Source organism: Temnothorax americanus, unplaced genomic scaffold (assembly GCF_048541705.1).
Source record: "Temnothorax americanus isolate GAGA-0224 unplaced genomic scaffold, ASM4854170v1 Scaffold63, whole genome shotgun sequence".
In the NCBI taxonomy this organism is placed as follows: domain Eukaryota; kingdom Metazoa; phylum Arthropoda; class Insecta; order Hymenoptera; family Formicidae; genus Temnothorax; species Temnothorax americanus.
The window spans coordinates 218,365-353,247 of NW_027509778.1; the positions used below are offsets into that span (position 1 = coordinate 218,365).

General features: G+C 37.0%; 8 protein-coding genes and 1 long non-coding RNA gene across 14 annotated transcripts; 4 read left to right on the forward strand and 5 right to left on the reverse strand.

Moving 5' to 3' along the window:
- Positions 1 to 1,022: 1,022 nt before the first annotated feature.
- LOC143905517 (uncharacterized) lies at positions 1,023 to 3,234 on the reverse strand. Of its 2 annotated transcripts, none has more exons than XM_077420976.1 (4): positions 2,990 to 3,234; positions 1,689 to 1,772; positions 1,440 to 1,598; positions 1,023 to 1,348 (listed from the first exon to the last, which is right to left on the reverse strand). In XM_077420976.1, exons 1-4 carry the CDS (start codon positions 2,999 to 3,001, stop codon positions 1,187 to 1,189), a joined length of 417 nt encoding a protein of 138 aa, XP_077277102.1. In that variant the 5' UTR covers positions 3,002 to 3,234; the 3' UTR covers positions 1,023 to 1,186. The 2 variants fall into 2 exon arrangements, with proteins under 2 accessions (XP_077277102.1, XP_077277103.1); XM_077420977.1 differs by lacking the exon at positions 2,990 to 3,234 and adding an exon at positions 1,856 to 2,092.
- Positions 3,235 to 3,241: 7 nt separating this feature from the next.
- Positions 3,242 to 5,505, forward strand: Taf9 (TBP-associated factor 9). The gene is made up of 3 exons (XM_077420973.1): positions 3,242 to 3,510; positions 3,611 to 4,060; positions 5,171 to 5,505. The coding sequence occupies exons 1-3, from the start codon at positions 3,372 to 3,374 to the stop codon at positions 5,314 to 5,316; spliced, it is 735 nt and encodes a 244-aa protein (XP_077277099.1). The 5' UTR covers positions 3,242 to 3,371; the 3' UTR covers positions 5,317 to 5,505.
- Positions 5,493 to 7,482, reverse strand: LOC143905514 (cilia- and flagella-associated protein 20). 2 transcript variants are annotated; one of them, XM_077420970.1, is made up of 4 exons: positions 7,217 to 7,482; positions 6,804 to 6,995; positions 6,236 to 6,468; positions 5,493 to 5,955 (listed from the first exon to the last, which is right to left on the reverse strand). In XM_077420970.1, the coding sequence occupies exons 1-4, from the start codon at positions 7,298 to 7,300 to the stop codon at positions 5,493 to 5,495; spliced, it is 972 nt and encodes a 323-aa protein (XP_077277096.1). In that variant the 5' UTR covers positions 7,301 to 7,482. The 2 variants fall into 2 exon arrangements, with proteins under 2 accessions (XP_077277096.1, XP_077277098.1); XM_077420972.1 differs by having other exon boundaries at positions 6,879 to 6,995; positions 7,217 to 7,478.
- A 148-nt stretch (positions 7,483 to 7,630) lies between these two features.
- On the reverse strand, positions 7,631 to 10,612 carry LOC143905516 (uncharacterized). 2 transcript variants are annotated; one of them, XM_077420975.1, is made up of 3 exons: positions 10,496 to 10,612; positions 8,295 to 9,109; positions 7,631 to 8,035 (listed from the first exon to the last, which is right to left on the reverse strand). In XM_077420975.1, exons 2-3 carry the CDS (start codon positions 8,642 to 8,644, stop codon positions 7,813 to 7,815), a joined length of 573 nt encoding a protein of 190 aa, XP_077277101.1. In that variant the 5' UTR covers positions 8,645 to 9,109; positions 10,496 to 10,612; the 3' UTR covers positions 7,631 to 7,812. The 2 variants fall into 2 exon arrangements, with proteins under 2 accessions (XP_077277101.1, XP_077277100.1); XM_077420974.1 differs by lacking the exon at positions 10,496 to 10,612 and having other exon boundaries at positions 8,295 to 10,197.
- Positions 10,613 to 10,645: 33 nt separating this feature from the next.
- Positions 10,646 to 16,753, forward strand: LOC143905513 (oxysterol-binding protein-related protein 2). 2 transcript variants are annotated; one of them, XM_077420969.1, is made up of 9 exons: positions 10,646 to 11,535; positions 11,733 to 11,963; positions 12,062 to 12,171; positions 12,313 to 12,471; positions 12,747 to 12,947; positions 13,080 to 13,269; positions 13,390 to 13,506; positions 13,797 to 14,014; positions 14,292 to 16,753. In XM_077420969.1, the coding sequence occupies exons 2-9, from the start codon at positions 11,808 to 11,810 to the stop codon at positions 14,392 to 14,394; spliced, it is 1,254 nt and encodes a 417-aa protein (XP_077277095.1). In that variant the 5' UTR covers positions 10,646 to 11,535; positions 11,733 to 11,807; the 3' UTR covers positions 14,395 to 16,753. The 2 variants fall into 2 exon arrangements, with proteins under 2 accessions (XP_077277095.1, XP_077277094.1); XM_077420968.1 differs by having other exon boundaries at positions 11,762 to 11,963.
- Positions 16,754 to 21,824: 5,071 nt separating this feature from the next.
- LOC143905511 (uncharacterized) lies at positions 21,825 to 32,700 on the forward strand. The gene is made up of 6 exons (XM_077420967.1): positions 21,825 to 22,427; positions 24,796 to 24,926; positions 24,986 to 25,134; positions 25,576 to 25,635; positions 31,692 to 31,854; positions 32,134 to 32,700. Exons 1-6 carry the CDS (start codon positions 21,986 to 21,988, stop codon positions 32,269 to 32,271), a joined length of 1,083 nt encoding a protein of 360 aa, XP_077277093.1. The 5' UTR covers positions 21,825 to 21,985; the 3' UTR covers positions 32,272 to 32,700.
- Positions 32,701 to 40,022: 7,322 nt separating this feature from the next.
- Positions 40,023 to 43,724, forward strand: LOC143905510 (uncharacterized). The gene is made up of 2 exons (XR_013259218.1): positions 40,023 to 42,205; positions 42,977 to 43,724. It is a non-coding gene; the product is annotated as an uncharacterized LOC143905510 (long non-coding RNA).
- Positions 43,725 to 44,595: 871 nt separating this feature from the next.
- Positions 44,596 to 103,696, reverse strand: LOC143905509 (uncharacterized). Of its 2 annotated transcripts, none has more exons than XM_077420966.1 (2): positions 101,052 to 103,696; positions 44,596 to 48,332 (listed from the first exon to the last, which is right to left on the reverse strand). In XM_077420966.1, the coding sequence occupies exon 2, from the start codon at positions 48,269 to 48,271 to the stop codon at positions 46,100 to 46,102; it is 2,172 nt and encodes a 723-aa protein (XP_077277092.1). In that variant the 5' UTR covers positions 48,272 to 48,332; positions 101,052 to 103,696; the 3' UTR covers positions 44,596 to 46,099. The 2 variants fall into 2 exon arrangements, with proteins under 2 accessions (XP_077277092.1, XP_077277091.1); XM_077420965.1 differs by lacking the exon at positions 44,596 to 48,332 and adding an exon at positions 92,517 to 96,984.
- A 17,826-nt stretch (positions 103,697 to 121,522) lies between these two features.
- On the reverse strand, positions 121,523 to 123,897 carry LOC143905540 (uncharacterized). Its single transcript, XM_077421001.1, has 4 exons — positions 123,548 to 123,897; positions 122,872 to 123,023; positions 122,152 to 122,226; positions 121,523 to 122,073 (listed from the first exon to the last, which is right to left on the reverse strand). The coding sequence occupies exons 1-4, from the start codon at positions 123,639 to 123,641 to the stop codon at positions 121,840 to 121,842; spliced, it is 555 nt and encodes a 184-aa protein (XP_077277127.1). The 5' UTR covers positions 123,642 to 123,897; the 3' UTR covers positions 121,523 to 121,839.
- Between the last annotated feature and the right edge of the window lie 10,986 nt (positions 123,898 to 134,883).

Consider the following 134,883-nt stretch of genomic DNA (forward strand, 5'->3'; position numbering starts at 1 on the left):
CATTCCACTTTAACGGACACGACATTTACGCAACGCCTGAACGTTTGTCATGTTTTGAAGAATTTAAAATCTGCACTCTTAAGGCAGGAGGTGTTTTTACCAGAGGCATATGTAGAGCAATAAAAGCTTCCATCAAATGTTGTAAGGGGATCGTATGTCAAAATGTTGTGGGAAAAAGAGATTCGCGAGGGGAGAGAAGTTCGGCGCTTGTATCATTTGCACAAAGAAGATGTCCATCCGTCCACATTCGACAAAATGAATGTAGGAGCGGCAGTTCGTTTTTTCTCTTTACATTTACAGAAAAAGAACTTTCGGAAGAGGCCTTAACAACATTGCGGCTGAAAGTGTCGATTCGACAAAAAATCATGTCGAGCTTGATGTGCACACTATATTACGTTTAGTTTTTTTGCGATATTGTCAGCGAATACGATGAATGCATTCTATTTGGCTGGAAGTACGACGAATGCAGTTGTAAAGCATATTTGCGAAGAATGTGTTGCATTTTCGTTGAGAAAAAATTTACCACAGAATGATTTTATAAAAAAGGCGAAACTATACACGACAGCATTGAATTTGGATGGCTTGAAAGAGCCTTGTTTTGAAACGTTTAACTTAGTTTTACATTCAGACCATTACTATAAAATCTACAAGGATTTCATTTTGAGAAATGGAAAATCCAGGCTCATCGAATGCATTCATAAAAATGTAGAAATAATTTTTTCCACGTGCTGTGATTTAAAGAAAAAAATTATTAAGCATTTTTTCACTGTTTGTTCGTTTTGTACCAAAAATTTTTCTGAGAACAGCAAACAACGGAAGAACGTTTTTGGGTCTGCAAGCTTGAAAAAAGCTTAACCAAAAAGTGCTTAAACATATAAGTAAACCCTTTGAAACTGCTTATTACCTTGTAATAAATATTATATATGGTCTATAAATATGTATTTTATGAAATAAAGTATCGTTTTTAAAAATTAATTCCTCTGGAGTTATTGTGAGCATGAGTTTTTATTAGTCAATGTACATTATTATTATTATTATTATTATTATTATTATTATTATTATTTTTATTTTTATTATGCAATTACAATGTTATTTATGGAGTAACAATCTTTTGGAAAATAAAATTTATTTCATACAATTCAAAATCATTTTATTTGATACAAAGTAATCAAAAAAAGCGAATAAATTATTTGACATTGTGCTGTTGTAAATATTCAGCAACTTTCGGATTATGAGAGAACATTTTCAAAATAAGATGTAACCGTTTCAGCTTACTCTTCAGGTAGAGATTTTCGACCAACAAGCCTTCAGTTTCTTCATCTGCGTAATACTCTTGAAGCTTAGGGTCCTGAAAAATGAGTGGAAATATATTAAATAAGATAAATGGAGCATTACATTAGTAAACGAAAGAAAAAATTAGAAATTTATGCGGCAATTACCTCAACATTTGGTCCAGAATGCGACGTACTTGGATTTTTTTGATTGTCGTCAGTTGACATTTTAGGATGTAACCGTTTCAGCTGACTCTTCAGGTAGAGATTTTCGATCAACAAACTTTCAATTTCTTCATCTGTGTAATACTCTTGAAGCTTAGGGTCCTGAAAAAAATGATGGAAGTATGTTAAATATGATAAATGGAGCATTAAATTAGTAAACGAAAGAAAAAAAGAAATTTAGGCGGCAATTACCTCAACATTTGGCCCAGGATGCGACGTACTTGGATTTTTTTCATTGTCCTCAGTTGACATTTTACAAACAGCCAAATACTTAATCTAAAAACACAAATATGTCAAAATGTGACAAAACTGCAACATGAAAACAATTTTTCGCAATGAGTATTATTTAAATAATATACCTTCTGCCCTTGAAATTACTGCTCTAAATACGTACAATGAAAAGTCACGATGTGTCGATTTACGATGAATACGACACTTATTATGGTAATTATTCAGTTTACACCCCTCACCTCCGATTTTGATGAACTTAGGCTCAATCAACGCGTTTTTGCACGAAACGAAAGAATCTGGCAGAAAAAAGTGTCGCTCTGCCCCGCGACGCGAGATATTAATCGTTAAAGTTGACAGGAATCAGGTTATGAACGTGCCATGCGGCCACATGCGCATGCTCAGTGGTCGCACGCGCATGTAAAACTGCGCCAATTTTAAATTTTAAATGAATCAATCGTGCAGAATAACTAAGCATCTCGATTCAAGCAGTTAAGGCTCACGCTGGGAGTTTTTTTAGTTTAATTATGCATGAAAAGCATACACACACACACACATGGGGGAGTGCGAGGGGGGCCTTCAGCCCCTCCTCCCCCGCACCCACCCCGCCGAAGGCCCCTTCTCGCACCCCCCGTGTGTGTGTGTGTGTGTGTGTGTGTGTGTGTGGGAGGGGGGTGTACATGCATAACACCTACAATTTAAGACCTAACTGCTTCAATCGAGATGCTTGGTTATTCTGCACGATTGATTCATTTAAAATTGGCGCAGTTTTACATGCGCGTGCGACCACTGAGCATGCGCATGTGGCCGCAGGGCACGTTCAGAGTTGCGTTCCAAAATTCACTCTGGGTAACTAAAATCTATAGTTCACGTCTACACTGTAGCATTTTAGTTAACTAGAGTGAATTTTGGAACGCATCCCAGTGCAGTTCAGTGTTCAGTGTTGCTACATGTTGTCGGTATGACAGGAATTATAACTTGATTCCTGTCAACTTTAACGATTAATATCTCGCGTCGCGGGGCAGAGCGACACTTTTTTCTGCCAGATTCGTTCGTTTCGTGCAAAAACGCGTCGAATAAGCTTAAGTTCATCAAAATCGGAGGTGAGAGGTGTAAACTGAATAATTACCATTTCAATTTTACAGAATCGATATTTTAGCTAAATTTTTACATTAATCGCGAGACCGAAAAGCGAATTGACGTTTACGAAAAGGTTATGTTTTCACATATGATTGGAAGAAAAATTGCGGAACGAGAATACTCACATTTATAGACATTTATAGAGCCTTTACTTTTAACCAATCAACTTGCAATGTTTTTGTAACAACAGAATTTGCGCATATGTGTGTACGCTTCTCTTTACAAATAAATTCAAGAATCGAGCAGAGGTGTTTGTCGACAGTTGTCGATGACCAATCTAATTCGCTATAATCTGTTAGGGGGATATTTAGGGGATTTGTTTCTGTCAGTTAGAGATTTATAGGGGATTGTGTACGAAATGCACTAGGAAATCTTTGGATCGTCCTGGCCAGTGGCCACCATGCATAAATATAACCTAAAAGATTTATTTTGGCTACAGCGTCACGCGCAACGATTGTGTGCATAGTTCACGGTGTTTTACAGTAACGGTTATTTTAATTTCACGAAATGTCGGAAAAAACGAAAAGTATGAGCTACGTAAAACATATTCCCAAAGATGCTCAAGTCATCATGTCAATCATGAAGGATATGGGGATAACAGATTACGAACCTAAGGTGATCAATCAGTTGTTGGAATTCACATATCGTAAGTTTCTTCTTTTATTTTAATAACTTTATTTCTCAATGACTATTTAACTGTGTTTAACTCCTGAAACTTTATTTAATATAAAGGAATTTTCTCACAGGATATGTCACATGCATATTGGACGACAGCAAAGTATATGCCAACCACGCTAAAAAGAAGTTCATTGACCTGGATGATGTCAGACTGGCAGTAAAGATGCAGCTGGAGCGTTCGTTCACGAATCCACCACCCAGAGACGTTCTATTAGATGTGGCACGAACCAAAAACAACATTCCGCTACCTTTTGTTAAGCCAAGCAATGGTCTCAGACTACCACCGGATCGATATTGCTTAAACGCAACAAATTACAAACTTAGAAATGCGACGAAGAAAGTTGTACAAAAACCCGCGCATTCTTTGGTAGGCAATAATCAATCTGGTGGACAGCTGAGACCGAAAGTAGAAGGAAATAAGACTGGTGTGTCGATCGTTAAAAGGCCTGGCACACTTGCCACTGTGGCAAGAACACAAACCATTTCTATACCAAAACCTGTTTTAAAGTTCTCTACAGGTAATACATCGTTTATATTTGCCTAATTGATATTTATTACATTTATTATAGGCGTTTACAGGGAGGAGGCGAAAGATAAGAAAAGGCATTTGTCTCCCCCTGGAATCAGAAAAAATTAAGCATTTGCTTTTCTTTTTAATAAATAATTTTTTGTGCTAACTTTGCCGATCTCTGCCTTAATCCATAGAAAAATACATTTTTTTCTGATAGATTTTTAGTTTTTTAATGCCTGCTTTACTTGAACTGAATTCATTTTGTTTGCTTTTTGAAAATTAAATAAAATCTCAGTTTTATTTATTATTTAATCAATGCCTGCTTTTGCTTTCTACAAATGAGATTGAAATAAATTAAGCAAATGAAAGAAGGGTGTCCCAGGAAAGTTGCTGAAACTGAATGCGTTCTTTCTCCCTCCAGGACTTAGGTAGATGTTCTATTGTCTGTAGTCTTGTACCTGGGACTTTATATATATATATATATATATATATATATATATATATATATATATATATATATTAGTATGTGCAACATAAATTTCAAATTATAAGTATTTTACAAGAAAAACTTTTTTTTTAATCGACAACATTTGGCAATGTCGTGACAATTCGCCCATTGGTTTTGGTCGGATTAATCGTCACGTTTCAACCATGGGTTTTGGTCTTTTCTAAATTAAGTATTTTAATTCTAGAAATAACATTTTGAATTCTGCCCCTCCCTGGGAAAAATTTTGTGGACGCCCTTGATATTTATGTTAATTTCTTGCTAATGTATCACTTTATTCTATTGCTAATTTATCTACTCAACATAAAAAGTAACGTGTTCGTTTTCCTATTTCCAACCTCAGCTCCATTCCGCCTATTCCAGTCCCATTTCTCCATACCCCCCACATTCCGTATTTCCTTTAGAACTCCAACAAGAGTAAGATTCTAATATAAAATAAACACTGAAGTATATGCATAGTTACAGCTAGTATTATCAGAATATTTTCTTTACTTAACATTAAGTTAAAAAATATTAAACTTAGTTATATTTAAAATTAGGTGTGATATTAAAAATTTTTTAATTATTTAAATTTCAAAATATGTAATCTATGTAATGTAAATATTTTTGCAGCAACAACAAGCACTACAGCTGTAAAGACGCAAGTAACGAAGCCAAAAATACAGATCACTTCCAATCAGACATTACCGACCGTAAAGATGGAGACCGACGAGTCATTGAAGAGAAAGCGAGAGGATGACGACTATGATGTGTCATAATCTTGCTTCTGAAGACTTTTCCGTTTAATTATTCATATTCTTGAATTTTCTGTAATAATGATAATCTGTTCTTTGTTAAAATAATATGAAGAGAATATACAAAGCCTAAATAATAAAATACAAGATTGTATAAAACACAAAAACACACATATTTCTTGTTTGAAATTATATTTTATTTAATCAGCTTTATTTTCCGTGTAATTTTCTTCAAATTTCAATATATCTATAGCTTCTTCTTCGTTCTCATCTTCGTGAATAATGTCCGTAGGCTCGACTTCTTTGTCTTCGTCAAAAACCACAGTCTCTTCAACTTCAGCTTCCTCCTCCTCCTTCTTTTCTTCTTCTTCTTTTTCTCTTTCATGTTCTTCATCTTTCTTCACGATTATCTTTTCCGCTTCTTCCAGACGCATCTCTGGTATTGTTTCCTCGATTAAATCTAGTTCTTCCGTAATTGTTGGCGGCTCAATTGTCTCTTTTATTAACACTTCCGGTTCGATAATCGGTTCTTTCACGATGGACGGTACTTTTTCAAGTACCAGGCTGGGTTTCTTTGGCACATCTTCCTCTCTAACACACTTCTTCCGATGTACCGGGAAAAAGAGTTTAAAATCTTCCGGCATCTCGTCTTCTGAATAAAGTCTAAAAGAAACGTTTGCTTAACATTTAATTTAACTTCTCTTAAAAAAAAATGAGCATATCATTGTTATAATTGTAGATTATTTAATATACTTAATACATTTTTTCACATTTTTTGATCCATTATACCAGAAATTTAATAAAATTTATGGCATCTACTAAGAAAATTAAGTAAAATGAATTAAATAAATAACCTATTTTATGATTCACCGATAATCATTAAATTGATATGACAAAATATAATTGTTAATTAATTAGAGAACTCCATATATCAGATTCTTGCCTATTGGCGAAGTAAATTCGTCTGATTCTACAGTTGGCATGTATCTGCATTCTAGTGGTTTCGATATAATTTGTGCCATACGCTCGTCGCGTAAAATCACACAGGTTGAATTGAATCTGATTCCATCCACCTGAAAGCCCGATGGGCATGGACGTGCAAAAGGGACGAACACGCGTCGTGCTCTGAAAATTGCTTACACGGAATCTCCTATGCATATTCTTATCGTCCAGTATCTATTTGACAGATCATAATATGTATTACAATATGTAAATTTAGGAAAAAATAAGATTTATTAAAAAAAAAACTTAAAATAAGAGAAAAAGAAATAAGATGTTTTACTTAATTGAGAAGAAAAATTGAAGGTCTTATTTAAATAACAAAAATTAGAAATCTTATTTAAAGCACAAAATCTCTTATTTAGAAAAAAAGAAAGGGATTCAATCTTATTTATTACGATAAACGAGTATCTGCGTACTTGCACATTTACACTAAAATAGGACGGAAAACCTCGTTTAAGAAAAAAAATTGAAAGCCTTATTTATTAAGTACGTATTTGCATGGGCTTTACTGTTATCTCGAACGTGAAATACTTCTTCATATTCTTGATAATGATGATAAGGAAGGGCAGCTTAATACCCAGTACCTTCTTCGGATCTGCCGGACAATAAATATAAGTTGTAGCCACATTAGTCCCGGCTATTTCCAATGCCAACGATTTTATCTCTTCATCTGTGATTCTTCGTATATATCCATTTTTCACCTAAATAAATATGTGTGTGGTGCAATACAATAAATTTCGACACTTTCAACTATTATGTTATTATTATATTATAATATTAACATAATTAATAAAATAGAAATATTATAACATTAATTTTTAAAATTAACCCTTATAATTTGTGTTATTTTAGAAGGCTAGAAAACTATAAATAGCTGTACATCTTTTCATAATACTCTGTATTAAATGTGATAAAAACTAACATGCATGTCCCACAATTCCAAAGGAGCCGACCCGCAACTATACAAAATGGACAGAAATCCGCCCTGGTAAGTATTTCGAAACATTGCATATATTTATTTATAAAAATAATTTTCCTCGCTCAGTATCTTTACAGCTTGACAAATATCAATCTAGATTCTTTCCTTTGTTTTTCGAGTTTCCTCATTAATTGACAACGTCCCGCATCTTTGGGACAAAAATTGTCATTAAAAAACATATTTAATAAATAAATATTAATGCCTTTCTTCAAACTTTTTAAAAAGCGAGTATCTAATCTTCAACTATTAAAATTATTTAATATTTTTATAACACCGATCTAAGATTTTTATAAAACAAAAACAATCTTATAGATTTTCTTAAATAATAGATTGTAAAATTTCTTCAAATGCAAAAGAATTTTAATTATTTAACAGGTAATAATTAGGAGTAGGTAATTAGAAATTTATCGACATAATTACAAGAGATAATTACAGTCAGATATTAAATACAAAATCAGAAAAAGGGATAATTTAAAAATTATTAAGTAAGATGTATGAAAAAAATCTATTTCCATCAAAATTACACGCGAAGGATTTTCTTAAGGATCTCGAATGAGCTCGTTCAGTCGGCGTCTTTCTTTCTCCGTCAACGGATCCAGCACAATCAGCATCTTCGGCGACATACCGACGCTGAAGACGCGATCGATCCTTACACCATCGAGAGCAAACATCTGGCTCATGGCGAAATGCGCGATCTCGCGATTTAGCTGCCGAAATGACTGTTGCTTAATCCTTTGCACGCGATGCCTGCAGACCACATGGCTTAAAAAATAAAACAATTATTCTGCAATTAATTGTAAACTATACTCGATATGCAATTAAACAAAGTTTATGAAAAGCTAATGATTTCTTTAAGGCTCTCGGTGAATTTTTCCAGAACATCTGATTTAATAAAATTAACGCTTTATTATAATAAATGTTATTATATTTATTTTGATATTAAAAAATATATTTTTTAATATATTTTTATCTAATAAATTTGCGTAATTTGCATAATTTAATTAATCTATTGAATTCTTACTACGGCAAGATTTTCAAACCGGTGTAGCTGGGATGAATCGAGACGTCACTTCGATATAATTCCGGAAATAGCTTCATATGCTTTGTGCGGTACTTGCGAAACACTGGTTTTCCTTCCACCTCCTTTGACAAATCCTTCGGCTCTTGAGGGTCTTCGGAAATCTCCAAGTTCTCATCTTTTAACGACGGATTATTATGTTTCTTAATCATTCTTGAAATCCAATATGTTATCTTCCTGCCACTTTTTAGAACAATTTGAAATATTGATCTTAATTCTATTACACGGATAAAAAATATTTTCATGCACTTTTTCCTGGTTACAAAATTTCTCCAAATTAATCTGCATTGCATTAGATTAATCCATTGTTAAACTATAAGTTTTATTTAACGTAATGTTTAACGTTTAATGTAATGTTCCATAATGCCATATTTTTTCTTGCACTTTCCTCGCACACATAGAAGACTTTTGGAAGATCACAGTATCTTTCGTAAAACCGTAATCTTTTCGCAACAAAAATTATTCTCGAGGCCACAGAATTTTACAGATTTGTCAAATGGGCGACGAACTCAACGGACGATTCGAGGAAAGTTGGCCGATCCGTAACGAAGTGAGCGCCTGTGCCTCGTACGGATATCGATTTGGTTTCCAGGTGAATCAATAGAGAGATTCGACTTATTCTTATTCCGAGTCGTCGACGATGCGCCCACAGAGCACTGAACTCTTTATGCCAGACAATAAAGACGAGAGCGGCTCGTAAAATATTACAATGCCGGTTGAAATAGAAAGTATAATCCGCCGCCGGTCGATCGCCAGATCTGATAATCGAGAATCCATAACTCCATATGATTAAAGTTAAAAAAGAATTCACGAATTTAAAGAACTATAATTGAGAAAGAGATTATCATAAGGAATTAAAAATTATAGCATTTTTTAAGAAGCTCTGTATGGATCGGATTCATCACTTCTTCGAACTTTGAGATAAAGAATTCTGAAAAATTCAAAGTATAATTTAAAAAGTTAAAAGATTTAAAAATTTAAGGTACCCTACGGTCCAAGCAATTTAAGAATTGTTGAGGATTCGAGAATTCTGGAATTAAAAAATCGAGGATTAACTCTCGAGGTTATTCGAGACTCAATAATAAAAATTAATTGCGCGTTTTATATGTAAAAGCAATGTACTATATAGCAATTGTTTTCTCGCATTTATTCCATGCTTTTTTTAACGGGTCAGCATTTGACCCGGGTTCGCCGTACTTATTAGCGTTACCGAAGCATCCGCTCTCTCTCTCTCTCTCTCTCTCTCTCTCTCTCTCTGTCCAAAGATTTATTTAATAATAAGCTACCACAATTCAAGCAAGAAAAATTAAAAAACGTGAAGGTGCAGTTTTAAACTTCAGAATACAGTTTGATGTGGAAATTAAGCTCTTATTTAAGATATCTTTTATCAGTTAAGATCTCTGCAATCTCAATGGTTCTTTAGTGAATGCTCTTTGTGTCTTGCGCAAATTTTATCGGGAGGATCGCACGCGATGAAGGCAGCATTGTGCGGTCTCGACACTGCATACGCGCGCGCGCGCGCGCGTATGGAGTATGCGTTAATTAAATTCATCCCGTATTTTCTACGCAGACCACTCGATTGCATGATTCAACCTCTTTTTCAATCGTGGGTGTTTCATATGTGTTTGTTCACGTTGTTGAAACTTTACCCTTCCGCCTTCGCATTTATTGATTTTTATGTATATACTGTATATATGTATATAACTACGTACGTTAAATCGCAGTCCTTGACATTATGTATATTAATTGAATTTTTTTAAATTGAATAAACTGCTAGAATAAAATCGAAAAAATTTTTCGCATTTTATCCAAAGCATCTTTTTATCTGTTTTAAAATAGAACACTTAAACAAAATTTATTAATAACCAATTTCCAAATTAGATTCCTCAAATTAAATCTTGAAAAATTAAAAGCAATTCTTATTTATTTTTTATATAATTTATATTTTATGTTATTTTTTTAAAATAGCAAAATGTCCAAAAAGAATTAATTTATTAATTCGTCATGCATTTTATTTGAAAAAAAGAAAATTACAAGATTGTATTTAAAAAATTGAAAGCCAATTACATTTCAACTTATTATTGACATTTGAGACATTAAATATTTTTAAAAAGTTGAAAGCCTTTTGAATTTGCAAACTTTACCCTGGTTGTCGTTTCTCACGAACGAATCGGTCGGTCGTTCCAACGGAAATCCACGGGAGCTCAACGGTCATGCTCGGATTTATTGATATTCGCTCCAAAAGCAAAGGGGAAGCTTGCCGTCACGCCCGCAAGCTCAACAGTCTTCAAGTGTACATACAGCTGATCGTGAGACGAGGCTGAAACAATCGCGCCGTGATTTCCGGTCCCGACGATCTCGTTCTTCCAAAATCCCCGACCGCCATGAGCGAGTGACAGCGAGTACCGGACGATCCTCCGAGAGTGACATTATCTGCGCTTCAGACTTAATCGAAATAATTGCCGGGATGTCGCCGAGATAGCGAGACAAAGCTCTTTCTCTCTGGAGAACCGGACGGTCCATTTAGATACCGCGCCTCCCTTACCCCCCCCGGCCCTCCTTCTTGTTTCACTTGCGCCACGGAAGATCGAAAGGCACGAGCTTACGAACATCTAAAGGTCCATCACTGTCCATCAGCACGATTCGACGATTCAAGACTCCAAAGATCGAACTATTTAAAAATCCTCTTTGGCTAATAGAAATAGATCCTTCAAAGAATTTTGCTAAATATTTGAAATTATACGTTTTCAAAGGAAACTGCTCTCTGAAAATCCGAGAATCGGCTGGCTCTAATTTCTAAGTAATTCGACTGTCAGAATTCCGAATTAGAGTTTAGAATTGATATCTTTGAATACTTAACAGAAAAATTTTATGTAAAGCTTCCGATTGAAACTATAAATATCTGAAAATCTAAAAATGTGTACCCCTAATCCATCAAGTTTCCAATTATTTGCTTAAGAATTTTAGAGGATTTGCGAACTCTCTGAAACAATGTGATCAAATAATTCGAATTCTCACGTACTTTGTAATAAATCATAGCTTCATAATTATTGGTCAATGTTAGTGAAGATCGAAGTATCGACTCACAAGAGCGACCGATTGGAAGCTCCTACCGTCGTCGGGACGCTCGATAACCACAAGAGACTCTTACAATGGCCAACGAAAGGATATCAGGACGTTACAGGTAGGCAATAAATTTCGACAAATCTTCAAATTTATTAGTCTGTAAATATTGTTCGACTCTTCGAATTTTCAGTCACGTTAAAAACTGCAAATATATTCGAAGATTTAGAGATCTGAGAATTCTTCGTTTTTTTTCTACCAAATTTGTGTAAACTAAAAGTACGCCATTTTTTAAAAAATCTTTTTCTTTTACTCAAGTTTTATCAAAGCGCGTTTTGCTTTCCAAGAACATCATTACCAGTTCCGGGTCACTCCGAAGTAAATCTCTGCTCAATGACGCTCCAGCTGGGTAAGGACATCAGCAAGACCAGTATGCCGGTCATCTTTAACGAGCCCCTCTCTTTCTTGCAACGCGTCGCGGAATACATGGAATATGCCATATTGCTCAAGCAGGCAGCTCAACAGGAATCGCCGATCTCGAGGCTTCAGGTGCGCGAGAAATTGCCTTTGTAAATTTAATCAACGGGACGATAAATCAATAATCCAGCGCTATTAATAAATAAAATTTCGAATTAATGATTATGCAGTACGTCGCGGCTTTCGCTGTGAGTGCCCTCGCTTCGAACTGGGAGCGCTTTGGAAAACCTTTCAATCCAATTTTGGGCGAAACGTATGAATTACAGCGCGAGGATTTCCGGTAATGAACTGGTTTACAAATCGTATTTATTAATTCATTAGTTTAATTTCTAGTGAATTAATTAATAATTGATATTTTCTTGCTAATTTATTATTTCTTCTTTTACACTTGGAAGTTATTTTTTATTCGAATCTTCTTCAGGATAATATGCGAACAAGTCTCGCATCATCCACCAGTATCCGCGTTTTACGCTGACAGCGAGGACTTCATCTTTCACGGCAGCATCCATCCCAAATTGAAATTTTGGGGAAAATCACTGGAGGTGCACCCGAAAGGGGTTGTCACAGTCGAATTACCCAAGTCAGTTCATAATTACAATCATAGCTAATTTATATATCATATAGTTATTTACTTTATTTAATGTTAATTATTTTTGTGTCATTATCTCTTATATTTCCTTAATATTCATCTAATTTAATTATTACTAAAAATTGAAAAGCTAGAAGATATTTTATAGAGAGTTTAAATTGATTATTATATATATACTAAAGAAGAAAGAGAAATATATTTTGAGAACTTTAAAGCTCGAGTCTTTCTAAAAAATGCTCGATGTGTTAATGTTTACATTTGAACAGATGGAAGGAGTCTTACACTTGGCAAAATGTCAATTGCATCCTTCACAATGTCTTGGTAGGCCAACTGTGGATGGAGCAATCAGGCCCTCTAGAGATCAGACAACACGGAGGAGATAATTTAAAGGCAAAGTTATGCTTTATTAAAAGCACTCTGAACGGCAAGGACGTCCATCGCGTCGAGGGGTTCATAACGAATCAAGAGTAAGTTTTAATTAAAGTTAATTAGGTCAGAATACAAAAGAAAAAATTTTATTGGTACAATAAATTTATTTAACTTTAAATTAAAATAAAATAAAATATTTTGTTATTGTTATTTTACGTTTTTTTTTTTAGAAAAAGGAAGTTACTTTTTCTTTATGGCCAATGGACTGAGGTTTTACGATCCTGCGAGCCCTTGTTGTACGAGGAAACGCTGGAGAAGATCAAATTGGAGGCCAAAAGTCCGCAGGGCAGTCCAGGACACAAAAAGGTCCTGGCGAAACTTCACAGTCTCAAAGTCGGAGCTTTCAAGCCCCTACATCAGGTATAAAAAAATCTTCACTGAACACAAATCGATACATTTTTTAAAAATAACTTCTTTAATATATTCATATTACTATATATATATATATATATGTATGATAAATATTATTTTTATTTACAGGATGCGATAGAGGAGCCCTTTGGCAGTACGTTTGTTGACGACATTCCGATCGTGGACGAGATTCCAGGATCTGTCACACTTTGGCAGGCCACGCCGAGACCCAGCAACAGTTCGGATGTTAGTTAAATCAAGTTGACACTTCAAACATTTCGATTATTTTTTTGCAAAATTCTATTCAAGTTCTAAAAATATAGATATAATTTAAGAATTTTAGTAATAAATTAATCTGTTATAATAATATAATGAATATATATATATGTGTATATGTATATATAAATTCGATAAAAATAATTTAACCAAATCTGAAACTTTGCTTCACTAGTAAATATAATTAATTAGTTTTAGCAATAAGAATTTCTAATCGACTTAACTGGCCAAGTTGGCGAGTAAAAATCTTTAATTTGCAGTATTATCAGTTCACGACGTTTGCAATGTCACTGAACGAGCTGGAGCCCGATATGGGAGAAACCCTATGCCCGACCGATTCCAGATTGAGACCGGATATCCGCAAGCTGGAGAACGGTGATCAGGATGGGTCTGCATCCGATAAAGCTAGGCTTGAGGAAAAACAGAGAAATTCCCGCAAAGCGCGCAAGCAGAAAAAAGGAAACGAATATGTTCCCAGGTATTATTACTTGATTTATCTTGAAACAGCATATTTGAAAGATATTGCAATTCAAATGACTTACAATTGAAGTGTTAATAATAAATAATCTTCCTTTTCAGTATTAAGTATCTCAAAGATTAAATTATTAATTATTTCTAGTATTAATCTGAAGTATTTAAAAAGTACAGCTAATTTAAATTAAATTCTACATTATGGTATTTAATGGGTTATTATTTAGAGATTGGTAATCTCTGATTTCTTAATGCGATTGGTAATTTAGAAAATATATGTGCAGATGGTTCCAATCCGGTACGAATCCTTACACGGGTCAGGAGGATTGGATATACTTGGGCGGATATTGGGACCGTAATTACACCGATGTTGAGGACATCTTTTAATGAAGACGCAGCTCATTAGCCTCCATTAACCCAACCGACACCCACGAGGATCGGCAATTAGGCGTCGTTAGTGCAAAATTACAAATAAATTGCCTAAGAGGACAGGTGCGTAGATCGGTAATAGACGCCATTATAGAGATCGATGTTTTTGTGTAAAGTAATTAAGCAGATATTGCGCGCACGAGATTCTTCAAGCGCCAAAATTGGAACTCGACGAGTTGCTGGGAACTTATTTCCCATACTCTTCGACGTAGAAAGGAAGCGAATCGAAGATACAAACGAATATTATATTCAAAGATCAATCTCTAAAAATCAGGATTTGTATAGCTTTCGAACGTTTGATTGTATCATTGGTTCGCGCTTCCTGTCTCTGATACTATTTTTATAAAAGGCCAAGTTGGACGATCGGAAAGGCGATTCTCTCATAGTATGCCTGCTTGAAGATGCCATAGTAAGAGAACGGCAAGAACTGATTTGAAGTTTACATAGAATGTCCTTAAAATTAAGGTGACTTATTTCAGGGACAGTCTATGTCATTTCATCGCAGACTATCGTTTTAATCCAGATTTCTCATCAATTAAACCATCACAAATAGTTATCTATGTATTAAACGCTTTTCTATCAATCTGTCAATTCAATCAAATTACTTTTCCGACGTTAATATGAGAATCGGACTTAATTCTATCCAAGAATATTCTTGTATATTTATATCAAAACTGTATACGTAATGGAAATGTAGAGAAAATCTTGTATCTTATCGATTGAGAATGCAATCTGGAATTTAAATCGGAAGAATGTATCACATTTTTTAACAGTGAAAACAAGATAGTGGAAGGTAGAAGACTTATCTAAAGGTATATATATCAGACAGAAGAATCTGACATTGCAAAAATACGATCGATTTCCTTTCGTATGGTTCTGTCGGACTCTTTGAGCAGGAATGTTGTAGATTTTCATGTAAATATACAGCGATTGTATAATACACCTGTACCAAAGTCAGACGGGCCGAGAATGATTTTTCGCAATAGCTTCGATACCAATTAATCCAGCAATAATTATTTACCGCAAACTTTGTGTGTGTGTGTGTGTGTGTGTGTGTGTGTGTGTGTGTGTGTGTGTGTGTGTGTGTGTGTGTGTGTGTGTGTGTGTGTGTGTGTGTGTGTGTGTGTGTGTGCGCGCGCGCGCGTTTGAGTTTACTTTCAATTTCCAATTTGGGAAAAAAATCGCCGAACTTTAACCACTGCGAGACGCTGCGTTGGGAAGAAATGAAATTTCAGGATCCGCAAATTAATTTGGTGCCAAGGATCCCTAAGGTTCACAGATTTAAAGAAACTAGAGCTGAGGAGAACCTGATGGAAATATGACTCACGCAGAGATTTGAGAAACGAAATTTCAGGGAAAGGCTGAAAACTTCGCGAGTCAGAGGCGTAAAGGGGATTCAGTAATATATATTTGTTGAATAAACTACGTTACTGCTTCCAGGTAGAATGTATATCTTTTGCGCGAATAGACGCTTCCTAGGGCAAATCTTGAGACAAATATGTTGCGTATCGCGTGTGCGTTGACAAGCTTAATTTAAGAAGGACGACAATAATTTGAGGTTTTCGAAGAGCCAAATGTGTTTTAAATCGTGAAAGAACCATCTGAATTCTAAAAGATTCTAAACCATGCTACAGAACAAGCCGGAAACGATCTTTCTTGTAATCAATCGCAACCTCTTTCCTCTAAAAAAAAGAAAAAAAAAAGAACATGGCAATCGAGAGACGTATTTTGCGAGAGATCGGATACGAAAGATGCAAGATAAATTGGGAAGAAAAAGGACACAGTTTCTTTTCGCGATGGTTTATAATTTTGGAGTTGGGATGTTCGTTGGATGGTATTTTTGGGATTCGGTATGATTTGGCATTCGGATCCTCGAATTATAATCCCACCGGTCCGTCGAGTTGATCGTAGCGCGCGCTTCTCCAGCCCAAGTTCGCCGTCTGCAGACGATAACTCTCGGCTGATAAGCGGAATCGCGCAGCCTTTAGAGTTTAGAGTAGGTATACGTCATCAGAGCTCCAGAGCGCGTCAATCGCGAACGAGTTTACGTTATAAATATACGAGTATACACATATCTGACACCCAATAGAATTTCTATGCTTCCACGAGCAAATGGCGACGCGAATCATTTATACGACGACGATCGTACCTTACGGGTGATAATCACCCGCATCACCTCTGAGGACCTTATTATTGTTAAAAATCGCGCACGTAGCTTGTAGGAATAACTCGTTGTGTTTGCGTTGCATAGATCACGCCGATGTGTAACTGTACATAGACAATAGGCATACTAGAAATAAATGTTGTTAAAAAAGAATTCTTATTGTGCCCCCATATCTATTTCGCAGCTCTAATAAAAGCCCACAGCAACTTAACTTTCTCATATATAAAGTATAATTTGCTAATTAAAAACAATAAAAAAAAGTAAAAAATCTTAAAATCGTTTGCTAATCTACAATACCTATAATTGTAAATCGAAAATTTTGTAGAGAATAATTATGAAATTAGTATCATGAAATTAGTATCTTATTTACATTCTTTAGTTATTTTAAAATACTATGTAATAAAATAATCATTAATTTTAATATTGCGTGTATTATAGAGATGTCGAATCAAATCAAATTAAATTTTATTTCCTCTTTTGAATTCGAATCAAATCGTTGAAATATAACTTATTTTAATTAATAATTATTATTAAGTTGAATTTTAACACATAGATAATAAGAGAATATTTTAATATATATATATGTAGAAAAATAATATTAATTATATAAAATAATATAATATTAATTATATAATATAATATAATATAATATAATATAATATAATATATAATATAATATAATTATGTAATATATAATATAATATAATATAAATTCTTTTAAAATTAAAAAACATATTTAAATATTTAATATAAAACTAATCAAGAGACACGATAGTGTCTCGCGCTAGTAAAATATACTTTATTTAATGTCGCAGTAACTGAAACAATTAGGAGAAAAATCATATAAATAAACTATTAAAATATTCTTATGTAATATCCAATAAACATTATCCAGTTATACATACATATGGAAATTAAAATTAAAAAATATAGTTTATTTTATTATCCATATAGCTTACTATTTTTTTATGCATATCCAAATTTATATAATACTTACAATTTGCCCTGTGACTATACTGAGCATGTCAAAAATTAGAAATAAACTTTTTGATTGCTAATTTAGCCGTTTAATGAGCGGCGCGGTTGTTATAATAGGTATTGAATGCACCTAATATTAACATGATCATACTTTGCTTATTAACGGGAAATATGATTTTATAAAATTGACAATGTATATGATTCGTATTCAATCCATCCAGATTCAAAATTTTCGAATAGTTCAGATTCGAATTATAGAAATTCGAATCGAGTCAAATCTCACTCGATTTTATTCGCATTTGAATAGTTCGCACATCTGTAGCGTATATATAAATAAAATCTTTAATTCATATAAATTTTATATTTTTATATTCCTATCTATATCAAAATAAGATATGTACTACTACGTTTACGCGAGCGTTACTTCTATATAGTAACTTACGATAATTCACTTGTTTCATAATAAATTATCGTAAATTACTACAAAATCCCGTTTACGCGAAGGAATTATCGTAAGTTACTATAGAAATAACGCTCGCGTAAACGTGGTAACACAGTGTCATTTATAGCAATTAATATATATATATATATATATATATATATTAGAATTAGGCTATATATCATCAAATTTCTCCGCCGAATCGCCTAACGTTTTGCCGAACACTCGCTACACAGCGCCACTGCGCCACTGGCAGCCGCGTTTTCAATATGGCCGCCGGCGCTCAGCTAGTTCACCGTCGTGACGGAACTGATCGATCTCTCTACGGTATCGGAGAACGTATGTTACTTTTCGCGTCCTGGTGAATTGATCTGTGACGCTGGGACACGCCGATCTTTTCCGCACGGTCAACGAAAGTCGTTATTTTTCTCCAAACTTCGCGCCGCGAGATCATCGAGATGAGCAACATACCAACAGGTGAGATCATCGACTTCGTCATCCTCTCCGACTCGATCGAGAAATTATTCCGCTTACGATTAAGTAAGCGCGACCCGTTAATTTTCGCACGAAAACTAGCCGAGAAAAGCCGGTTTAAGGATGCGGCGATGAACGCGAAATTCGATCGAATTCTAACCTGCGGTTATGCGCCACCCGCTATCTTGACGTTTCCAGCAACGACCTTGTGAACTCGCTCCTGCCTCTGTGTGTGTGTGTGTGTGTGTGTGTGTGTGTGTGTGTGTGTGTGTGTGTGTGTTTACGCGCACATATGTATGTGTTTTACCGGCGACTCGCCGCAAATTCCTGTCAAGTCGATATTTGTCGCACTTTTTGTGTTGCATTTGTTAACGTCCTATTCTTGGAATAAAGATAATCATGAAGTAATTTCGGAAATAAACTTTCGTCGATAAGTAAACTTTTATCGAACTCGGCGGTTTCCAAACATTGAAAACGTATTATTTATTGTTAGATAAAACTGATACCTTTAAAATAAAATAAACGCTAGTCGTGATATTGTGATAGTAGAAATTCTGCATGATGATTTTTGTGAGATTTTTGTAGGAATAGAAGAGAGAAGAAGCAATGCCTGAGGCAATTGACACGAATAGATTGTAATGCGGGTGCAGTTGCACCGACGAAGGTCAATTTTCTACACTTTGTTTTTAATTTATTTATCTGAGAGAATCAAACTTATGTTAACTCAACTCATGTCCTTTGACAATATTCTTAATAAGATTCGTACGAAATCTTATATTCTAAAAAAATGCTTTTTGTACGAATCTTATATCCTGAAAAAACACTTTTTTCTAAACTTTAGATGCATGAGAAATATGTATTGCTCATAATTTTTTAGAGTCGGTAATTTACAGGGTTTCCTTTTTTTTGTCAAAAGGGTCATATTAAAATTTTTGTAATGATCGGGGGGCCGGATAAGTTTTATTTTTGAAAATTATATAAAAATAAAATATTTTTATTTTAAAAAATTTTTTATATTATAACGTCGAAATATCTTGGCGAGTCGTAGGGTGGAGTATTTATAGTCTACAGGGAAAGATATGAAATTAAACTATTAAAGATGAAGACGGTAAGCGACTGAAAATAAGCACCTTACTTAAAGTTTTTCTAGTTTAAAATAATAAAAAATAAAGATAAATACATAAATAGGAAGAGTTTAACTGAAGGTGTTAAAAAGAAGAACATTTTAAATTAAACGTTTGATAAATCGGTGTTAAAGTTACAAATTAATTTCTCAAAACTCTTATATTTCCTATTTTAATCTGATGTCTGAGTTAAATCCAATTCAGACCGCCGTTTTTAACGATAAACACATATCGCTAAATATGGACAAGAATCCGCCGTTGGATCGATAAACCAGTTTGCCGAAGGTTTCCGTAAAGTTCCAGGAACTTTTATTATACATCTTCGCCACGCTTCCGCGCTTTCATCATCGATCGCAAAAACAAGCGGAGCACTCCGCCGAGGAGGTCGATGAACCAATCAGAGCGCCGAATCGGGCATAGTTTTTTCTCTTTTTCTATTTCTCTTTACGACTATCTTTAGCCTACTTTTTCTGTTTTATGCCTGCCGCTATAACTTAAATAGAACGAACGGAAACGCGCACAGCCAGAGGATTAAATCGCAAATGCCATATGTATCGAGGTAATTTCAAGACACCCCGTAGAGAGCAAGATTGGGCGTAAGACATTAGCAAGAATTAGCGAGAGTCTCTTAATTAGCGTGCTAAGTTTCAAACAAATCTCGCTGAGTACAGCCGCACGTGAATACATACTTACCGTAGAGAAAGTACGGTAACTAAACTGCAACTAAAGGAGGACGTAACTAAAATCAAGCGACAATGATTGATATTGCCATTTCTCTAAATAAATAAATAAATAATTATAATATAATAATATATATTTCTTCTTTTGCACAGTTTATATATATGATAGATCCGTTTAAAAGCTGTCATTCGAATTTCGCTATTTCTTCTTCTTCTTTTACTTAATCGTAGATTTCCAAACCATAGAATTACAATATTAAGTTCCATTTCTCGATGGAGAATCAAGGCCACCTGTCCATTCCCTCCTTTCCTTTCTTCTGCTTCTCCCTCTTCTCTCTTGTCCCTTCCTCTTGCCCTCTCACTCTTTGTTTTCTGCTAAAGTAGAGCGAGAACAGCGTCTCGATTTCTCAGAAACATGGTAGTGTCCTCACGATCGGCAACGTCGGCATCGTTCTCAAGGCATACAGTTGTTAGTCGTGTCTGCACGCGTCGGTGCACGTGGTCGCGTTTTGCCGAACCATTACGAGTGCATGGATTGCATAATCGTTAAGTAAATCATGCATCGCGATGTAGATCTGGTAATCGATTCTATTGGAAGAAAAGTTGATCGCACAAACTCTTAAGTTATTGCTCTTGAATTCTGAGTAATTTGCTCGTTCTTATTGTTAGTGAGATGTGAGCGATTAAATGTGATAAATTGATTGTGATAAACGTTAATCTTTCAGTTTCCGCTGAGATTGAGAAAAGACATGTTTCTGTAATTTTTAATCGTTACTTCTTTATCTTCAATCTTGGTTGTGTTTAAATTGTGGTCAGTACAATATTGAGATCTCAAAATCTCGCAACTCGTGCGTTCCTATGTACAAAATATATTTCTAAAGCAATTATTGGATAATAGTGGAGCAAGATTTGGAAAAATGACTTTGCAGTGACAATTTTGAAGCAAGATTTTGAAGAGGAAGCAAGATCTCTCGAACTGGCTTGCTGACATGCATTATTAAAAAGAAGAATTATATATTATAAAGAGATAGGGGCGCAGTGTGGTCTAGTGGAAAAGCGCCAGACTCATAACCCCGAGGTACCGGGTTCGAGTCCACCTGAACACGGGAATTTTTTCCACCAGTATATTTTAGACTGCGCCCCGCCGCACGAGTGGGGTTCGTGCGCAGAAACGGTGCCATCATAAGCAATTAATTAAGACCCCCAAAAGCTTAGGACTAAAGTACCTAAAGACACTAGGATTTTGGAAAAGTGCTAGGGTGACAGACCTGATAAACCTGGTACTAGGCTAAGGGCTGGCCCCAAAACACCTAGCAAAGAAAGAGCGGGAGGTACAAAGGATCTTAGGATCTAGGTGTCATTGGGGGCTCAAGTAGAACCCCCCGCTTACTACTACGACTACTACGACGACGACGACTTATAAAGAGATCTTTAATCTATTAATTATTATTTCTATTTTGAAGCTTTTTCAACAAATTTTCTGATATTTTTTTTGAATTAATAAATTTTTTGAATTTTGGAAAATTTGGAGAAGTTTCTTTTGAAGAAGATCATGAAGATCAATACTGAAGTACTCTGAAGCTTATCTTCTTCAACACTTGTTCAAACTTTGTGACACGTATTCTTCTTGGACCAAGATTTTGGAGTCGAATTTTGGAGCAAGCTTTCATATGTCTCCTGAGGAAAGACCATGAAAAACAATATGGCGAATCCTAAACAATCTGTAGATCCAAGAACCAACCAATCGCGCAGGAAAGTCTGCCAGGAACATAGCGAAGAGAATTGCCCAAGCGAGAATGAACGCGAGTTCGAGTCGTTGGAGTACGAGGAGGATGCATATTACTTGAAGCTGACAACTACGCCGAGTTTTGACGATATCGACGAACTGGGCGACGAAGAGGTAGACGAATTGGTAGTTCATTGCTGGCGCGACTCGAACGGAGAGATCGACGAGATCGTCGTGGACGACGGCAACCTGTCCGTCGAGACGGAGTTGCTTCAGGGAGAGTCACGTGACAGCTGCAAGATGAAAAAGCGATCGATCCGCGTGATCTTCCAGGACTTCTCCAAACCTTACTTTGCTAAGATCAGCAACAGTCAGAATTATAAGAAGTTTTTCGAGCTGATAAAAGGTGCTGAGAGAAGAGAAGAGAAATCGCTTCACCGCTTTTACACTATTAATTTACAGTAAAGAAATTGTTACGGATTTCGCTAAATTTATGAATCAGGGCAACTATCAAATTATCCATTCGGGAGTAATTCGATGAAATGTCTTGAAAGTATCAATGACATAAACTTAATGTTTGAAAAGTTACAACAATTAAAAGTGAAAGAATTTTGAATTGAGTGGTAAGATGAAAATAAACGAAAAAATGCTATTTTATAATTAATTAGAAAGGTTATCAGGTTTAAATCATTTGACAACGATGTTTAGAGTTCTCAAAAATATCGATATTAAAGCGTTAAATATTGAAAAACTGTGAATCATTAAATATGCTGAAATCTAATTTTGGCAAATTAGAGTACAAGAATTATAATAATTGACTGAATATTGTACATTGTTACTTTATATTTGATTGAATTTACATGAACTTAAACTTTTCAAAATTGTTGAATATTACAAAAATATTTTAATCACAAAAGCACGATCTTAAAGTTTTGAATTCTTTATTCGGTTTTTGACTTCTAACTTTTTGAATTTAGGAGTCTATACATTTTCGTAGATTTGCAAATGCTTAAATTCTTGTTACACGCAATACTGTTCATTTTGTCAACCTGCATGTGCTTTTGCATCAATAAAGCTGCGTTAGTAAAAATCTTTTTTTCTAGGCTTTGTGTGAATCTTAGTTCTATTTCGAGTTCTATTTACACGAAATTGTTTCTAAATGTTGTCTCTACTTCCCTTGTGTATTATTTTGTACATATAAACTGCAGTATTTTTGTTTAAGCAAATATTGTCGTTAGGTGACAGCTGTATGTGCCCAAATTTTTAATTTTTTTTTGTTTCTGATATAAAATCGTGTATCGGGAAATAGATTTTTGTGCGTACTTTAATTCTAGACAAAAATTTTGCAATTCTGTAAAGCCAATTCAAAGATTTCTTCTAATTAAGAAATGTCGGTAACTACTGTCACTATAGGATCCCTCGATGTCAATAATATCAACACTTTTAATTCCGTTCTAATTTGTTTTCTATATTACCGGCCTATATCTGCCCTTGTCTAACGAAATGCATCTATCCTTGTCCGATTGCTGCGCCATCTCTCGCTACACGCAATGGTCGCGTTCAGCAGACCGAGCCGCTCAGTAGCAGTCGAACGTGATTGGCTCTTACTTTTAGAATCAACCAATCAATGCAGAGTGTTGATAAGACGAACTCAACAGTTGTGTCTGCTGAACGCGCCCAATATTGCTGGTCCGATGTCATCAAATTCACATAATCGTACTTTCCAAATAACTTTTTTGTTTGGAGTCTCAGCCTAATTCTACAAACGCGGTATGATATTCCTTGATGTCTACTGAATGGCCCTGCAGCCTCATTTTGTAACATCAAGTTGTAGAATTTTTGTACGAAGCAAATATTGTTAAAAGTGGATTTTTTTACTGCTTTATTTACTTATTTTTTTACAAAATCGGTAGTTGTTCACAGAGTAGAGCACATACTTTAATTCTGTGCAAGATTTTTTCAAATCCATAAAGCCAATAAAAAGTTAGGAGGAAAGTACAATTGGCGGTATTACAGACGGCTTTATGATCTCCTTAAATATTTAATTTCTAGCATAATAATTGTGTACTTTCACGTGAGAAATTATGCGGTTACGTCTAGCAACTTCTTGATGCCGATTTATTTCTTTTCGACACGTGAAAGTACATGAAAAAGGATCGTGGAATCACTATCGAGCGACGTGTGGAAACACATTTTTAATTTTTCTAGGACGATGTTTCGCTCTGTTGAAACTGCAGAACTCGGCGCATTTCCTTCGCAATCTGACGAAATCAGCGGAACAATCGAAATTGCTTGTTAGAAATTTTAAGCAATTGCTTCCTGAGAATTAATTGATAAATCACAGTTGATCACATTTCTATTTTCGTGTTTGCATTGTGTGCAAGCGAAGACACATGTAATAAATTTTATTTGCTCTGTATCAAATCAGAGTTAGATAAGATATCTTTCTGATGTCATGTCTGTATTCGACCTTAATTTTTAATGTTAATTTCTAGTCTTGGGATCTAACTTTTATTTTTAATTTTAATTTTTAATTCAGATGGTATAATAATTTTTTTATTTTATCTACTTGTTTTACAGAGAATTATTATAATTTTGGTAGAATTATGTATCCTCGTGTATCTTGTTAATGTTACCTTTCCATATGTAACATAATAATCCTATAATGTATTAAATCGCAACTTGCTAACGAGAAAACTGATCCTCCCGAGCAGTCAGCGTGACCGTCATGGTATCGTATACCTTAAGACTAATTTTCTTCTTTTTTGTTTCAGGAGAAGATGCCTCGCTTCACTCGGCCGCCTCTTTGTCGCCATCGTCGGATAACATGGCGAACGAACTTCAAGGACTCTCCTTGGAGGAGCAAGAACAACAAAGGGCCGAATGGAGCGCCCAATTAGCAAAGGTAAATTTTGGAGACTCAGGAAAATTCCGAGGAAGGAAAATAATTTAAATCGATTTTAGGTTGAAGAAGAGATACAGACTCTGAGACACGTTCTCGCTAACAAGATCAAGGTTTCCCAGGATCTGAAAAGGAAGCTTGGCATTAGCGTTTGGAAGGAGCTTACCGACGATGTCAATCAGGGGCTCAAGAACGTTAAAGAGAGTAATGTGTATGTATCCTGCTATTTGTTTGATTTCTTCGCATGCTCTTTTGTCTGTGCATATACTCTGTACATATATACACATACACATGCTATACATGCTCTATGCACTCTACTATATTTCATATATAAAAAAGAAGTGTGGATGAGTAAACCATAACAGCACCACTGCGCCACAAAATACTTCAAACAAAATATCTTTAAACTCGCGAAATATTGTATGGCAGAAAGTTACGAAAATATTTAACGGTCTTTAAGAAATGAACCGCGTTTTTCAAATCTTATTTCTTTACTAATTTTTATTTTCATTTTTTTCATATTTTTTGTCTGTTCGTGTTTATTTCCACGAAGCAACGACGGTGATCATTCTTTTTATGTTGATACTCCACTACTCTTTAGATACACGTAGAAGCAATGATTTTTTTCACTTTTGGTTGGGTTGTCATTCAGTTATCAGAACGTTGGCGAGACATTTGGTCGTTTAACCAGGACTATCTCCGCGAACAGTTTGTAAGTACGCACAGTGTCTTATTTTTCCCTCGCCGCGATTCATTTCGTAACGGTATTCTGCATCGTATTAACGATAAATATTTATGATGAGTGTGTAAATTAATTCGATGCCTTTTTTCACAAAAGTGAAAAGTTATTGAAAAAATATCAAATATAAGTTTAATGTTTGAAATAATTTCTGTTATTTTTTATAATTTTGCTCCATTTGTCGGGCAGCTGACAAATAGAAATCCTCGCAGAAGAAACTTGGCGGTTTTGAATCGATAAAGTCTTCAAGATTTTTTCGGACCTCTTCCACTGTCTTGAAATGTGTATCAACCAGGTTATGTTGAAGCGACCACAACAGATGATAATCCGACGGAGCTAAGTTTGTTAAATAATCCGAGATGAGGGAGAATTTCCTAGTCCGAAGCATAGATGACATCTTTCGTCCCCTTTGCGGCATGACCGAGCATTATCATGTTGCAAAATGACTCGTTAGTGATTTTGAAAATTCTGAAATCACTTTTTGCACATTTTATAGGTCATATGACCTTTATCCAGAACAGACTAAATCATTTTCGCGACTTCAACGGCATTCTTTTTAATTAAAATGCGAAAAATATGCAGTGCTTTAAATGCTGCTTTTCGAACACCATCGTATTTGTTAATGTTTGGGTTTTGTCGTTTAAGTTCTCTAAGTTATTTGGTGTTCTGAAAACGTAGAAGTTCACATTTGCAAATTGCAAAAGAATGCGAAAATATTTCATCTTAAAACGGAATTATAAGGCACCAAATGTAAAGGCATTGAATTAATTTATACAGCTAATATATCTATATAGAGTGCTTCTGAAATAGGTCTTCAAACTTTGGCAGTATATTCATTCTCGAGCGAATACAAAATTTGGCAAATGCTTTGGCGACAATTTGTATTAGTTGGTATATTAATTTTCATAATTTTAACTATCAACACTATCCGAATATCGCTATTATACTAACAGAATATTATTATATTTGCTTGAAACCAAAACAAAGTTTAACACAACAAACACTTACTTTATCTTAAAACAACCTAGCTTCCGAAGCGCGGATTTAGCTCGCGGCTGGTCAGGGTTCGGAGTAGGCGCGGAGGAAGACACAAGACTCGGTTAAAAAAAATTGTTAAAAAAAAAACTCCCGACTGCTGCCTAACTAGGTTAAATTAAATGCAGAAAATAAAAATTAAAAAAATTTAATAACTGCAATTTAAAAAAGGTAAAAACAAAATTTAAAATTGTTAAAAACGAACTTATATAAAAAAATTTAAAAACAATAACATATACAAAAATTTAACCAAAAACAGGTTTAATTATTTGGTAATAAAAATGTATATATATATATATATATATATATATATATATATATATATAATACACATATAATAATAAGTATAAAATACAAAATTAACTTCTCAAAATTTAAAATAATATTAATTATAAAATATTTATATATTATATATTTATATATTATATATTATATATATTTATATAATAATTACTATATTATTAATACAATTGACACACTATTAGAAAATATTATCTAATAACAAATATGATTGAAAATATATACAAATACTTGATTACTTACTACAATTCATTCTTCTTATTATTATATTAGGCATTACAGATATAATTATTAATTGCATATTTTAAAAGAGCAGTCGGAAGACGCCACGCCAAATTTTATACTTAATATTTCAACATATATTTTTGCTTCTCTTTTTTTGTACGCAGTTAAACAACTTAAATACAGAATTTTCTTTGACATCTAAAACGTGATTGAGAAACACTTGGCGTGGCGTCTCCTGACTGCTCTTTTAAATATGCAATTAATAATTATATCTGTAATGCCTAATATAATAATAAGAAGAATATATTGTAGTAAGTAATCAAGTATTTGTATATATTTTCAATCATATTTGTTATTAGATAATATTTTCTAATAGTGTGTCAATTGTATTAATAAAATATGGTAATTATTATATAAATATATAATATATAATATATAAATATATAATATATAAATATTTTATAATTAATATTATTTTAAATTTTTTTAGAAGTTAATTTTGTATTTTATACTTATTATTATATGTGTATTATATATATATATATACATTTTTATTACCAAATAATTAAACCTGTTTTTGGTTAAATTTTTGTATAAGTTATTGTTCTTAAATTTTTGTATATAAGTTCTTGTTTTTAACAATTTTAAATTTTGTTTTTACCTTTTTTAAATTGCAGTTATTAAATTTTTTTAATTTTTATTTTCTGCATTTAATTTAACCTAGTTAGGCAGCAGTCGGGAGATTTTTTTTTTTAACAATTTTTTTATTGTTTAATTTTTTGTTTCTAATTTTTATTTAAATTGTTTTTTTTTTAATTTTTTTTAATTAAATTTATTTATTACAAGTTTTTGTTTTTAAATTTTTTTATAAGTTTTTAATTTTTTTTTATTTTTTGTTTTTGTTTTTGGTTAAATTTGTTTTTGTATAATTTTTTGTTTTTAATTTTGTTTTTAAATTTTATTTTAAATTTTAGTTATTAAATTTAATTTTTTTATAAGTTTGTTTTTATTTATTAATTTTTATTTTCTGCATTTAATTTAACCTGGTTAGGCAGCAGTCGAGTTTTTTTTTAAAACAATTTTTGTTAATTTGTTTTCTGCCTTTTTATTAAATTTTTTAAGTTTTTAATTTTTAGTTTTTTAAATCTGTTTTTTACTAATTAATTTTGGCGGCGGTGTGGTCTAGTGGTAGAGCGCCAGACTCGTAATCTGAGGAACCAGGTTCGAGTCCACTAGAGCCATGTAACATGGAAAAGTTTTTTTCCGAAAAACCGCGCCCCTCCGTGCAAGATGCGGAAAAAACTGGGCTCCGTCTTTCGGAAGAGACGTTAAACCCATGGTCCAAAGGAGGAAACAGTAAGGTAGTGGATGAATTGGAGGTTAGGGTTGGGTACGTCCCATCAAAACGCCCTTTAAGGCCCCTTGGGGTATATAAAGTAAAATTCTTTATCCTTTTACTAATTAATTTTTAGGTTTTTATTTATTTTATATTATTATAATTTTTGTTTATTTATCTTTTTGCTGCTGTTGCGAGATTTTAATTATTTATTTATTTTATACTTTTAAAAGTAATACATATATTTTTATGCTATGCAGAAACATTTTATAATATACATATAAATAGTTGAAAATATAGGTACTAGGCATAATCTAAATCTTATACACAATAGTATGAGATTAATTATGACTTAAGTAATTTTCTCTATTTTTTAACATTTTTAATGATTTTTATTTATATATATAATAAATTTACAATTATATATAACTATGTATATATAGGGTATTAGGTAATAAAAAGCGGACCACTTCTCGTGGACAGGAAGAGCGATTTAAACTGAATCAAATTAAACGTCTTTTGTCGTACTGTAAGTTTCTTAATAATTAATGAGAAATTAATTAATAAAGATGAGAGAATTAATCAGTGTGCATCCACACGATTTGCCGAGAAGGAGCAGCCCGACGTTTACGTTACTATGTGCATAGCGAAATATTATGAAAGAGGAGTGCTTTATAAACAATAATGACAATGAGTGTCACTTATGTATAGTTAATAATTTTTGTTATAAACATTAGCGTTCCTCCCAATGTCTCGTCGCGGCCTAATAGCAACGTAAACATTCGACTGCTCCTCGTCGAATCGCACAAACGCATCTTGATTCGCGTATCTTTATTAATTATTTTATTATTAATTATTGAAATACTTACAAAACAGTAAGACTTTTTGATTCAGTTTTACCCGCTCTAACTGCCCATCACGAGCAGTGATCCGCTTAATTATTACTTGACACCCTGTATGTATACACACATATAAGATACCTGATACCACATGGTATTTCCGAGGAAATGATTCAATAAACAAACTTGTATTAGGCAGTGTATTACTGTTTATCACACTTTTTATTATATTTTTATTTAATTTTGTAAAGATTAAACTTGTATAAACAAACTTAACCTCTAACTACCGGCCAAATATGACATGTGAGCAATAGAGCAGCCAACGCGCGCGATAACATCGTGCACGCCGCGCGATATCCAATGAGCGTGCTGCGATGAATAGAAAAGCTATACGTTCTGCCGAAGCCCATAGAGGCAACTAAAATCTCACTAAAATTCCCCATGTGGATGCATGTCATTGATTAATCAATTTTCTCTGTAACTCAGTTGATAGCCAATAAGAGAACATATAAATGTAATATATCGTTTTTTTGCTTTTTTATTAACACAACGATTAATGATAATTATACGCTTTAAACCCTGCTTGATCAATAAGAAACTTATATACGGAAGCACATATCAAAGTATGTTGTAGTTATCGAGAACTAAGGTAACAAAGATTCGGCCTCCGTGAAACGCATACTCCCTTGTCTCTGCCAACCGAAAGTTGGCAGCAGTCGGGAAAAAAATATAACAAAACAAAATAAGGTTTATTCAATTAAGGTGCCTTTTCATGCTGACGCTCGACGCTCATTTTCAGCGGCAAGAAGGTCGCATGACCACACGTGACGCCGGCGTCAATTGAAATTCATGAAAAGGAAAACAGCGTCAAAATTTCGGCGTCTTCGTGCTGCTTTGGCTTTGACGCTTAAAGTTGAGAAAATCCAGCTTTCTTTGCTTGACGCTAGCGTCAGATCGAAATCACGTGATCTCGCGATACGCTGAAACGAGCGTCCCATGAATTCGCACCCTTATGCGTGAATACATAGAGATGCTCGCGGGAGCGGTGGATCCCGTGGATCTGTACACAAGATCGCGGTCGCTGCTACGATAGCGGCGGCATACAGTGATCGCGGAGTCGATGGATATGTGGGGAAGATTGCGGATGCGGTTTTTAACGGCGGTGATATATAGATATCGGAGTCGCTGGGTACGTACAATAGATCGCGGACGCGGTTACAAGGGCGGTGACGTAAAGATATCGCGGAGTTTACGGACGTCGGTAAAGTGATGATATACGGAGATCGCGGAGTTTCGCGGATCGGCGGGCGCGCGGACTCGCTGAAGTGCGGTGTATGTACGATTTCGGCGCGGGTGACGCGGGGTCGCGGCTTGGATAGCGACGGCAGTGAGCGCGTAAAGGTGCGAATTCATGGGACGCTCGTTTCAGCGTATCGCGAAATTACGTGATTCCGCGTTGACGCTAGCGTCAAGCAAAGAAAGCTGGATTTTCTCAGCTTTAGCGTCAAAGCCAAAGCAGCGCGAAGACGCCGAAATTTTGACGCTGTTTTCCTTTTCATGAATTTCAATTGACGCCGACGTCACGTGTGGTCATGCGACCTTCTTGCCGCTGAAAATGAGCGTCGAGCGTCAGCATGAAAAGGCACCTTAAGGCGTTTGGATCGCGATGGAACGCGATATCGAGCGGCTAAGACCCTCAGCGGAGATAGAGAAGTACTCTCTATCTTCTGGCGCACCGATTTGTGTAGGCGGGAGGCGGCACCGGGTGGCCAAGACCCTTGGCAAGTAAGAGAAGAACTCTCTTATCCTGGTTCACTCTGGTGTCACAGGTGTTCGTATGGAAGTTCGAGTCAACCGTCTAGATGCTTCACTCGGCAGAGGCAGAGAACACTCTACCTCCTGGTTGTTCGACTGTGGGATTTCGGGATCCGTGAGTAGCGGAGAATCGGTCGGATCGGTTTGCTAGCTCACGGTGGAATCTAAAACTGAGCAACATTGCTCGGTTTATATACGCCCGCGACGGCGTGTTGGCGTGGCGGGGGTATACGCGACGGCAATCGCGCGCGCCGGGATGGAGCGGTGGAGCGTTCGGGAAGTATGGCGTCCCGACGCCGCGATTGCGTTCATTTGCCGGGAATGATGCGTTTCGGGGCGCATCGTTACAATCTCATGTCTAAAAGCTTTGTGCCGATTAAAAATTAATTAACGCAGTTATTGTTAGAAGATAATCTATATAAAGATAAGAAATTTTTGCTGTTTTAATAATAAATATTTGTTTTTTTTTGTCATATCAGATACCAAAAGACAGAATCTGTACTCAAATCCACGGCTGAAAAGACGACTAGTATTTTGGGTGGCTTTGGTAGTGGCATTACCATGAAACTGGGCCAGATGCGTAATTCCGATAGCTTCCGGTCGTTGGAGGAAAGAGTTGGATCCGCCTGCGAGAACATTAAGGTAACTAAAATTAAATCGGATTTTTTTTTAATTTTATCAAATATTTATATTAAATTAATCTTTCCCCAATTAACTATTTTATAATTTGTTAGATGTTAAACGCGTGCGCTTTAAAATTTTCCATTTCCAATATGTCACTAAATGTACATAATTTAAACTAAATAAATTAACAAAATAACTTAAATTTTATTGCATGTTGAAGTTGTTCTTTTATTACTAATTTATGAAATTTTTTTTATCTTTTATTCAAAGATTTGAATCTTTTTCTTTTTTTCGCAGACAAAAGTCGTGCCTTCAAGGTCCGGCTCGACGCAGAGCTTCGACGAGGCTCTTCGAGAGTCCGAGGCAATGAGGCGCTCATCCGCAGCTCCATCGGTCACCAGCCCGACCATTCCCGAGGACAAGATGCTCTCTTAGAGCCCGAAATCGCGGAATACAAAGTGTTGATACCGCGTTATATTATTACTGCGTTCGTCTATTGCAATCGCTTTAGCGGGCCAAATGCCGTATTCGTATCAGTGCCCGTCGGAAGAATCATTCGATACTTCGCTCAATCGAGACTTCGATCGCGAGCACGATCGTCCAAGTACTATTCTATTTTCTATCATATAAAAAATATATATATTTTTCTTGCACGCCGTTCCCACGCTTTCCTTCTCGCAGGATCGCCTTTCTCCGGGCCACTCTCGAGACATACTTGACGCGAAGTGTCTCATGCGATTTTTATATTCGATACTAAAGAATGGGTACTCAAGACGATCTGTTTCCCAAACAATGAAATGCCTTTTGGAATTTTTTTATAATTAATTGTGATTTGTAAATACAATAAAATATATTTGGAGCTCACATCGGAGCTGATTATTTATATGTGCCGCGAGAGAAACTTAATTTTGGATAATAAAGTTACGAAAAAGAGATTTGCGACACGGTTCCCCTATAATTTTCACTGTTGCACGATGTACAGTCGTGAATTGTTCTTTTTTATTTTGATATTTGAGCGATTTAATTCAAATGATTTAAATTTATACCGATAAACACTTGCACTTATCTCTGCAAATATTCATAACTTTTGACACTCGGAATTTAATTGCATATTACCGGTGTCCTGAATCGATAGAGCTGCCAAAAGCAAATATCTTCAACGATTTATGACGAATGACCCGTCCACTGACAATATTTTACACTGTATATTAAACGGAACTTTTCACTTACTATTATATGCAAATCTAGTTAATGCGAGTCATTCGGAATATTCAGTCCGCCAAAATCTAATCAGAATCTCGAGAAACGCATCGTAAACCTTTATTTTTTTATATTTGTTTAATTAAAGAAAATTATAGCAAAATGATAGAAAGATTATTATAAAAATCATACAAATAATTAAACAAAGTTTGTTACAAATAATTAAGTTGTGATAATGTAAATGAGAAATGGTTTTCCACACATCATGAATGATTTTATCGGAAATTATGCAGAATGCAGAATGAGTCACTGGAAGCAAAACAAACGTCGAAAGAACAGTTTTTTTTATCTTCGATGGAGGTGTTTAATAGTTTTGCTTTCTATTGACTTGATCTGTATATTGGACTGACAATGAGAGAAAGTTCCTCGCGATTCTCGATTTCACGAATGGATACTTTTTAAGTGCGCGGATAATTTAGTGATTCGCGCGAAATTCGAGAAATATTTTTTATTCTAGTTTTACGGATGGATTATCGATGACGCATAGTGCACGTATGTTCTTGTAACATTAATACGCAATAATTCACACGCGAATCTGCGAAAGTAAGCTCGTATGTGCACGTGCGTTGCAACAAAAGTGATTGATCGATATTAACAACAATTAACCGTGGTTCGTCGATAATGTCAACTGCAAAATACCTTTTTGTTCATATTGATAAATAAATTATTTTAAATGCTAAAAGTTAAAATATCTCACTTTCTGCAAACAAAAAACTTTCTTAATCATCGAATTTAAATATTACCTTATGGTCTTGAATGTTTCGAATGTATTACGCAGTTTTTATTAACACTTGAAATAAATGCGGGAAAATATTTTTTATACATATGTACTTACAAATAAAATGTCTATAAACATCTTCTTTCTCTTGTATAATTGCTGTTCGTACACAAGAAAAATAATAAGAAAAAGAATCAAAAGGATAATTTTCGCATTGTTTTTTCCTTTTTACAAAAATGTGAAGTTTGAAGGAAAAAAAATTTCCACATATAATTATATATAAATGTAATAATTATATGTAAATACGATGATATATAGAATAGTGTACAATTTAATCACAATTTCATATTTTGTAAAACAATGCAAACAATTTTTTTAATTTTTCAATTATGCTTATTTTTTTTTTTTAAATACGAACAGAGATTGTACAAGATAAAGGAAACATATAAGTATATTTTATATATAATTACGTACGAAACATTTTTTCCGGAAAATGACGATTAAGTTTTGAATTTCAGTTTTATTGCACAATTGTATACTTCGATTTGCAAGTAATTATGATTAATTGATTATTTCGATCATATTTCTGGCACTGTTTGAACATTTTGATATGTATATGATATATATGTATATATGTATATGTACAATATATGTATTATGTCCAGGCATTCCTGCCGGTAGAGTGTACATACATAATTTCAAACTTTATTTCTAGATAAAATAATCGCGCTGCGATTGGTTGGCTGTTTCGATATTTCGCGCGCGAAAAACGTGCCTCTCGTAAAGCGTCAAATTTTGTGATTGGTCAAATATTACCGTAGCGGTGCGCCGATGTCGTGAATTTTGGCGTCGAGTTCTCTTTTCTCTGATTCGAGGTCGATCAAAATCTCCGCGCGTTTCGAGCTCATCTTCCTGGTAAAGTGCAACGAAAGTGCGACCAAATGGCGTACCAGGTATATATATGCACATGCAGGTTAAAATTGTTCCATAATTAGCTGCGCAGGGTGCGTATTTTATGACAATTTATTATTTCGATTATCTCTGATTATCTTATTAAGATATTGGATTTTTACATTAAAGTCATTCGAATATCGTTGATCGCGTTTGAATCTCCCGCCGTCAAGTGGCGCCACTGGTCGGCCATCCCAGACAGCACCCAATAATATGTCCAGAATGCCTATGGACGTTATATGAATATTTATAGGATATTGGTGCTATCGGGGATTACGCGCGACCATCGTGCTTCGTGTTTCCTCTATTTCACGGATGATGAAGAAGACTCAAATAAGAGCGAGTAAAAATCGTGAGTAAAAAATCGTTATTTTATCAATTAGCATGCACGAGTATGTATATCCGTTTCTCCAAGCTGTTACCAGTTTCGAGGAGATCTTCGGAGAGGAAATGGACAATGCCAGGGAGAGTATACGAACTACGAACCGATCCAGAAAATCTTGATGGTGTTGATGCAGCTCGGTGAGTGAACTTGATTGCTATTATGCTAATTACTGATGATATAACCGTTTATTGCTCGAGGAGCATTACGGTGAAATTGCACTCCCAATTTATAGTAACCAATTTCGTTCATTATCTATTGACTATATATTATCAGTGATAATATATATAGTAAAAATGTAAAGATTGTGTAAAGTATTCCAAAAATATCCAGTCTGACATTCGAAAATATTTGATGGAATTTCTTTGAATTGGAAATTCTTTGAATAAAAATTAATGTATCATATATTTAGCAATCGTTTGTTCAATTCATTTAATTAATCCAGTCGTTTCTTCCCAAAAATTTATATTCGACATAAAACTATAAGGATTCTGTAATAAAAAAATGTTCCAAATTGCTTCAAAAATTTAATTAAATATTTATGGACGAAAATTCAAATAAAGCACAAAGTGCTCGAAAAAGTATTGATATTTTTAATTGTCTTGATTATTCAGTATAATAGTCAAAGGTATTTCGAATACAATCGATTAAATATCAGGCGTCTCATGTGTATCTTTTCCTTTTTTTTTTATAAAAAAGCATATAAACCTTTATTAAAACTAAGTACAAAAATAATAGGTACATTTTTTCGTCTTCGCGTCTAAATCTCTAAATTGCTATGCCGGCTGGTCCGCCATTCAAAACTTTTCAATCATTGTACACTCGTGAGCAATAGCGAAGAGTATATTCTGCCGAAGGATGATATAGGGTGTTTTTTCTCCTTTTATAGGGTGCTTCAGAATTTTCTCGCCATTTCTCTAAGATGTTAAAAGATAAACTAACAAGAATAGAGAGCGATTACATACCAAAGTCGAGTCCATATTAATCAATTTATAATTAATCCATAAGTTAGACAAACGAACAATCCTTGCTTCTCGAATCGCCTGCAATTCCACGCGATTATACATAGTGTCCCGTAATTATCGACGCCACTTTTTATTCGTTCGACGGGAGTTTTATTAAATGTCATTCTCTCTAATATCTATATTAATTAAATATTCTCGTCGAGTCTATAGACGAAAATTTCGTTCACTATACACATATTGCACTCAGCAATTTACTATTGATATAAAAATCGTAGATCGTCTCGTAGATCACTCAACGATCGCTGAAATTAGGAGAGAAACTTGAACAATCGTGTTATTACTAAATTATAAAACACAACGGGTCTTATATAAAGTTTGAAAACGAGCCTTCATGTATGTGTCGGTGTATCTCGAGGACGAGAGCGTGGCCTAATAGACAGCGCACTGGTCTATTGAGCTAAAGGTCCCGGGTTCGATTCCCGGTAGAGCTAGAAAAATACGTTCTCCTCTCGGAAGGCAATGGCAAATCACCGAGATTATTGTCTTGCCAAGAGAACTTCTCTAAATAAAAATATAGCCGTTCGGAATCGGCGTTAAACTGTAGGTCCCATATACAATGTGTATAATCCACGTGCGCAACACATGTATATGAAGAGAAGTCACCACGCTTGGGTACGAGTAATATAGGACTGAGGATTTGTGTATCTTTACATATGGAGAGAGAAAAATGTATATTTATACATATATTACGACTTCGTTAACAACATAAAATGTAATTATTCACATAACACAATAATCCGTGGTATAATAAAATATCATAACGATCTGTTTTTGTACTGGGTAGGCCGACGCGCATACAGGGTGTCTCCGCATTACCGAAAACTATCTTAATGACAGATTTTCCGAATTTAAAACAGATTTCTTCAGCATCACCTGCGACTTTAACGAATTAAAGTTTAAGATTAATGGAGCATCTTATTTATTAATATTTTTTACCAAAATTTTTAGAATTATTTAAATTCAAAATATTTTAATTGAAATTAGAGATTAAATTGTTGCAGGAAAGAAATAGATTTTAATTAAAAAAAAAATTGCCAATAAAATATTTTTCGTTAGTATATGTGTGGTCACCCTATATATAATATATATAATATATCATTATATCTCATTAACTTCTTCGGGTAAAGGTTTGCATTTTCGCGCGCATTTAGAGCTAAATGGAACTCTTCGGCTCTAATTTTGATTCGATGATCGAGACGAAGATCAAAACAGCCACATTTTAGCTAAATGCACGCGTTGACCTCTCTTCATCGAAAATTAATCTACGTATTTTTTCGTCGCGCGGCCCTCGACCGCTTTGAGTATTATTGTATCGCATTATAAAAAAATGGGAAAGAATTAAGGCTCCTGGGTAGTCACCGCGGCCATATTGGATTCTTACTATCGAGGCGAGGAAAACACCTAATTTTAAGTTGCGGTATTTTCCGAAATAAAAAGACATTTCAATAAAAAATCACGACAGATCGTTTCAGCACACTTCAAAAATTGACCGGATACTATCCTTTTCCCTCGACAATAAACAAACAGCCATAAAACGAAGCCTAAACATACGGAAAACAAGCCGTTTTCCGACTATCGAAAGGAGTGGTGAATGTTCCTTCCACATATACATTTCTTGCAAATCTTACCATCCGGTCAATTTCACGAGTTTCACGAATACGTTAAACGTTAGAGCACAAGTACAGAGCGAATAATAAAAAAATATACCGCAACTTAAAATGAGGTTGTCAACATGTCACAAGACAGAATTCTCCATTGGAGAGAGTGAGAGGAGAAAGTTCTTATTTCTGCCGCGACGGTACGGCGCCACCGTCAACGCAGAGTTCTCGGCTCAGGGACCAGGAGCCTTAAAGGAAGCCTTCATTTACATTCTCGTTACTATGGTAACCTCGGGAATCGGAATCATATCCTTAACGTGCTGTGCAGCCGCCACGTTATTCTTAGAATTATAGCTTTTCGTACGTACATGCTAGGCAAAGTATATAGGCTGAGAAGAAAGTAACGTTAAATTTAAGAACGTTTCTCGAACATAGGGAAAGATCTCGACGATCTCGTGGATTCTCAAGTACTGAGGAACCGAGAATCCATAGACTTCGATGAGTATTCTCTTACGTCTTACGTGATGCGAACGACGAAGCGGCTATTTCGAGACATTGTCAGGAAATAAATAATATTGCGCTTAAAATAAACAGGCTATATAAAATAAACATTTTTTTTATGAAATAGATCTTTCGTCTTTAAATAATTTCAAATTATTGTCAATTTCATGGTAAAATTCTTTAACGATTTTTAAAAATCGTTTATGTAAGAGAGGAAAAACATATATTAGTGATAAAAGAAAAAATGATTTGGAATAATTTTAGATCATCGTTTACTTTTCTGGAAATAAATTTCTTTTCGCGGAATAGAAAAGCTAAATTTTTTGTCGCATTTAGATATAATTTTGAATTATTGTAATCTTTGTAAAATTCTCTAACAAATTTAAAAAGTGGTAAAATTACCACCTATGATTATTCGTGATTTTTTTCTAACGATAACTTGTTTCTTCTGCATTTCGCGATTCGTTCATATCGACCTTTGCGTTGCTCTTTTCGCGCAATCTTCCATCTATAATGGAGATCATTGTTGTAAGACGGGGTGTGCCACACCTCCGTCTTACCTTCAGAAGGTTAACAGGCTTGTGTGCACAACTCTTAAACAGTCGCCTAGACTAATTGTAAGTAAAACTTATTATGTCATCAAATTTCAACAATGAAAAAATTATTAAATAATGATAAGAGCGTAAAAATGATAAAAATAAAAAAGATGGAAGAAATAGGTAAAAATTATTTCATATTTATATCGGTCTGTAAAGTAGCAATTTCACAGATTCACGAATATAAAATTCTTGAGACCCGAAGAAGGATCTCATTTTGAGGTCCTTCAGGCTCATTAACCCTCAAAGACGTCGCGCTTGTAAGTCATCGCAACGATGCCGCTTTCCTTTCGCGATTGAGGGATCGATCATGCGGTCAATTCGCCACGCGCGGTTGATTAGAAGCGGGATTAGGGCGGGTCGCAATCTAATTCGACGAGATTGGTGAAAGCCGCAGCGGTGATGCTGCGACGGCCGCGGCGGTGACTTTAAACATCCCTTATAAGGTCATTCTCATCATCGCGATCTTTAAGTACTCTAGATGTAATGAGGCGCTGCCGTAATAACGCCCTTATATCGAGGTGCCCTACAAACCGAGCGAGCCAGGCCCCCTTTTCTATACACTTCCAGTGTGCGACCTAGTTTACTTGGTTCTTTAATTATGTTATTTACTTCGAAGTCCAGCAAGTTTACTTTGTCCAGCAATTAAAAATAATATAAACGAATTCTAGAGTGTCCGTCATTGGTTCCGAAGGAAACAATATATAGCTTCCAAATTTTGTAATTTTAAATATCATGTAGTATATAGAGATGAAGAAACTTTTACTTCTAGCTTTTAAATATATTTTATATAAACAGCAGTTAAAAATAATATAGAATGGAATCGCAGAGTTTTTGACTTCAAAGATAAAATTTTACAATTTATAATTTATTTATTAATTTCCGGAAAAAAATCTTTACAAGTCTTTATCTTCTCCTTTCGAAATCTTTCCTGCTTTCAATTAGAATAGTAAAACACACATGAGGGCAAGATACGATCTCTCTCGACGCGGTAAAATAATCGAAATCAGATGTCTAGTTGTAATTACGTTGGTCTGTTGATTGTCTGATTTAATTAGAGTGATAAGCGTCTGTTAATCCTTCAGAGGTTTTCCTCCCTTCTCTTTTTGATATGAATCGACTCTAATTGTATAATATAATATCATTTTTGCCTATTTTACTGCATATCGTCGTATAATGTGATCCATGTCTAAAAAAATTGCAATATTGGTAGCACTATTTGTTAACAAATGATATTAATCGATCACAATACCTGACGATGTGCTTTCTAATATGCCGCTTGCGTCGTCGATTGAGTATCAGTGTCAATAAAGCGAAAGAATAGTCTCGATATGTTGCGCATACGTGACTAATTACGCAAATTGGACGAATTGGCGGTGATCGGCGAGGGAGGCGACCGTGACTGCGAAGTCACGCGAGACTTTTCAATTCTTTTGAGCGAATACCATATGGATTTTTCCCTCGATATTCTTCAATATGCTTCCAATTTTTACTCAAGTTTCACAACACATAAACTTGAATAAATCGCTCACGAAATTCCGCGATATTTTTAATTGCACGAAAACGGGCATGCATTATTTTTATATAACGTGACTCTCTCCAGAGAAAGATAATTTTAGAAAATCTGAAATTGAAATCAGGTCGTTTATAAGACTCGAATGCATCGCGTCTTTTAATCCGCCTCTCGTGAACCGCCTCACTTTTACGCTGTGGCCGTGTAATTAATTATGATAATGAATCGTCGACAGAGTGGCGAATAAAAATTATCGCCATATTATAAGTGAGGTGAATTTATCGCCACTTGCCGATACGATGTGACCACGGCCACGACGAGAAGTCGCGTGCATGCGCATACGCGATGAGCACGCACGTAATGCAATATCGACGCAACGTGTAATTATCCAGGCGAACCTCTCGCGATATGGCCTCGCGCCCGAGGCGATCCTTCGGAAACTCTAATTGACTTCCATGACGTTGCTACGGGGTCGCGGGCCCCCGGAAAATGTAGCACACGTCTACAGGGTGCTCGCAAGGATTCGCACGTCTCTCGGGCGTCGCACTCGCCGAAATGAGTATATTGTATTGTGATTAATACGCTATCGTAGTTTTTACGATCGTAGCCGAAAGAATCGCGTCAATTGCGTTATTATTAGGGTCGTTATATTAGGGTCAGTGGCCCTTAGTTAATTAACCTTAATTACTTCACTGATTATTTATTTCTTTTTTATCGAAGACCCAAGTTTAACGCTGATGACGACAGCAGTGAATATCGTGATGTGTATTGGCTATCATTAAAGAGCAGTTTTAGCATTTACGGACATAACTCTTCACGGACAATTTTTTTTTTAAAACTTTCGATGATTCAGACTATTATAATTTTTTCGGATCACATAAATTGCTTTGTTAATGATTGAATATGATAATCATCTTTGTTTTGTTAATATTTAATATTTAATTATACTAAACTAATTTAATCGTCAGTTTCATTGATGTGAATCAACAGTAATTTTTACTCTAAATCTTCATATTTAATAATTTTATTAGTAAGTATATATAATCGTTATTCAGAAGTTTTATAATTGTATTGTATTTTATAATTGAAGTTGTATTGTACGACATATTTTTCCACAAAAAAGTTTGACTTTGAAGAGTTAGTGAACACTCTATTGAAACTCTGGAAAAACTATTTGTATTCATCTTGACAATCTCAACTAAGGAAATAAAAAGACGGAATAAAATTGATGTCTGGTAAAAAGACTTACTCAATAAAACGATGAATTCTAGCGTTAATATTCAGACTTATGGTAAGTAGGGCACCCGCCTGAACAACAAAGTATTCGTATAATATTAATATTACAATATCAATAAAATAGTGTATATATAATTGTAATATATATATACATCAACAATATTATAATATCATATTGTTACGCCCGTGCTGGACACTGAGTAGAGAAGTCGCGGAAAGCTGTGAAGCGCGCTCTTTGACAACGGGAGTTTGTTGATGGATTTATTGATTTTCGGTCTGGTGGATTTTTGGAATCCGTACACGTTCTGTTTTACGAGCTTGGAATAAACGCATTTCTTAAGTTCTTTTGAGTTCTCTTTCCTTTTGCGAGTTCCGCGAAATACGTGCGCGATAGTGTTACGGCGGCGAGCTTACTCGACGAGCGTAACATTTTGGGAGCTCGTCCGGAATACGAGGCGACGAACGCAGTATCCCGAACAGGATGACGACCACGCACACCCCGCCGAGGACCCGTTCGCAGGCCGTGGCGTCGGCAACAACGGAGGCGGGCGCGACCCATCCGCAGGATGCGGGGGCGACGGAGGCAGAGGTGGGTGCTTTTGAAGCTGTCTACTTGGAGCTTCAAAAGCTGCGCCAGGAGCGGCGGCTGGGAATTAAAAAAACAATAACTACTCTATTTCACCCTCAATCCAATGGTCAGGTGGAACGTCAACATCAGACGTTGTTAAATTATCTGGCAAAGTTTGTTGCTGAAAATCAACGAGATTGGGATCGTTGGATTCCATTAGGGTTGTTGGCGTATAGGTCTTCTAAACATGAAACTACTGGTTTCACTCCTTCTGAATTGCATTTAGGTCGGGAGTTAAGATTACCCTTGGATCTACTTCGCGGACATCCTCCTGGTTCTGAGACTATTCCTTCGGAAAGAGAATATTTCCGTCACTTGAAAGGAAAAATGGATTTTATTCATAACATTGTATGTCAACGTATGGAAATTAAGTCTCAAAAAGCCAAAGCGCTTTATGATCGGAAGGATAGACAATTATGCTATAAGCCTGGGCAAAAAGTCTGGTTATTTAATCCTCGAAGAAAAATAGGAAAAACTCCTAAGTTACAAAGTAATTGGGAAGGTCCCTTGGAAGTCGTTAACAAAATAAATTATGTAGTTTATTGCATTCGTAGGTCTAAACGGCATAAGAACAAAGTCGTTCATTTAGATAGATTAGCTATTTTTTATGAGAGGTAATTTCTTTCGAATCACGATTTTTATTCGGAGCGCGGAGCCCGAAAAATTTCAATTCATTTAATTAGTTTTTAGGTTTTTAAGAAAAAGATATTTTTCTTTTGTTGTTACTTTCAGCTACTTCTCCGGGAAGATGATGCCAAACAACATCAGGCGAAGATATTAGCTGAAAGAAGACCGCCTTTTGGGACTTAGGGCAAATGCCAAGGCGGGGACTGGGGAGTCTTGCGAGACGCAGGGTCCACGAAAGCTTCCCCCTCCAGTCCAAAGACTCTCAAGAGGACAGCGCTGGTAGCAGAAGGAAAGCCGACGTTGAAGAGGTTCACACGTGGAAAGAAGCGTTTTTGGATTGAGGGAGGAAACGAAGCTCGTTAACTCGCAGCGTAGCTCGAGGTAGAGCAGGAAGCGTTTCAAGTTCCCGGAAATCTAAGAGAAAGAAACTGCTTGCAACTTTCCTCTAGTTGTCGGGACGACAACTTAAGAAGAGGGGGACAATGTTACGCCCGTGCTGGACACTGAGTAGAGAAGTCGCGGAAAGCTGTGAAGCGCGCTCCTTGACAACGGGAGTTTGTTGATGGATTTATTGATTTTTGGTCTGGCGGATTTTTGGAATCCGCACGCGTTCTGTTTTACGAGCTTGGAATAAACGCATTTCTTAAGGTAGTTGTGTCACAAAACCCATTTTCATAGGAATTTTTTAAAATTTGAACAGCATATTAATGTAAACACGCTCTACACACACGTGCAAGTAGAAAAAGCTTGACTATACCAAAGTTGAAATAATGGAAATCAAACTTAGCACTTTTTACATGTATCGTAGGACGAAAACGGCTTCCTATATCACGTTTGTAATTGTAGCGATCAAACTACTCATAGGATTTTAATGAAAAACAAAGAGATGATAAAAGAGACTTGTAAAAATATTCTTACAAAAGTACAAGACCCTTATCTATTTAGTTTTGAAGCAATTGTTACACAAAGTACACAATTTCTCATAGCGGTGGACGCATACGACAGCTAACCTGTAAAAATCTTGCAACACTGCGCATATGAAGATTAGATATATATATATATATAGTTCAGACATTGCCGCTAAAGCTTTATGTCTTTTCTTTAATACTTTTTTTTTCATTAATCTTCCTTTGTAATGTTCAACAGATATTTTCGCTTCTATTTCTTCTATTTATTCAAAATAACCTCGATAGCATACTAACGCGAGTGTCGCGAGTTAATCTCGATGGTATATACTGACATTACTGACGCGAGTGAAAACAGTAAAAACAGTACAAGCTCAGTCAAAAGTTTTACTCAGATAAGTAGAGTTTTCCGTACATTATCGTATTGCAGTGTGACCATTATTTTTGACTAATACTGTCGCGATACAACTACCTTAAGTTCTTTTGAGTTCTCTTTCCTTTTGCGAGTTCCGCGAAATACGTGCGCGAGTGTGGAGTGCGCGATAGTGTTACGGCGGCGAGCTTACTCGACGAGCGTAACAATATTATCACACACGTAATATTATTATAACATTAAGTTTAAGATAAAAATGCTTTTGTGGAGGATTTTACTTATTTTGCGAATAAATTAGGCAAGAAAGGACTAAAAGAGCAAACGCGATTCTTACGGCAAACGATTACGGCGCTACTGCGGCATTCGTAGCAAATAATTCGATAAGAAAACGTTCAAAATGACCGAAAATAATCGTTGTCTCACGGTTGGTCTCTTTTTTAGCTGCGCTTTCGCGAAAGAAGAAAGTTAAAAAAAGGAGTACCAATGAGAAAACAGCACTTACGCATCTTGTTAAGTTCGCTTTGCTCTAAACCGTTCGTTGAGTATGTACCTAAATCACAGCTCATGCTACTATTTACTTATTAAAAGGTCTTCCTTTCGATACTCTGCACTTATCATTCTAAGTTACTGCCTAAATCTACTCTCTGTGTACACGCGGGCGTTTCAAAACTACGAGATGTTTTTTTCGTTAATCCTTCGGCCGATTTTTTGAAATTGATCTTTCTTTAACAAAAATGTTGAAGCATCTGCAATTTTTTAATCTTGTTGGTTAATTTTAAGTGAACTTTTTTACTATAACATTTTAATTTGCAGGTAAATTATAAAAGCATGCAATATTAAAAATTAGTATGATAAATAATGATTTTTTTTCTAACATTTTTATTAAAGAAAAGTTGTTCTTTTGTTGTCGAAAAAGTTTTAAGAAGATCCGGTAGTTTTGGAACATCATGTACATAATTATACATATATAAAAAATTTATTTTAACATTTTCAACGTTAATATCTCGTGGCTATTAAATATAATAAATCGTCAATTAGCCTATAAACATTAGTCGTTCTGTCCTCATCGTTGTCGTTGCTGTTGTCATTGTATCTGTCATTATTGTCATTAATGGTAATTGAATGATCGTAGGAACAACAATTTCACGGATGTCATGTTAGTATAAGGGGAGTGATTAGCTCCTCTTGGCCGTCCATAATTAATTAATAATTAATACAAAAACCCGGCGACAGAATTGCCACCGTTAGGATAGATAATCTCGCAAAGTTCGACGTTCTTAATTAACTTTTTAATTAACAACTCTTCGGTTGCGTAGATTTGCCATGTAAAATTCAATCGGCGCGTTTCTCGTTAACATACAGGATGTCACAGAATATTTCCACTTTTGTATAAATTACAAATTATTTTTTGCAACGTAACAATTCAAATTCAACCTGATTTAGGGATCAATTAAGTTAATTTTAAAACTAATTTAAGTAACTGTTTGAAATTTAATTAAAACTACTCGAAAAATTCGGTAAATTAGCTTGTAATAATTAAATACACTCAATTACGTCAATCTAAACACCAATTTAAGCAAATAAATAATTTAATCTGGTTATTACTAATTAAATATAATTGAAGTCCGACTTGAGTGACTTAAGTTAGATGTATTTCAAACTGTATCAAATAATTTCTCAAGAAATTAACTTTGTAAGAGTATATGAGTTTGTTCCTAGACACCCTGTACACGATACGGCTATCTAATGCGTTCGTCATGGTTCGCTCTTTCTCGCAAGCTCGCTCGTCTTTCCATCATGGAAAGAAAATCATATTTATATAAAAAAATGGAAAACAAGAAGAAAGCGGAGACCAGGTTCGGCCGCCATCTTTTCCCAGAAGAATAAAAAAGAAATCGTGGACGACGTGTGTCTGCGCCTGACGTTGTGGCCGCGTCTGTGTTCTGCGAACTAACTGGGGGGACTGCAGGCAGTTCCCGTCGGGTCTACAGCGACCTGGGACCTGCTGGCGATGACGGGGGACGCGGAGGTCGCGTTAGCCTCCGCCGTCGGACTGGTGTTTCCGTTGTTTCCGCCGCTCCCGGAAGCGGTCTGCTGGATACTGGCAGGCTTCTGAGTCACGTGGGTCTGATAGTGCTTGGCTAGATGGGCCTTCTGCCGGAAGCTCTTGCCGCAGAGCGAGCAGGCAAACGGTTTTTCGCCAGTGTGCGTCCGGATGTGCACGTTCACGCTGTACTTGTCTTTGAAGCCCTTGCTGCAGATACTGCAGTAATGCAGAGAGCGTTCCTTGCGTTGAACGCTACCGGGCGAGCCACCGGAACCGCTGGTTTGTTGCTGACTCGCGTTGCTAGCCTCCGTACCGGCGCTGCCGTTACTGGCACCGTTGGCATTGTTGCTGTTGCGATTGGCGCGTCTGACGTACTTTTTCGGCGGCTTAGAAGTGACGCCTACTCGGCCGGAAGTCAGTTGCAGCTGACCCGACTGTTGTTGCTGTTGTTGCTGATCCACGTCGGTTCGTTGAGTTGATTGTTGTTGTAGAACATCCTGCTGAGCAGCCGTAACTACTGTCACAGTGCTCACCTGGCCCAGATCGGCCGGTAACGTGATAGTACCTAGACTCCCACTTGCTGGATCTAATGTATACATCACCGTAGTGGTCGCCGACACGTTACAAACGGGCTCGAGGCTGCAGTACGATTCCACCACTTCATTCGCGATGCTTTTAAGTTTCTCGTAATCGCCCGGTCGATAGGTCGTCTGGTCCAACTGCGAGAGCAGCAAATCCTCATCGGTACAAGCCTGCATGGAGTCCTCCTGTTGCTGCTGCTGTTGCTGCTGCTGCTGTTGTTGTTGATCGGACACCAATAGACCCGCAGTTCCCGAAACCGGCATCGGGATGGTGGACGTCTGTGAGGACGGCGAAGACGAGGAAACCGACTGGGCTGGTCCGGTGTATAGTTTGCCCTGAAGAGCACTTCTCAGAAGACTTTCGGCGGAATCTCCGGCACCAACCGCGACCGCAGCCGCTGCTGCGGCTGCTACCTCTTGCAAATTCTGATCCGACAGTTTCCAGTCGTTATTGTTGTCGCCGGAACAGTTGGCCGAGGACACTCGCGCGCACAACTCTTTGCTTTCAACGAATCCACTATCGTCGGTAGCGTATTGCGACGAGGGCACAGTAAAACCACGGCCATCCGATCCATGAAACCTTTCGTTGACACTCCTAGGCACCTCGCCGCTGGCTTGTTCGTTATCTTGTTCACCGGAGGACGGCTCCATGCTCAGAATGGCGTCTAGGTCGAGATTGGGTCGCAGAGACCAAGAGTCGCCGGACGCAGGCGCTGGACTTTTGCAACAATCCAACGCGTCCATCGAGTTTGCCTCGTTGTTCAACACCGTCAGAGTATAGATGGCACCATCAGTGTTCTGTCGGTCGTTGGCAGTGCAACCCGCGCGGCCTGAACCAACGGCCTGATGATGATCGTTGGGACCGCCGGTTGGGTGAATGACGCTATCGTTGGTGTGCGCGTTTGAGGACCAACAGTATTTATTGAGATCCTCCAAAAGAATATTGCATGTGTGTTCCTTACTCTCGTCCTCCTGGCCCCAATAGTCGCACTCGGATTGGTCCATAGCAGTGTTCTCGCCGGTTTGAACGTTTCCATGTTGCGAACGCACCTGATGATGCACGTGATGATGTTGATGGTGATGGCCCAATGAACCGGTAATGGTTGAGACGGGCGGTAGTGCCGTCAGCGTATTATTGTTAGTTTCTTTGATAAAGGGCGAACTGCCGTGCGAGCCCTCGTGGTCATCGTGGCTCTGAAGATAACCGCCCATAGTGCGACAGCCACTGGCACCGCGATGCAGGAAACTCTCCTCATCGGAGACGACGCCATCGGCCGATGCGCAATGGGGCGGCGGCGACACTACGAAATCGAAGAAGTCTGTCTTCGGCAGATCTTCGCCGCCACTTGCTGGCGCGAAAGCCTCCGTCAGGTCCATGGAAATGATGTAGCGGCACTCGCTGTCCTCGTTGTCGTCGGTACTCGTTCTAGTTGATTTCGATAATTCGTTGAAATTTGCTGGACGATGCCGTCGACTTAAAATCGGTATCCTCATCAAACGCAGCGCCCTCTATTCCGTCCCATTCGCCACCGCATCCTCGAGTTCCACAGACTACCTAAAAGAAAGAAACGATTTTAACCATATAAGTAATAATAAGTATATGTAAAAACTGTGTATGTAATACTCCTATATTGCTAGCCTAGGGCGAAAACTGGCGAAAACATTACAGTACAGACGATAGCTCTTTCGATCTCACAAATATCGGACGAGATGCATTGCATCGGCAATTTCTATCAACTCAGAGATCACTTGTAGGTTATGTTGTAATTGTGTCGCGCTTGCGCAAACAATCAAAATCCGATATGCTATCTCTCTCCCTCTCTTGGTACCCGGTCCACATATAAGCAAGATACGAAGCAAGCAATATAAAAGCAATGTATTACATACATTTTGAACACGGTTCTAATATGTGATTTGAACTACTTTGCTAGTTCCCTCCATTGCTCTCGTATGAGGCAAACGTTTATATCAGAGTAAAGTTCATGAAATTTGAGATTTGTTTTTTATATTATAATTGATTAAATTTCAATTCAATCTCAATCCCAATCCGTAGTATGATTTGCTTGTTGATGTAAAAAAACAACACCGCACTAATACAGTGATACACGTATGTACATACAAACGAGAGCATTTAACATTTGTTTGCTGAACGAGGGCAATAAAAGGTTAATGTAAAGAGATAGGCGTGGCTTTTAATATAAATATTAATTTTATGCTAAAAAAATTAGTTACACACCATCGTCATAAATTCACGCACACAAACAATCAAAATTAGAGAAGAGATTAAGAGAAAATTTAATTTAGTATTCGTTTTTATAGGAGAATCTCACAAAGAACATAATAATGTTGTGCGATATCAGTGATATCATAATGCAACATTATCCAATGTTTTTCGATTAAAAATCCACTTTTTAAATAACTTTTTAAAACAATAACTTTAAATGATAATTTAAATAATATCAGTTTTCAATTTAAAATTTTTGTATGGTTAGTAGTATTGATGATATCAATCATAATGTTCTCCAATTTGCAATTTTAATCAAATGTTATTACAATTCTATCGTTCTTCTTGAAACTTCAGCTTTTCAAACGATGATATTGTGTTCTCCAATCTAACAATAGAACCTCAGCTATTTAGATTCCGTATAGATTATAGAATTTAGTATCAATGAAATCGTAATGTTCCCAATGCTCTGCTTAAAATCTCAGCTTTTTGAACGGTGCGAATGGTGGCTAACAATGACTGTATTCAGCAGAAAAAGCAGCTCAATAAGCGCTCAGTGATTCTTTTTAATATGATTGGTTCTTTGCTGGATCTAACAATAAGTGTAAAAACAAATCGTAATGAATCATTGAGCTCTCAATGAGCTACTTTTTCCACTGAACATAGCCAATGCACAATGGTACGAATTGCCAAATTCTATGTTCCTCGATTATATAGAAGCGAGGAGTCTGAGCCTTTTTTTTGTACGACGGCGATTAACGATTGATGGCGCAGTCCCGACTCCCGACGTTCCGCAACCGGTTGGCGAAATGACAGCCGGGCGCTCGGACATCCGGGAGCGCAGAGCGGCCGCGCGGCGCGGCGCGGCGTGGCGGCTGCGATCAGTGCGATCAATTGTTGCACGCGGCTCGCGTTGTTGGCATTTAGCTGAGCGCGGCTCGCTGCCACACTGTATTAATTTGGTACAGTGCGTTGTGCCGCGCCGTTGCAGGATAAGCGAGCGCGGAAAAGAAGTTGCGCAAGCAAGCGAGCAAGCGTTGCTCATACCACTCGGCGTCGTACACGCGCGCTGTCCTCTCCTCGCTCTCTCTTTCCCTCTTTCTCTCTGTCTCTTTCAATCTCTCCTCCCGTTCCGATCTCGCGAGCTGTGCTAGAGCGAATTTATACACGGCCACGGTGCGTTCCCACGCCATAGAGCATGCGAGAGAGTCCTGCTCTTCGAGCTGTGCGCCAAACCTTGCGCCAAACGATCCCGCATTACCGATGTACCGAGGTAAACGATCGTGCGAGAAAACTCTGAAAAATCTAGGTCATCCCCTGGCGACGCCGTTGTGTTCGTTTATCGGTTAATGGGCAAACCGCGCAACGAAAGCAACGCGTATTGCTGACAAACGACGACGATAGTGAGAACAGAGAATACTGCACTCGAAAATATCCCGAAGAGTAGTTGATGCCGCGGTTAATTAAATCTGCAAACATTGCGTTTAATGAATCAAGAATAATTTTGAGCTCAATAATAAAAATTACCGATAAGAATTTTTTACTCGATCTAACTGGCCAACTGGCTATCTTTATTAATAATAATTGTCACGACGTTTCGACCATTAGTTTTGGGCCCTTTTCAACCGATGCCGCGATGTAACTTTGATGCTAATATATGTATATAAGCCTCCTCTTTAAAATCACTGTAAAGATTTTTTGTGAAAAATATCACCTCAGTCAGGTTCCAGGATTCGAACTTGGACTTCCCTACATTCCGCGAGGGCGTCTAAACTAATTCGACCGCTGAGGCATGTGATGATATTTACAATAACCAGTATTAATTAAGACGAATAAACAATAATAAGATCTTCACCTTTTAGGTCAAAGATATATATAATAAACGAAATCGGAAACCTTAACTTTGTTAAATGATTAAATGATGAGAAAAGTTTGAAGGTTCTGATTTAAAAATGACAACTATATTCTTACTTAATCTAAAAAGATTCTACTCACATTGTCCAAATCTTCTCAATGATTCAATGATTGTTTAAATTATAACCCACAGAAACCTTCAAGACAATTTAAGAACATTGTCGATGACTGAGAAATCCGGAGTCCGGGAAATGTAGGTTCTAAGAGCGACGAGAGGCTACAATGCAATTGTTCCCCGCAGCGATCTTTTTTCCCCTCCCGATTGCGCGCGTCTTGTGCAATGCGATATAGTTTCGATCTCTCGCGCGAGATCGGCATACAGTAGGAAACCGGGAACGATCAACGGGACACTCGTCGCCCGAAGAAAATCGGATCGTGAAGTTCGATGATCTCGCAACTGTTCCAAAGAAAAAGGCGGAAAGGGTGGACTGAGGGGTGTGGGGTCAGATACACCCGATCGGGCCCTCGCGATCCACGCGCGAAAGATCGATCGAGCGGGCTAATGAGGCCCGGCCGATCACGACGATTTCGCCGATTCTGCGAATTCTCGATTGCCGACAACGCCCGGCAACGGCCGCTTTCCTTCCTGGATCTCCAACCAATTGTTCGTTCCTAATTTTTTAATTTACTTTCCTTTATCAGACAATCGAACGATTCTTCATGGTTTCACGCTGACATCACACCACGCAAAATAACTTTCATCTTACTCGAGAGTTTCAGAACCATTCAAATACAAATTGGAACAACGAAAATAGTATCATATGAAATTATATAAAGATACAATAATCGTTTAAGAGTAATAAAGAAAACAGTGTAAAACATTGTATTGTACCTATGGAAGTCTATCCAAAACCGTAAGGATCAAATAAATACATGCAGGATGTCCCATTTTAATCTTTCACGCAATTATCTCCCAAACTATTTGTTTTTCGAGAAAATATTTCAAAATAAAACTTACTCTGTTTCGAGAGAGACATAGTGTCTGAAAATAGAATATTATTGTATAGAGATTATGTAACAACATACATAAGTTACATACTTAAGTGTTTACAAAAATTGGAGCACTATTGCATCAGCATATTCTTGAGACCAAATCAAGTCAAAAAGTACTACTTTTTCTCCGATAAGCAATTATCGAGATATCGTAAGTTAAATATTAAAAAACTTAATGATTTTTTCTCAAAAATATCTCGAAAAATATTAGGCAAATAAAAAAAATGTTTCAAACAAAAGTTGTTCAAAGTTCAAATTAATTAGTACAATAAAAATAGGGATTTTTATTTAAAAAAAAAAACAAAAATCACCTTGAAATCTTAAGGGCATCTCCACTTATAATCAAACAAGACTTGTGTATATAATAAAATGTCCCCCTTACCCTGTATGTACAAAATTTATCTAGATATCGAGATTTTGTTTTGATGCGGCCTATAAAGTTTTATCAACCGCAGGTTCCAAGAGAAAATCCTTTTAGGTACAAGTTTCGAACGAATTAAGTCACGTTTGCGAGGTTGTTCGTGTGTAACGAAATATATCCTGCTATACTTCCCGGTAAAAGAGGCCAAGGATCTTCTTGTGCTGGGAACTCGAGACCATCGGTACCCAGATTCAATCGATCGAATTTCGGACGCGAGAGAAAAAGAAAAGGTAGACGCGCGAGTCAATCTTCGAGTGAGCGGAGCGAGATAAAAAACGTGAAGGCACTTCACTTCTTCTCATCATTGCTCTTTCCCCTTCCCGATCGTCTTTTCATCCACCGTGTGCGCGCAATTCCTCGCGCTATATAGCCAGAAATTGGTAAAAATTTTATGAGCGCCTTTATATATACTGTAATAATACATCTGCGACCACGTTTTATCGCTTTATTTGGCCGATATAATTTGTCAACATATATCACGTGTTTTCCTCTTTTTCTCTCTGCTTTCAGAATGACTCCTATGCGAATTCTAAAATCGCGGTTTCGCAAACTTGCGTCTTTCTCTCAAAATTTCTAAGGGATCCAAAGAATTTAGAGGCGAACGACCGCCGCGTTTGAGGACGACGTCGCGAAATGTCTCGAAACGGTGTCATAATTAACACTTTCAGGCATAATTTGGAATCACTAACTTTCAGAACGCTTTAGGTAATTTATATAGGATTCCAAGAATTTTTGTTCTGTATACCGTGATGCGTAATGCACGACAGGCGTAATAAAAACATTTCGGTTTTCAAATTCAGAATTTTAATCGCGCGGCAAAGAATTTTGGCTTAAAAAGTCTATGGTGAAAAACAGAAAAAGGAAGGCGCATTATCCTCCTTGCGAAATTTCTAATGAGAGGCTGCAAGTCCGGCGTTAATGTCGCCGCGCCGGAGCAAAACGCGAGTGAATATCGGTGAACTGGTTGCGAAACCGAGAAGACGGAGGCGAAGCGCGCGGGGCGCAGCAAAAATGACGAAGAATGGAAACGTGCAGCGAGGAAGTCGGGGGTACTACTCTCGTGAAATGATATCGAACAAATGAAGCAATAAAATCCTTAGCGAGCGAACGAGCGAGTTTGCAGGCTACAAAAGTAGCTGGAAAACCGATGATGCTGTCCGAGAATTATGATGTAACGGTGTGTTCGTCGAGAAACAAACAGGTTCAGTAGGGAAGACACGAAGCGGGTATTAATAGAGTATTTCCTCCGTCAAGAGAATAAATTGCAAATAAATTGGAACGCGTTGTGTAATAAAACTGTATTCGGGTAGAAGAGAAAAGGTATAAAGTTGTTAGGTCGTTGTATACAGCACAAAACACATCTGATCCCGAAAGTTTTGATTTTTATGGAAAGCTCTTACAAAAGTAAACATTTTTTAATAATAATAATTATATGAAATAAATTGCATGATATAAGTGAAACAAACGTGACAGTATTTCTCAATGAATATCAATAGACGGTAATCAAATTTCAATTTTAAACTTAATTATATATAAAGATATGTAATATATTAAAAATTAGAAAAAGTTATGGTAAATAATGATCTAGTGAAAAAAAATTGACTTTAAGTGCTTAATTGATCTGGGAATTATTGAAGAACCAAGTTAATTAATATTAAAAATTACTCTTTCACTTTATATATTTGATAAAAATATTTGTAATATTGTTTAAATATATACTGTATTATTTGTATATATTTTTAAAATTTTATTTAATATACGGGGTGTTTTCTAAATAAGCACAAAACATTGAAGGGGATATTCCATCGCTTATTTTAGGAAGAAAAAATTCTATAAACATATGTCCTAAGCTTTGTTTTTAAAATATAAGGTGTCAAAGACGCACGCCCCTGGTAGATCTAAAAGTGTTTTATCGGTACTAGAAAATGGTTTTTAATATACCATATGTACGTAAAATATCTAAAAACGTTTTCCAGATTTTCAAAATTTTCATTTTTTTTCACAACTTTGACACTCTGTATTTTGAAAACGAAGCAGCTAGGGTATATGTTTAGGACTTTTTCTTCCTAAAATAAGCCACGGAATATTCCCTTCAATTTTATGTACTTACTTAGTATACACCCTGTAGACTTTATTTCACTGATTTTATATGTAGATTTCTTCCGGCGGGAATCAAGTTCTTCAAGTCTCTTGTGGAATTTTACAGACTAAATAACATTACTTAAACCGTACTCAAAACGTAGTAGATCTTGCTCGTAGTCGATGCGTCATACATGCAAAAATATTTTGGGAGTGTTTTATGGCTAGCTTCACTGCCTATAATAGCCTTGCCGAAAAGATAGCCTTTTAAAACAAGCGCGCCGCGGCGACAGCTTTCTCTGTCGTCGTTCCTCGCGCGCAATTAAAGGAGCCGATTCAATTTAAAAAAAATTATGAAACTGCCCGGCACAATTAAGGGGGCAAGACCGCTTAACCCACTTACCGTAAACAATTAGACGCCGAGAGAGCCAGGAAGAAGTGGCATTAAAAGTCAAGTGTACCGCGGCAGAATATCAATACGCTAAATTTGCCGCTCGCAAAAAGGCAACGGGCCAATCAACCGCGAGGAGGCGTTTAATATTCCTCATCGAAAACCGGCAAACTTCTTTTTTTTGATACTACTTACTTCTCGAGCCTTGCTGCGCACGTAATACAGTGTTTCCGCTTTAATCGTATTTTTATAGTAATACGATCAATTTTGTTTGCATTTAATATTTTGTTTAATTTCTCGTAATGAACAGCCTGTATTCAAATTAACAAATTCACAATCTCCATATAATATCCTTGGATATTAAGGCAAATAAAAAACCGAATAACAAACCGAATAATAAACCAAATAATAAACCAAAATAATAAATCGAATAATCATTATAAAACGTTAAATTTGTATTTAACTCTATTTTATGCTATATTAAATTTAATTTTTTATTTCGGCTTGATGTTATATTCGGCTTTCTTGACACGATATTCGGACGTGGCAATGTTATATATATAACGATACTTTTTGAAGTGTCAACATAACGGCGCATACTGCATAGAAATGTAAAATTATTGATCATCAAAGGCACATGATAACGTTAAATCGATTTTTCATGATCATGTCTTGTTTAGTTGATATTATGCGGTGAGCTTAATCGACAGCTATTACGATCGTCACTTTAAAATTCAGCTCTCTTAACAGTAAAATTGAAGTTAGCTGCGCGTTTAATTACCGGAAAATGTATCCCTCCTGATGATCGGCCATGTGACGGATACACCTTATCTTGCTAGGATGGAAAATTATCTTATTGCAAAAAGCGAAATTAACGGCTAATAGCGGATTGCATGCGCACGACACGAACACATTTTTGAAAGTGTTACAAATTAAATATAAAAAAATTGATGCATCTTCTAGATCACTTATTGTTAGTCAGTTTACTATCGTTCCATTCTAAGGCATTCCAAAAGTACTTGGCAGCTTATGCGAATTATCTGTTAATCTCTTTGATTCCGTTAATAAAATATAAATCAGAATAATTTAACATAACTACCGAAACAATCAATTAACAAGAGAACAATTACCGAAAAGGAGTATGCATTAAATGCAAACAAGAAGAGAATAAATATAAGAACGAAAGAAAGATAACGACTTCTCTTCGCGTCGTGTAAAAATCCTAAAAATTTCACCGGAAAAGGCTCGTCGCGCGAAGAAAGGGTGAGAAAAAAATTTAGCGAGGCATAAATCGGAGAGCGAGAGAGACGACCGGCAGACAGCGTGCGAGTGGAAGGCGAATAAATAATAAGAAGGCGCTGCGGATAAATAAGCGCGATGAGGCGACGTGCACGTCTGAGAGAGAGAGAGAGAGAAGAAGGCGGCGTCGTAGAGTCTCTTTTATATCGAGGGAAACGGATGCTCGGCCCAATTCCCGCTGCACGCGCGCGTAAACGCGCTGAAACACTTTTCGCGATCGCCACGCTACACTTACGAAATCGGCAGCATTGTGGAGTTCGCGAATCGGAGGGGAGAAATAAATGGAGATCGCTCTGATACGACAGGCACGCGGGACGCGACCGTGACGGAGAGACGCCGACTGCTCTCTGACGAATCTTTTCTTTAGTTCTCGTCTTCGCGATCTTCTTCATTGCGCGCAGATTCTCAGCTGCGATTTAAATTTCTGAGACAGAGATATTTTAAATAACAGTATTTTTTAAATTAAGAAATATTTTATTTAATAATAATTAATTTTTTTCATAATTAAACAATTAAATATTTAACGATAACGAATTGAGGATCCAGATCAAGCGAGTTGCTTAATTTGGATTCGATTTTGTATATAAATATTACAACATATAAATTTTTTTTTATTATTTGTGTTATTACAATTATTGTACGTAATTATAATTATATTACTGAACATGCATTAAATAGATCTTGCATTTCACTTCATATTTTATTTTAATACGTGTTAGGAAATATTTGCTTCTTTCTTATTTTACCTTTATTAATTTTTAGAAATGTGCGAATCAAGGATTTTTTATCAAATCGAATCTCATAAGAATTATATTGTTTATTAAAAATTATTGTTCAACGATTTGATTCGAAATCATTTGATTCGCTATGATTTGAATGAAATTTTGTCGATTCGAATTTGAATAGTTCGCACATCTTTATATTATTTTATTGCATACGAATAGAAGGCGAATTTTCCAAACGTGAAAGTCGATTACGGTAGAAAATAGCTAGCAGAACGATAACGCAGCTATGTCGATTTATAAACAAAGCTGCGCGCATTTTTGCAACTCTGCTGTTTTAAAGGCGCAGCTTTAAACAGTTTTAGGCAAATTGCGCCTCTATATTCCCGCCCGTGTGCTTTCGCGTTATCGCGGAATTCATCAAAACTGGAAAACGCATTTGCATTACGGCTCGTACGCCGCGCGCATCGCGGTTTTACATTAAATCCCGTTAGAAAACGATCTGCGCGGCCCGCGATTTCGAGAGTGCGGCGCGGCGCAGCGGTGTACAGGAGGACGCAGTGCACGATGCAGCTGAGATGCTGTGAATTTCTTTGCGTTGGCGGAAACTCTTTATCTCTCTCTTCTTCTTTTTCTTTCAGCGGCAACTAGAAAGATGGCTGTAGTTATATACTTTTTTGAAATTTTACGTTATTTGGGACAACGTGTGCCTTCTCTCTTTCTCTCTGCCGTAGTTTAGTCCGTGTTATATATTCGCCACGCTACATCTATCGCTCTGTTGCACTTTTTCATGGCTCTGTTCGTGCATAAACGAAACATGATGGATCGTTATCAAGTATACACTGCTTAGAATAGCAGAATAGGTCATCTAGAAATTTTAGTAGAGACGGTTGATGCAATCTCGAAGTGAATGCGGGACAGCAAATGCAAATTAGAAATAGAGATAAATACTAGAAATTATAAAGTAAAAATATAAAAAAGTACAGGACGAGATATTAATATATAATCTATTTATTTTTAATTATAATTAAAAATTATAATAGCTTATTTTTTTATATAGAAATTATTCATTCGGGGATTCCTCTTTTAGATATAAATCAGTTTCTTCAGTAAAATGATTTCGCTTTTCATTCGTTTGTAGTTAACTCTCTGAATAATTTTCGTATATTTTATTATTATTTTATAACGTCCGTATCTTCTTTCTCCCGCGAGGAATGGATATGAATATCAGTGCCGCGTCGCACGTGAGGGGACCGGCTGCGGAGGCTTGCACGCGTGCTTCGGGCACGTGCGCGACGGACGATGCATCCTTGGTGCGTTTAGAATGCGTTTTATTTGTTACGAAGCGATTTCCATATTCGTATGGGAAACGGCGAGCGAGCTGGTTTTTCGAGCCTCTCTCTCTCCTGAACGCAGAAGTATCTCTCGCTTATCTATCTCTCATCTCTCTCTCTCTCTCTCTGCGTCTCTCTCTTCTCTCTCTATCTCTATCTACTCTCTATCTAGCTCTCTCTCTCTCTCTCTCTCTCTCTCTCTCTCTCTCTCTCTCTCTCTCTCTCTCTCTCTCTCTCTCTCCCTCTCCCTCTCTCCTTCTCTCCGCTTCGCTTCGCTCGCTCGGTTTCAGTGGCTAAAGTGATACACACGCTCGTGTATCAGGGCTGCTCTTTATTCGGGGTTCCGGGAGATCGCTTTACGTAACCGATCCAAGTCGTCGCTGTGTCGATGCGTTTTTAATCCTCAATCTCTCAAGGAACCCGCATAAAACGAAGAGTAGGTACTTCAGCCGGTGAGCAACAAAGTTTCACATTCGCTCGGGCAAATATTTGTATAAACGAAAATAAAAAGAAAAACAGGCTGACGAAACAAATAAGATGGATGTAAAGAAATAAAAGCGAAAATGTGTTGTCATAGAAAAAAAAAAGAAAGGTAATTTCTACAATCTCCCCTCGGATCTCGCTCTACTCTTATTTTGCGAGGATCGCGAGCATTCGTGCCTGCGCAAATTGCTTGAAATCGGCGCGTTGTCAGTAACTCATAAAATTCCTGAAAGAATCGTCCCCTCCAATTTTTCTATAGCTTTCGACATCCGAGAGTCCCTCGCACGCGAAGTGCGTGCGTGCGTGCGTGCGTGTCGAGTGCCTGGCGGGCACTCCGAGAGTGCCGGTTAAGTAATTTAAGTAAGGATACAAATACTCGACGAGAGACGCGAGACTTGAGGTAAACTATGCCGAGGAAATCATAACCGCGCGCAGGATCGAGTGGGTTTCTCGCTTCGTCGAGCAATGTCCGAGTATGCTCGGTCAATTGTCTTATTTATGGGCCATTCGACGAGCGCAGATAGTAGGAGTGGCTTTTTAAATATCCACCTGATGTTTTTAAATGAGTACTCAACAAAAGCCTGTGAAATACCCGCCTCAATAAGTATATATACCATTCGATTCTTGGATTCTTCAAGCAGCTTCGTGTCTTCAGAAGATTGTCTATCAATTTTGAAAAGAATTTCAAAATTATAATCTAGAAATCTCATTAAAAGCTGGATTTTAAAAGTAAAATATTTTATATTAGAACAGTTTATAGTAAATAAATAAATTAAGAAATGATTTACAAAAATTTGACATATAATTAAATTAAAGTAATTTATTGAATAATTCTCTCAAGAATCGTCTCGAAATATTTTATTGGAGTAATTTAAAATTAGATCGAATTAAGTTTGAATTTTCAATATTTAGTTTTCAAAACGGGAACGAGGATTCTTTTGCGTTACAGAATAATTATAATTAAGACAAATGGTGTTTCGGCGTAATTCGTTAGCTCTCGGAGCGAATAGCGTAATAATTTTCGGAATTTAAGTTGCTTGTTGCAAAAGCGGGAAATGTGCTTGCGGCTTACTAATTACTAATTAACAATTAGACCTATATATAAAACGTGCGAGCTGAGGCACTTTTCTAGGCCAGTTCTGGCTTGAAACTGTCGTGTTCCAGCCTAATCGCTCGCGTTAGAAGCTGGACTTCTCACAGTCTCCAGTATACACACCTTCGTAATAATTAAGTACACATTCGGAATATGAATTTCTCTCATTCTTCAATAATTATCTCAAAACCGCCCTTGAAAAGATTATCGTTGGAAATGTTTGCAAGAGGACTGAAGTTGAACTTCAGTACTTTTAGTAGCATTTTGTATTAATATATTTAATAATAACAAATATAAACAATATATTAAGTATTATCTCGAAAGGCTTTGAAAGGACATGTCTAAAAATATCTAAATATTTAAATATCTAAAAATATCTGAATATCTATTTATTTTTAGAAAATTGTCTATATTTTATAATAACATCCGTATACGTCCGAAGTCTGAGTTCTAAAAATTCTGTGCGTCACAAAAATCATATGCTCCAAAAACTTCGAAAAATGCAATGCATACATGTGCGTATAGTTTTTATTTATTTTATTTTATACTTGTTATAAATTGTTTTGTCATAACAACGTAATGGTGAATCGAAGATATACTCGATGTTTTCGTGAGACTATATATCTTGGCCCGCTTAAAGACGGAGACACACGTGTATATACGTTCGTGTTTGTTTTGCGTGTACATACACTACATACGCGTACGCGCATATGGTGTGATTTGTCGGAAGACGACGGAAGCTACCGCGCAACCAGCAGCGCGACTCGGCATTGTAATTAGTCCTCGTTACGAATTTTATTTCCTCGTTTGTTTCTCCCGATTAACGATCTCTCTTCCGAGAGCGAAGCAACGCTCCGCTCCGCTCCGGCAGCGCCAAAATCAGAGAAAGCTGAGTGTTATTATGTCCGATGCTTTAATTGAACGCGTCGGAATTTCGGGAAATCGCCATCGACTCGTAGACTCGCTTTCTTCACCGTTTATTTCACGAAACGCTCGCCCGAACATGATTTCTGAAATAACGCGCTGCCCGATTTAATATTAATGGAAAAAGTAACACATTTATGTCCATTTTTATCAATGGTGATTAACTGTATAATTTCGGTTTAACTTACTCTTTTTATGTTTTTTTTAATTCTTAGAACTAAAAAAAGATAAAAAAATATGTGAAACCCATCAGATTGAAGTTAATTTACATTGATAGAAATGAGCATTAATCGTATATATGCAGGATCGTATACTACAGAGATGACAATAAGTAAACTATACATTGTAAATTCGCATTGTAATTTGTCATCATTTTTTAGTATTAATTTCTAACTTTTTGAATTTATATTGTATGTAATACACATTATATTGTGTTTATATGTATATTATATTATTTGTTTAATCTCTTGTTTAATGCTTCTCTTTTCGGTATAACTGATATTTTTTAAAAATCTCGTATCGTGGGTTGTAAGAAATTAAACAGCGAGCCTCACGGAAAGAGGCATCGGCAGCGTTTGAATCGCACCATGGAACGGAAGAGAGACAGAGAGATGCAGGGGGACTACGCAGGGTGCATTTAAAATCAGCTCGACATCCGTTTTATTCCTGTCTTTGGTAGCGAAGGAATTCGTGTCCTCCTGTCCGCATACGAAATCCCACAGTCGCTATTGTGCCGGCCGTTCATTTCGGAATACAAAGGGTGCCATCACGTGTACAAAGGCTGAAAACTCGGATTCTGGATCCCCGATTTAGTCCTCGATTTTCGATTTTTGAAACTTTAAATTGTCTCTGCCCCAATCAGTCTTTCGATCTTCGGCACTTCGGATTCTACTCCATTTAAATTTTCACTTTCATCTCCGAATCTAAAATATTATTTCTTATACGAACTTGCCATCGAATTTAGAATCCGAGGTATTAGTTCTTGTAAACTCTTGGAAATTTGAATAATTTTATGGATCTGTATTTTGCTCGTGAGTAGGACGCTTTCCCCATCTCATCACTTCGCCAAGGCTCCTGTACCCAACATCATCGCGAATGTGTTTGCTATATCCTCACGGTCATATCAGTCGGTGGTTATCGTTAGGGGGAGATACGATGGCGTGTTACAGTTCCCGTACACAACGGAAATCCAACAAGGAAGGAGAAAGAAAAAAATAGGAGATACGGCGGCGTGAGCAGATGAAGGTGAAGACTTCTTCACTCGACAAACGTGGACAAGCGTGTTTAATATAAAACCCGAAATTTTCTGTCCATTATTATTCTTATATGGATTTGAAAATATTGATATGTTAAATTGCGCAAATTTTATCCTTGAAGTTTTGAATTTAAATCGTTATTATATAGGAGAGATGAGGGAGAGTTGGAACAATTTTGACATTTTATTTTTGTAGCTTTTGTTTATCAAAATTTCATAACAAGTGGGATTTATTTCTTATTGTGTTCAGAAGTAATTTATATATTTTTTGAATTATAGAATTTTCTTAATAAATAAGAATATGATAAAACTGTAAAGTTAAATTTTGTCCCAACTCTCCCTCAGACCAGGGAGACTTGGGACAAAATAATAAAAAAATTGTGCTATTATTTTTTGTGCACGTTTATTTTTTTAAATATTAGCATTAACATTTATGATGAATTTATTTATTTAAAAAATTTAAATTTAAAAAATTTATTTATTTATTGAAATTGTTATAAAAAACAATGAAAAGAAATGCTTAGTGAACAAATGATATAATATTAAGATTGGTAGGGAAGACCGGGGCGGAGTCGTCACTACACCTATCTCGAAATCTGTACCTATGTTATGTGAACTCACTATTAATATTGTAAACACTATGGTGCCCATGTAACCAACGGAGTTTAGTGAGATTATATGCCATGTTGTGATTTTTATTAAGGCAAACGTGTTTTCGGAGGTCAAAAGTAAAATTTTTTGCGCGTCGAAAATTTTTAATATTTTAAATATTATTTTCTCTCCGAATCTCTCTTTTGAGATAAGTGATTCTGAAGAGTAATACATGCTGAACACGAATCCAGTGAAATTTTTTTATTTTTGTTGATTTCTAATATTTCATGAGCGATCAAACTTAAAATCTATGTCTGGGGCGAAGTCGTCACCAAGCCATATCATGGAGGCTTCGGGCGAAAATCAATGTCAAAGAAGCAGCAGTGGTCGGATTCCGGCGAGGACTTGGATAATATGTGCTACGTGTGCTCAGAGATGACAGAATAGAGCTGACGAGAAACAGTGCATTTCGTGCGAGCGTATAAGTGTGTGCGCTTTTCTTGTAATTATTTTCCGCCATCATGTCTTTAATTAATGTTCCATTTTTTTATTAAAAAAATAATTAATAAAATGTATTCTATCATTTTTCATGATCGGAATTATGAATTTTTATTAAAAATTTAGTTCGAGAATGGAGTGACGACTCTGTCCCGGCAATTTTGACATTCTAATTTTTGCACCTTTGTCGTTTTTTCACTTTATACTAGCTGAACAAATCGACGTAGACCAAAAATGTCCGTATAAATTTTGTAGCCAAGGGTTCACTCTTTACAACGGTATACCACATTTTACCAAAATTATTTGTTTTGTTGTTAAAAATCGGCACCGAAAAAATAGTGACGACTTCGTCCCGGTCCCCCCTATAGTAGATTTATGTGGGAGAGTAAAGACATTTTAAGGTTAGGACGTCCCAACTCTCCCTCATTGTCTCCTTTATATGTATAACTAAAACGGTTGTCAAAACCTTTAGGTTACAGATTACAGTTTGATTTTTTTTATTACAAAGCTTAAGAATTACTTTAAAAAACAAAAAATGACTTTACTTACTTTGAATTAAAATTGAGTTCTCTAACTGTTACTTAATAAAGTTTTCTTATATCTTATATCGAAAAGTATCAGCTGTATTTTTGTCAAAAATATAGTACCAACTGTTACAAAGAAAATAACTGTCCCAACTCTCCCTTATACCAACTCTCCCTCTCTCATCTCCCCTATAGATTTCGGGGCTCCGAATTTTTAAAACGTTAGACTCCGTGAATCTTAGATTTTTCGAACTTTGTGTAAGCTATGTATGCATCTACTGTTAGAATTAGAGGACAAAGCTCGTAGGCGTGCGCGAGAAAAATAAGAAGTTGATATACCTGTTTCACCGGAATCGATCCGGCGGTGATCGATTTCGCTGCACGGATCGCCGGAACACCTGTCTGAATTCCGGGGATTCCGGTTTTCTATCTCGTATCTATCGATTTCGCAAGAAGGCGCAGGATACCGCGAGGATACCGAAAAACCGTTGACATAATTTCGTAGGTGAAAGATAAGTGGAAAACATCGCGGGTGTGTCGTAGTTGGAGGGAGGTATATCGTGGGGTGAACGCCTTCGACGTGCATTAAAGTCGTATTAAGGCCGTCCCAGTATTAGCGGCTGCTTATTCTTGACGATAACTAGCCCCGAGTGGACTTTACACACTGTCGTACACGTGTATGCATGTGCGTGTGAGCATTAGGTGCGCTCGATCATGCAAATTCCTAAATCGCCGGAACAAGTGTCACGGGTACGCGTATTTATGGAGTGGCGTTATCACTCGGCCTTGAGCACCCTTTTTTCCTTCCTTTCTCCTTACGCTGTTTTTATTATGTCTCGTAATAGCGCAATTTTAATTCTGCAATTCAGTCTTTAATTTCTTTTTACATTGCATTTTTTTCATATTTTTCTACTTTTCTTTCTAAGATATATATTAATATTAAGTATAGATATTAATATACTAAGTATACTAATATATTAATATAATTGATTACATATAATAGTATTAATATACTTAATACTTAATAAGTACATTAATATATTTTCTTCTCATAAGATATATTATAAATAAAAATATATTAGTTGGATCTTGCTTCCGTATCTTTTCAAATTTTCAGTGAATTTTATTTTTATCAATGGTGCTGACGAACTTATAGGTTTTTACTTTCTTTTCTTAATGATCCAATAAAAATAAATAGGATATTTTGGGACATTCTGTGTGTTTTTTCGTAGCGCAGTCGGACGAAAATTTCGTTTCGAACAAGTTTCCAGCCTGATATTTCTCGCGACCTGTTTCGGCACGAAAGAGAGATACTTTCCATGCCGCCGTGAGCACTAAATAGACACCTGAGAAAAGTGCCCGAGCGCGTGCACGGCCGGCTATGTATTCGTGCGTATGTGTGCTCGTAGTGAGAACCACACGAGAGATGGAGAGAAGATTGAACCGTCAATCTTTTAAACACCGAGGCAGATACGATATCCACTCTTTTGAATACGGACAACCGATACGTCCGGCAATATAATATATGTATAGCGTTCCTAAAAACCTTGCAAACTTTAAATTTTTGACTCTGATTGATTCTACTTCCAATTTTTTAATTAAACGCTTTCTTTGAATTTTATTTAATTCTTATTATATGTATATGGACTACGTTTAGACGCGTTCAGATCCTTGAAGCACGGATCAGCGCGCGCATTATTTATATAACGGACGATGATAACATATAGTTCGCGCAATTAGCAATCAACGTATTATCTGTTAAATGTAGATCAAGTCTCTTTCCCGTTTCGCATATCGCGATTGTGCAATGCAAATATCTTCATTTGTAACGCGATCGCGTAATCCGCGCGATTGCGAAGCTTACGGTAAATATCGATCGTCGCGTAATCCATTTACGAATGTCATGAATAAATAAGGAACTGCCGTTTTTATTCCTAGAAAAGCATGTAGCACCGTTTATCGTACACGTGCATCACCTTAATTAATAATCATCGATAACGGCAGAGCAGAAATATCTAACGTTTATTATATCTAGAAATGTTATAAGAGTGTCATATATGTATACATACATGAATAATTATATACAGTTTTATATATTAAACAAAGTATCAAAATGTTTCAAACAATAAGTGCATTAAACAAAAACAAAAAATGTCTATTAAACTATGTTCTGAAGGACTTATTCAACGCTCTCTAACGTGTTTTCACAGCGCAAGAACGAGCCCGAGACAAAGCGATCGAGAGTGTATCATACATTTAACGATTGCGGTTCGTTTCTTTCTTTTTTCATCGCGGATATATTAGCGAATGTATTGTTAGCGACGGCGGCAAGAAGCGAAGCACGCTTGGAAGGATCGATCGGTACCGCTAGGCGATTACTCAATCAGCGACATTGATCGTTACTCATGGGCCGTTCTGCCTGTAACTTCTCTCAAGGACGAGGATAACGCGTGTGCAACGAAATAAATAAAGGAACTTCCCGGGGGCCAGGCCCCGTTACGATCGGCGCGCGCTGCCAATTGTTTCTTTTTTCTTTCTTGTTATTCCTGGCGATACATCGTCCGTAACGCCTTTTTCGACATATCTCGGGATCGATTCGACGATGCGGATATCCTGTCTCAAGGATCTTCGCGCAGTCTTCTCACAAAGCCCAAAAATGTTTTCGTCTACTAAAAAATAAGGACCTTCAGAATTAGAAATTAAATCGGACATGCGATTCCATTAGGATGTGGTTCTCAAGAGTTACGTAAGTGCTGGATATATTGCTGGAGAGTACTATCGGATAGTACTTAATATCAAAGTACGATGCATTCTGGTATAACTTATTATTTCTTATTTTACTGCGCATTAGCTGTTCTTCGCGGTTCAGGATTTAGGCCTCCTTTTAAATACTTTGAGCGTGTACGACGATCCAGGAATTCCGGACAGATCTAGTTCACGCTTGATGATGACTCGAGCAACATTGTCGGCATTAATCGACGACTTTGTGAGGCACGGCCGATATCAGGATCGGGATTTGCTTATTAGTTTAAAATAGTTGCAACGTCCTTGGCGGCTAATTACAGGTTACGCTTGATTGCGAGATACGCCTTTCAATCATCGCGCGAGATCCTCGCGCGTACCTATTTATCGAATTTCCTGGTGGCTTTTCCTGGATCTAGATCGACACCGAAACGATAACGCTCCTTCATCATTGACATGATAAAAAGAGCTAATGTATATCCGGTCATAGATAAATCATCGTTTGCGACGTTAATCATCGGGACGCTCTATCGTCATTAATATTACGGTATATTCATTATGCTAAGAACAGTTAACATCGATGTAATAAGATCGAAAAAGAAGCAAAGGAAATATTTTTTTGTCTACTTATCGTCTGCTTATCGTTGTCGTTTTATCTCGTTATTATGTTATTGCACATCTAATTAAATTTTACGCCGTTTCTCGAAGATTACACATATATGAATCGCATAAATCATAACTAAATTTATTTCACATTTATGAGTTATTTACATGATTATTGCTCATACTTATTATTTATTTATATTTATTATTCGTATTCGACGACACTTGGCGAGCTGTGCTATATATCTCTGGCTTCGCTGAGAGTCTCGCCACTTTTTTTCACCCTGTTTCGCCGCCCCGCCGCGTCGCGATGCCCGACGATCAAAGAAAATAAGGGTACAAACTAATGACGTGAAAGTCCAGCGCGCGAGTCAAAGTAGGCTTCGGCAATTTTATGAGCGCGGGTTGACCCTTAATTCGAACAATGACCAAAAGAAGGAGTATAACGATAATGTACAGTTAAGCGCCGGGGATTCTCGGGGGCCCGCCGTCTTTTCGGGGCCTTCTCCGGGCTGCTTCAAGCCAGGCCGCGCCACGCCGCGCGCCGTACTTACCTTCCCGAGATTATCCTTAATTCCTCGTTGTAACAGTATTTGCGTACGCGGCGCGATTGCGCTTCGCGGCCTAACGAAGTCGAAGAAAGCGCTTGATGATCCCTGGACAGGAATCGGATTCTCGTTGACGAATACGCGTAGTCACTAATTATCTTCGCGAGACGCTCGTTAAAAATAAATTGAATTTCCACACACTGTCACGTGTATGAAATTAACTGCCATTTCTTAATTACTTTTAGAGGAAAAGAGGAACGTTGCGAGCAGAATGACAGAAGTAAGAAATTAATATTGATAAACAAATAATAAGTAGTAACATATAATATATAAATAATTAGATTTTTATTAATATAATTATGAAAATAATATCTTCCTTGCAATAAAAATATTATTAATGAGTCAAGCGCTTGTCCCAATTTTTGCACGTGGAAGTATCATGACCCCTTCGTTCGTGCTTGCACACACATCAGTGAGAGAGGAGGGACCAGCACGTCGAGACGAGTTGGAGGAGGAAGGGGGACGAGGACCCGAGCCGAAGAAAAATAAAGAAATTGTTTTGCATGCGGCGCGATAAATATTCATGAGAGTTGAATTTTCTCCGGCGGGGACGATAAATCGCGTCCTCGAATTGCGAGATGAGTCAGTGTTCCACCGTCACGGCGGAGGCTGCGTCTGGTTACATGTTTCCTCCTTTATACTCCGAAAATATTGGGCCCATTCACGGATATATGTGCCGCGCCGGGGGGGGGGGGGGGGTCCTAACTGCCGAGGGGCCGGTCGCGCAGATAAAATTGCCCCCTTAATATTCGCTCTCTCTTTTTTCTTCTCTCTCTCTTTCTTTCTCTCTTTCTCTCTCTCTCTCTCTCTCTCTCTCTCTCTCTCTCTCTCTCTCTCTCTCTCTCTCTTTCTCTCTCTCTTTCTCTCTTTTTCTCTCTCTCTTTCTCTCTCTCTCCCCCTTCCCACTCTCTCCTCTTTCTCTTGCGCCTCTTTATAATTAAATATTACTTAAAGTGGAAATAAATTGCACACGCATCTGATAAACAGATCTGCGATTTATACCCGGGTCAATCGCGACATTAGGGAGAGAGTCTTTTATTTTTAAATCATCTTCAATTTGAAACATTATGTAGCTGCATAAAATCCACTTTCTTTTCAGTTAATTTCTAATAAAAAATATATATAATAATCTTAGGAGGCTCAAAATATTAAAAATTAATAAATAAATTGAAAAGGGCACAGAGCCGCAATAAGATGTTAGTGTCGTAATTTGAAATTAGTCAAAAATTGACAACTTGACAAACGTTTCGGCCTGACATTAGGCCATCCTCAGTGTAATAAATTAAGCATTACATATATCAAAAAATATATAAATTACACGCCATTGATCGCACAAGTTGTTTTATTACAATTTTCGATTAAAACAGCAAAAAAAATATATAGGGGGAGTCCGGGAGACTTGACCATAGAGAAGAGTTGAACCACTTCAAATATCTCGTTCAAATTTTGCGTCAAGCGCGCAATTGTTAAGTTGCTGTATTATATTATATTGTTGTATTAGGGTAGACCGGGGACAAAAGTAACAGGGTACAGTTGTAACATCGTGAATATTTCTTAAACTATAAAAGGTACATGTGTGGCACCGCGAGGCGAGATCCGCTAGATAGAGCGGCATTTGTTCCTTAGTTCATTGCCGCCCCTCGCGGAACGTGCATGTGTGCAGGAGAAATTACTTTTTTCCTTCCTGAAGTAAGTTTTCTTACGTGCATAAAATCTGAAATATTTTTCTTTCTTTATGCCGAAGATATAAGGTTTTATCTTTATATGTTTTAGTGATTATATCTATGTTGATGATTTGCATAATACGATTGACTTTCATTCAGATATTTATGTAAAAAGTTTACTTCGAATCATAAAATATCATTAGGGGACAATTGTAACATCAATGCCTGGGGACAGTTGTAGCGTTACAATTGTCCCGTTGCTCGGGGACAACTTCAACTTAACCTAACCCTTTAAATATATATATAATTATAAATAGTCTTTTAGTTGAGAAAACAGTATTATTTTTTTGTTTGCTATAATGTAAAAATACTGATATTGTCATGTAACAAATTATTTTATCATTAAAGTTGCATTTCTTATAGAAAATTCGTAAGATTGACTAATTAAACCTACTAAATAACCATTATTTTGTTTATAGATGATGTGGTACAATCGTTCCCTTCTGCTGTTACAATTGTCCCGGGGGTTGGGACGGTTGTAACAGTATTCCTCATATTCTTTAAACAATAATAAATTTTTTCCTAGTTACATTACTGAATTCAGCACAAGAAAATTTTGTAGTCAAATAAATTCTACATCTAAAGGTACAGGTCTTTTTTACGTAGATATTATATTTTAACTGTTATAAAATCTTAAACTCAAAATGTTACTTTTGTTCCCGGTCTACCCTATATATAAATACAACAATATAATATATAATACAGCAACTTAACAATTGCGCGCTAGGGCGCAAAATTTGAACGAGATATTTGAAGTGGTTCAACTCTCTTCTATATATGGTCAAGTCTCCCGGACTCCCCCTATATTATTATTATATATTATTAGCACAGTTATTTGTATATATATTAGACCATTAATTTATTAATTAGGTGGAAATTATTATTATTAACTTTTATATAAAGTTAACGACCATTTTGATAATAATTATTGCGTAAGAAAGTCTGATTTTTCTCTTAATAAATGAGAACTAGAAAGGGTTCAACGTGCGTCTTTACGAGGGCCTTGAGGAAACAAGTAGAGGATCGTTAAGATCGTAGGGCGTCCCGGCGCCGGGATACTCGATCCGGCAATTTGTTACCCGGCGGCATGACGAAATGCGTAATTACGCGCCGCTCAGAGTGCGAATAATTTTCAGAGCGTTCACGTGCGAAAAAGTATATACGCATCATTAATCTTGTGAGATGGAGGGAGAGAGAGGCAGAAAAAGGAGGAAGAGGAAGAGGAGAAGGAGTCGCGGCCGATAATTATCCACGCGTGGAATATCGTAAATCAGCGATTAGAAAAGCGCGAGTCCGATCATTTCTATCGAGACCTCGTGAAAGCAGCGTGGCGGTTACAACGTTTAAAGCCGTAAGTAGATACGGCATCTAGAGATGTATTGGATGCGGCTATTTGCATAATAAGATAATAAGACGTCCGTCCTCGCGAGATACTTTGTTACAGTAGCGTATCCGTGTAAACACGGACACTATATATACATGTAGCGATATGAGGTCTATGTATTCTTAGTAAAGTATAAATATATATTTTAAATTGTGTTTTCAAATTATTGGAAATAATTGGTTTATTAATTTTATTTTAATTTAGACTCTTGTAGAGATTTAGAGAGTTATTTATAAAAAAGATTAGAAATTATTTTAAATAAATAGTCTTTACATACGCAATTAAACTAAAGGTATAATATACAGTCGAACCTCGATAACTCGAATCTCAAGGGAACAGAAAATATTTCGAGTTATATATCGAGTATTTCGAGTTATCAAGATTTTGAGTTATATTAGAGGTGTGAAAAAAAATTCGACTTATAGAGGTTTTGAAATTATACATAAATAACTCAAAGTTATTGTAAAAAACAACAGAGTAACAAAAAGGTTTGTATTTCAAATTACATATAATATAATTGACATAATTGTGAATTATTTTTTAATACACATTTTATATTGCGGTCCAAAAATTTCGGAATTTTTATCTAAATTTTAGAATTAGTTTTAGTTGAAAAATATTTTTAATACAATTAAGTGTTTAATGAATTGATAGATAACAATTTATTCTATTTTGCCACATTAAAAATTAAGATTTAGTCTTGCTAAGGTTAATTACGTGAAAGGCTTTGTCGTACGAAAACGACATGCATTATCGATAAATAAATGCATCAGTGATGGATATTGATTTATTGCTGATATTGATTGATTTATTGCTAGTTTATACTGTATATTATTATAGTATATTGGAGTCCGGATATGTGACCTTTAGAAATACTGCGCAGCGACAAGTATATATCGACGTGATACAGAATAAATCGAGTCAAAAGGTGAGAAATGCGATAGAGCTTCAGCGAATAAGAATCACACAAAATTATTTATAATATGTGTCATTAACGGTGATCGCGTAATTGCAACGGAATACCTATATCCGCGGCAGCAATGTAAATCACTCAAGGTGAGGAGCCGTAACGCATCTCTTTCTGTTTGTCTATATATTCGCTTGTTTATATATCCTTGGATATCCTGAGAATTCTTATATATAATATAAACACAACATTCAATAAATAAAATTAAAAAAAAAAATAAAAAAAGATGATAAAGAAAATATCAGGAAGAAAATTAGAAAAATACATTACCAACAAATTAGTAAAAAAAAATAAAACATTAAAGTTAAAAAAATTCATATTTTATGAAATAATTGGTAAAAATAATATTTTTCTCTTCTTGCTTGTTATGTTCCAAAATAATTTATTTATATAAACGACGTAAATATATAAAGTAATAAATAATGAAAAAATTTAAAAAATAAAATAACTGAAGAAAAAAAGATATAGAACAGAAAGTTTGACATTCCGGATTTAATAAAATAAAAACATAAAATAATAAAAATAAGGCGGAATTTTAGGGAATATTTAGATAATTTATTTCATCTTAATTGTATTGCATTATATTCTAAATACAAGCAATCCATTTATTCCTCCTGGCGTACATTAAATTCCTAGGAAAATAGTTACATCCTGCGCCATTCGAACAACGTTGCTAATCGTCGATTTCCCTTGGCAGGATCGCGAGGATACGGCCGCGCGGCATTCGGTACTTAGAAAATCGTTAACTCGTCCGGCAAGTAAACCCGCTCGAACATCTAATTAAAGTATTAAGTACGTCGCGTCTCGCACGAGCTACGATTTACACGCTCCTCCAACACGCTCGCGCATATACAACGCGCCATCCTTCGCGCGAGGATTCAGCCGAGATATTTCTAGGCCAACGAGCTGGCCTACGCTGAGAAGAGTCCGTAATCTCGGTTTTCGATTAAAATTTTACACAGCCTGGTAACTGTGACTCGCTTGACGTATATACGCGAGATATTTCGAAACCATCTTCTCCTGCATATAACGCTATAATATCTAATGAGGGGATTGTTATTATCTTTTGCTACGCACCATTTACTTACGTGTCAATATCCAAATACTAAAATTAGAACTTAAATTAGCAATGAATATTTAAAAGACGCATTTTTTTTTATAAAGCATATAGTATAAGAAATTGAAATCGCTCCAAATTCACCAGATCAAGGTAGACGATTTTCGGAATACCTCCTGCGGATCTGTGATAAAACGGAATGAACTGTAAGACACCCAGAGACGTTACCCATCAAGAATTATTTTTATATTTTTATACGGGGAGGCATCTTCCGCGGCAGGAAGCGCTTAAATGCCTCGCGCTAAGTGGCGTTTACGATAATATATAATTTATGCGGGCAAAATTGCTCGCGATATACAAAGTAAAACATATTCGGGCTGTCGATTTTTTTTCTTTTTTGCCGCTGCTTCTAATTGAGTCTCATTCTCAGGAACTGACGTATATAATGATTAAAAAAAAAAAAAAAGAATAAATTCTGACGAGATAACCAACTGAAACAAAAAGTGACGTCCTAGCTTCCACGGTTCGGCGTGCAGCGGAAGTTATTTGAAAATATTAATCTTAATGCAGGCAACGGCAGGCAACTTTAATCCTTCGAATTCGGAACACTTTTTTCAACTTTTATTTAATTTAATATGGAGAATATTAAATTTTAATTAATTATTCCTCTGAATTGTTAATTAATCTACATATATCAAATGGACATATATTAATTCTAGTACTCGTAATTTTAATAGATTATTAGATTAACTGCCAATCTAAGATTTTTAGAATTAATCTATACTAACCTATACTAATATATAAAATATAAAATCCTTACGGGTGGTGTATGTTTGTGCGTTTTTAACTTAAAAACTATTGGACCGAATTTTTACCACAAGTACATAAAATAGGGGTAGAATTTTCCGGGAGTGCTATAGAGTGTGTAGTTTTTCGTTACCTATTTTCTGGAAACCGATTCTTTTAATTCTTATAGGTGGTGAAATTAAAAAAATTAAAAAAATTGGTTTCCAGAAAATAGATAACGAAAAACTATACACTCTATAGCACTTTCCGGAAAATTCTACCCTTATTTTATATACTTGTGGTAAAAATTCGGTCCAATAGTTTTTAAGTTAATAACGTAAGGAGAGGAAGAGGGAGAGGAAGAGAGGAAGAGAGAGAGAGAGAGAGAGAGAAAGAGAGAGAGGGAGAGGGAGAGGGAGAGGGGGAGAAAGAGGGAGAGGGAGAGGGAAAGAGGGAGAAAGGGAGAGGGAGAGAGGGAGAGGGAGAGGGAGACTGAGAGGGAGAGGGAGAGGGAGAGGGAGAGGGAGAGGGAGAAAGAGAGAGAGAGAGAGAGAGAGAGAGAGACTATTTGCGTGTCTTTACATATGTCCTCCGAAGCGAAGCCCGGGTAACCAGCTAGTTCTAATATATCATTTTACATTAATTCGTCTTTTAATTAATATACACTGGGCAACAAAATTATCGCAACAAAAATTTTTGTCAAAAATGTGCCCAACTTCAAATAAGCACAACTCCGCGAAAAATTGTCATATCTGAAAGTTTTTTTTTTTTTTTTTTTTTAAGGGTGAAGTCTGTACTTTAAAGAACCATTGATTTTGAAATATTTCATTTTCTCAGCTTTTTTTTAAAGCGGCATGAATTATTCTTGCTGCAAATTTCTCGCTCGTTCACTCGTCTCTTTACAAGTGGCGAACAGAAGCGAATCCAATCGCCATCAACATCGCGCGCAGATCACGCGTTAACTCCGTTTGAGACTTTTATCGTCGCTTCGCGGTTTCTACGCCGGTCGTCTATATAAAAACGTGCCGATGCGAGGGAAAATATCAGCGTGCAAAGCAACGCCAGGTTCCTTGGAAATTTCCAGTTTGCTCAGTCGTGCGAGACCGTAACTGGATTCAGGTGCGTGCGCGATTTTAAAGTTCGCAGAAAACCGCGAGCGACGAGCGCGGCGCGCGATACTCGACATTTATTTCACGTCGCGTGTAAGAAACTTGTTCTTTTATTCGTGAATAATTAACAATTACGCGTATTAGTCAATAATAATTACTCAGCAATTATTTTATCTTACAATTAATAATAATGAAATCAGTGGTCGTTCAATTAGCGATCATTATTTTTTTATACATATATAGGAAGAACTCTTGTTTCAATATATATTGCTAATTTTAACGTTATGAATATAAGAAATTCAATAAAGTAATGAAATAATTAGATATGCTTCGCATTTCGAGATATACACCTGTACCCGCTTGAAACCAGATTCTCGTTTTTCAGGCGCATTCTGAAACCTTTAAGATACTTGATAAGGCGTCCGACATGTTCCTATCGACCTTGCGTCTAGCGATCTTTTTGCGATTAATCGGAAGTTCCGATACCTAGGGCCGCGATATAAAGGATTTTCGTGCCGGGGCACAAATTTCACCGTTAGCCGACCCAGTTTCCGCATCCGTGTATAGATAGCATCCGGCATCCGAAAAGTGCCGAATTTCATTTCCAATTCTACCCGGCCCTCCATCTCGATTTCTTCGGTACACGACGAGCATCACGAGACATCCACGGGAGACAGGAACACGGAATTCCACGGCCGTTATAATGGCACGGCATCCCTCACTCTCTTCCTCTTTCTCTTTCGCGAGCGCGTCTTGCATTTCCTCCTCTTCCTTCTCCGTCGTCGCGACGCGACGCAATGCAACGCAAACGCAACGCCGCCTTTGATCTTATTTCCTTACGCGGTATAATTAAGTTCATTCCTCCGCGAGATTCTGATATGTTATGGAGCCAAACTCTATTTTAGAAATTCTATATAATTACAACTAGCGGATTTTGAGATCGTTTTTATCTGCTGTTGGAGAACGCTAATTCAACACTTTTTGTTATTTTTTTTTTAGATTCTGACATTTTGCCGAAATTAAAGGAGAGGGACGCTCCTATCTTTCACTACAACTATTATTAATTGATGACGTAAAAATGAGACTGATTTAAGTTAATTGTATTAGTCTAATTATACTTAATCATCTATATCAGCATATATTATATATCCGTATTACTACTACACAGAAAAAAATAGTTTTTAAATCAGGACAAATATATTCAAATCAACACTGCAATCATTGCTTCATGTATAAGCGAGGATATGTAATTTTCTTAATAGAACTTTATATTTTTGTGTTTCAAGAATATTATAATTTAATTGAGTATTATAATTGTCACATAAAAAATACAATATGATTATTTTATGTGTGATGATAATGATTTCTTTTTTTTCCGATTTCTTCTTCTTACCATCAAATAAATAAGGGAAAAACGCTGTAATCGGTCAGGACTGGATCTTGTTTGTCCGAATAATATATTAATTCTTGAGTGACTTTTTACGTACAATTATTTTGCCCTGGCAGACCACGCGCCGTTATAGATATATCCCGTTATATATATTTATATATTTCCCGTAATTTTCGCATATTTGTTTATTCCGAATTTTTTGTGTATAATAAATAAACGTCATCTATTAATCTTTTGGTATCATAATCTTGTTTTTTTTTTTTTTTTTAAGTTGTTAAAATCAATTGTTACTTTTAGTCACCAATTTAACTTACAAATTAGAATGAGATCCAGGTTTATATGATTTTTTTCAAAATAAATCTTTTTTACGTTTGTTGCGATACGTCTTGTGCATCGAGTCTGAAAGAGTGATAGAAGGAGAGAAATCTACGAAGTATATAGATTTCAATTAAAGCGCGATCGTGCTCTCGAAGCGGACGACGCCCGGAGCGGAGGCGCGCGGCGGGGCAAGGGAGCGACGAGTGGGAGTCGAGGAGAGAGAAAGAGAACATATCGACTCTCTTTACATTGCGATTGAATGCGGCCTCGCGGTGTCAGGTACATACCAGGCAGTTAAGCTTTTAGCCTATTTACCATGGCGAATGAACGAACGAACGGTGCAGAAACGAAGCACACCGACACGAAGCGTCGCTTCTCGTCGTCGTCATCGTCATCGCCGTCGTCGTTGTCTTGGGGCTGCCTGGTGTTGCGCAACCAGGTTGCCTGTGTTGGTCGGTTCTCGCTGGCGTTACCACCATCAAGCCGACCGACTCGGCTGACGCGAGAGAGGTTGGATGGAAGTATCCGCACGCCTACATCGCCCCGATCTGCCTGCTTGCCTGCCTGCCTGCTTGCCTGCTTGCCTGCTTGCCGTCCCCCGTATGCGCGAGGGGGCCCGCGCTCTTATAGCAGCTAAAGAGTCATGCCGTGTTCGGATCGCGCGCGTTATTGTTGCCCCAACAACGAGACAACCGCGTGCTCTCTTGGCGTCATAGAGGGCTTGGCAGTCATCCGCCTGGCTAGAGGAGCTACCGCCTACCACTTTCCTCGGGGAGAGCTATCACGAAATTAAATTTTATTACCGTTTAATATTCGGGACCGCTTCATGAAAGACTTGACCCGCGAGGAATAAGCTGAGGAAAACTTTCGTTTCTTAAAGCAGAGTGCCTAAAGTCGTCAACTGTGCAAAAGAGCTGCTATATATAGCGGCTATGCGAATCTTTGAAAAAGAAATATGGTTTCTCCTTTAGTTGAATCCTTCAATTTTTTGCTCTCTTAGTCAAATTAAACAGTATTTCATACGCGACAGATATTATTTTTTAAGTAAATTAAACTAAATTGTCCCAAGCTTGAAAGATAATGCATTTTTGCCCTATGTGTTTCTCTCTTCTCTTACTCTCTCTTTTCTTTACGCGACTGTTTCCAGCGTAAATTCCATCTACCGATCAATCGCTCTCGACGCCTGACGAAACTGGACAGTTATTTCGCCACGGTACGTTTGGTATCTCTCGGTAATCTCTTTTTACTCTTTCGTACGCCTTACAACACAATGAAATTAAAGCGATCTACCGATCCGGATCTTGGATCGTTTAGATCGAGCGACAGAAATTGCGCGCGCGCGCCTTGAGAATTTCTTCGCGTCGCGAGGAACACGAAATGCGTGTCCTGTCCGTCCGCGTATATCTGTGAAAAGCAGTCCCAGCGTCTCGTGCGGAGACTTTAACGCACTGGAACGCGACCTCGATGTCGACGCCGTCGAGTAGCCCCCGGGTACGCCTTCAACCTATTTACAGTGACCGATCGTTAGAGGCGATCCAAATGCGCTACCGCGAGAAACGCCGGCGTCATTAATCGTCGTCGGACCTCGGCTTGTCACGCTGTGCACATAACGCGCTCGCTTTTTGATCGACTACTATCCGTTTTCTGAACGCTCGGCCCGAACGCGGTTCCGACTTTCCTGGAATATTCGATTATTATTTGTCGCGTTTTTTTTACTCCCTAATTATGCAATTTGTCGTTCCGCGTGTATGCAAGACTCATTAATTCGCGAATTAATGGACTGGAGATCGATTTACGATTCTTAGATCTCGAGACGCGTACGGCGGCGTTTCCTTTTCCTTACGTGTAGCATTTCTAAGGCTGACGTTTGTTTATTGCTTCCTTAATCTTCAATCGTGTTATATTGTCACATCTGGTGTGCAAAATTTAGCAATTTCGTACTTAATGGATTATTAGATCTCGAGATGCGTTCAACGCTTTCTCTTCTTTAAATCCAGGCGTTTATTAGGTAACTCTTAAATTTTGAATTTTTGATTATACTATTCTTTTTGATCATAGCAAAATTTAGCCAAATTTAGCAATTTTGTACTTAATGGATTATTAGATCTCGAGATGCGTTCAACGCTTTCTCTTCTTTAAATCCAGGCGTTTAGGTAACTCTTAAATTTTGAATTCTTGATTACTATTCTTTTTGATCATAATTTGTCACCTTAGTAAAAATAATTCATTAATTTTTGAATTAATGCACTGGTTTCAAATTAGAGTCTTAGATCTCAAAATGCATTTAACATTTTACTTTTTATACATATACAGGGTGTTTCAGGTTAGGTCATTAAAACTTCAGGGTCTTATAGGAAATTAAATTTGGAACGAAAAGTTAAACATATAAAAAACGCATTCTTGAAAAATTATAGCTAATAAACTTTGTAAAATCATGTTTTTTGATGATTTTTAAAAATAACCCTTTATTTATTTGAAAAAAGTAACTAAATAAAAAATTGTATAGGTAATTAAATAAATTAAAAACATCAATTTTATTTAATTCTAATAAAGCGTTCAAAAGAAAATAAACTCAAAACAATGAAAAAAAGCAGAAACTTAAAAAAACCATCTTTTGATGGTCTTTGTATAAACACTACACATTCGTAGCGCTCGCTTTAGTGTAACAATTAGAGCTAGTTATTTTTAAAGATCATAAAAAAATGTGATTTTTTAATTTTTATTAGCTATAACTTTTTAACGAAGCGTTTTCGGACCTATGTTTATTATAGGAATTTTTTTGTTCCAAATTTAATTTTCTATAAGACCCTGAAGTTTTATTGACCTGACCTGGAACACTGTATAAGATCTTGAATTAACTCGAATTAATTATGAGATCTTAAATTTAATTCTTGTTCATGTTTTTATTTACTCTTTGATAACGATTAACTTAGTACAACAGTGATAATTATATCATAATAACAATATAATAAATATTGACGCAACATAATTGTATAACGCCATCTTAAGAGATTAAGGAATTTCTCTCACGGTTATTCTTTTCATCGAATAAAAATGACTTTATCAGATTCTCAGGCTGGAAAAGCGAAGGATATAATATCGATTGCTTCATCTCAATTCCGTTATGTCAATATCACGATGATGGTTAGATTTAACAAGGCCGCCGAATGACTGCTCGCGTAATGACGGCTCTTTTAATTAAACACCGAGGAAAAGAAGACAAAACTTGTGCTTTTTTCTTCTCTCGTTTTTCACGCGCCCGTTTGTACATACGAGCGAAAGATGCAGCGTCGCGTCAGACGTCGTTCTTAACGACGCAAGCCGACCGGCCGATATTATCTTTATAACCGATAATTACCGTCGTTCGTTTCGAAAGCGCTCCACCCTCCCGTGTCTCGTGTTTGTTGCGGAGGAACAACACATCGCCGTTTTCGCGGCGTCCTTGCCGCGCCGTGAGGCCCGTTCGGCTCCGCACGCAAACTGGGTCAGGCCGCGCCAGCCCGAGTCCGTTTTCTTTGACGAGCGGAAGTACGTCCAGAAAGCACACCGATTTGCGCAACCGATCAATCGCCCCCCTCGGGCGACGCGCGCCGCGGGACTGAAACGAAACTTGACAGACGCTCAGAGAAAGTCAAAACACCAGGGACTCTATCGTTCACGTTCAAATTACAGGAGAATCTCCATTAACCAAACTAACGGAGAGATGGGAGTATTCTGGCAAATAAAGTTTGTGACAAGACAATCTTCTTGTGAATGAAGTCTTTATTTCTTTTCAAACCTATATAAAAAAATCAATAAAAAATAAAGGACGGTTTTCCGTTCATTTCAGGAAGAAAAGATCCTAAACATACCCTAAACTGCTTCGTTTTCAAAATACAAGTTGTCAAAGACACACGCCCCTGGTAAATCTAAAAATGTTTTATCGGTATTAGAGAATGGTTCTTAATACGTGTAGGGGAGACCGGGGCTATCTGTCTACGGGGGCTATGTGTCCACAGTAGGTACTGCTATCTCAAGTTTTAAGAGACAGATGTCTTTACCATTGTAACAAGTAGTTGAAAAATATCCTACGTAAGATATTTAAATGTTGTTTGTTTTCTTGCGATGCCTCTCGCAGACGCTATGTACGTTAAAAAAAAAGCGAAAACAATTACTCACATTTTTTGACGGTCGAAAAATTTGCTGTGCGACAGTAGTTTAACTCAAATTAAAGTAAGCAATTCATAATATTACCAATTAATATATATTAGGTGTGAGAAGCGTCAAATCTTAATTCCGCATTATCTAAAATTGGCAACATATGTTAAAGACTGAAAAACGTGGTCGGGGCTAACTGTCCTATTTTTGATGGGGCAATGTGTCCACAATTCAATGTGTGACAAATTGTTCTTTTATAAATAGATAATGGTGCGTAACTACAAATGAAAGACTTTCCTTAAGACGGATAAGGTAGACATATATATAATAAAATTATATTTAGAGCGATATTAAAAAAATAAAAATTGAGCAAGAATCTTTTTGTAAAAACAGCGTTAAACTTTGGATTAAATGTTCGGGCTCTCACTCGTTAGTGTAAAAAAGTGACCTACGAGCCACTATTTGATCCTGCGATTCAAGAATCGTCACCGAATTTTTATTTTAAAAATACACATCAAGTTAAATATATGAGTTTGTCTTAAATTATTGAGTATTTTCTATTTCAAACGCTACCGAGGATAAAGTAAAAGCTCCAAATAAAAAAAAAAAGATTAAAAATTGAGGGGACAAAAGAAACTCATCACATTGATTTTGCAACAGACTCAAAATCAGTTTGACGCCACCGTATATAAAGAAAAGTCAGCTCTATACGCAGGAAACTTGTCAAAAAATCTACACAAAGTACCTACTACTTCTCTGACTCCAATGATTAGACAGTTTTTTAAATATTATATATTAATAGATAATAAATAATATTATAAATAAGTATAAAAATTAATATAAATAATGTGTTTTGTATTATGTGGACAGATAGCTCCGCATACGCTTGACTTGTCCACTTAAAAAATTTGCCTCAATTCTAATTATGTTTTTTTTTAATAGCAAGGTTGAAAGGTTATACTTATATTATTAAAATTTTAGCCAAATATCTTTATTAGTTTTTTAGTAAACTTGAAAAAAGCGTATAAAGTGTGGACATATAGCCCCGGTCTCCCCTACGCATACCAAATTTGAATAAAATATCATTAAACGTTTCCTTATAGATTTTCAACATTTTCAAATTTTTTTTCACAATTTTAATTCCTGTATTTTGAAAATGAAGCAGTTTAGAGCACATGTTTATAGGACCTTTTTCTCCCTAAAAATAAGCCACGGAATATTCCCTTCAATTTTTTGTACTTACTTAGGAAACACCCTGTATATAGTTGTGTTTATCAAATAATTAAAAAAGCATATATCTTCCCTAAATAAAATTTTACAAAATATATTATACAAAGTATATTATTTATACATTTATTTTTATACTTTTATATGAAAAGTTGAGTTTTCTTTTCTCGACAAAAAGAATCATTTAATTGCACGAAAAAGTTGCGCTCGATAAAACGAGTTTCTTTTTTAATCTGCTCCTGACGGACAAGTTTATCAGCGATGATAACCATGTCTGATTCGGCACAGGGGAAACCACATCGTCAGTCGAGCTATCGACATCTGCAACCAACGCAGCGGTGTCACGACAGTCGCGTTAATCGCGCGACTCCGCTGTGTCTCGATTCCGCTCCATTGGTTATGCATTAGCTTAGCTTTTTGTCTGCCGGCGCTGTCGAAATGCGAGTTCAAAGGCCACGCGGTATAAGGCTCGTGATCTTGCGGTTCCTGCCGTCACTGCTCGTGCGATTAAGTGGCATAATTGGGTTATACAATGCGGCTATAAATAAGCCAAGCACACACACATTCATGTCTTTTATTTAAAATCCTAAAAATCTATTAACGTAAAAATATTCTAATCTAATAAAAATTAGATAGACACTGTCAAATTTGACAGTGTTAAACTTTAGAAATTTTTTAAATCTCCTAATTTAATTCATATATAGAATTATTTAATTATTATTTTAATGATAATATAAATATATATAGATTCTTGGGATATTTTCAAAATTAGACCGTTACGTGTGCTAATCTATCGTAAAATAAATTGAAAAACTTTGAGGCCGAGATCGGGGATACTTGAAAGCGTCGAAACCGCGCGGTTTTTGTCGCTCATCATCAAAACGGTATCGTCCGGACGACCTCGTTAATTGCCGATGCTAATTAAGATGTGCACAATTCTAAGCGCGCCTCGCGCTAATAAGTACACCGTGTAGTAACGCGCGGTGACATCGTCATTAAGTTGCACCCAGCAGCGTGTGTATTCGTGTACGTGCTGTATTCGCGGCACGTTCGCGATTTTGCATTAACTCTGACAACCGAGACGAAGTACGAGGGCTTTCCGCGGCGGTTCCGCGTCTTTTTGCGTGGATAATCACGTCTTCGATTCCGCGCGGTGCAATATTATTAGCTCAAGATGCAGCGGAACAAAAATATTTTATACATTGTTGCGTACAGACGTGGCGTGTAATTTTATACAACGCGTATAGCCAAACGAAAGAACATTAGCTCGGATCGGAAAAAATTTAATTTCAAGTAAAAGAATTTTAAAAATACATATAGGAGTTATTTAGTAATAGGAGTAATAGGAGTAACGAGAGTAATGAAATAAGTTAAAAAAAAAAAAAAAAATTAATTCTACGGTACTTCTTGTGGGTGTCGTGCTTCTTGAACGTTGCGTTATTTTGCCTAGGAATGTGTTTTCCTGATGGATATTTACTGATAGTGCGTGAAACTATTCACGGGAGACAACACATAGATTATGCAAAACTTTTTAACAATATACATATATGTCTTCTTAAAGATTCCAGAATATATTTTGTTATATATTTAAAAATGTTTCTTGTATTTTTGAATTTCCAATTGTTGCAACTTTCCGAATTGCTTAGTTTCAAATTTTTGAAACTTTTATATTTTTCGAAACACTGGGTGACTAGCTTTTCGAGGATACTGGGTCAGTATACTCGACGAGGCTGCATTTTCTTCTCAACCTCCGCAATGGTCCGCCTTTGTAATGGTCTAAACCGCTCTTATCCGGTGTTCTAATTACACCCTTAATTACACGTGCACGCCAAGGAGTCTTTTCATGGCACGGTGGAGTCTGTTCACCGGCATGAAGTCATTTCCTCACAAAGCTGTGAAATTTATTAAAGACAAGAAAAGGAGAACTCACAAAGTTCCAGAAATCTCATAACACATTTACAATAAAATCGGAAAATAATATTTATATAGATATATGATTTAAGATAAATTTAAAACGATCGAATTTGATTGAAACAAGATCATAAAAATGGCTTCTCATTCTGAAAAATCTGAAAAACATTATTGAATTTTTTTCATATATTTTTCATACACATTTCATACTTTATTTTCTCACTGATATAGCGATGTTTTATGCATAATCAGATAGAATACTTTTCACTCATCATCTTTTTCTCTTCCAGGGAACCTTTGCCGTAGTGCATTCGTCGACATTGGAATTTCGCGGTGAGTCTGCATCATATTTTCTCTCTTACGTTCTTATTCGTAGCGAACAAAGGTCATTATTTTTTTTTGTTACATACGTATATTTATTTTTATAAATTATTCGAAAATCTAAGAAAAAAATTTGTAATACGTGTATCAAGATGTGCCGACGTTATTCGCACCTGTTAGCGTGCAAGTAGATCCCCTCGATCCTGCACCTATGTCGAAACGACCGCTACGGCGCAGCAACTCTGTAGAAATTTCTCTCTGGCAGCGGTTGCAAACCTGCCCTCGGCTACGACGCCGGGCTCTAAGCTCGCTTCTGCAATCGCCTCGGCTAACTGCCTGCGACTCTCCGCGTTATGCATCATCTCGCGTTTTCCAGCTGGTAATTATCGTACCACTGCCATCCCGAGGCCTTAGCCTGCTTCTTCAGCCCGCTTCCTCCGACTCGAAAATTCTGGCGAAATACATAGACTCTCGTTGATCTCTCAACCGAGTAATAAGTAAGATGTAGGTATATCAGGAGTTACCGAAGATCTTTCACATTACAGACTTTTTGATCGATTTAGGATCGATCTTTCTTCGACGTAAACATCGTACCAACCGCGGATTTATGAATTGCTTAATCGTTCTTTATAGAAACTCATGAATGGGTAACCATCTTCATAACATGACACGATTATTTTTTTTTTTTATTATTTCTTTTTCTGCGATAAATAATTAGCTTTAAAATTCCACCTTTCTACATTATATTTGTACAATAAATTTGAAATTTATTTCGAGATTATTCTCCTCTCGGTCAATTTCAAATGGATTTAATAGAGTCCGTTGTAATAGAGTCTTAATTAACAGTTACAAAGATAAAGTTACAGAGTCAAAAATTAGGTAAGTACGTTAAACAATGATCAAATTTACCCTAAAAACTATGATTGAAAGAACATCCGGTGATTCTGGGACACCATGTATAACGCAACGGATAGGTGCACCTCGCTATAGGTGAACCACTCGACTATCAACCTGGCAAATGTCAGAGTATCCTGCCGTCGTCGTCGGAACCTGTCCTGCACTCGTGCAGGCTAAGTGCGCGCGCGGGCGCGGGGAAATATTAGACCTCGCGAAACCCGCGGCTAAGTGCAACGTGTAGATTACAGCAACGCGGTGCATAATTCAGAGAGTCGTGTAGAATCTATGTTGAATATATCTGGAAATAATATGTGTTTGATTGCCGCTTAACCTACAATTTAATGGAAATTAAAATTGAAGAAAAATCCGGACTTAGGAAATTTCAAAAGGGATTAAATTTTTTTACACGATTTAATAAAATTGAGAAAAACTCGGAAATTCCTGAATTAGAACGCAGAATCTAAAGTTTAGTTTAAAACAAGTTTAAAATACATTATTTAATTTGATAAGATTTATAATGTAACAAGTTAAATTATCTAATACGATGTACACACAACTTGAACAAATAGAACATACAATTTATAGAATGGAATTGAAATTAATTCTGAAGAGGAAGCTATATTTATCAAGTATTATTTATCATGATAAATCGATAATTCATCAGCAAATGGATGGAGCAGATTTTGCCTCGATTAAGCGAACGACTTCGTCATCGCGAGAGGAATTTGTTTACGCGCGTGTACGTGCGCTTGCGATTTAAAATTCGACCATGCGTTTCGCAACGAGGTAAATAAGCGTAATTACGAGGTTTAAGGTTTTTGCGAAGTCGACTTCTCTTTTTCTCTTTCTCCCTCCTTCTCTCCCTCTCTCTCTCTCTCTCTCTCTCTCTCTCCGCTTTTTTCATTAATTTCGTGCTTAATCTGTCTCGCGGAGACGTTCCTCTCGCGCTTGTATCGCAATATCAATAAGCAAGCAAGCAGTAACGGAAAGAAACGAGAGTAAGAAATCGATTTTTTTTTCTCCCATCCATCCAGAACATATACATGTGCATTCGCCATTAACATTCCGATAGAAAGCGGTGACTCATTGCTGCCCATGGTGTATTTTAAGAGCGTCTAGAAACTGATGAAAGTCATTCAGTGACAACTTCGTTCTATAATTTAGAGCCCGATCGTGATTCCGAGAGCATATTTACGAGACCGCTTACCGAAAATCTCAAGTTCTCTATAAGAGATCGATAATCGAAAGTATCTTTCAGTTATTCGCTGTTATTAAAAACTATACAAGCTGCAACCGAAAAAACAGCATGACTAATTTCTCAATTTTAAACTTGATTCTTTTGAATAGCTAAAAATACTTCCCGTACAAAAATATGACAATATAGAGAATCCTCTATATAATTTAATTTGTTTTTATTTTTTTTTCATGTAGAATCGCATCTCCTTTTGATACGCAAAAGAAATTGATATCTCCAATAACGGAGCATGAGAGACGACTGAACTATCTATCTCCGAAAATCAATGGCTCGATCTCTCGCTGCTCGTGACGTTACGTCGCTATCGAGAGGTCGGCGATGTGATCGATAACATTCAAATCAAGCTCAAAATCAGTTAACGTTCAGAAATATTTTGTGTCATGTACGGGGGCTTGATCGATTGATTTAATCCGCCGCAATCCTATAAACATTAATTTTTTTGCTCTGTGCGGCCAATCATCGAGGACTAGGATCGTCAAGGAGAGAAATTCAACGGGCTCTCCTCGTCGTACGACGTATTTTATGGCGATGACCTCACTGTGTCCTTCCACTGTCTTCCTCCGGGCATCGCCAGCAAAAAGGACTATTAATAATTTGGTTTGCTTTCTCATTCTGCTCAATGAAACGTGCAAAGTATTTGATAATTGACAATGTCATCGGAAAAGAAACAGTTATATATGTAAATTTTACGTTATTTATTATATAATAATGTTTTGTATAATATTTATAAATTATCATTAATTTTATAATTTATATTATATTATCTTCAGTCTTAGCAGGTATCATAAATTTCGTTTAATTTTGTGTTCGCGAACTTATATTTGATAGTCTTTATCTATATGGTTTTATTCTTAACCCTCAATTAGCACACATATGCTAATTCGCACCACTTTTTTTTTGTTCAGCACTTTATATATTTCAATTTTCCATATAAAAATCATTTCTTTTTCCTAAAATAAAATGCACTACTCGATTGCCAGGGAAATTTTACATAAATTTTTATTAAAAATGACTGAGATACGACAGTTAAAAGTTGTCAAAATGAAAATCTCAAATCGCACTAGTGTGGCATTTGAGGTAGCCCAACCGAAGTGTGCTAATTGAGGGTTAAAAAATTATCAAAATTAAAATATTGACTAGGAAATCATATTAAACGTATCATTCAGATATAAGATTTTATTATCACTATTATTAATTGCAGTAATGACTTTTATGTCACGACGTCTGACAGACGTTGATAATTCTACATAGTAAAAAATTTTGTGTAGAATTTAACACATTTCACATGAACCAATTTATCCATTCTAATTTTTATGTTATATTTAACAGAAGGCAAATATGTATATAAATAACGCAAGTAATATGTAAAAAATTAACACAAAATTGTAATATGGAAGCAAAGTTAATGTTAAATTAACATATTTATAATGTTAAATTTAATTAGAATAATGTTATTTTTTCTTCTCTTTTTCTCACAGGAAACAGAAAACGATATCTTATTTTATAATATATGTATGGCATATAAAAAACATGTCGATGGAAACTTTTTATAGAGAGGAAAGTAACATATGTCACAAAGAATTCGTGCATTTACATATAAGTTGTGCTATTTTAACTCTTATTTTAATTCTACATTATTAGAAACGATGAATTAACTTAAAGCAGAAATTCAAAATAACACAATGACAATATGTTACATTAACATAAGTGTATGTAAAAAATTTAGCAAAAAAGTTCTACACAGGTAGATTTTAACACAAATACCAAATGTTTTTTAGTGTAGTTTTACTATTTACTGAAATTGATTCACTTACAATTAGAAATGAAAAATTATTCCTACTACTGGTGATGATTAGAAGAAAAATTTAATTTTATTTTACATAATTTTTCTAAATTCTATATTACTTTTCTGATGGAAGACTTAGAAACAATGTAACAATGCATCTAAAACGCGCGCGTTTTAAAATGACGTTATAATCTAAAGGTGACTCTCTCTCAATCGAGAGAATACTTTGTATAGCCTACGTCGTGCACGATAGTCACGTGGATTACAAAAGCGTCGGTGTTATTATGCGTCGCGACGCGACCCAGCGCGTCCCAGATATCCCCCGCTCGCGTAAAGCGGCGATTTCGACGAAGCCGAAGGAGGAGACTTCAACGCCGGCGTACACGCGATCCCACGCTCGCAGATGCGTATCTCCGCGCCTGCCTTCTCGATCTTGCCTTTGTTTTGGCCCGTTCGCGTTGTGTTTCCTGCCGTTTTCTATTTCGCGGCCCCTGCCATATTCCGTAAGCTCAATTATTATTATTATTATTATTTTTTTATTATTATAATCAATTACCGTTGGAGCACAAAACCATTTTGGTATTAACCATTTTTGAGACAGAATATGAGGAAATTGCCCTAATTGCATTGAATGCAAAAGCGCTGTGATTTGCTGTGTTTGGAAAATCAAGGAAATTATAAACCATTACTTTTTTAATTTTAACATTTAATTTCTTGTTTTTTTTTAAATCCGTCAGATCACAGCTGATTTAAGTTTTAAACGTTATGTCATTAATTTCTTAAATTACAAGATTTGCATATTAAAATTGTTTTAAACATATGAAAAATTAAATCTATAGGAAATAGAGAATGTTTAATACAGAAATTCAAAAATATTTATAAAATTTGGCAGCTAGTGGTTTATTTGACTGAAACAATTCAAATTTATTTTTTATATATAAATTTAATTTAAATGTTATTTAACTTTTAATAAATTAATTAAATTCTTTGTATAATTTAGCTTTAGCTCGATTGATTTTATGTTTGTGACAAAGTCCACGTTTATGGGGTTCTAAATTAAGATCAAAATAGCGAGGAATGTAAGCCCGCGGATTTCGCCGGCGCCAGAAATAGCGGTTACGACGCTTTTAGACGCACTTTTATTTGGCGACTACATGTCCAGCGTGTTTATGCTCGTAGATAAAGAAGGGGGGCGGTCGCGTCTTTGTCCCGCGGCGCGTTTTCTCGAAAAAAACAAGCGCTGTTTCTGGACACTCCTCACCCGGTGTGCCAGACCGGAGTCAAAACGATCAAAATTCCACGCACGGTTTCCCCGGACGAAAATAACAGATTCATCCAAATTCCATGAGCGACAAACGACGAGAGGCAAATCCCCTCATCTTTTTTTCTGTAGTCCTGCCGTAAGAATGCCTCTAAAGCAAAATAAAAATCGCTCTTAGAATCGAATCCGGCGACTCCGACCGGCTCATTAGGCATTTTTTTTTTTTCAGAAACTCCATTCGGGCTCTTGCAAAATGAGTTATTCTCTGTTCGAGGGGATATAAAAGCAAAGCAAATATATATATATATATTTTTGCATTTATATATATATATGTCTATTTAAATTTAAATTACATTTGAGTCATTCGAAACTAAAAGAGTTTTATTTCACAAATTTAACGAAATCTTAGAGAAATATTTAATATAATATCTCATAAAATAAATATCTATATAATAAAAAGACAAAATTTTAGGGGATGCTGGAGCCGTCTGTTTTACCGCCATTTTTTGTCGTCACGTAGCGTTGTATTAATTTGACAGAATTAAAAATCCTTCTCCAGAATTGCAGTACATACATTAATGATTCGGGGGAACTCCGATTTTATATAGAAAACGAGAAAAAATTACGGAAGTACAGATTTTCTTATTCTACTTTTATCCCAATATGGCGTCTCGAGTTGCGGCGAGCTGTCAGCTCGTCACAATGTATTTCATATAACAGATATACCATTGGTGCGAACGCGAAAACAAGTTCTCCCGAATTGCACAACTAGAAAAACATCGATAAACCCTCCAAATCAAGATTTGGAAGCGTAATATATAAAAGTATATTGTCGATGTGCATCGTGCGTATGTGTGCGTGCAATGTAGCGTGCTATCTTTGTTTATATCTTTGTCTATACAAGGACAGATATAGTCGATAACATAGAAAATGGTAATTTTGTCGGTTATACAGACGGCTCCAGCATCACCTTAAGGGGATGCTGGAGTGACGGCCGAACTTCCTCGGTGTCGATAATGTCAACATTTCTAATTTTGTTTTCTCTATATCTGTCTTTGTCTAACGAAATGACATCTGTCCTTTGTTCGATTGCTGCGCCATCTCTCGCTACACGCAATACTACTCCGCACGCATACATACATATGAGATTTTCAGGCAAATTTTTCTCTTATACTAAAGTTTCTCATTTCTGAAAGCACAACATTGTTTTTTTTTGTAATTCCGAGGGTGCTGTATGCTTATTTTATACGTACAAAGTCTAAATTTTTATGTGCAGCAAATGTTGTCACGAGTCGAACTATAATTTTTCTATTTTTTTTCGTTTTTGATGTAAAATCGACTGTAGCACCCTTTGTTTTTGTGCGTACTTTAATTCTGTAAAAAAGTTTTTTTAATTCCGTAAAGCCAATTCAAAGTTTAGCCTGCTATATAAAAAAAATGTCGGTAATTCTTGCCACTCCAGCAGCCCCTTAACGGCTGACTTTTTTGTAAGAGTTTAACACACGACTCATGGTGGATTAAAGTTAGCAGGTATCAAATTTATGAAATTGTGAAAAAAATTGTTTTTACAATTTTCCTGCCCTCTAAACTACCTCTACATACAAAAGCCATCCATAAACGTAAAGACGTTGTAATCTAATTTCCCATTATTTTATCCTGATCTAAATTGTAGAAAAAATACTCCCCCCAGAACATGCAGGTATATTATAAAAACCTTACAGACTATTACTACGCTTATATATAAACCACCCTTACCTATTGAATAAAACATCCCCGTAGTTCAGAAATGTTACAAGTCGAAAATCTGGCTTACATTATTCTCAAATGAGAAAAATTTCACTAGGACATGGAAATCACCTCCAAGCCATCTCGTTGAAGATTAGCCACCCCCAAGCCACTCCTTTGAAAAAGATGATAGAATGACTATTCTAAACGCCCATAAAGACTGATGTTTTTTGGCGTATTATCACTGTTACTTTTCTCTTTTTTGTACATAATTTTGGCTTTATTTCAAAACCTATACATAAACTGAAGGTAAACAAAAAAATATTTGCCTACACTTTGTGCTCATTTTTTTGTAATTGTGGCTATTTGACGGGGTGTGTCGCTGAAGGCTTGCTACCCTCAGGTTCAGCAATTTTTTTGTATTTAGAGCTTATCTTTCTTTTTATAAAATGAGATTTTAATGAAGTCAATTGATTTTTATGGCAAATATAATTTTTTATAGTAGGTGGGCCACTGGTTGAAGAGTTAATATAACGTCTTTCTCTCAAACAAAACTTTCTATTTCTGAGCAAAATTTTTATCAACTTTTATAATAAAATATTGTTTCCATATATAAACATTGTTTCATTGTTATTTCATCATTAGTTGATGGTTACCCGGGGCTTCGCCCGGACGTCTTTTTTTTTTAAACGACATTATTTGTGTTATTACATTTGTGTTCTAGTTAATCTTATCCACCAATGTATGATTTATAAACACATATTTTTAATAACTTTCCACGTCACCTATGAGGTACTATATATTATTAACGCGTTTTTTAGTGGTATCCCCAGTATTTTAAATTCTTTAAAAGAGTCGTACTTAGTAACTTTTCCTGTTCAGATTTTCCTAATCAACCAAATCTTAAAGATTTATATATGAAATAGAGGTAGAAAGGACTGAAGAACATAATAGAATTATAAATAGCCCGATATCTCAAAGCGGAAATTAAAGCAACCACGGACATTTATCAAAAGATTAAAAAATTTATAAAGAAAGAACTCTTTTACCGATCCTCGCTAAATTTAATAATAACCTTCCTTAAATGATACTCTATCCATCAAATAACTTATACATTTTTCAGGCAGAAATCGGTACCCCCTTCACTGATCCTCGCCAAATTCAAAACAACCTTCCTTTAATGATACTCTATATAAGATGACATGTATGACTTATACACTTTTTAGGAAAAAATCGGCAACTTTTTCACCGATTCTCGCCAAATTCAATACCAACCTATACCTTTAATGATACTCCATCCATAAAAAAAAATTTAGTTCAATATCTCAAAATTTGCGGAAATTAAAGCAATCACGTAGATTTTTTTTAGACAGAAATCGGTAATCTCTTTATTATTATCTATCATCCATAACCAAATTTAAAGAGAGAGAAATAAATAAATAGATTATACAAAGATACATTATGCTACTGTTAAACATAACTAATTAATGAATGGAAATATTTGTATCATATAAAGAAATCGAAATCTTTTATTTAAATTTAGTTTGAAAGTAAAAATTAATTAATTAAATTTCATTTACTTCTTTGAAATTCATCTCTTTCATCGGAGTGAAGGTGCAAATCTTTCATATTCAGCAGTATTTTAAATTGACATGTAATACGTAAAGCAACAGAAATTAATTAATTTAAAATAGATATTGCCGTTTTGTAAGTTGATATATATAATGTTGGATAATAATCGGACACAGAACGTACAATAGTGCTTCTTTATTTACGACACACAATAGCGTAGAGAACAGAAAATGTATATAATGTATCAAAAAGGGCGGGCGTCTCCAACCGAACTTAACGAACGAATAGCCATGAAATGAGTGTATAAGTGAACCGCGTATAGTTCTACCGAGACGCCATCTGAGCCAATAAGAAACGTCTAGTGAATAATAGTTACAATGAAAAGAAGGCGGTAGAATTGAATTTCTAACACTCTCCCTCAATTTTACAGTCCTTCGTTATTAATGTCCTTTAACCCAAGTCCGCGAACACAAAATTCGTGTTTTCCTCTTGGTAGTTTTTTTTGGTAAGTACATCTGCCACCATCTCTTCTGTAGGTAGATATTCGAGTTTTACGGGATGTTCATTTAATACTTCTCGAATAAAATGATGACGAATGTCGATGTGTTTGGATCTTCCGTGGTAGACGGGGTTGTGCGCCAGTTCCCTGGCTCCTTGATTGTCGTTATACAAATTGACATTCGTTAGCTTTTCCAAACCAAGCTCCTTTAAAAAATTGATGAGGTACACAGCCTCCTTGGCTGCATCAGTTAGCCCCATATATTCAGCCTCGGTCGAAGAAAGCGCGACTGTCCTCTGCTTTCGGGATTCCCAGAAAATAGCGCCTCCAGCAAGAATAAAGGCTGTTCCAGTATACGAGCGCCTGTCCATCGCACAATTGCTCCAATCGGCATCCACGTATCCAGTGAGACCTTTGTTTGTACGTTCGAAACACAGAGCCAAATTGATGGTGTTCTTCAGGTACCTAAGCACATGCTTAGCTGCTGTCCAGTGTTTCTTCTCGTGACAAGAATTAAATTGGCTTAACACGCTGACTGCATGAGCGATGTCGGGCCTAGTACCTAGGGCTAGGTACATCAAACTGCCTACCAGTTCCCTGTATAGCACTAAATCATCGCCGTATTCCGGATCTCCTGCCGTCAACTTGATGTTACTGTCTAGTGGAGTATTTGATGTTTTGCAATCGGCCATTCCGAACCTGAAAAGCAAATCTTTGATATAACCAGCCTGAGAAAGATGAGTACTCTCCCTGCTCTTGATGATTTCTATTCCTAAGCAGTATTTAGCTTCCCCGAGGTCCTTGACCGCAAAACGGCTCTTTAGTATCTCGATAATCCTGTTGGTCGTTTTGGTGCCTTTTGAAGCCATCAGTATATTGTCAACATAAACAAGTAAGAAAAATGTTCCATCATCGTTTACATACACGCAGGGATCTGCGTTCGTGGGAGAGAGTCCAGCTTTCTTCAATGTTTCGTCAAGCTTTAAATACCACCGACGTCCGGCCTGGCGTAGTCCATATAACGCTTTTAGAAGGAGGCAAACCATATGTTTTTGACGAAGTTGCGAGAGCATAGTTTTGGCTCTATCATGTAGATGTTCTGCCGACTTTTCCCGCGTGATTCTTTCTAGCATTTCCTCTAGATACTCTGGTGGCTCCATGTAAACTACGGTGTCCATGTCGCCGTGTAGGTATGCTGCAGTAATGTCCAATTGTGATATTGACATTCCGAGCTCAACTGATAAAGCGACTAACAGCCTGAGCGATCCGAGTCTGGCTACAGGAGCGAAAGTGTCTTGAAAATCGAGTCCAGGGCGTTGAGAGAACCCTTTCGCGACAACTCTGGCCTTTCTTTTCTCTAACTTTCCATCTGCTCCGTACTTGTTTCTCAGAATCGTTCTGCAACCGACGACATTGCCATCCTTAGGTCTCTCCACTAGTTCCCATGTATCATTAGCCACGAGACTTTTAATTTCATCGTAAATGGCGTCCTTCCACTCCGCTGCATCTGGACCTGTAGTAGCCTCAGAGATGGAAATTTCACCTGCAAATAAAGCGTACATAGAATCTTGCCATTCAATGTCATCGTCAGATGATGACTCGACAACTATAGGTGCTGGCACTCTTTGTTGTCTGCTTCTCAAATCGTATTCCTTGCTTGGAGGGTCAGGTTTTCTATTTGTCGCTCCCTTCGGCCTTCCTGGTCCTCGTCTAGCGGGCGTTGCGGTACTATTATCATCTTCTGCGTCAACCTGGTCGTTGTCTTCAATGGTTCGGTCGTTTCCGAATTGTATGGCCATTGGATCGTTGTTGGATCCGACTGCCGCTTCACCTTGCCCCTCGAATGTCATTAGATCATCCACGACCTTAAATCGCCCATTCTTCGTTTCCTCGGTGATTATGTCCTCACACGATTCTTTCACGTTAAATTCGTTGAAGAATTTAACATCCCTAGAGATGTGGATTTTTTGGTTCTTTGGGCTCCACACTCTGTAAGCTTTTGCTACCTCAGAGTATCCAACGAAGATGCCTTCTAAGCCACGGACATCAAACTTGCCTTTGTTTGGAGACTTGTCCAGAATGAACGCTTTGCATCCAAATGTCCGCAGATGACTAATGTTCGGGCGTCTGCCGGTCCATTTTTCGAATGGGGTTCCAGAATGAAGACTTTTTGTAATACAGCGATTCCTAATATAATTTGCAGTTGCGATCGCTTCGGCCCAAAAGGAAGGTGAAAGTCCTGATTGAATCATCATGCATCGTGCTGCCTCGACTAGAGTTCGATTTCTTCGTTCAGCAACACCATTTTGCTCAGGTGTGTGAGCTACTGTCAGTCGGCGCCGAATTCCGTGTTCCTTAAACAATTTGTCCAGAGTAGAGTTGCAATACTCCTTGCCGTTATCTGATTGGACTGCCTTGATTTTTCGTCCAGTTTGATTTTCGGCTAGCTTCTTAAATTCCTTGAACTTTTCAGCGACCTCTCCTTTGTTTCGCATGAAGTATACCTCACACCAGCGGGTATGGTCGTCTATAAAAGTGACAAAATAGCGTGCACCGCCCTGTGACTCCGTTCGCATCGGTCCACATACGTCAGTGTGTATAATGTCGAGTGCACCTGAAGCTCTCTGACCTCTAACCGGAAATGGGGAACTTGACAATTTTCCTGCAGCGCATATTTTACAATCAGTCATCGACGATCCAGCGTTGAGTTTTATGCCATTAACCGCTTGAGATTTCCACATCAGATTTACGTCATTTGCGTTGAGGTGCCCTAGTCGTTCGTGCCACGTCATAATTTGTGATCGTTCATCCTTAACTGCCACGCACGCTTCAGTAGTGAAACTTTCCTGAAGATAAAACAAATTGTTTACGCGTTTGGCTATCATTTTTGCGTTACCTTGAAGATCCTGAACGATGGCACAATCCTTGGTGAAGAGAACTTGATGCTGATTGTCGACTATTTTGGCCACAGACAGAAGATTGGTTCTCAAGTCAGGAACGTACAGTGTATCCTTCAATCTTATGTTCATCTCCTCGTCATCAACCGCGGTTGTGATTTTGATGTTTCCCATTGCCTTAATCTTAGTAGTAGTGTTGTTTGCGAGTTTTAGTCCACTAGAAATATTTTTAGTGTTCTCGAAGAGTTTCTTGTCGCCGCACAAGTGCGAAGTGCAGCCGCTGTCCAGACACCATTTCGTTGATACTTTATCATTATTTACTAAAAGCGTTGTCTCGGTCGCATGACTTGATTTTTTATCTATGTTGGTCTTCTTCGAGAAGCAATTCGCAGCCTTATGTCCGAGTTTCTTGCAATAATTGCATCTTATCCGTGCATATGTGAGCGATGATGTATTTTTATTGGCATTGTTATTCACCGGCTTATTTTTAGAGACGCTAGGTTGTTGCTTACCCTGATGCTTTACAAACAAGGCAACCAAATCCATCGTCGAGCGATTTTTGTTTTCGTGCTTCGCTTTCCTCGATTATCTTGATTTTTAATGTCTCGGCATCGGGCAAATCATCGCGTGACTCTATTGCACATCTGAATGTATCGAAGCTGTTAGGGAGGCTATATAATATAATAATTGCGAGCATGTCACCATTTATTTCAACGTTCATCGCTTGTAGCTTATCGACTGCGTCAAGAAGATCGTTTAGATGATCTTATACGTCGCCACTCTCTGGCATTTTGTGTAACATAAGACGTTTTAGAAGAGTTGCCTTACGTGCGGGTCCCTTGGATGCGTAGATAGATTCTAATTTATCCCAGACGTCTTTAGATGTCTCGCAACCACGTATTTGCTTGAGCTCCGATGGATTAATCAATAGGATGAGATCTGATTTGGCCTTACGATCTTCGATAATCCATGAATCGTGTGCTGCTTGCGAAGCCGCTCGTGTAGCCGGGTCCGTTGAAACCACTGGTTTCGGTTTTTCTCCTGAGACGTATCCCCATGTATCATTCTTTACTAACAAGGCCTCCGCCTGAATTCTCCACGTGTCGTAATTATCTCTGGAAAGCAACTCCAGGCGAGTAGAATTAATAAAGTTGTGTGACATGGCTTTCTATATGTACGCACCGTCTCGAGGTTAGGTTCGCTATCCGAAATTTGCAATCCAAGTACGTTCGTATTCTACGATAATTCGCAGTGTCTCAATATTCTGGGTGTCCTGGGCCCATAACCTGTTGGATAATAATCGGACACAGAACGTACAATAGTGCTTCTTTATTTACGACACACAATAGCGTGGAGAACAGAAAATGTATATGTATAATGTATCAAAAAGGGCGGGCGTCTTCAACCGAACTTAACGAACAAATAGCCATGAAATGAGTGTATAAGTGAACCGCGTATAGTTCTACCGAGACGCCATCCGAGCCAATAAGAAACGTCTAGTGAATAATAGTTACAATGAAACAAGGCGGTAGAATTGAATTTCTAACATATAATGCGTGAAAATAGCAACTTAATTTGTTTTTTTTAATTGAAAATCAAAGATCAAATTTTTAAAAACAAGTTTCATAGATGTGAACAGTTTATTAAGCATTAAATCGAAGAACATTCTCCTATAAAGAGAGTTGGATAATGTTCAAACTTTCTCTAAATTTTTTTAAATAGAAAATTATTAAAAGATGAATGTTATTGAATTTGGAAACGATCATTGAAAAGATTAGGCTTGCCCATATTATTTAATGAAGTTTCCGAAAATTTAAAAATGCTATAACGTTCAAACATACACCACCCGTAAGTAAATAAAGTATTATTAAAAGAAAACACCGGTAATTCTAAATAAGTTATTAGGGAGTTTTTGGAATATACCGTCTTTCAGGTACCGTCCTTCCTTAAATGATACTCTATCCATCAAATAACTTATACATTTTTCAGGCAGAAATCGGTACCCCCTTCACTGATCCTCGTCAAATTCAAAACAACCTTCTTTTAATGATACTCTATATAAGATGACATGTATAACTTATACACTTTTTAGGCAAAATCAGCAACCTTTTCACCGATTCCCGCCTAATTCAATACCAACCTACTTTTAATGATACTCCATCCATAAAAAAAATTTAGCTCGATATCTCAAAATTTGCGGAAATTAGATATTAGAGCAATCACGTAGATTTTTTTAGACAGAAATCGATAACCCCTTTATTATTAGCAATTTTTTGAATTATATTATATTCCTCAGTTTTTTCTACCCCTATTTCATATATAATACTTTAAGATTTGGTTTTTAGTTTTTAAATTAATAACGTTCAAACATACACACCACCCGTAAGATTTTTATATATTAGTAGAGGAAAGTTCCCTATATTATGAGATACCACGTACATCTATTTTGTGTGATTATCGGAAGTCTATGGGCAGAATTGAAAAATGTAGTAGGTCATTTTGAACGGAATTTAATAAGCTTTAAGATGCTGAAGTGTAAAATCTAATTTAAATATTAATTTTTATAAAAATTAGAAAAAAAAATGTAAAAAATGAGCTTCATGCAAAATCGAAAAAGTGTCCTCCTAATATGAGATACCCCGAGAAATCGCAAATAAAGTGCAAAATACATTGGTATTGCAATTTGAAAACATTATTTAATGTCTTTGAAATACAAATGTAATGGAGAAGCTTATAATCGCAAACCTATTTATACTCAATATTTCCAGCGCAGCCAGTGTGCGCTCAACATGAGCATGCGATCACCATCAGCACACTTTTATAAGTTTGTATGAATCTTCTCATAACTTTAACACAGTATTTTCCCTTTTTTTATTACTGTACAATAACTTTAATACTCTAGCAACATATCGTCACCCTGAATATCTCATATTACGGACACCACGCCTTGCGGTTTCGCGCGCGCGTGATCACCAAATCTATCCTCTACGATTAAGCAACTCAACATATCCTGTATTTTCCTATTAATACGACCTTACTCTATCGCTGCATATAGAACTCATTGTTAAATATTTATTTATTATATAATAAACAAGGTTCAAAGTCTTACTTTCATAGAACTTGACAACATCCAAATTCACAATTTCGATATTTGTGACGAGTGCATGCACGATCGAACAATGAATTTTCTATTAAATAGGTTTTACTCTAAGGGCAATAAGTTCATAGTGGAACCAACAAATAGAACCTATTAGTTTAGCAGAGACCCCGCTATCGTATGTTAGGAGCTTATCTCATAATAGGGGACTTTCCTATATAGATTGAACAATTTATCTAAAAAGGGAGTTTATCTTAAATAATGATTGTAATTATCGCTTTGGAGTGTCACATCTTTCCACTCTTGCGTCCTCGATTTTTCAAATATCTGGATCCACGCGGAATCTTTATACATGAGCGTGACCAGTTTTTAGTTGTTGGTGACACGCGGAACGGTCTAACACGCGCAACACACGCGCGACACGTTCGCCATTATCGCAATTTTATAGTTAATTAATACCGTGGCGTGGTCGCGGTATCATGAACAGCAGGAATTTTTCATCAATTATTTGTTTCGCAGGCCGCAACGCCACCGCAGTGGCGATTCATCGCGTAGAACGGATACATTGTGGTCAATTTTAAGCGAGAGAACCCCGATTTCTCGAAACGCCAACGAAAGTAAAAAAATACATACGAAAAGTTAAGATAAATTTGCTCAAGCGTGGACCTCCTCCTTAGTCCTTATTAGTTAATCTAATTAAATTTATAATTATTTTTTTATTGCACACTGAAGCAGTAATATCGACGTTTTTTCTTAAATGCTGAATAATTAATGTAGTGTTAATATTTAATTTATATATGTTGCGAATTGACTAATATTATGTAAAACACACATGTTCTAGGATAAATAAATAAATTATAATAATTAATTATTTTTTACATTAAATATTTAAGCTAATTTTTGCAATGTACATTTCCACGTAGCCGTTTATAAATTTCTGCTTGAGTTCTGCTTGGTATTATCGCGTTGAGAATGATTTCCGTGTTTGCTCAGCGAGATGTGCGCACGAAAAAATGCAATTTTGACGATAATCGCGATCGCGCACTTTCTCCTTCGCAACGCCGCGCGCTCATTTGCATCGTATCGTAATTTTCCATCGAAAATAAGCGCGCGAGAATACGTATCACACTAGCTTTTCAAGGAACTTGTTATTAAGTAACGATTTCCTTGAAAATATTTCTATTAATCGCGATCACCAGCATACGATAAGCGCTTACAGGGTGTCACGAAACTCTCGACGGCGTTACAGCGGTGTCGTCACTTCTCTAACTCTCCTCTCCGTGATGAATAAAAATGCCGAGGGTTTCGTATTTTTGAACCTAGTTTGAGCCGCGTACGTAATTTCCTTTCGAAACGGACATCGTGGGCGCGATAATCTCCGGCGCGATTGATGAATCTTCCTCGACGCGGATGGAGCGCACGGAGGCTGCGTCATTGCGAAGATTTCCAGCGCGCGAAAGAGCCGACGACACCTTCGTCGTCGTCGTCGTCAAGCCGCGTGTAAGTAACCACGAAGATTACACGCATCCGGAACGCGCGCCGCGGCCGCGATCGACAAAGCGATGTTATACGGCTTTATCCGTGATTACGCGTAGTGCTCGTCTCTATCCCCGTCCCGGGATTCCGTTTTACTTCGACTTTCATAGTTACGATTTACCATAGCAATAACAGTTATCCCTAATGATCAAATCAATCATCTTGGATGGAATGCTATTCCGCGATCTTTCAGAAAACACAGGGAACGTGTGTGTGTGTGTGCGAAAGAAATGCACAATATGTTCACCGGCGAGAATTCATTTCTCCGAAGTGAATTCATTTTTATTATTATCATCGAAAGACGCTCGTTTTATATATAGGCATATAAGATTGAGACTCCCGCGAGAGTCCCGAGAAACGCGTTATTTCGTATATGTTTTTGTTTAGAGCAACGATCTTACCGATACTTTAATTTGGAAAATGGGGTCTTATTCGGTCTTTTTTCAGATCGACTGCAGCGTAAAACGACGCTCAATCACCGAAAAAGTTCACACCTCGCTGGCCGCATATAATGCAGCTTGTTGCACTTTCGCAACGCGGATAAATATATATCTGCACAAGACTCGCGCACACTCGTATTCGTATACTCACACACGCACACACGCACACATACACACATGTATGCGCGTATACACGGGCAATCGTTGCACCGAGAGCGCGTACCCACACTCTACTGCCCACACGCGTGTGTACGATACCGGAACGAAGCGAGTGACTAACCTCTGGGAATAGAAGAGACGAGGGGATCTCTGCCAGGTTAGCCCTTCGAACCAAATCGGTTGAGTCCTCCAGGATCGAAGATTCACGCTGGGCGCTCCGAAAATTCCTCCGAACGGCTTACGGCGCGGTTTGTCATACGTGCAGGTGCTCCAGAAAAGGTCATTTACTGATCGAGGGTCGTGTGATGCACGAACGCATCTTGGACGACGCGAGGCGTCGTCGCGGCTCGACGCTCTTCGCACAGGTATCCACGCAGGTCTGTCGATGTGGTGGCCATGCGACTTTATCGATTCTGTCTTCCTTGGGAACTAGTAGACGACTGCTCGAGTCCTCAAGACGCAGTATGTCCCGCGGTTGATACAGAATGCAAGAGTATTATCTAAAACTATGAGATGTATAAGCCTTCTTTATATTCTTCGACTGTGATCCATCCAATCTTGATTCTGTAGACTAAGACTTTTCTGGAATTTTTGAGGATGTAACTGATCTCTTCTTGATTCCTTTAAAAGTATACAGACTTTGATGTCTTGAATATTTAAGCTATAATGGATTCTGATTTTTGGGTTTTTAGAATATAGATCCTGTATTTTAAAGTGTGTAAAAAAATCACGATTTTTGAATATTTAAATTATAACGAGTCCTGAGATTCTTGGATCTTTAACTGTAACAGGTTTTGGCTTTTTCCGCGGGATGAAACCGGATTTATTTCCGACTTTCTTCAATAACACTATTCGTACTATTCTCTTCGGCACTCGCGCGAAACGCGATATATCGAATCCTCGATAACCGACTTATGTGCCACGTCGTGTCTCTGAAAGGCCGGAAACCCCGAAAGAAACGCGGATATCACTCTCACTCACGCGTACGCGTTCGCGAATATGTTCCACGAAATTTCGCGAGGGCGAGCCTTAGCACCGTTGTGCAGGTCCACGTGTCCCTACTATCTCGACTCTCTCGCGAGCTGGTGCAGATAGAACCGATCCTCCCGAGGAAGTTCTTGAGGATCTGCGATCGCCGGACGCGACCAGCGACCAGTGGTACCAGCTGTTTCGTGGACGCCGTCGTATGCGGCCGTAAACCGTATTGCTCGCCGGTGACCGAACGACTGTAAGCGCGATGGAGGTGGTGGAGCAGGACGAGGAGGAAGAGGGGGTGAAGGAGGAGGAGGATGAGGAGGAGGAGGAGGAAGTGGTAGGGTAAGTGAGCACTCGAGGAGAAGGAGATCTCTTTTCGCGGCGTCTTCTTCCACCTCGCCGCCGTGATCGTATGGTGATCCTTAGTCCACCAACTTCAAGTCGTCGCGACGCTGCCTTCGACAACAACGATGACGACCGATTTTGATAGCGAAATAATTCGTCTAATATAGTACGAAAAAATGCTCGGAAAATTCACAAAGGAGCGCCATTTTGCTTCTTTGGTACGTCAGTTCGAAGTCGCGACGACGCTATGGGTTTTTGGAAAATGATGATTATATTGTAATGACTTCAACAGCAAATAAATAAAAGAAAATGTCTTGGGAAACAGAAAGAAATATTTTATTCCTTCGACTCGTCAGTTTGGGATCGTCGCAGCGTCATGTCGATTATGTCGACAATAATGGAAGTCCAAGTAGACCCTCACTGAAGCACCGAGAAACATGCTATTTGTAGAACATTTTTCAACTGTTATTGTTATGAAAACATCACTCGAAAATGCGAAACAAAGAAGATCCACCGAAAATCTAATGTTGTAAGAATTTATCTTAAAAAGTCTGAACTGCAAATCTGAATCACACAAGGTTTGGAAGATCTTGAAACCTCTTTGAAGACTTAGCTTCGAGGACCAAGAGCCAACAGGACGAATAAACTCTTTTGGCGAGACTGCGTGCGCGCGCGACAGGATAATAAAGGAGAGAAAGAGGAAGAGAGAAAGAAAAAAGAGAGAAAGAGGACGACGGCGACGTCGCGACGCGCGTCGTCGGCGAGGTGAAACAAACTACTGATCGGTCCCCGTTGTTGCTCTATGGCGTGCATCATGGCGTGGACCGCGTGGACTTCCAGCGGTGTAGCTCACGCAGGCCCCAGCGATGAGAGGGGCTCGATGGGGCCCGAGGGTGGGAAGTGGGAGGAGGGAAGCAATCGGACGCGAGGGCAAGAGAAAGAGGGAGAGACAGCAGAAATGAGAGAGTGAGAGGGGACACGTACTAGGTAGGTAGGTAGGTATGTATTCCGCCTCGGGCGACTCCAGGTATAGCGGTACTTGGGAACCCCTTTCCTCCCGGGGCCCGCGTTCACCACCCTCCCTTCTTCGTGCGCCAACGCGCGACGCCCTCCTCTCCGTCAACGTGCACAAAGGTTCTCCAACCGGCGGTTCTCCGCGCGCTGCACGTGTCACTAACACGAGGCCCGGGACTCCATCGGGCCCCACGGACACGGGGCCCGTCGAATTGCGCGCGCGCAATGCGGGGAAACTGACTCGTCGCCGATGCAACTTCAAGGACGTGGCTTTTCGGCCTAAGTCTAGGCGCTTCGACCTACTGCCGCCGGAGACTTGGACGAGGGGTTAAGACATGTTCATTGAGTTCAGCGAGAAGAAGGAAGAACTAGGATTATCAATCATCGCGAATGCTTGCCAAGGAAAGATAATTGATTAATAGAGACCGCAGCAAAAATAGTGATGCTCGTAGTAGTAATGGTATCACTAATAACGCATACTACCCGGTATTTTGTATATATATACAAGTTGTTTGTATTAATTTTTTAATTCTTTTTCATACCTTCTCTCTAATCTTTTTATTTTTATTCTTACAGACGATAATATATAATTTTAAATATAAACATTAAAAGATATGTCTAGGCTAAATAAAAATATAAAATTTGATAATTAAAATTAAAAATACAACTGCACAATTGTAATTTTTTTAAAAAGTTTATTTATAAAATATTTTTCCCAAAGTTTTTTAGAATTGCGAGAGTCCGGAATTTATGTTCAAATTAATATACAATTATGAAAAATTTTAGTTTTCCGACACGATTTTTATACATATAATACAATATTTGCATAAAATTCCAATTTGCAATTTTATTCAAATTTTTATCTTAATTCTTTTCGTAGACGTTTCAATCTTTTCTTTTTGATACGATTTATCAGGATCTGTTATGATTTATTAATATATTTAGTAATCCAAGACGAAGTATTATCTATAAAACTGACAACCATGCACCGATTTGTATTGATATATCTCGCGAATCTGGTACATACGAGAAAGGTTTATTTGTACATCGCGATCGTGGAGACGCGCAAAAAGAATAAGCGCAATGCGCATAAGTAATCGATCGACCGGCAACAATTTATGCCTGGTTTCTTGGCGGAATTTATTAGAACTCGCATGATTTGCGGTGTTTTCTTCCCACGGAGATTCTAGCAATGCGAGAATATCTAATCTAAAATTTTGATGCGAAACTGTAGAATCGGAAGCAGAATTGAATATTAGTAAAACCATTGCCGATAACACATTCAAAGATGATGCAATTGATTATTTAAGAATTTTTATTATACAAGGTATTTTCCCTAATAAGTGAGTACAAAAAATTGAAGGGAATATTCCGTGGCTTATTTTAGGAAGAAAAAGTCCTAAATTGCTTTGTTTTCAAAATACAAGATGTTAAAGTTGTGAAAAAAATATGAAAATTTTGAAAACTTGGAGAACGTTTAAAGATATTTTATTCAAATTTGATATGCGTACATGTGGTATTAAAAACCATTTTCCAGGACTAATGAAATATTTTTAGATCTACCACGGGCGTGTGTATGGGTAATTTTGTATTTTGAAAACGAAGCAGTTTAAGGCATATGTTTATAGAACCTATTCTTTCTAACTTTCTAAGATAAGCCACGGAATATAGCCCCCTAAATTTTTTGTACTTACTTAGGAAACATCCTGTATATTGCAAGAAAATTATATTATTAATTTATTGCAGCACAATTTTTGTTTTTGGCGAAAAAAAGGATGAGTACGGGGTTCACCTACATCGCAGGCCGTGGGCCCGATTCCAAGGTTAATCGGATAAGTATCCTTTTTATCGTCGAAACCTACATTTCAACAGATCCAGATCCACGTTGGAAATGTGGATCTCATTGTAGCGAGACTACAAGTTTGATCGCCAGGAGATTGATTCGCGCCGGCCGGCTGATCGCGGAAAAATGGCAGGAGAAAGAAAGCCTGACTAATAATGCGGCAGCGGCCTTGGAAAAATGCCGCCGCCGCCACCGCCACCGCCGCGCCGCTGCGATGCAGGCCGCGCGGATGATGGAGCGCAGGAACGTGCGGAAGAACCGCGCGGCGAAAAGGAAAAAGTCGACGAGTTCTGATCGATGATGTCAGAAGGATGCGCCGCTTATCGACGTCTGCACGTGCGCGGAGATGCTTGCAATTAAGCTTCTTTCTCGCTCGCGCCTTCTCTCTCTTCAGCAACCTAACCCACCCTCGTCCCGCGTAGCACGTGCATACCCAGTATAACCGCAATCAGCGCGAAGTCATGCGAAAATACGAACGACACAACGCGATGGCGCGGCGATAGGATGGAAACCGTTCCGAAAAATGATAAAACTGACCAACGCAATCCCTCGCGTTATTCTAAGCCGAGACTCGCAGAATCTTATTGGGATTAAATATTTAGAAAATTCGAATTTATTTATATACCTACATAACCTACAGATTCTATTGTAACAGTTACACTTGTAACAAAATTTAAAGTTTGAATTAAAACAAAGTTGAAATTTAAAATTCGAGATTTGTAGTAAAATTTTAATTTTATGCTTTAGAAGGCGAATTTTATTGCAAGTTTAATTATGTATTACAAAAATTAAAGTAGTTAAATATTACAATTAATATAATTGTAATTGTTGTAAATTTTACATTAATTAATTAATTAATACATTTTGTTATAAATAATAAATGATAAATGTAATATTAATGAAATATTGTTCTTACCAACCTTTTTTTTTCAAATAATATATTATTACAATCTGATTTATATGGAATAACATAATATCTCCATGATTTCGTTTACGACGTGACAGAGAAGACAGGGAGGAACAGGATGTGAATATTCTTAATAACAGTAACGGCTCATTCGGGATCCCTTTATGGTCATTAATTCACTTGGTCGCGCTAATATCGCTGCGGTATTATTATTATTATACCCGATGGTATTAATTATGCCCTGATGAAGCTCGTTAAGGAAACTACGAGTATTTGGTTGCATCGTCTCTGCTAATTGCGCGTATAAAACAGAGGCGCAGTGCCATCGAAGAATCACTCTCTTTGTGATGCGGAAATTATTCTTCAAATTATCCTAGGCCTCATAATTCGAGAAAGGATCCATGAGTTTAAATTTAATCCTTAAAGTGAGATTTTCGTAATTTCCAAACAGTACCATATTTAAAATCGAGGCATGCGTGCTGTCTAGGTTCCAAATAGCAGTAAGAAACTTAGAATTTTCCATGCACTAAAGCTACTTACAAATTTTTCTTTTTGCAAAAAAACGCGGAAATTTAGAGATGCAAAGAAAGATTTTTAAAGAGCCATTTTAACTTCAAGGATTCTTAATTTCTATAAGTTTCACGCAAAAACGCGAATATAATAAAAATAAAATCTTTTTGGAAATATACAATTATATAAGTCCTCTAAGATCCTCTCAAAATTCAACGGCGATTCAGAGCTTTAAAGATTTTCGAGGCTTTAAAATTTTTTTAAATTCAGACCTGTACATTTTTCGCAGATTTGATATCGACAGTGATTTAAAGCTTAGGCTCGAAATTTCCGTTAACTCGATCAGAAGGGAAACGCGAGAGTCGAAGGGATTTTTCCGAAATCAAAAGTTCGGAAAGTTTCCCAAGGCCCGAAATTCGACGGGGGCCGCGGTTTCTGAGAACCATCCGAACGGGGTAGCCACCGTAGCCGAATTCGTCGAGTCGGTTCCGGTACGCGATCACGGCAAGCCAGGTGCAACAGGTGAGTCCGGCTCGGTGAGTCGGGCCCAGGCAGACACGGCGCGGCGCGCCGCGGTTCGGCCAATCGCAGGAGAAGACCTACATACGAGGCTACCACCACCCGCGGTCGCCTAAGGACATCGGTGCGCACAACCGGTTCGACATAACTCCCGATCCCGTTAACACGCGGCGCGCCGCGCGTCGGAAAGGAACTTTTTCAGAGTTTAGATAGCGCGGATTCGCAGACTCCGCTCGGCCCTCGGCCGCGGTGCCTTAAAGATCTTCGCTTCTTACTTCATTTTTCTCCCTCTCCTTTTCCCTCTCCATAAGCGTCTCTGTTCTCCATTTCGAGCAATCTACATACTTCTTTCCCTCTCTCTTTGTTTGACTTCAATCTAAATAAATCAACTTAATAGTTCTTACACTCCGATTGTCAGAAAATACCTGCTGACATAAATGAAATTGTTATGAATCAAAGTCTTTCATATAAAGTAAATTTCCGATATAAGATTAAAATGATATGATTTATTTTTCTTACAAGAGTACATTACAATTTTTACAAAATGTTTGCAGTTTTATCAGTAAATTTGGAATTTTTAGAAATTTATTACCTTTAAAATGGAAAATTTTATTTAATTATACAGATAAATTTGAAGAACATAACTTAGGAATTTTTTGTCTCGAGTGTTAAAAGTATTCTAAAAGCTGCATTGATTAAACTTCAGTAGCAACATAAATTAAAAGGACTTTTTTATACTGATATATTATTTCTTGAGGATTAATAATTTCCTATCTACGTGAAATCAAATCGGGTAATACAATTCACCGATTTTATAAATTTATCATTTTAGAAATCTTGCAGAAATAATTTCTTTATTCTTTTAACGATCTCCTCATTTCTTTACAGGAATCTTCGCTGTGGTGCACATTGTCGATGCATCGAAGTCCGGACTTTGCGGTGAGTTTTACATCGTTGCGTTCCCATCCGGTGACATACACACGCGCAATCAGCGAGATGGTCCGTCGCGATAATTCCGTCCCGATCGAGGCAGGACTCGACTCGCGTACCCGCTCCATAAATCGAGCGTTGCACAAATCGATCCCGTAATGAATGCTAGATGCGCCCGTCGACCTACTATATAATTGATAGGAAGAGAGCAACTGCTCTCTCGGCGCAGCGAATTCAATTGAAAGATATCGGTGAGCGGCCGTCGTCGGTTCTTCTCGATTAATCCTCGGTAATCCGTTGGATTGGTCCGGATTTCGGATTTTTTGAGTTGACTAACAGTCTGTTCGGCATGCGGCGTATCCTAAATTTTTTTACAAGTTTTATCACAAAAAACGAATGCGAACGATACAGCAGTAGCGCTTTACTTGAAGTACCAGACAACTTTACAAAACGTATCCAATTCTGCATCACGGCTATAATGTATTGTTACTCGTGCATCTGAGAATCTCGAATGACACAACTCGAGTTCTCAAGTGTCCGCAACTTTGGTGTTACGGATTCGAAACGGAAGTTGCGGCGCGAAGTTTTTTTTAATCCGACGCCTTAGTCTCGTTGCAATCCTGTCGTAAGTGCGGCTCTGCGTTGAGAGAGAGACTCTCCTCGCGAGAGGATGCAACTATGTTGTGCATTGTGCACGCGTTATGCACGCTCGTTCTCGAAATGCACTGACGCTTGGGTGCTAATCACAGCCCGAGGCGTAGGGGCGTATCGGGAGCGACGGCGCGGCAGAATATTTTGCCCTCGGGAGGTCGTCGATCTTGTCCGACCTACCGATCCAACCGTCGGTTCTGTTTTGTCGGTTTTTTTTTTTTGTGATATCGCGTCGCTAACGCGAATCACAGGAAAAAAATCGAATAAAATAAGATCATCAATGTGGAGTTGTGATTGTATACGATTCGTCGATGCCGTTTGAACGCTGAAAAAATCCGATCGATGGTTTTAATGTCTAAAAATAAGAAATTAAATAAATAATAAAATAGTAACGAAGCTAGACGGTAAAATATTAAGGTAAGGTTAGGTTAAGTTATGTTAGGTTATGTTTGAATTAATCTGATTTAATTTGATCTTATATAAATAATGTATTTGGCATATATATCTACGTGTATGTACATGCATCAACTGTCATGCGTGAAACATTAAAATATTGGTCTGACGAATGAGTAAATTAACAAGGAGAAATAGAATCGAGAAGCGAAATCGAATGTATGTAGCCGATCTCACGAATAAATGGCTTCTTAAAATTTCAGACCTATCTGGCGGTTTTTTTCTTCTATTTTCTTTCGTGTTATCGCGTCGTTAACACAGCTTGTTAAAGTCAGTTCTGGAATCGCGATTACAACGCGATTTGTTAAATAAATTGACGAATGGAAAAAAGAAACAATAACTAACGTTCGCGGGTAATCTCATGAAAAATGACTGTCTGAAATTCCATGGCAGTCAGCTTTGATTAATTAGCAGTCACGACTGCCCAAGTTGTCATTTCTCGTTGAGTACAGTAAATCGCCGTGTAAGTACAACTGCAAGATAAACAGCGTTCGCATATAGGAAAAGCGCAGCATCAGCATCGTTATCGCTCCTCGGCGCGTCAATCTCCGCGCCTCATTGTCGATAGATTAAGGCAGATTAGGCGAACCTACTTTTGGATTACGCCGCCGTCTTTCTGTTATGGAACCGAGATGTATAGAGCAACATCGCATCAATTATCGGCGACGTATCGGCGAATTTGTAGTCGATTTTCCCTCGGCGGGATTCAACGTCCCGAGATGCTTGAGACAGATAGATCGGCGGAATCTGCTTTGGCGTGTTAAACCTCGCGAATGCAATATAGATAACAGATAAATCGTACTTCGATTAATTCTCGATGCAAATAGCCACAGCCAAATATCCTACTTTCCTCGGGGTGGCGAGGGGAAGGCGATATACCAGCGAGAAATTGAAAATTTATTTGCAAATTGTCTAGAGTTCAAATTTTAAACGTAAGAGTCATGAGCTTACAACGTAGCTTTGTAACACTCTTATATAATTCTCTTTCAATCTCAAAAGTAGCGAAACACGTTCCCGAAGTTTAGCGCTATCTATCTCAGAAATAGTCCGTATAAGCCGATGAAGACGTAACGAACTATACGCAATTGCGGTACGTAGTAGGACACTCTCTAAACGCGGCACTCGCGATGCATGAATGCATCTCATCGGCCGCGAGTACTCTATTTGCAAATGCAAAGGCGCGAAGACGGATAACATTCGAGGCGTTGAAAGATGGTGGCTCGGTAGCCGGGAGTTTAATAAATAATATGGGCTACGTGTAGCCGCGGGGGCCCCGCGAGCCCTGGCAACGAGCGATCTTGGCCGCCATGATGCGCGCTCCACAAAGTTGCTTCCCTGTCGGTTGCGCTCTACAAAATTGCTCGCTCGCTCCATCCTCGATGTAGGAGTATAAAAATAATATCACGAGATCGCTTCTTCGCTCTGAAATTTATTCAAATATACGGTTAATGATCTTCGTGATTCGAGAGATTACGGGTGATAAAGTGACAATTTCGAGAAGTTTAACTTCAATCAAAGATAATAATACAGAGAGTGATATATTTTACAAACTATAGGGTGTCTCTGCACTCAATGCCCAAACTGGTACTGCAACTTTAATACATGAAAACACGTCGAAAATGTCTAATAAACATATATTCGAATCCAAACGGTTTCGGAGTTATAGGGTATTGAAGTTGCTTTCGTATTATAAGATAACATAAATTGAAGTAAATGTTATTTAATGTTCTTTATTCTATTTAAAGCTTTACAAAAGGTGCTCAAAAATTCTTCCATGAATTTTTAGAACAACTATGGCAACACTTAATTAATGCTACCGATGTCATCCGCGAAACTCTAAACATATATTTTTCAAAAAGCTTGAAACAATTTATTAATTCGTGCTAGAAAGTGTGTTGAAGTCGATGGAGGAATTTATGAGCACCTTTTGCAAAGTTTTAAGCAGAATCAAGAACATATTAAACAACATTTATTTCAATTTATGTTTTCTTATGAAAGCAACTTCCAATATACCTTGTGACTCCGAAACCGCTTTATGTTTATTAGACATTTTCGACTTATTTTCGTGTACTAAAGCCATTATGTCAGTTTTGGCACTGAGTGCAAGGATACGTTGTATAAGTTATTTAACATTTAAAAATAAAATTGCAAGTTCAAAACTCATATTGCTGTTAACTCTAAAGTTTGAAAAATTTATAAATTTTTTATAAACATTTGCATTCATAGCCATTCTTAGTGATAAAGCTTCTTTTTTTCTTGAGATCGTTAAATTTATCAATGCGTAATAATCTGTATATAATTATCAGCAAGAGAGTTTAAATTCGTAATGATAGCGTTCTTAAGAATTCAAAGTTTTTAGCTCAATTTAAAAAAAATGAAGAATCTTAAATATGAGATCCAGATTTTTTTATTTGCTGTATGTGTTAGAACAATTTTATATAGCTATATCTCCATAGCACTGGAAAGACTTTTTGCTTCCCAAAAAAATATATCCCGGCAATTCTAACAATTTGATCCGGGATTCCTAGGTTCAGTCGAGTCGGTCACCTGGGGTGTTCATTTATTCGGGCGATTTGTGAACGATCCAAAAAGGAGGATCGGCGCACGGAATACCGGAGAATTTTGCAGATTCCATCAAGGATATCAGGCGGAGCGTGTTATCATGTCCCGATTCCTTTGGCGGTGTTTCCTTGACGATAACAAAGATGATACGATAGTCTCGTGACCCAAATGCGAAATTGTTTATCGTCCGATATTGCACGATCGAGAAACGGCGTCCGCGTCCGTCCGCCGCCCGTCGCGCCTCGCCGAGGTGGGTGCGCGATCTTCATGTGGAAAGCAAGCGAAAGATATTAATTCCGCCATATCCTAATTGCATTATATCTCATGCCTCGCCTTCGCGAGAGCGGCTCGAAATCGCGAAAAATATACACACGACGTTGGCATCGGTTGCCAGAAAGGCAATCGCGAATTTCTCCGCGCACTCGGAGATTCAACCGCGACAGGATGTTTTCGAGAGCTACGGAAATATATGCAACTGTGAATGTAAACTATAGCGATGTGTAGCGCAAAGAAAAAAAAAGGATCGGTGAGCCAACGATGCTGACGGTAGAAAGGATCACAGCGAGATGCGTATCGAGCGAATAACTCTCGGCTCGAGGATTGAGTTTCAGAGTTTCATTTGAATCAAGAGACACGGTAGTGTCTCGCGCCAAGTACACGCGGAGCGAGACCGACCGTGACTCTTTTACGCGACGCGACGGGTTGCGAGTACCCGAGATGTTGAGATCTCGATAACGAGTGAACGGATCAAGTTCTAAGTAGGCTTGATCGATAGCTTGGGGTCCAATTAGGGGGGGGTTTCTCTCATAATATTCCGCTACGTGCCTTACGAGCGGAGATATTGCGACGCAAAGTCCAAATGTGAAAATTTATTTTTAAGATACTCCTCCTAACGCTGCGATCTATCAGAGAAACGTCACTTTCACTTTTTCGACGCTGGCGGCGCAGGTATCGCCAGTTTCGATATCGCGCGCGTATTTCAAAATTAGGTCGATAAACTTATCGGTCAGGAGGAAGATTTCTATTTAAGTAAAAATTAGGTATATATATAAAATAAATATTGAGTCAACGGAAAAGTAGGTTCTCTATGCTTGGCAGAAAGTGCCGCTAGGGAATTTTTAAGTCGATTCTTATGAATCAAGCTTGAATTTGATGTCTATGTATCCCAGGTTGCCGATGACAAGGTCCAGATAGTGCGCTTTATAGTTTTCGGTGTCCAGGTGTAATAATACGTTGAATTCGATGTCTACGTGTCCCAGGTTGCCGATGACGAGGTCCACATAGTGCGCTCCGTAGTTTTTGGTGTCTACGTGTATTAATATCTTGAATTCGATGTCCACGTGTCCCAGGTTGCCGATGACGGGATCCAGATAATGCGCTTCATAGATTTCGGTGTCCAGGTGTAATAATACGTTGAATTCGATGTCTACGTGTCCCAGGTTGCCGATGACGAGGTCCACATAGTGCGCTCCGTAGTTTTTGATGTCCACGTGTTCCAGGTTGCCGATGACGGGATCCAGATAATGCGCTTCATAGTTTTCGGTGTCCAGGTGTAATCGTACGTTGAATTCGATGTCTAGGTGTCCCAGGTTGCCGATGACGAGGTCCACATAGTGCGCTCCGTAGTTTTCGGTGTCTACGTGTATTAATACCTTGAATTCGATGTCCACGTGTCCCAGGTTGCCGATGACGAGGTCCACACAGTGCGCTTCATAGTTTTCGGTGTCCAGGTGTAATAATACGTTGAATTCGATGTCTACGTGTCCCAGGTTGCCGATGACGAGGTCCACACAGTGCGCTCCGTAGTTTTTGGTGTCTACGTGTATTAATATCTTGAATTCGATGTCCACGTGTTCCAGGTTGCCGATGACGGGATCCAGATAATGCGCTTCATAGTTTTCGGTGTCCAGGTGTAATCGTACGTTGAATTCGATGTCTAGGTGTCCCAGGTTGCCGATGACGAGGTCCACATAGTGCGCTCCGTAGTTTTTGGTGTCTACGTGTATTAATATCTTGAATTCGATGTCCACGTGTTCCAGGTTGCCGATGACGGGATCCAGATAATGCGCTTCATAGTTTTCGGTGTCCAGGTGTAATAATACGTTGAATTCGATGTCTACGTGTCCCAGGTTGCCGATGACGAGGTCCACATAGTGCGCTCCGTAGTTTTTGGTGTCCACGTGTATTAATATCTTGAATTCGATGTCCACGTGTTCCAGGTTGCCGATGACGGGATCCAGATAATGCGCTTCATAGTTTTCGGTGTCCAGGTGTAATAATACGTTGAATTCGATGTCTACGTGTCCCAGGTTGCCGATGACGAGGTCCACACAGTGCGCTCCGTAGTTTTTGGTGTCTACGTGTATTAATATCTTGAATTCGATGTCCACGTGTCTCAGGTTGCCGATGACGGGATCCAGATAATGCGCTTCATAGATTTCGGTGTCCAGGTGTAATAATACGTTGAATTCGATGTCTACGTGTCCCAGGTTGCCGATGACGGGATCCACATAATGCGCTCCGTAGTTTTTGGTGTCTACGTGTATTAATATCTTGAATTCGATGTCCACGAGTTCCAGGTTGCCGATGACGGGATCCAGATAATGCGCTTCATAGTTTTCGGTGTCCAGATGTAATCGTACGTTGAATTCGATGTCTAGGTGTCCCAGGTTGCCGATGACGAGGTCCACATAGTGCGCTCCGTAGTTTTCGGTGTCTACGTGTCCCAGGTTGCCGATGACGAGGTCCAGGTATCGCGCTCCGTAGTTTTCGGTGTCTAGGTGTAATAATACCTCGAATTTGATGTTCACGTGTCCCAGGTTGCCGATGACAAGATCCACATAGTGCGCTTCGTAGTTTTCGGTGTCTACGTGTATTAATATTTTGAATTCGATGTCCACGTATTCCAGGTTGCCGATGACGGGATCCAGATAGTGCGCTTCATAGTTTCCGGTGTCCAGGTGTAATCGTACGTTGAATTTGATGTCTACGTGTCCCAGGTTGCCGATGACAAGGTCCACATATTGCGCTCCGTAGTTTTCGGTGTCTACGTGTATTAATACCTTGAAATTGATGTCTAGGTGTTTTAGGTTGCTGATGACGAGGTCCACATAATGCGCTTCATAGTTTTTGGTGTCTAGGTGTATTAATAACTTTAAATCTGAATGGGTGCGTTCAGCCGATACTCCGCTAGCCTAGCAATCGTGAGCAGTTGCTCGTTTTTGCTCGTTTCTTCTCTTTTTAATCCAGTAAGTCAAAAAAGAGGAAACGAGCGAAAACGAGCGACTGCTCACGATTGCTAGGCTAGCAAAGTATCGGCTTAACGCACCCAATGTAGGACACGTAGATATCGAATTCGAGGTATTAATACATGTAGACACCGAAAACTACGAAGCGCACTATGTGGACCTCGTCATTGGCAACTTGGAACACGTGGCCATCAAATTCAAGGTATTAATACACCTGGACACCGAAAACTATAGAGCGCGCTATGTGGACCTCGTCATCGGCAACCTGGGACACCTAAACATTGAATTCAAGCTTGATTCATAAAAATCGACTTAAAATTTCCCTAGCGGCAGAATTAAAATTATGTCATGACATAATAAAAATCGCTGAATTAAAATTATGTCTAGACATAATAAAAATTGGACAAAAATTATGTTTAGACATAATAAAAATTGGATGAATTAAAATTATGTCTGACGTAAAAATAATTATCAAAAATATCGATACCTGAAGATATCGGTACATATACAGTGGCGAACAACATTCAGTAAGACACGCAAATAAAAATAAATAAAGAATTTTACAGTTAACGACTTATTAACATTAATCATGCTTTATTGCGATTATGTTTTATGTTGAAATTGAAAAATATATACAAGGTGTACAACTAAAAGGGTTACAGATTATTATTTTTAAAAAACTGAGCAAAATATTAAATTGTTGTTTTCTTTAGAAATAATAGTTCGTAACACTTTTAGCTTCATACCTTGTATTATATACGGTTTATGAAATTATAAGATATATTGTTTATAAGATTAAGTTGCGTAACACTACAAAAAGGCGTGATATCCGTACAAAATTACCTTTTTAAAAAAAAGGTAAAATGAGCGCCAAGTACACGCATAATAGTGTATATGTATTATGTTGTTACCCTGTTATGTTGTTACCTCGAAAAAAACAAAGTGGTAGTATTATACCTCCAAATAGCTTTATCCTGTACATACTGTTTATACAATGCGTAATATACTACAAAAAGGCGTGATATCCGCACAAAATTACCTTTTTTAAAAAAAGGTAAAAAAAGGCGCCAAGTACACGTATAGTAGTGTATATGTTGTTACCTAAAAAAAAAAGAAAGTGGTAGTATTATACCTCGAAAAAACCTAAGTAACAAGTGTTAGATCTTTATATCTCGAAAAATCTCGAAAAAATCTAAGCAGTAGTATCTTTATTTCCGAAAAATTATAACCCAAGTGATACACGTCACAAAATTATGTTACCTTATCAAAAAGAAGAGTCGCGCTTCAAGTGATCTATTACAATTACAAAAAAGAAATGATATCTCTTTAAGTTAGAGCGCCAATTACAGAGAGAACATGTATATTGCCTCAAAAAATAATTGTTGCACTACATTGAAAAATCTTTACATTGTGTCAATTAGAAAAGAATGTATAATAACAATTTTATAAGATTAAAAAATTTTATTTAAATTTAACAAGGGAATACAAGATATTTAAATACAAAGTTATTTACATGTGTATTTTTTAATGGCCACAAAGAATTACAGAGGTAACAGTACAAAATAAAAATATTTTATTAAAATACATAAATTTTTCTTGTAAAAAAACTTGGCGCTGCTAGACCTTGAAATTTTAAATAAATAAATAAACTTATTCTATACTTAATTATAAGCCGCATTATCCGCCGTCCGCGTAGTCACGCACACCCATATCACTCACTCCCACATCCACGCTGATAATCATTTAATATTACTCCCATTGTATTCTTCTCTGAATTATTTTTATTTATTGTTGTTTTTATTTATTTAAAAGGTCTAGCAGCGCCAAGTTTTTTTACAAGAAAAATTTATGTATTTTAATAAAATATTTTTATTTTGTACTGTTACCTCTGTAATTCTTTGTGGCCATTAAAAAATACACATGTAAATAACTTTGTATTTAAATATCTTGTATTCCCTTGTTAAATTTAAATAAAATTTTTTAATCTTATAAAATTGTTATTATACATTCTTTTCTAATTGACACAATGTAAAGATTTTTCAATGTAGTGCAACAATTATTTTTTGTGGCAATATACATGTTCTCTCTGTAATTGGCGCTCTAACTTAAAGAGATATCATTTCTTTTTTGTAATTGTAATAGATCACTTGAAGCGCGACTCTTCTTTTTGATAAGGTAACATAATTTTGTGACGTGTATCACTTGGGTTATAATTTTTCGGAAATAAAGATACTACTGCTTAGATTTTTTCGAGATTTTTCGAGATATAAAGATCTAACACTTGTTACTTAGGTTTTTTCGAGGTATAATACTACCACTTTCTTTTTTTTTTTAGGTAACAACATATACACTACTATACGTGTACTTGGCGCCTTTTTTTACCTTTTTTTAAAAGAGGTTAAATATACCGCGAGAGAGAGATCCGCAAACGTTGGCGTGCAGTTTTCCCGGAGGTAGCGTGAATTATTATTATTACGATAAATTGTGTTAAATCGATAATGACAAGCAGTTAATCCTTGAATTATATGGGATGGGTCCGTTATTGATGATACAACTGGGGGGACGATTCATGCATTATTAATGCATTAATGCCTAAGCGAACTTGCAACAATAGGACCTTGCGGCACGGCGGCGTATGTATATTCGGTCCTGCGTAAGCCGCATCCTCGCGAAACGTCGAGAGGCATCCTGATGCATTGTAATAAAATACTATTATATTGCTAAGGTCGCGAAGGCGAAGTCGGCGCGCAAGAACCGTCGATAAAGAATCTTCGAGCCATTCCAGCTTGCGAGTCAGCGGCGTTTGCTCGACGCGAAACGAAACGTTGAGTTTCGACTAATTTACGTACTTGGACACGGAAGATAGACTCTTTTTTTGCGCTTTTTCCATCGGGTTATCTCTCTCTCTCTCTCTCTCTCTCTCTCTCTCTCTCTCTCTCTCTCTCTCTCTCTCTCTCTCTCTCTCTCTCTCTCTCTCTCTCTCTCTCTCTCTCTCTCTCTCTCTCTCTCTCTCTCTCTCTCTCTCTCTCTCTCTCTCTCTCTCTCTCTCTCTCTCTCTCTCTCTCTCTCTCTCTCTCTCTCTCTCTCTCTCTCTCTCTCTCTCTCTCTCTCTCTCTCCCTCTCATGTCCGTTTCGCGTATAAACAGCCAGGCTACGATGTGTTCGACGCCGCCTTATAGGAATTAAATAGCAAATTAATAATCCACATGTCCTCGACGTTAGTCGGCTGCGATAGACATCGGCGACCACCCCGACGAGCGTGCGTACATAAGCATAAGACTCGATAGTTCTCAGATACTAACAGAATCGTTCGCATTCGGTATTGGCGCGTCAGACGATCGACGACTATATTTTATTGGTAATTCTTTGCGTATGAAACACGTCATTATGTAATTGTGATTTAAAAATATCAAAATCATATTTTCATATAATTTCTGAGGGAAACGGAATATATATATATATATATATATATATATATATATATATATGTAATAGAAAACATGCAGAAATGTTTCTCATGTTTCTCGTAATGAGAGGTTGTTTTCATGACTTTACTTCGATCAAGCATAAGACGTTAGAAAATTGAAAATATTACAAAATCAGGTTTTTTAAACGCGAAATATTGTATAAAAAAATTTTATATCTTCGGCTTATTTTTAGATCCTGCTATACTAAAAAAAAAAAATTACAAAATCTAACTACTAAAAAAGACTGCTGAACACACGCTACAAAAATATCGCTGTTAAAAATTTTTCGGGAGTAAAAATTACAAACAATTATTAAAAATCCACCGTAGGGCTGGCTTGCAAGATAGCCCTGCTGAAAATTCAATAAACCGTGCATGGTCACGGGAGATACCGCTATCGGAAATTCAGATATTACAGGTCCATTAGTCGCTTGGAGGAGGGCCTCCCTGGAAAAATGTGACGATCTCGTGGCGCGTATGTGCAACTTGCATGCGCCGCATGCACGAGCCCGGCAATATACGGCGCAGATACGGACGGCCGAGGATCTCGCGCGCACGGGAACTTTCTAATGCCTGCATTAATATTTTTGTGCCTGGGAGCTAGAGCCGGAGTTGCGTCAAAAGGTCGGGGCGCTCGCGCGCGCGCCGTTTCTTGCACGCGCGCGCCGTAAAACGGCCGGATATAGTACATCGAATTCAACGGCGTAGAGAGAGACGAAGACGGGGAAGACGATATTATTTCGCTGAATAACGCCGCATAGCTCCGGTTGTAGCTGGAGAGGAAACTTCACTGCGACCTCATCATGCAACAAGCACACTGTCGTCATTCCGAAGGAAACAAACCGTCCCTTCTTCTTCTTTTTCTTTGATCTGCGTCTATTCATTGATCCTGGATTTTAAATGCCATCGATGTGTATTTATTTATCTGTATTGTTATCAGTGCTTGTATATAGATGATTTCAAAATAATCTGAGATAAGCATGAGATAAAAATCCGTATAAATTTATTTTAGAGATGAAGATGATTTTATTTTTAATAAATCTAGATTTCTAGATAAAAGATGAGATAATTATCGTAATATATCTTATAGATAATGTTTTAGATAATTTTGTGTTTATGAGACTATTTATAAAAATTTATAAAAGGAATTATGCGGATTATAAAAGGGATTAAAACAGTTTTTGTTTTAAGTTTTTATTTCTCAAAAAAAAAAAATTTTTTTTTTGAGTTTTTTATCTAAGCGGTTTCGACGGGATATAGGGGAAAGTGCTGTACCTTGGGTACAACTGTACGTTGAAACACTATCATAATCGAATGGTGTTTGCATCTGGCGACAACTTATGGTGCCTTGTGTGTGTGTGTGTGTGTGTGTGTGTGTGTGTGTGTGTGTGTGTTGAGTTATTTCTTTTTAAATCTGTAGTTTTGTATTGTTGCGATTATTTACACGTAAGTTATATCGACTTTTGTATTTCATGACGTTTAAAATAAATTTATTGAAATTTTTACTGTGATTTTTGTAATTTTTTATAATAAAGGTATTGTCATCAGCCAAGGATAGTAAAAATGTGTCAAATATGTAGAATAATGTAGTAAATTATTTATAACTTTATTTCTGACCTATAAACTGTCAACTAATTTTTTATTAGAAATTGGTTTCTATGTACCTTTGAACATGAAAGTTGATGTACCTTGGAACGCTATTTCAAAAGTATATTAGCTGATTGTTATCTTTATATAACTTTTAGTTATTTGTTTAACTGCATTTTTTTCTATTTTTACTGACAACTAGAGTAATTGGAAGCTATTTGTTTAAACGTGAAATGAAAAGGCCAAAACCGGATGCTGAAGCTTTGATATCTGCTGTAAATGCAGTTTTAGGAACTGAAACAACGAAAGTATCTCTCACTGAGAGAAGCAATTAAAATATATAACGTAAAATTTTACTGTCCGTTAAAAGATGCTGAAATAATTTATTAGAATTAAGAGTAATATTATTTTTTTAATTTTATTTATTTTTATTTTTTACCTTTTTTGTTTTATTTTATTAACAAATATTTTATCAGAGAGAAAAGTAAAAGCAATTAAAAAAAACATGCAAGGTTACTTAACAAATTCATGAAATAAGAGAATGGCTGTTTTCATTTATGATGATAATGATTTATCTCGTCAGACTTGATTATCTTTTTCAGTTTAATAATTTACCAAATTGTAAATGTAAACTAAATTTAATAAAATATTATATTTCTTTGAAAAATTTACTTTTTTTTTTAATTGAAATTTTTCAGTGTTCTAAGGTACAATGAGAGTGTTCCAAGTTCCAAGGTACATTAGGCTACTGTACTTTAAAACAAAATTTTTAATTGTAAAAAAAGTTGCTGTATTTTCTTACCAGATAGAAATAAAAATTTGGGTTTTTTGTATACTAAAATATATATTGTACTTTAATAATATATATATTTCAAATTTTTTAAATTGAAACTGTAGCTCAGAAAAATCAAAAACTTAAAAAAAAGTGTTTTGAGGTACAAGCACCTTCTCCTACTTATTTGATATGCTCAACTAAAAAGGCGCTCTACTAGCCACTCAAAAAAATGTTTTGCAAGTGTAGATAGAATTCTAGGTGGCACAACAAAAATGTATCGCTGTTTTTTGTATCTGTTAGAATATTGTTTGCCACATCTAGAATTTATAGCAGCAACATTCTAGTAATATCTTCTGGAAAATTTAGGTCCCATTACTAAATATTTATCACTGCATTAGATAAATATGAGTTTCGATACCACAGCTAGAACGATCTTTGTGAGAAATATAGCTGCCGATTATAACTGCAGCAGCGAGACAATATAACAACATATTCTAGATGTCATAGCTAATTTATTTTTGTAGCTGCAGCTAAATTAATTGTATACTTTTTTAACGTATACCTATGCAATATGGCTGCGTTTGGTAATAGAAAAAGCAGCTTCGCAATTATAAGATTTTTTATATAATATGATTGGTTTGTACATTTATAGATCCATGCGGGAAACTATAAGGGCAAGAACCAATCATATTTAAGAATCTTACAACAATTGCAAAACGGATTTTTCTGCTTTTAACTATATAAGGGAAGATGTAGTGTAAAATAAAATACCACTTTATTAAAAAAAATACAGTTTATTTACCTTGTTACAATTATAACTATATTATAACTATACCTAATAACTAAAATCAATAGGCTAACTTTTCACATTTGCTCAATTCATCTTCAATAATAATTTCTGTTAATTTGTTTCATATTGTTATCATGCTTTAAACAAGGGCCTTGCTTCGCCAGTTGCAATATACATCTACTCGTAGCTGTTTTATTTAAAAGATGTCGAAGTTGCTAACAAGAAAGATTCAAAATTTTTGGAAATTGTTAACCAAATATTTTAAATATACAAAGGCATTGTATGCAAGAACACTGTACAACATCAGATTATTGATAACTTACTTCACCTCGTTTCACATTCGGTTCATTACTTTGTCGACTCCTTTTTTGTGAAGAGATATTTTTTGATACGTTTGCTGACTATCTTCTAATGATAAATTTGAAGTATCCTGTGTTGAAGAAATATTTTTTGGCGTTTGTTGACTATCTTCTAATGATAAATTTAAAGTATCCTGTGTTGAAGAAATATTTTTTGGCGTTTGTTGACTATCTTCTAACGATACATTTGAAGTATCCCTCGAAATACCCTGTATAAATAGAATGTTTAAAAATAGAAACATTTTTTTTTAAATAAATGTTTAAGGTAAATATTAAAGCATTCTTACTGGTTGAGGTGAAAGAGAAATAGTAATCTCATTTATATCTTTACTATGTAATTTTTGAAGATTATTATTATCATTCTGAAAAAATAGAAAAAATTATAAGCAAAGTGATAAGTCATAGGAACCTTTATTTATAAAGATATTTTATGTTAAAGAGATATATTTTATGCTAAAAAATTTAATGTAAATTGTAATGAAAAGAAGAAACTCAGAATTGTAATCTTAAACTGTAATGAGACATTTCTGAAATAAACTTTCTCAGATTTTATTAAAGACACTGAGACACAAAGTAATTGTTACAAGGTTTTTTACAGAAACCTATGTTGAATTTACATTTGTGTGCAGTCTCTGCAAACATATTAGATTATTAGAAATCATATGAATTTTTTTCTCGTATTTTGCATCAAAATAAATTAAGTTTTCCGCATGCCACATTCATGTTATTCATATTTAATAAATCAGATTAGTAAAATATACCGAAAATTTTCTTTTCTTTATTCATACATTAATAAGCACCTATTAATCTTTATGAAATGTCACACGGTTTAATTAAAAATATAAGACATGTACATTTTATTATAAAAAATAAATAATTAATTTACAAGAAAAAAAATTCATATATCGTTTTTTGTTTCTATCGTCATCATTCAATATATCTGCAGTGACTGATTAGATGCCTTAAATATTTATTGTAATTGTCAACACAAACTAATGATGTCATACCTCTATTGATACAAATTTGCTCTCCTTCATCAATTCTTTTACATTTTTGACAAATCTCATTCTATGGCCAGGGACTGGAATGACAGCATTTAATACATCCTTCCATTCAGGTAGTAATAGAAGTTGAAGTTCACCAACTTCTATACAATTACCTACAAAATGTGAACATTTAGATATGAGTTAAAACACTTGTTTTACGTCAAAAAATTTATCTCTAGAGAAGACCAATATACATATAAAATCATATAAAGTATAAATAGTATCTATATATGTATATGTAGTTAATTTCTATGTAACATTTTTTGTTAATAAATATAGATATATGTATTCATGTCACAGATTAATCTGTGTTCATGTCTTATACACATTGTATGACGTATATTTTCTAAATTTACATCCAAAAATGGATTTTATGATATTTGATAAACATTTATAATTATTTGTTGATATACTAACTATATAGAAAATAGAGAACAATTTTTATTTTTATTTTTTATCAAGAGACACAGTAATGTCTCGTGCCAAGTACACGCGGAGCGAGACCGATTAATATAACCTACGTTAAACACGAATAATGGCATGTGAAAAAACTATTTCAACAATTGCGATAAATTCATATCTAATATGATTGCAATAAGTAATGAGAAAACTTAATGGTACTTATTTTCGTACTTACTTTCAAACGCCGATGCGTATTCACTGAGATTCCAGTTTTTTAATAAGTCCTGAATCGTCAATTCCAGTTCATCAATAACCATCTCATGTGACATGATTATATATAATGAACACTTCACAATTAGAATACGTGCGTGGATCGGCGGCTCGCCGTTATTCACCGTCGTCGTCGTCGTCTCCGTCACCCGGCCGTCGAGTTCTCCCTCGAACGAAGGCTGTGTTCCGATATTCACTGCAATGCACTGCCAGTACTGAAAATCTATACACGTGACGTAAATTATAGCTCTTCAGAACTGGCAGTGAATATCGGAATGCAGCTGATCACCTACGCTGCTCACTTCGCGCGCGAACACTGCCATGGACTGACTGAACCGGCACAGTCTTGCATCATGCACGCAGCACGTGAAACAGTTGAGCGCGAGAGATTCTTAAAAACAGTTTAGACGGATTGGGCGCATTATACAAACTGTTTTGATGTAAGGATCATATATTCATTTGTCTCGCTTGCCGAATCTTTTCTGTGTACCATAGTCAAACTTTCTAACAGATCTGATTGTGCTAAACATGGATAGGCGCCACAGAAAAACTGTCTTTCTACATTTCACTAACAGTTCAGATATAAATTCTGTCTCTGTCATTTAAATTGATTAAGTGTAAGACATATGCGATATCACAGATTAGCTAATCATTTATCTATCTCAGTTAATTTTTTGCATCCAGAAAATTTTTATTGTACTTGCAAGACCATTTTTTTCCTAGCACCGACGCCACCGACGATGGCAGAAAAATATTTTTAACATTTTAATTTAAATTCCAAATACGAAAGTGCTTCGACGTTATTACTAATAATTGTTGGCTTATTCTTTTTTTCAATATTGTGGAAGAAATCTCCGCTATTGCTATAAGAATAAGTCAATTTGTTTTTGAGTGTAATAACAATCTTGCAGTATAAATAATCTGCTTCTTTCAAAAATAGGTCTCTACACAATTTTATACATATAACGTTCTAGATCTAATTTAATTTAAATGGCGGTAAAAAAAGAGCAGGGCTGCGTTCCAAAATTCACTCTCGGTAACTAAAATCTATAGTTTACGTCACGTACACTATAACATTTTAGCTAGAGTGATTTTTGGAACGCAGCCCAGAAAGAATGAAATCCTACTGTCTTAACCCTTAAAGTGTATACGTTTTTGCGGTACGTTCTAAGTGTATACGTGAGTCTGTCACATTCGACACTATTTTTTTCAACTTTAAAGTATTTAAAAAAATCTAAAAAAATTAATGAAACATCTGTCTACATTGTAGTTGACGATTATATAGTCATTTTGATAAACATCGTTTATTTAATATCTTCTAACAGGCTTGCAAGTTTTACAGTTACGAGCAGATATTACTTTGGCTAGGACGCCGTAGACCCACGTATACACGTTAAGGGTTAAATAAAATTAGATAAGATGGTATGATTTTTCATCTAACAAGGGAACGTTTGGAACTGTCCCTTAACGATTTTGATGGGGTTTGGATATTGTAAAGAGTAGCAAAAAATAACACCCCCACCCTTCAATACTATTTTTGCGAAAAAATGCATTAAAAAAATCTAAATACACGATTACAGAGATCACTTAATATACCGTAACCTTTTTGTCTAAAACATTTTTTCATATACCTCATGGTTTCAGAGATATTTACTTGTAATCAAATACATAGAATTTCTTTCGAGTTGTTTCAATCACTAAACATATGCTTCGAAGCCGATAAAAAAAATACGTGTTTGTTATTTTTCGCTACTCTACAATAGGTATATCCAAAGCCCATCAAAATCGGTAGGGGATAGTTCCAAACATTTCCTTGTCAGATGAAGATCAATATACTTTATATTTTCTTTATCTAACAAGATAAGATAGAGATGATTTTATTTTTTTATCTCAATAATCATCTAGATAATTTTACCTAGATACCGGCAAACACTGACTGTTATTTATGCCCATGCGCTTGATAATGATTTAATTGAAATAATTTCAATAAACCGTGACTTTCGGAAAGGTGTAAGGCTGGTTTTACATTGATCGTATCGTAGCATAATTCGTAAGAAATTGACTAATTACAATCGAGTATTCTCCTCAAATTTGATTGTAATTGGTCAATTTCTTACGATTTATGCTACACTAAAAAAAATGTGTTAAATCTAAAAAATATTTAGTCTGATACGAGCAACTAAACATGTTGTTTAAATATTGTAGTTAGTTAACTAAACATTAGTTGTTTCAACAATTATTAAGTTGCATTAAAAAAGGTGTATAATGCATTCATGTCAATCTTTAAAATTTTTAAATCAAGAATTAATTAATTTAACTAATGTTTAGTTAAACTAACTAAAATGTTTAGTAGCTTGTATTGAACTAAATATTTTTTGGGATTAACAAATTTTTTTTCTCGTGATACGATTCGACCAATACAGAATGTCTGCAGTCGCTATCCGGCCTAATAAAGTTTTTTGTGAGAAACTTTAGATATTATTAAATTTTACTTCGATTTATTCATATATAAGTTTGTTTCTTTGCGAACAAAAATAGTTGAAACAATTTCTCGTACATATTAAATTTATTCAAGCGCGTTACGGTAAACGCAGATAAATATGCATCGAAAAAAAATCCAGGCTCTTATTGGCGTCCGATCGACGCTCGCTCTGGAATTTTGCAAGCTGCAAAATTTCCAAGGTGTTTTGCGCGCACCTGTAGCTTCTGCACTCGCTACCGCGAATTCCGTTAGCGCTAAGCCAACTAGAAAAATCCCGATGACTCGGGAAATCTGATCCTGATTTCTTGCCTGCCTGGACGAAGAAGCGGTAGCAGCAGCAGCAGCAGCAGCAACAGCAACATCGGCAGCGATCGACGATGTTCCCGTTGAATTAGCAACAAAACGTCCGCGCGCGCGAGGAAATTACACGCTTCTCTTACACGGCGGAAGGTTACCCCCGGGACCGGACTCCTCCTCGAAAACGATCGTTTCATTTCAGATATATATCTATTGGTCCCACGTAATTGTCCTTGATAACGGGAACGCGATGCACGTGTAACGGGGCGGCCTGATATACTATCGCTTTGTTCTCCGGCGACAGGACTGCCGTCGAGACGCTATTTTATCGAAACACGCCTTAACGCCTACCTATCAATTATCCTTCCAAATTAGATCCGAAGATGCCGCTGTGGAGCTACAATTTATCTGATACATTGCCGCACATAATGCCGCATGTCATGATTAATTCTCTAAATTTCGACGTAATTTTTTTTTCCTAATAAATTTTAAAAGATAAAAAGAATTTTATCGTACGTTTCAACAAAATTATTTTTTTGCGAGATGCTACGCGCATATATATTTATCGCACGAATATTAGCAATCGTCGTATAACCGCTTGGTTATTAGTTTCGATGTCGATTTCCGGTTTGTTAATGGGCCATTTTGTGTGCTTTAGCACAACATTGAGTTACAACTCGAATTTACCCAAGACATTTCCATTAATCCGGGACACTTATTTATTTTAAATTTACAACCGCGCTATACGTAAGTGCAACGTACAAATGCGGCGACGTCTCGATTCTACTCGTTTACCGGATCTTCTCTCGCGTCTTTCCTGCCATCAGCGAAGAATGATATACGGTACAGCGGGATACATAAACGGCTATTAGCACGGCGTTTAATTAGCTTGCGGATAATTATCTGCGACAGGACCGCGGAATTTATCCCGACTCGTAATACAAAACGCGGAAAATGAGACATTCGCACGAAATTCGCTGATTTTTGCTGATCGGCCATTTTCTGTCTTCTTCTTTTTTTTTGTTACATGATCGCCGCTTTTCGCTGCGTCATTTGCCACGGCAGCGCGATTTCTATCGATAACTCGTTAGGCTCGTCGTCGCTCTTATCATCTTCTCGATCTTCAGTGGTAAAATGACGATCACGTAGCGCACTCGATATACCGACGACAATAATAGATAATCTCACATTGAAATTAATGAAAACTCGGCAAATCGTTACTCTCATCCTTGACTCTTGTCTTATCGTGAATTATAGCGTGTGTATAATTGCATAGCGTAAGTCATCTTTAGCGCTATTTTCTTGTTAGAGATTTTATTTCGTTGAATAGAACCAATCAAAGGATTAATTTTGATTTCTAAGTGACTGAAAATAATAAGCCTTTCAAGATCTAAGTTTCAGAAGACTACGAACACAGCTAGCAGAGTTTCATTCCTAACTCAATTTCAATTTGTGTTTCTTTTAATAGATTTATTGTAAACGAAGAGTATAAGACCGTTCAATTTTTGATACTTTTATAAATTATTGTACAAAACGCATTTTATCAAAATCTTTATTGGCGAAAAAATTGAATTACTTTTATTTTATTTTTCTTTGGAAATATATAAAGCTTCAAGATGCGTGTTAGAACAAACAATGCCATTAAAAAATTTATAGAATTGTAAGAAATCTAATAAAGTTGTTTTATTGTATCAATAAAAGTTGTATCAATAAATAAATATAAATTTGGTTACATAAAATAATTATGACAGGAAAGTGACACCCTTTTTCTTTTCCACGATAATATCATGTATGTGGTATTGGTTTCGTCCAGATGTTTTTGGGTTTTTACATAAGCACGACGTCTCATCTCGAGCGCGTTTAGGCCTTAATTAGCCGCCAATACGTAATCGGTTGGTCGATATACGTACACGCATCGGGTGTAAATACGCTTTCCGACCCAGGCGGAGAAAGTCGGTTACATACATTTAATAAAACGCCATGTCGCGCGGCCGGCTCGTCGTCGAAAGCATAAAACTGTCTCGCGATCGCAGAATTCGCGCTGCGCTGGGGGAACCGTCCATTCTGCTTTTTCAGCCCCCCCGTAAAACGATCCGACAGGGGCGTAATCTCCTGCCGATATCTCGAATGTGCGTCGACGTATTTACGGGGGCCTACAAAGGGAATGCGTCGCTTGTCGTACGGTCATTATCATTAGTGCAATCTTGTAATTGCGTCCGCCGTGTAAATGTCCCCGAGAAATCGGCGGCGGCGATCCGATTATACGAGGAGCAAAAAAGAACGGCTCCACTTTCGACTAGGGATACTGCGATAGTATCGGAGGATCGGCACAAAAATAGGATCGCGTCGTTAATATCGTGTTCGTTAAAGTTGATTCTGAGATCCAGCGCCGCAATTATTGTATTTGCGATGCGCTATAATTGTATCAATCCCGAATAATGAGCGTAATAATGATAGCGTTTACATATCAATTACTATCAATTCTTTTACTCAATAAGACGTTGATTTAGAAAATAAATTAATTTACAAAAGAGTGAGATTGCAAAAGAAAGCTGACGGTTTTCCGAGATCTCAGATTAGTTTAAGGCGGATTTTTTTTAGATACCAATCTCGTGTATATATTTCTTAGAATGTATTAGCGTTTATTATTGTTATTAACTTAATACTTGGAAATTTATAAGAAATTATTTGTATATAAAAATCAGCTACAAACCTCGTTTCTCAATCTTTATCTTTATTTTGTTTCTTTTTCGTCATTTTTTTATTTTCTGAATTTAGAATTTATTATCGTTTAATTAATTTAATACTTGGAAATTTATACAAAACTATTTGTATATTAAAATTAGTTACAAATCTCGTTACTTATCTACTTTGTTTCTCAATCTTTATCTTATTCTGTTTCTTTTTTTGTTAGTTTTTTTTTTTTTATTCTTACCGATACCTCAGTATTTTACGTAAGATACATATCTGATAACAACATGAATGCTGGTTTATTAGTCTACATGCTATCCTCTACCTTCTTACTAGTTAACTTTATTTTCCATTACGTCCTGCATATGACTAGACATATCTCGATAGTATCGGAGTATCGACACCGCGCTGTCCACACTGTCAATACATAGTATTCTCGACATCCAGCGGTACTAATCTTCGCTTCATCATATGTCTTTGTGTAATTCTCGTAAAAAAGGGAGAAATGAATCACGCGACAGCTAACGGCACATCATCGCGCTTCTTTTTTTGCCTGATTTCGTTACGTGACATCGTTCTTTTTTTCTTTCTCTTTCTCTCTTTCTTTATTTCTTTGTGTCGGTATCGGAGAGCCGATCGGCAATAGGCAATCGGTGATCGCGATTAGATCGATCGCCGCGGATCGGCGCGTTAACGTCGTCACATTATTAGCGGGGCTTTAAATGGCTAATTACGCGCTCGAGCGCGATTTTTGCGCGAGATCGGCAGGAAAATCTCTTCGCCGATCATCATCGCCCCTCGCGCGCTTGCTCCGCCACTTGGCCTGGCAACGCTGCCGCGCCGCGCCGCGCAAAGACGAGACGCGTAGCCTAGAAAGTCCGAGGAAACGTGAGCGCGAGAACAGCTCAGAGAGAAGAGAACTTTTACGCGATCGCTATCGCGTCGACCTAATAACAACAATTTCGTCAAAACCAATAGCCGACGATGATCGACCGAGCAATCTTCTCTCTCCCGGACGAGTTTCTAAAAGCCGATTCTTCGCCGCCGCCGTCCAATCGATCGATCCCCTCGATCGAACGGTCGATCCCTGATAATTCCGAAGCGAACCATCGAACGAACTTAATTCCTCGGATCCTTCCGGATCTTTGATAAAAAAAATATTAGGCACGTGTGACCGTAATTAGTCGCGCGCATTTTCGTTATGACCGCGTTTCGCCTTGTGCAGAACATTTGTCAAATAAGGAAATGATAAAACTGATAATCTTTCGTTCTTTAGTTTACGGTTCTTGATTGAATCTTTTTATTATGTTGTCATTTCGTGCGCGCGCTATAATTATACAGAGTGTTTATAAAAGGATTATAAAGAAGCTATACAGCGCTTACTAAACTGAGCAAAAAAACGTGGAAGAATTGAACTCCGCTGCGGATTATTATGCGACTAATTAAGAGTTAATGTAAGCGACGGACCTGACATGGCCGACTCGACAATGTCTGAAATTCCTCGTCGAGAAACTATTCAGAGGACCGGCGCGCGGCGTGGCGCGGCGTGGCGCGGCGCGGTGGCTCGATTAATCACGCGATGCACCGTTCCGGGTGTATTGTGCGAGAGCGCGTCGAATAAAGGACTCCGCTTTCTCCGATTCGGCTATTCGGCGACTAGCGACTCAACGCAGGACGACACGAAGGACCTCGTCGTTTGAATGCGTAATTGATCTCCGCTTTTTTAATCGCGAAAAGAGTCGTTTCGGCTGAGGCCTAAGGTATCTGATTAGCTTCGGAGGAATCAGGACGCATAGGAAAGAATAAGGAGAAGAATGTTCAAACGGTGAACGGTGCGATGTCTTTGTGCGTACAGGGTGTCCCAAAATTACTGGAACCTGTCTTTTTAATGTCGTACGGAGTCAATGGTTAATTTGAAAATAATTTTTTTTTAATAAAAATGTTGAGGTAGTTCATAATTAAAAAATAAAAATTAATAAAATGATTTCTGAATGAGCAGTCATTTTCGTAATCAGTCAAATCTTTATATTTAAAAAATACCTTTATTTTGTGAACCATGAATAGAAATCGATTTATTAACATCTTTAAACTTTTACATAGCTGCGAATTTTAATGTTTCGATAAAATTAATACGTGATTGTAATTAATCAAGTTGTCACAATGATTGTTGCTACAATGAATGCTACAGGGAAAAATAAACGATAAAATTAAAAGGAAGAAAATACCCGAAAGCGACAAAATATCTTGACATTTGCGAGATGACCGATTACAAATCGGCCGCAATTTGTGTCGAAAAGGGAACATTCTTACGATTTTGGAGCACCCTGTGTGTATCGAGTCAGTAAAGTGTGACCGTCGTCGTTGTCGTTGTCGATGCCTCCGTGCTCCTTGGTTTTCGATTGTTCGGGCTAGCTCGTGCTTGATATCGGAGCCCGCGCAAACGACGCACAATGGGGCCCCGTTGTGTCGTCGTCGTTACCGTGCTTACCTCCGCCATTACCGTTCTCATTGTTATCATTGTTATTGTTATTATCGCTAGCTAGCCGCTATTAAGGGGATCCTAAAGTGAAGGCTGAACTTCCTCGACGTCGGTAATGTCAACATTTCTAATTCTGTTTTCTATGTCATATATCTATATCTGTTCTTGTCTAACGAGAGGCATCTGTCCTTGTTTCGATTGCTGCGCCATCTCTCGCTACACGCAATATCAACCTGAATGTGCTTTTGCTCATATAAAAGTTTATTTAAACTAATCTTTTTTTCTAGGCTTTCAATCTTAGATCTAATTGCACGATATTGTTCTTGAATGTTGTCCCTAGGTCATGCCGGTTTAATTTTGTGGATATTTATTGTGGAATTTTTGTACAAAGCAAATATTGTCGTCACGTATACCAAAAATTAACAAAAATATTAATTTTTTCTCGTTTTTGATATAAATTCGACCACTATGACCTAGATTTTGATGCGTACTTTAATTCTAGACAAGAATTTTGCATTTCTATAAAGCCAATTAAAAGATTAGTGCGCTAAGAAAAAAAGCCGCGGCGGTATTACAGACGGCTTTAGGATCCCCTTAACGATTGAAATCGGTCCCGGATAGATAGTCACCGAGTCATTGCCTTCGCATTGGCGGCGAAATTCAATCGACTTGGTCTTTATTTAGTGAGAAATTAATTATTCCCACAATTAGTCCAAACTTTAATAAAGACAAACCTCGAAAGAAATATCTGTGGATAAATTTATAAAAACATTTGCACACACACACACACACACACACACACACACACACACACACACGCACACGCACACGCACACGCACACGCACACGCACACGCACACGCACACGCACACGCACACGCACACGCACACGCACACGCACACGCACACGCACACGCACACGCACACGCACACGCACACGCGCGCGCGCACGCACACGCGCGCGCGCACGCACGCACGCACACACACACACACACACACACACACACACACACACACACACACACACACACACACACACACACACACACACACACACACACACACACACACACATACACACACACGCACGCACGCACGCACGCACGATGTTTTATGTACTATAACAATAATATATAATTTTTATTGCGTTTTAATACGACTCTTCTATTAAAAATATTTCGAGCTATTTAGGAAATGTTACGTGCTATTTTTCTGACAAAAGCATTCAATTTATTTTAAGGAAGGAAGGCTGCAAGCTTTAGAAATTGAATTACGATATGCAATTTATTGTTACATGAGAACAGATAAGCAATGTTTCTATTCGAAAGCGGAACGGCGCCAATGGCGAAGATGCGGTGAAGTATATTTGATATATCATGGGCATACTTATAAGTAGAAACGGCCCGATCTTGAGTGCTCTACTCGATCCTCAGGCGTGGCTGAACAAACACAAAAGCGCCTCTTCTCGAGATGCAGAAAACAGATCCGGCCAACGATCAATGGTGCATGAAGTCTCCTCGGCCGATTTCACAAATTATTTTTGGCCATAGAAGAGATCCTTGCGGACCGTATAATAGTGACATTTAGATAAAATACTAGCTAGTTTGTCTCGCTACGCTTAACGTAAAGCGTACAATTTATATAAAGCGAACAATGAAGGACGGTAAAATAAGTAAAAGAAGAGTTAAACAATTTAAAAGAATATTCTTTGAACCGTGGGATACGAGATGTCACATTTTTCTTAGCAAAAATATTAATAGTTTCCGCTCAATAAAAAGATTATTTACAAATTAAACTTTAGGCATAAAAATAATACTTATAATTTAGATTTAAGTAATTTAATAATTTATTTGTTTTTTATTTTTTATTTTTAACAGCATTTTTAATTTTTAACATCTGTAGTATAATCATTATGTTATGTTAAGGTTAGGTCAAGTTAAGTTTCTTTGCTATGTGTTTAGAATAGAAAATTAATGAAAGACGAAGAAATGGAACTCCACTAAAAGTCTATTAAGCGAAGGTCGTCTCTATAAGTAAAGTTTAAATCAATTAACAGTTTCGAATAGTTCTTTTAGTTTTCTATATCGCTCTCTTCTTCAACACTTGTGGTCATTTATAATTATTTTCAAAGATTATCTAAGCTGCGCAAAGATTGATGTAAATTGCGAGGTGCAGTTGGGCGGCGACTGCATTTTCATCTCCGTGTCGAAAGCACAGTGCACGTCGCGACGTTATTATACAGACTCGAAGACGATCATAACCGCGCCCCGTTAATTATTCGGCCCATCAGAATTAAACCGTTTAGTTGTTCCATAAGACGGCCGACTTTTCCTACAAGAGGCATGATCGCGCGCGCGCGCGCGCGTACCTGTCATAACTCGGTTGTGTGCTCGCCGCTTGTAAAACGTGCTCGATTACGCTCAGGGCACGTCGCGAGCGCGTGCGACCGCGCGCAAAGAAATGGACTTCCGGTAGAAATTGAAAAGTATCTTAACGCATATACTAAATTTTTTTCGATAGAAATTACATATAGGAAAGAGAGAAACCTCTTCAAAAGATATAAAATATTTTCATAGAAATTTAAACAGTGCACAATATTGAAAGAAAAAATTAATCGCGCGCAGGGAAATTAGTTCGTTTAAAATATAACATAATATAATGTGTGGATATATAATAATAAAATAACTAAGCTTCTTTTATTCGTAAATTTTTAATAAAATCCACTAAATTTAACGAAAAGTGAATCGAAATGAAAATGTTCTGAAAGATTTTATTGCGTCTCGCTCTCCTGTAAATCGTCGAAACAAAAAGAGGATTGTTTCAATTTGCGAGTCTAATGATTGCGCGATCGTCGGGCAAAATCCGCTTTCCTAGGATCAAAATCGCAATGGTAACACGATGATGAAGCGTTGGAGAATGGTCTCCTGTTAATTCCGAGACGATTGCATTAGTTATCGGTTACGGTCGGCCGATGAGGAAGAGGGACCCACCTTCGTACGTTCGTTTCCAAGATTTTTTTACCCCCTGTTTCGCTCATTTTTCTGCCTCTTTCCTTCTTCTCCCTCATACATACTCTTTTGCGTTACCTCTTCCCTCTTCGAGACGAGATATATCCCCCCTCCCCCCGCTCTCGCTCTGGAGACCTACTTAAAGAAGATCGACTGAGCGAGAACGTCGATCCCTACTTCCTCGTCATCATTTTCATCTTCGCATCTCCTCTAGAGCAGTCTTCGATTAGCATGATCGATCTCTCAAAACGAAACAACACTAAATTACGAAATATGAGTTTGCGAACTCTGCAGCGATAATCGACTCGATGCTTTCATGCTAGGAGTTCGCGCAATGCGAAATTC

What these genes read in the sequence shown, in the direction of transcription:
- LOC143905514 (XM_077420970.1), bottom strand. Translation starts at nt 7,300, where the DNA reads ATGTTTCGAAATACTTACCAGGGCGGATTTCTGTCCATTTTGTATAGT. An exon ending in ATTTCACGTTCGAGATAACA is followed by an intron (nt 6,469 to 6,803) that starts GTAAAGCCCATG and finishes TCTGTCAAATAG; the next exon opens with ATACTGGACGATAAGAATAT. An exon ending in CGAATTTACTTCGCCAATAG is followed by an intron (nt 5,956 to 6,235) that starts GCAAGAATCTGA and finishes CGTTTCTTTTAG; the next exon opens with ACTTTATTCAGAAGACGAGA.
- LOC143905509 (XM_077420965.1), bottom strand. Translation starts at nt 96,244, where the DNA reads ATGGATTTGGTTGCCTTGTTTGTAAAGCATCAGGGTAAGCAACAACCT.
- LOC143905513 (XM_077420968.1), top strand. Translation starts at nt 11,504, where the DNA reads ATGGCCAACGAAAGGATATCAGGACGTTACAG. An exon ending in AGGATATCAGGACGTTACAG is followed by an intron (nt 11,536 to 11,761) that starts GTAGGCAATAAA and finishes TTGCTTTCCAAG; the next exon opens with AACATCATTACCAGTTCCGG. An exon ending in GGGTTCATAACGAATCAAGA is followed by an intron (nt 12,948 to 13,079) that starts GTAAGTTTTAAT and finishes TTTTTTTTTTAG; the next exon opens with AAAAAGGAAGTTACTTTTTC.
- LOC143905516 (XM_077420975.1), bottom strand. Translation starts at nt 8,644, where the DNA reads ATGCAATGCAGATTAATTTGGAGAAATTTTGTAACCAGGAAAAAGTGC. An exon ending in GGTTTGAAAATCTTGCCGTA is followed by an intron (nt 8,036 to 8,294) that starts GTAAGAATTCAA and finishes TTATTTTTTAAG; the next exon opens with CCATGTGGTCTGCAGGCATC.
- LOC143905517 (XM_077420976.1), bottom strand. An exon ending in ATCCTGGGCCAAATGTTGAG is followed by an intron (nt 1,599 to 1,688) that starts GTAATTGCCGCC and finishes CATTTTTTTCAG; the next exon opens with GACCCTAAGCTTCAAGAGTA. An exon ending in ATTCTGGACCAAATGTTGAG is followed by an intron (nt 1,349 to 1,439) that starts GTAATTGCCGCA and finishes CTCATTTTTCAG; the next exon opens with GACCCTAAGCTTCAAGAGTA.
- LOC143905511 (XM_077420967.1), top strand. Translation starts at nt 21,986, where the DNA reads ATGAAAAACAATATGGCGAATCCTAAACAATCTGTAGATCCAAGAACC. An exon ending in GTTTTTCGAGCTGATAAAAG is followed by an intron (nt 22,428 to 24,795) that starts GTGCTGAGAGAA and finishes TTTTTGTTTCAG; the next exon opens with GAGAAGATGCCTCGCTTCAC. An exon ending in AACGTTAAAGAGAGTAATGT is followed by an intron (nt 25,135 to 25,575) that starts GTATGTATCCTG and finishes GTTGTCATTCAG; the next exon opens with TTATCAGAACGTTGGCGAGA.
- LOC143905540 (XM_077421001.1), bottom strand. Translation starts at nt 123,641, where the DNA reads ATGTCACATGAGATGGTTATTGATGAACTGGAATTGACGATTCAGGAC. An exon ending in ATACGCATCGGCGTTTGAAA is followed by an intron (nt 123,024 to 123,547) that starts GTAAGTACGAAA and finishes CACATTTTGTAG; the next exon opens with GTAATTGTATAGAAGTTGGT. An exon ending in GCAAATTTGTATCAATAGAG is followed by an intron (nt 122,227 to 122,871) that starts GTATGACATCAT and finishes CTATTTTTTCAG; the next exon opens with AATGATAATAATAATCTTCA.
- Taf9 (XM_077420973.1), top strand. Translation starts at nt 3,372, where the DNA reads ATGTCGGAAAAAACGAAAAGTATGAGCTACGTAAAACATATTCCCAAA. An exon ending in GTTGTTGGAATTCACATATC is followed by an intron (nt 3,511 to 3,610) that starts GTAAGTTTCTTC and finishes ATTTTCTCACAG; the next exon opens with GATATGTCACATGCATATTG. An exon ending in TGTTTTAAAGTTCTCTACAG is followed by an intron (nt 4,061 to 5,170) that starts GTAATACATCGT and finishes ATATTTTTGCAG; the next exon opens with CAACAACAAGCACTACAGCT.